The sequence below is a fragment of the Lithobates pipiens genome, unplaced genomic scaffold, assembly GCF_037356315.1.
Source record: "Lithobates pipiens isolate NorthernLeopardFrog02 unplaced genomic scaffold, aLitPip1_a1.2 Scaffold_18, whole genome shotgun sequence".
NCBI classification, from domain to species: domain Eukaryota; kingdom Metazoa; phylum Chordata; class Amphibia; order Anura; family Ranidae; genus Lithobates; species Lithobates pipiens.
The window spans coordinates 254,480,791-254,624,969 of NW_027507758.1; positions in this window are offsets into that span (position 1 = coordinate 254,480,791).

Consider the following 144,179-nt stretch of genomic DNA (forward strand, 5'->3'; position numbering starts at 1 on the left):
AGTAATGGGGCATAAAAGTGTTCATAGAAGACCAAAAAGCCACCTTGCAAATTACTTCAGGAGCTGCATGACACAAAGCTGCCCAAGATGTAGACCCACTCCTGGTAGAGTGAACAGACACTACCGTCAAAGGAGCCAAGCCCTTGGCTCAGTGAGCCTGTTGGAGGACCTAGGCAATCCACGTTTGATGTGATGCAAGTAAAAACAGCACAAGTCATTATTGTACGGAGGCCATGTTCAGCACAAGCCATTACTGTACAGAAGCCTTGTCCCATTAAATAATAACCAGCAGGAACAGGAAACACACCACACAGGAAGTGAGTACAGAGATGCACCATAGATTTGCATTTAAAGAAACACAACAACCCTGACAACCCATGCCACAATCGCTCTAGATGAGGCAGGTTTGTCTGTTTCTGGCAAAAGAATGAACAGGCATTCTAAAGCCTGAAGGAAGCTGTAGCTTGTAGATATAACTTTAAAAGCATAGGTAACAGCACTGCTCGACTGGAAAGAACGCAAGAAAGTTCTCCATGGCCAGTGAACCAATCTCTAATGCCGCGTACACACGATCAGAATTTTGGTTGGAAAAAGCTCTGATGGTTTTCCCAACGGAATTCCAACAGGATTTCACTCAAACTGTCTTGCGTACACATGGTCACACCAAATTCCAACCATCAAGAATGTGGTGACATACAACACGTACGACGGGATTAAAAAAAGGAAGTTCAATAGCCAGTAGTCAATAGCTTCCATCTCATAGTTGAATCTGAGCTTGCGTGCGTTTTTGCACGTCGGAAGTGCATACACACAAACGGATTTTCGTATAGGAACTTTTTCTGACCGAAAAATTTAGAACATGCTCTCAATCTTTTGCTTGCCCGAATTCGGCCAGCAAAAGTCCAATGGAGCATACACATGATCACATTTTTCAACCAAAATCTCTCATTGGTCTTTTGCTGGCCAAATTTCTGATCGTGTGTACGCGGCATAAGGCTTTTTATGCCATCGTGATTACCGGGAAAAGGCAAACTTGATAGGGAGGCCTCTAACGGTGACAGCCCTAGAACACTCCACTCCAATTCCCAAGGGGGAGTTGAGAACAAGAGGGAGACCCCATTGAAAAACCTCTGCTTACTCCAAGGTCTGAGCCTAGCTGCTTCCTTGAAGAATTGTTGGACAGGAAAGAAGCCTAGACCAGAAAACATCTGTGAAGGCCAATAAAGCTGACACTTGAACTCCAAGGGAGCTGACCAATAGAGCCAGAATGAAATCCGACTGGAGGAAGCCTAGAATATCTATCTAAAACTTCTAGATCACCACATGATCTGTCAGCAGCAGACATGTATTGAACAACTTTGACCAGATCAACTTTGTCTGCATTAATTTCTTCTAGTATTCAAGAGAGCAGAGATGACTCTGGAAGAGCAGTCAAGGACCTCCAATCTCGAGAACCAGACCATCAGACGCAACCGTGCTAGACATGGATATAGAATTGTATTCAACGACAGAAGGCCTGGCCTGAGGAGAAGGAAAACTGGGTTCCAGAAGCTGAACTGTGCTAGCAAGGGGAACCATGACCTAATTGGCCAATAAGGCATCACTGCCACTAACACCACAACCTCCATTCAGAGTCTTCGTAGAAAACCTAAAGTTGACCAGGACTGGAAGAAATGCATAGGTCCTACCGCATTTCCAATGATCCATCAGGGCATCTGCACCTAAAAACCTCCACATGTAGAGACCATTTGTTGTGGACTCTGGAAAGAAAATTGGACTCTGGGAACATACGCCGCTGAGTCCAAGACATATAATTGGCTCTACTTCCTGTAATACAGGCTCTGAGTCCTCAGGCTGACTTTTAACGTAGCAGACCGCTGTATTGTTGACTAACCTAAGAGCACTTACGCTCCCTTGTTATATGGTGAAAGACCTGAAATCTGCTGGAGAAAACCCTTCCAGAAAGGCCACCTTTTCCAGCTTCCACTTGGTCTTTTCAGATCCGTAGACACCATAGTGACAATCATTTTACACACCGAAAGGCACACATGTGAGAAAAAGACCGGGCCAGGAGAATTCAGATCCAAACCATCGAAATCCAGAGCCAAGGCAATGATCCAAAATTATATTGAACTGTGCCCCGAGGCCCACAAGAGACTGAGTGGGCTCCAGGGGTGTCCTTGCCAGATTCAGCAGCCAGCTGAATTTGAAGAACATAGAAAATAATATTTTGGTGTATACTGTGCTGTGACAATAAACTTTGATCAAGCCACCAACACAGCTTCTAGACGAAAAAGCATAAACACAAGGAAAGAAAAAAATATATGTGTAGCGTTATGACAAAGGAAAAAATGAAATTATACATGTCACCATATAAATGTCAAATGATGAGAAACAAATTCCCTAGTGGTATGAAAACCACGTTTAAGCAGTTAAGTGAGCATCTAAAAAATAAATATAAGTGAAAAAAATATTAATCCTTTATAAACAGTTCACAAAGAGATGTGCAAACACATCGTCTGCACGAGATATACACTTCCGGTCTACAACTGGAAGTGATGTCAGGCGGAAGTGCTTTTGGCGTTCCAAGTGACTTGGGGGTCACCATTCCTTTATAAGTGGCGCTGGGAGAGGGGGTCCACACCCCAGATGATGACTCCGTAGTCGAAACGCGTTGGGTGGACTCCTCTGCAGACATCACTGACCTTTTGCTCATGTACATGCCGTTTTGATACCTTCAAAATGTGAGTTTCTTTTTATGCCCATTTATTAAAGTATTTTTTGTGACAATATTATGCTATGTTGGGTTTTTGTTTTTATGGTTTTATGCATGAGACCATTACCCCATCTCTCATCGGATATTAATGAATTTTTTGCCTATTTGATGTGGCGGTGCAAGCTGAGTTTGTGGATTACCTATATCTACTGGGTTGAATTCCATATGTAAGCCAACATGACTTGGGGGCATATGCCTAGCTAAGTCCAAGTTTTCCAGTAAGCCTCCCCCATTTTCATGGTGGTGGTGGTGATGCATGTATGAAGAGTACAATTTGAAAGTTTTTTCTCCTGCAAATTCAATATTGGATTTCACAGTTGGGGACTAATTCAGTATTTGCACATCTCTTTGTGAACTGTTTATGGATTAATATTTTTTTCACTTATATTTATTTTTTAGATGCTCACTTAACTGCTTAAACGTGGTTTTCATGTTTTATGTTTATCTATCATAAGGGAATTTGTTTCTCATCATTTGAGATTTATATGGTGACACGTATAATTTCATTTTTTCCTTTGTCATAGCGCTACACATATTTTTTTTTTTCTTTCCAGGAGCATAGAAAAGACCTGGGCTCCAGCAGCTGCCCTCTGTCTTGGCTAACAACCAATTAGACCCTGAAAACACACAGGGGGATGTTGAAAGCCCGAATGGCCTGAGCTGGAGATGATCTTGACCTACAGTGAACCGAAGGAACTTGAAGAAGTCTTCAACAATGGGCAAATGAATGTAAGATCAAGCTCCCTAAAAGGGAATGCTACACTATGCCTATTAGAGGTGGGAACAGCAAGCCCAGGCCCCAGCCATAGCACTAATTTTGCCGTAACTGACGAGAGCATAACCCGTGCCACTATGTGGCTGATGTCATTTGGAGCCTTATCATGGAAACCGACACCAGCTCCAAAACTGAACTATAGAGTTTCTGAAAATGTTCCTATATACTTCATCCACATTTCCATCCTTATTGATATGGCCACAAGAGCCCAGGCCGCCTTTCAGGATATTCACTGCATCTTTCAAGAAAGAGCCACATGCTTGCTTGCCTCATCAAAGCCATTTAGAGAGGCAGCCTTTAGATGCTTCATTCACATCCTTATCTCTGAATGTATAGAGCTTGGCCACCTTACTCAGAAGGGAAGGATGTCTCGTGACCTTGTTCCACTTATCCAAAATGATGTTCCCTAGTTCTGTTAGGAATGAGAATTTAGAACACTCTGCCTAATGGCTATGTCTCCAAGTTGTATGACCCCAATCCGACTTTACATTCTCTGGATCAAAGTTGCATCAAAAGTCACATCAAAGTAGTGCAGGAACCCCTCAAGTCACTGCAACTCTAAGTTGCATAGATTAGGTGCTATTGAACTCAATGGGCTGTGACCCGCCATACGACCCCATGTGTCCAAAGTCGCATGACAAGTCGCACTAGTTAAAATGGAGCCCAGAGGTGCTTGCAGAACTTCCCCTTGCTTTGCAGGATACTCTACCCTGTTTGGGACAGATCCAGTTCTTCCTGGTCATCCTAGTGGGCGAACACACCACAGTGGCTGTTGGACTTCATGTGTGGCTTGTATCCCACTATTTAAGGGATTCTTGCACCACGTGCCTTACTAGGGATTCCATTTGCTGTAAAACACCACTGCCTGGGCTTATCATGGCTCACACAGAGCTTTCCCTCTGGGACCGGAGTCCCGCATCCCCAGCAGGCTCCCTCCTTGGAGCAGCTGACATAGTGGTGGGTGCATACAGGAGGATTCAGAGCTTCTGCTATGAAGGCTGGACCTTAATGATGACCTATGACAAATACATCTGAAGAAAAATGTGACCTAATGACCTAATGATATCTTTATCATTTTGTGCCGTGTATTGTCAACCTGACCTAGAAAGACTCACAAACGCAAAATAGGATAGAAAGGAAATGGTTAAAGAATTCAAAAGAGTACCCAGGTCAGCAAGTAAAGGAAAGGGTTAAACCCACCCTCTCATATCTGCTACACCAGGGCTGGCCACATGGTGGGGGGAACGATACATCCAAAGTATGAAACTGCACAAGTTTCACACAGAGACAGCATACAAGGCTGTTAATGCAGACCATACCCTGTGATGATTCACAGCACTTAGGGAAACTGCTGCAAGCTGCCTAGAGAGAAATCCCTACATCAGCAGTAAGGATGAGCTCTGGCGTGTTTGCACATCCCATGTGCCGAGCCTGCCAGGAAGTCGGCACTGCGCTGCGCTAATCACAGGCAGTGAGACATTGTCCCGATGCAAGGCTGCTGGGATCGGGAAATGTCTCGCTGCCTGTGATCGGCGCAGTGACGACTTCCTGGCGGGCTCTGTGCGTGGCCTGTGCGAACACACCAGAGCTCATCCTTACTCAGCAGTACTGACCGCCGCTTGAATTTCTCCACTGAAATGATGCCACCACTGCTCACGGCACCCATGCGCTGGGCCCCTGGGCAGGAGCAACCCAGGGACACCTGGCCAAAAGAGAAAGCAGCGGCTTGGAACGCAAATGCGTTGCAGCGGCCATAGACTGGAAGACATTAGAGCCAGAGAAGAAACAGACAAACAGAACCACATATGTAATATAAAAGTACACATCATTGCACACAGCAACTTCAATCCTGCTACCACGATCAGACCGAGCCAGTTCGGTTGATCACACCGGGCTTGGGCAGATAGGGCCACCCGCTAACAGCTGGGCTATCTGTCCATTGTGCCGCCTGCTTGCCAATGGCTTTAGCTCTTCCAGCGCCTCCTTCGCTTGCCCACTCCATACCCTGCTACTAGTCAGGGCTCATCGGAGTATCTTCCCTTTAGCTCGCTCCATACCCTGATAATAGTCAGGGCTTATCAGAGTATCGTGACCTCTCTTTTCAGTGCTCGCCACCGGCCGGTGTTAATCGCAGAGAGAAAAAAACTTCAGGTAGACAAATAACCAAACCGGCCCTTAGGAGGAGGACAAAAAATAAACACGGCCGCTGGCCTGGAGAAAAGATTTATGGAGAGGGGTCCTAAAGGGGAGGAGTGGAAACCGGGTTAAAGTGGTTTTAAACCCTTTACAACCACTTTTTACTACAGGCAAGCCTAAAATTAAGCTTAGCTGTAGTTACACTGGATATCTCCTAAACCGTGCAGGTTTAAAAGGGTGCAAACCCTTGTATTTGCATGTGCCGATGTCATTGGCAGTTGCGCACTTAAGCAAACTGAAGCAATGGCACATAGGGAGCATTTTAGGGTTTACAATTACTTTAACCCACACGTATGCTGCCATGGAGTCTATCAGGAAAAATGCATTTTGGCCACTAGATGGAGCTGAAAATAATTGTACTAGAGAAAATACAGAGAAAATTTCTGCAGGCTGGGTGAATTATTTTGACATCCGTCCAACATATGTGTTAAAGCTGGACCCCTAAGGGCCCCCTCACACCTATGTAGGTGTTTTTCAAGCATTATTTGATTTGTAGTGCACTGTGCGTATCCTCAGAAAGGGGCAGGTGCATTTGTTTGCATAGTGTATGTGTACATTCGGGTATGACCATGTTTATGTGCATTATAATGTATGTTAATACTTGCATCAACACGTGCACATATACAGTAGATTAACAAAAGTATTGGGATGCCTGCCTTTACACACACATGAACTTTAATGGCATCCCAGTCTTAGTCCGTAGGGTTCAATGTTGAGTTGTCCCTCCCATAACAGCTTCAACTGTTTTGGGAATGCTGTACACAAGTTTTAGGAGTGTGTCTTATGGGAATGTTTGACCATTTGTCCAGAAACGCATTTGTGAGATCAGGCAGTGTATAGGACTTGCATAAAGCAGTGATGCCTTTGGTAAAAGAGTGCCCCAGGACACTGTGAAACAAATGAGACATCTGGGGCAGCCATATATTCCTTCGCTCAGTTTTGGTATCAGATTCGTAATGATATTATTATGGAAAGCCTGTAGCTCCATCAATTGCTATTGATTATGCATTTTACTAATTAAAATAGGCAGCTACAGTTTAACATAGCTTAGTTACTAAAATAAAAGATGTGATTTAAAGCTATAACTGTCCACATAGTGGGTAAAGCAGGAATGCCAGTATACATTGCTGATTTACTCCATGTATTAGTTAAGGGTTTATTAATAGAAGAAGCGTGCATGTGATTTATGTGAAGGAAACATGGAAAAAGACACCAAGATTAGAATGGCTGCTGAATGGACTTTTTTCTGTATGATATACATTTTCATTGACTATCCCAGTATGTTCATAAACATTCAGTGTTCTGTGTAGAATGGCCTGTTCTGGTGTCCCAGTAATTTACTGCACTTTGCATGAATAATCTTTAACCTTGCACAAGTTCCCGGGTCAGCAGACCAGCAATTAAAAAGGTTACAGTAAGACCCCTTTCACACCAAGGGCGTTTTGCAGGCGCTATAGCATTAGAAATAGCGCCTGCAATCCGCCCTAAAAAAACTGCACCATTGTCTGTAGTGTGAAAGCCCGAGGGCTTTCACACTACAGCGGTGCATTGGCAGGACATCAGGAAAAGTCCTGCCAGCAGCTTCTTTGGAGTGGTGAAGGTGCGGTGTGTTTATCGCTCCTCCACCGCTGCTCCCCATTGAAATCAATGGGGCAGCGCTGTAATACTGCCGGCAAAACGCCACTATTGCGGTGTATTGCCGGTGGTTTTAACTCTTTCTCGGCCGCTAGCGGGGGTAAAAGCGCCCCACTAGTGGCCGAAATGCGCCGCAAATCCGGCGGTAAAACGCCGCTAAAAATAGCGGCGTTTTACCTCCCATGCTATGGGTGGTGTGGTGAAGGGGGTCTTAATCAAAAAGAACTAAAAACACCACTGCAGTACTCCCATATTACAAAGTAGACATGTGCGATTATTTCTGTAAATTTGTACATTCTGGAGGATCCGAAATACGAATTGCTATGCTTCCAAATTTTGTACAAAATATAACATTTCATTTACGAATTTCGGATCCAAATTCCGTTACAACAGAAACGTGACTGGTGTTTTGTTGACCAATCAGAGGTTTTCTTCTGCTGCTGAGTGAGGGTTGGAAAAATGACCTTTTTTAATATTGAAGTGGGAGACTGGTACTGGTAGTCGATGGAAGATTCAGAATCGGACAAAATAAGAATGTACGTTAATTATGATTATTCGTTATGATGAAGTTAAAAACCCAGGAAGTCAGCGCAGGGATGGTGGGAGCCTCTCATAATGAGCACAGCAGGGGTACAGCCCCAGGAGGAAGTCAGCACAACACAGGCATGATGAGAGCCCCTCATAATGATAAATTCATCATAACCAACGTTCGTAATTGTTGAACCGAAAAGTCGTATTTCGTACGAATCCAAATTTAATTTCGGCTAATACGAAACAAAACAAATTTATTGATGGTGCACATGTCTGTTACAAAGGAAGGTCCCCAATTACTTGGAATTTACCCTCAGCCCATAAGTCCCTATACCTCCTGATCGCAATTGAAATCTATGATTTTTTTTTTTTCATATTATCGGAAATGCCATTGTTGAAATATTGCTGTTATAGCAATGGGAGTCAGACACCAATGTAGGAATAAACAGACTTGGTAATTGTAACAGCTAATTTTTACCAAAAGAGTCAAGTAACATATCACATATCAGCTTTCAAATATCTATTGATACCAAATATGTTAAAGCTGGACTCCAGGGAGACATATAAAGTGCATTTAAAAAAAAGGATTTACGTGCCAAAATATTTATAATTTTTCTTAACCCGGTAATCACGACATCCTTCCCAGAAAACAGCCGGGTCCTGTATCTTCCTCTATCATACCCTTCTGTTGGCATGTGTTAAGGTTTTGCTGACAATATAGTGCAAAGCAAAACAGTTTGATTTGTAGAAATTGATTCTTGCATCGATGCCAACATTTCAAAAAAGTTTTTAGGAACACCTGTTTTTCTGTGTGTGCCAGAAAGCCACTGCAGGTGGGGCATTGCTTTAACCACTTCAGCCCTGGAAGGTTTTACCCCCTTCCTGACCAGAGCACTTTTTACAATTTGGCACTGCGCCACTTTAACTGGTAATTGAGTGGTTCACAATTTTAAAAAAAAATCAGTTTAGGCCAATATATATTCTTTGGTAAAAAAAAACGCAATAAGAGCATATTGATTGGTTTGCGCAAAAGTTATAGCATCTACAAACTATGGGAAAGATTTATGGAATTTTTATTATTATTATATTGTTTACTAGTAATGGCAGTGATCTGAGATTTTTAGCAGTATTGTGACATTGCGGCGGACAGATTGGACACGTTTGACACATTTTTGGGACCAGTGACATTTATACAGCGAGCAGTGCTATATAAATGCACTGAGTACCGTGTAAATAACACTGGTAGTGAAGGGGTTAACACTAGGGGCGATCAAGGGGTTAAATGTGAGTTCCATCAGTGTGTTCTAACTGTATGGGGATAGGACTGAGTAGGAGAGGAGACATGTGACATCTGTTGAGTTTTACTCCAGTTCAGCAGGGAATCTGCTTGTGGATCCTCTGCAACCTCGAACAGACAACACCCATGTGAAAGGGCCCCAAATGCCCCGTACACATGTGTGGATATTCTGTCAGAAAAAATTTGGATGGTTTTTCTGATGGAATTCAGCTCAAGTTTGGCTTGCATACACATGACCACACAAGTTCTCTGAACTTTCGCCCTCCAATAACGTGGTGACGAACAACACTATGATGAGCCGAGAAAATTAAGTTCAATGCTTACGAGCATGCATCAAATTGTTTCCGAGCATACGTAGGGATTTTGAGCAACGGAATTTGTACAGACGATCGGAATTTCCGATCAGAACTTTTTCTGACCAAAAAATAGAGAACCTGCTGTCAATCTTTTGCTGGCTGGAATTCTGCCAGCAAAAGTCCGATGGAGCATACACATGTCGAAATTTCTGTCCAAAAGCTCACATCCGACTTTTGCTGGCAGAATTTCTGATTGTGTGTATGGGGCTTTACTCACTAAAAATCCCATAAATAAAAGATAAGCAAACAGTAATTCATTGCAGGTGGACAGAAATCACCTTCTAGCAGCTCAGATCATTTAGGCTGTAATGTCTCACACACATCTGGCTGCTACCAGGATTTTTGATTGTCTTCAGTTGATTCCTATTTATGAAATATACAATGTTATACATTGTTTGTATTATGTTTGCATTGCATATGTAGCATTTGTACTATGTCATGAGCATGGTCCCATTTAACCCACATAAATTCAGCGTATAAGAACTGGAACAGCTTTCCAGAAGTCTGTGATGTGGAAGGAGTGCTGACCTAAAACCACTGGATGCACGCAAGTAGCATTCTTATGACCATGATTAGTACAGAAACCTTTGGAGACATATTGTACTGTACTCTGAGCAGCAATAAAAGTGTAATTTCTTACCAATAAAATGGCCCTAATGTTTTATTTGTATTTTAAAGAAATGTTATACTAGGAAACAATGTGATTATCTTTTGAATGGCTGGCCTACCAGAAGACAAAACACATATAAAATGTCTGACTCTTGTTTTAGAATTTGTATAAAGGTGACTGTAAGATAAGAGTTCCCGCCTACTGGCCTACAGTGCTGCCAACTATTCAATTTTTATGGACTGTTTGTGAAAAAAATTCAGTCGTGCCCACAGTGTCTATTGACAAGAGACAACAGGATGTAAATAGGTGCTTTTGTACCACGCAGTTTCCATAAAGCATCTAGCGTGACATTGCAGCACTGGTATTTATATCATACCAGCTGCACAGGTTCTTCCAAGGGCCTAACCCTGCCAGTCACCCCCCACATGCCTGATGTAGGGTCCCTGCATGGTCCCAAAATGTTGCTTTGTGATCATAAAATAAAAGCACATGAACACAACAAGCTTGTGAGTGTGCTGATGTCAAATGTTATCCATGTTAAACACACTATGATCAGTTTGGACCATGCTCACCATAGGATCGATTCCAGTATGGTTTGCAAGATTAATATACTTAACCCTCCCATTTTTCAAACACACGAGCTACATCACTGCCAGCAGGAAGATCAGAGGCAGTGGAGCAGATAAGCAGCTCTATCTATTAGAACTGAAACTTCAGTGTACAGTGCCCAAGAACCCTAATGATGTATATACAGTAGTGCCAAACAATTCTTGGCTGCTACAGTTTGTGGCAACTTATCCTGATATCTTCCACAGGGCATGTTAAAATGTTTGACTTTGGGCTTATAATAGAATTATATAGCGTCAAGACCTTTGACATATCTGTCAGTGCTATAAAACTACTATAAGCATACAGTTAAACAGATTTTTATCATACATTACTTGACAGAAATACGTAGTAACCATTGGTCCTGATAAAATCTTAGGCCTAAAGATATTTTTGATAAAATGGAGCCTCTTATAAGTAGTTAAAAGTTTAGGGGGTGGGGAGGCAGCTGAGTTTGTATCTCAGAAGAGTTAAGCCTGGCCTGCGAGTGGTCTGTGAGTGCATGTAGGTCTGTGAGTGCACGTAGTTCTGTGAGTGCACGTAGGTCTGCGAGTGCACGTAGTTCTGTGAGTGCACGTAGTTCTGAGAGTGCACGCAGGTTTGCGAGTGGTCTGTGAATACACTTAGTTCTGTGAGTGGTCTGCGAGTGCATGTAGGTCTGTGGGTGCACGCAGGTCTGTGGGTGCACGCAGGTCTGTGGGTGCATGTAGGTCTGTGAATGCACGTAGGACTGCGAGTGCACGTAGGTCTGCAAGTGCATGTAGTTCTGCGAGTGGTCTGCAAGTGCACATGGGTCTGCAAGTGTACGTAGGTCTGTGAGTGCATGTAGGTCTGCGAGTACCTGTGTATTGTCTTGTTGAGTACCTATGTATTGTCTTGTTGAGTATTAGTGTCAGGTAGCTAGATGTTAGGTAATTTGAACAGGGTATAATCCCCAATCCTCATTAAAATTAATAGGTACAATGCCCGGCAGGTGTGGAGAGGCGACTCATTGTACATCTTGCAGCATGTATGTGTTCCTTGATCATCCGATCGAGGATGAATACTGCTGTACAAAATGTAGGTGCGTTGTTTCCCTGGAAGCCCAGGTTCTGAATTTGGGGAAGCAAATGTCAGCACTGAGAAGTCCCTCTACACTAAAGGAGAGCCAGGAACGTACACGGCAGGTTCCAGCTGGGGCCAGCACACAGGCGGGTGGAGACAAAGAGGTGCAGGCATTAGCAAAGAGTAGATGGGTGACAGTCAGGAAGAGTAGATGGGGAAGTGCCAGGGAGGCTGATCCAGGGCTGGAGCATCCCAATAAGTATGCTCCCTTGAGTGACATTGGTGAAACCAGTCAGGGACCAGCACTGCTGGAGCTGAGGGACTTGTCTAAGTTCCCTAAACTACGAGCATTGCTAGAAGGCATAAATTGGGATAAAATCTTAGAAACAAAGAACAAGGAGGAGAGATGGATTTGCTTTAAGAACATATCAAATAAGGGCATTAGCCAATGCATCCCAACGGGTATGTTAAAAGTCAAAAGTTAAAAGAGCAAACAAAAGTCCTTGATGGCTTAACTCCAATGTAAAAATGCATATAAAAGCAAAGGAGAAGGCCTTCAAAAAATACAAGGTTGAGGGATCATCATCAGCATTCAGACTTTATAAAGAATGCAACAAGAAATGTAAGGGTGCAATAAGGACGCCTAAGATAGAACATGAAAGACACATAGCGGAGGAGAGCAAAAAAAAAGAAATTCTTTAAGTATGTAAACAGTAAAAAAAGGAGGACAGACCATATTGGCCCCATAAAGAATGAGGAAGGACATCTGGTTACAAAGGATGGGGAGATGGTGAAGGTATTACATTTATTCTTCTCCTCAGTCTTCACCAGGGAATCAGGGGGCTTCAGTAACCAAAACTGCAGTGTTTATCCTCCATGACACATTACAGGAAGCACCTCCATGGTTAACAGAGGACAGAATTAAAATTAGACTTCTGAAACTAAACATGAATAAATCACCGGGACCAGATGGCTTGCACCCGAGGGTACTTAGGGAACTCAGTCAAGTAATTGCCAGACCATCGTTCCTAATTTTTACTGACAGTCTACTGACTGGAATGGTACCAGCTGATTGGAGAAAAGCCAATGTAGCACCAATATTTAAAAAGAGCCCAAAATACATCCCTGGGAATTACAGACCAGTTAGCCTAACATCAATAGTATGTAAACTCTTGGAGGGGATGATTATTATTATACAGGATTTATATAGCACCGACAGTTTGCTCAGCGCTTTACAACATGATAAGGGACTATATACAAGATTTTAGTAATGAGAACGGTATCATTAGCAGTAATCAGCATGTATTCATGAAGAACCGTTCTTGCCAAACCAATCTATTAACCTTCTATGAGGAGGTGAGTTGCCATCTAGATAAAGGAAGGCCCATGGACGTTGTATTTCTGGATTTTGCAAAAGCATTTGACACAGTTCCCCATAAACGTTTATTGTGCAAAATAAGGTCCGTTGGCATAGACCATATGGTGAGCAGGATGTGGAAACCTTGCAAGTAGATCTGAACAAATTAATGGGGTGCGCAATTACATGGCAAATGAGGTTCAATGTAGAAAAATGTAAAATAATGCATTTGGGTGTCAAATATATGAATGCAATATATACACTAGGGGGAGAACCTCTGGGGAATCTAAGATGGAAAAGGACCTGGGGGTCCTTGGCATGCAGTGCCAAGCTATTGCTAACAAAGCAAACAAAATATTGGTATGTATTAAAAAGGGGACCAACTCCAGAGATAAAACGATAATTCCCCCGCTCTACAAGACTGGTCCGGCCGCACGTAGAGTATGCTGTCCAGTTCTGGGCACCAGGCCTCAGGAAGGATATACTGGAAATGGAGCGAGTGCAAAGAAGGGCAACAAAGCTAATAAAGGGTCTGGAGGATATTTAGTTATGAGGAAAGGTTGCAAGCACTGAATGTATTCTTTCTGGAGAAGAGACGCTTAAGAAGGGATATGATTTCAGTATACAAATACCATACTGGTGACCCCACAATAGGGATAAAACTTTTTCGCAGAAGGGAGTTTAACAAGTGGTCACTCATTGAAATTAGAAGAAAAGAGGTTTAACCTTAAACTACGTAGAGGGTTCTTTACTGTAAGAGCGGCAAAGATGTGTAATTCCCTTCAACAGGCGGTGGTCCCAGCGGGGAGCATCGATAGTTTCAAGAAACTATTAGATAAGCACCTGAATGACCGCAACATACAGGATATACAATGTAATAATGACATATAATCACACACATGGGTTGGACTTGATGGACTTGTGTCTTTTTTTCTCACCAACTATGTAACTATGAGGGCCCCTCCAGTGTTAGGATTCATTAGAACAGTAGGGGAGATTGCCAAACCATCAACACTTGGGTTGGTATGGTGATCTGTCAGTTTTTAAAAACAAACTACCAGTGTGTACCCATCTTTAGCAATCACCAAAGGCTGCAGAAGGTAGAAGAGCTTGTAGGTTGGGTGCAGTTAACCTTCCTGCCTGTAGGTGGCTCTGTACCATTAATAAAGGGGAAGTCTCATATGGGGCCCATGTTACTGTTTGGCTGGCTTGTAAGTGGACTAGATAGTATGGTGGTTTGCACCAAGCTGGTCATTATCCTGGCCTAAAGCCTGCCTTTTACATATTCCTGGCTTGAGGCTTGTTACCGTAATAAAATATATCCGGTCCAAAAGCGTTTTTCACGCTTTACCCCATCAATCCAGGCACATTCATGCTAAAATCGGACCTGAAATGGTTAACCAGCATGCACCAGACCCCTTCTGTGCGACGGATGCGGCTCGTATGTGAACCAAGCCTAACGACATGAGGTGGCAACCCTACATGAGCGGGTGATATGCCTTTGAGAGCCGTGGCTTGAGAGGAAGTGAAGCTAAAGCCTTTCTGATACATCTAGAAACTGAGATGGCTGTCCAGCATGTGCTTCTGTTTTTTTTTACATCTAATTGTCCCGGCCTACACATACATCAATGCAGTAGTTAAGGACAATGTCAGTATAAAGTCTTCTTTAATTCAGCACTACAAAAAGGAGCGCAAATTATAAATACATACTGTACATATGCAAACAATATAAAAATGGAAGGTAATTAAAAAGTTAATACAACTAAAAGGGGTTAACTAAGCTGGGAGGTCTGCAGGATCTGTGTAATTTGCAAGACTAAGCTATGAGTTTAATAGCCCAGTTCTGCATAGTGCAGGAGACAGTCAAGCAAAGCAGAGCCAAGGGAAGCTCCCACTTCAGCTGAGTCCTCCGCAGAACAGTGCCCAAGACAGGTGCCTTTTCTGCCTCAGCCAGGCCCTTGTTAGGGAATGTCTAGAGGAGACATTAGGGACTTTCAGTATTCAAATACACAAAGCAAAGTCCAGATTACTATTATCCACAACTATGCTCACCTTAATTACATGTTTTATACTGTAACTTAGTACAAATGGCAATGATGATATGGAGAGCAATCCATTGCATCCAAAAAGAGTCTATCTTCCACTGATCTGACTCGATAAATGGCATTCTGATTGTTAATTCACTCCACACATCTTAAATGCCCTATCTACTTTGTTATTGAGTAAGCCAAGCGTAAATATGTCCATGTTTCCAATATTGCCTAAATTGTTCTCATTTTCTTCTTCTTTACACAATTGCTAAACCTCTTAAAGCTTGCAAGACAATACTTAGCATCATTTTTTCTTTAAATGTGCAGATTATATTTTTTGGTAAAATGTTACCATGTTTAAGATAGGGTGATTGATGTTCCGTAGATAGACACAAGAGGGCAGTATTACTGTTTCCATTTTTTGAACGGGTTGTTACAGTCTACATTTCCAACATATATTGTATTCCAGTGGTTCTCAACTCCTGTCCTCAGGGCCCACTAACAGGCCAGGTTTGCAAGATAATTGAAATACATCACAGGTGAGATCATTTGCTGCTCAGTGATTGCAGTATTCTAATCTGCAGCTCCCCAAGGTAATACATAAAACCAGGCTTGTTAGTGGGCCCTGAGGACAGGGTTGATGACCACTGTTGTATGCTACTATAATAATGGTAATTTTAAAAGATTTTTTTCTTTCTTGCTTAGTGAAACTAAAGCATTAAAAAATCAATTATTTAAGAGGTTTTTTTTTTCAAACAGATGTCTGTGCAGTTTTCAAATAACTATGCTTGGGATTTATATACGTATAAGCCCTTAGTTTGTTTATCGAGTTTGTACCTTCTATTAGTCTTTGAAATCTCCCCAATAGGACACAGATGGCAAAAAAAAAAAAAAAAATTAACCCTTCTTTACTCTATTCAGAATGAAAAAAAGTTTGCCTTTAGTTCTAAGTACCCTGTTTCTGTTTCAAAATCTGATAAGGACTAAAACAGTTATATGCCAATTGACCTAACTGAAACTTTTTGGATTTATTCAGTCCTGTAAGCCAATGGTGTATGTGCTGTTAATAATATATGCATGAACTCCATGAATTGCAGAGCTAACAGGGTTCTATCCTACCTATCCTACCTACTTAACCCTTTTAAAATGATCACAGGGTCACTTTAATTGATCAGTAAATCCTTGGATTTGTGACAGGGGTGATGTAATATTAATACCACCCATTCTGATTTAAAAAAAAAAAAAATATTATTGATATTGGTATTGAGATCATACGAATACTGTGTTGTTTTGTTTATAAAAATGGCAAGATACGGTTATGAGAAAGTGTTTCTTATGTATAACGGTTGTTGATAACCTATATATTGTTTTGTTCTTGCAAAGAAATAAAGAATTAAAAAAAAAAAAAGACAAAAAAGTATTGATGTTTGTTTTCTGCAGTATGACAAGCTGCCACTAGGTGGCTGTGTACTACTGTGCTTTTGAAACTTAACAGGGAAGACAAATCAGAGAGGTTCTATATTGTTTGAGAACACAGGCCATTAGTTGGTTTGTTACCCCATGTAAACTGTGAATGAATGCTAGACTTCAACTCAAGAAGCCTTTAACATTTTATGTTCCCCACCTTATAATTATTAGATCAAACTATTTCTTTAAGTGGAACTCTAGGTTCACTGCAATTAGAGGCACAGACCTGCAATAGAGCTGGCCAGTGTAAATGTTTTATGAACTGGTGGTATATGAAGGTGGTATAAGTACTGCATAAACCACAACAATCCTTATAGCCACTCAACTACAGGCAGCATGCCACGCAGAGAATGGTGATAATGCTGCACCTACCCTGACTTGGTTTTATCTTGTTTTGTAGGTAAGACATGATGCTGCTGACCATGTAACTGAACGTGGTGCATGGGTAACACCAGAAGTGAAGTTTTGATTGCCACATTTTCTGAGGTTCATCCTCCAGACTGCTTTTTAAAGGGACACTTCTCTAGCCTACCTGTATATCTGTCCCAGTAAGTCATGATTTTATTTTACAACCAGTAAACACTAAAATGTAACACTATATTTTCATGTTGTGACTGGTTAGCAATCACTCCCTATTTTTACTTATAAAATGCACTGACTGCTTGAGCTCCATTTCCAAATATTGATTGAACCTGGGATATATGAAGAGGTACATTCTGTTTGTGTGTTGCTGAGGGGTCTGCCTGGGTAAGGCTATCTTAAGTCACTTATGTCCTTGGATGGCCATACATTTTTGGCAGAGGAGACCCAAAATGACTTTCCTTGGCAATAATCATCTCACAATCTCTGTATAATTTAGACAAACACTACTTTTAAAACTATACTTGCATCTATAAGGTGCCCATAAGCACAACTTGCTTGTTAAAATGTGGCTTCAATTTGCCCAGAAATCAGGGGATGCCCCTCTGCAGTGAGGTACCTTTCAATAGGTTACTTAATGAATGCACCTTTCTGTAAGTTCTTTAAGACCCTATACCAGGGGTAGGCAAACTCTGGCCTCCAGCTGTTGAGGAACCACTGGTCCAGGGATATGCAATTAGCAAACCTCCAGCTGTTACAAAACTACAAGTCCCATACCTCTGCCTCTGGGTGTCATGCCAGTGACTGTCAGAATCTTGCAATGCCTCATGGGACTTAGTTCTGCAACAGGCGGAGGCCCGCTAATTGCATATCCCTGCACTAGTCCCATCATACCTCTTCCTTTGGGAGTCAGGCTTTTGTTTCTCAGAATCTTGCCATGCTCATGAACAGGCATGTACTGGCCATTGAGACTACAGGGAGTTTCCCGGTGGGCCGATGGCTCAGTGGGCCGGTTTCAGTGACAAAGTAATGGCTGCATGGCTTGCCCTCAACTTCACGCAGTGATGTGAGAAAGATGAGAAAAATACAGAGAATAAGTGAAATAATAAAATAAGTTAGTGAGGACTCCTTATGTTATGCTACTTATGTTTTTTTGCAAAATTACGTATAGTTTTATATACTGTTTTTGTGCTTGTTTGCAAAATTAAAGTGGGCCGGTCTGGATGAAGTCCAGGGCCAAATTTTTGTCCCAGTCCAGCCCTGCTCATGAACTTGTAGTTCCACAAAAACTGGAGTGCCAAAGTTTGTCTACCTCTGCCCTACATCATACTGTAAATAGCGGTGAGTACAGTACATGCAATGCACTAACTATCATGCGAGTTGACATTGGTCTGTTGGAGGTGGCCCTGGCTTGCACTGACACTGTAATTCACCTTTAGTAGTGAGAAGCTAGTAATAACTATGTCACAGGGATCAGACTATGATAAAGCTGAAAACGTACAGGTCATCTCAGGAATCAGCCTTTTACATGCACTCTGATTCGATTCTTCACTCAGGGTGACTAGAAAGGGAATGTGTAACCTGCATCCAGAGAGCAGCTTACAGTCTAAGGGCAAAATCTTTCATGTCTGCCCGGCTGTTTCCATTTTTTACCCAGTCTCCCCTTCCAGCAGTTAGGTTAACCCTCTCAGGAATCAGCCCCTTAGTTGATCTTTTTTGACCCTCATCCCTCATCTGGGTGACCAGCTATAAAGTATCTGGTCCTCTGTGGACATCACATAGCCATCAGGCCATGCTTATTTTATTGGCAGCAGGCTAACCTTACCCCCACTCTCCTAGAAAGGTATCCTTAGGCACTCAGTGGCCTCTTCAGAGCCCTGTGTTCTCTTTATAATGGGATGAGGAATGTAGGCCAAGCAACAAGGAGATGCATTATACTCTACTTCACTGGTATATGGGTTTAATGAAAAAGAACTGGCCTGTCTCACACGCAAGCCATGGAGTTAGCTTTCATTCTTCCCGGTCTTGCCAATTTCCATTCAGTCACTTCCCTCGGGGCCAGCCCTCTGATCATGGCCTACTATATAGTTAAAGTCAAGCAGGTCTCACAGTCTACAGCACACTATCCCTGCTTCCTGCTGTCTATTAACTACCAACTTGCCTGTCTTCATTGTTGAATTCAGAAAGCTCCAGTTACTAAAATCACCAAACAGGGGGGGGGGGACCCTGGTGTCTTTTGAAAATATTGAGGTTTCTCTGTATCAGAACACTACACTAACCCATATTTTCCCACAGGACTGGTAAAGACAAGACAGCTATGCAGGTCTGGGGAGACTGGAAAAGCTGAGGTGACTTGCCAAGGGGCCTGAAACGAGTCTTAGTTGCCAAGAAGTTTGTGAGAACCTGAAGTGCTGGAAGAAACCTATCTGAAGGCCAGGAGTGAACCCATATAGTGAGGTGTTGTGACAAAGAGGCTAAGTGAGCCTGAAGAATTCATGATCTGGGAGACCAGTGTTAATAGCAGCACTGCGGCCAGGTGGGCTAGCATTTTCTCATTATGTATGGTTGCTGAACCCCTGTGTGGGAAACCAGTCTGAACTGAACTTTTTTGTTGGACTTTGTGTTTCAATAAAAGTGGCCCACTGAGCCCTTCAATATGGTTCCTATCTTACGTGGACTCACTTAAAAATGTTCACCACATCGGAGTCTAATCACCCCATATCAATATACACTCACTGGCCACTTTATTAGGTACACCTGTTCAATTGCTTGGTAACACAAATTGCTAATCAGCCAATCACATGGTGGCAACTCAATACATTTAGGTATCTAGATGTGATGAAGATAACTTGTTTAAGTTCACATCAAGAAATTTAGAATGGGGAAGAAAGGGGATTTAAGTGACTTTGAACATGGCATGGTTGGTTGGTCTGAGTATTTAAAAAACTGCTGATCTACTAGGATTTTCACACACAGCCATCTCTAGGGTTTACAGAGAATGGCCTGAAAAACAGAAAATATCCCTTGAGCTGCAGTTGTGTTTATGAAAATGCCTTGTTGATGTGGGAGGAGAATGAGCAGACTGGTTTGAGATGATAGGCAACAGTAATTCAAATAACCACTCCTTACAACCAAGGTATGCAGAATACCATCTCTGAATGCACAACACATTGAACCTTGAAGCAGATGGGCTACTGCAGCAGAAAACCACACTGGGTTCTACTCCTGTCAGCTAAGAACAGGAAAGTGAGGCTACAATAACGCACAGGCTCACCAAAATCGGAAAATAGAAGTTTGGAAAAATGTTGCCTGGTCTGATGAGTCTCAATTTCAGCTGTAACATTCAGATGGTAAGGTTGGAATTTGGTGTAAACAACATGAAAGCATGGATCCATCCTACCTTGTATCAATGGTTCAGGCTGGTGGTGGTGTAATGGTGCGGGGGATATTTTCTTGGCACATTTTGGGCCCCTTAGTACCAATTGAGTATCATTCAAACACCACAGTCTGCCTGAGTATTGTAGCTAACCATGTCCATCCCTTTATGACCACAGTGTACCCATCTTCTGATGGCTACTTCCAGGCGAATAACACACCATGTCACAAAGCTCAAATCATCTCAAACTGGTTTCTTGAACATGACAATAGGTTCACTGTACTTCAATGGCCTCTGCAGTTACCAGATCTCAATCTAATAGAGCACCATTAGGATGTGGTGGAATGGGAGATCTGCATCAGGGATGTGCAGCCAACAAATCTACAGCAACTACGTGATGCTATCATGTCAATATAGACCAAAATCTCTGAGGAATGTTTCTAAAACCATGTTGAATCTGGCAGTTCTGAAGGCAAAGGGGGTCCAATACTAGAAAGGTGTACCTTATAAAGTGGCCGGTGTATATATGTATATATATGTGTGTAACAGTTTAAATTTGCTGCTCCCTCAAAATAACTCAACACTAATTATTGTCTAAACCGCTGGCAACAAAAGTGAGTACACCCCTAAGTGAAAATGTCCAAAATGGGCCCAAAGTGTCAATATTTTGTGTGGCCACCATTATTTTCCAGCACTGCTTTAACCCTCTTGGGCATGGAGTTCACCAGAGCTTTACAGGTTGCCACTGGTGGATGTTAGAGATCTTGTGCTCCTCCACCTTCCATTTGAGGATGCCCCACGGGGTTTAGGTCTGGATAAATGCTTGGCCAGTCCATCACCTTTGCTTCTTTAGCAAGGCAGTGGTAGTCTTGGAGGTGTATTTGGGGTCGTTATGATGTTGGAATACTGCCCTGCGGCCCAGTCTTTGAAGGGAGGGGATCGTGTTCTGTTTCAGTATGTCACAGTACATGTTGCCATTATGGTTCCCTCAGTGAACTGTAGCTCTCCAGTGCTAGCAGCACTCATGTAGTCCATGCCCCAGACCATGACACTCCCACCACCATGCTTGACTGTAGGCAAGACACACTTTTAATCCCCCTGGTGTATTGGCCCCATCGGTTAGGGTCTTTAGGGATGTTCTCCTACGTGATTTGGAGTCCATTAAAATTAAAAAAATCAAAATGGAAAAAAACTTAGAAGAGGGTTTAGACTCATTATGCCAGAACAAAAATCTGGTAATACGCCCAGCGGATAAGGGGGGGGGGAATAGTGGTTTTGGACCGCAAAGATTACCTGGCAGAGATGCATAGGATAGTGGATGATAAAGACACCTATATGATCCTCCCGGGTAATCCGGTCATTCAATATAAAAAAATGTTGCAATTATTGGTGGATAAGGGTTCTCGTTTGAGTATATTAAATGAAAAAGAAAAAATCTTTTTGATCCCTAAAGCACCACGAACCCCAGTTTTGTATTATCTTTCCAAGATCCACAAGAGTCTTACTTGCCCCCCGGGCCGTCCGATCGTGAGTGGTATTGACTCCGTCACGGCCCGGGTGGGCAAGTACATAGACTTCTTTCTTCAACCCTTGGTTCAATGTATGCCATCATACATCAAGGACACCAGACATGTAATTAATTTACTGTCAGAATTAAAAGTGGGTGTCTCCACCTTCCTAGTAACAGCAGACGTGTCTTCCTTGTACACTATAATTCCGCATGCCATGGGAATCTCTGCGGTAAAATATTTTTTGGAGGGTTTCTCCACTACATCTAAGGTGCAACGAACATTCATTATGGATCTTTTGGATTACGCGGCCAATCATAATTATTTTTGGTTTGAACAAGAATACTACCGACAAATTCGCGGTGTAGCTATGGGGGCAAAATATGCCCCCAGCCTCGCCAATTTGTTTTTGGCCAAGTGGGAGGAGGACGTCGTCTATAAGGACAAGAGTCCTCATCTGTCCTTTTGGGCTAGATATATAGATGACGTCCTCCTCCTATGGGATGGGACAGTTTTGGAATTGGAAGAATTTTTTATTAACTTAAACAATAATGAGAGAGGTATTAAGTTCACATATGAGGCTAATCAAGAGAGAATTAACTTTTTGGATTTAACTATTTGGAAGAGTGGTGATACACTTAAGACAGTCTCTTTTTTCAAGAAGACTGATAGGAATGCGTTTATACCCAAAGGGAGTTGCCATCATGAGGTATGGTTGGACTCGGTCCCAAAGAGTCAATTTTTGAGAATGAGGCGAAACTGTACTGACCTCGTTGATTATAAGCTGCAGGCAGATATAATTAAAAACAGATTAATAGAGAAGGGCTATGAGGTTGAGTCGTTGAATCAGATAATGCACCAAATAGGAGAGATCGATCGTTCTATCTTGCTAACTGTAGGCCCAAACAACAATAAGAAAAAGAGGGAGAGACCGGTTATACCTTTCATTACCACATTTTCAACTCAACATTACCTCATTAAAAAATTGCTTTGCAAACATTGGCATCTGTTGGGGAATGATAGGAACATTAAAACTTTTTTACCGGCTAAACCTCAGGTGGTGTTTAGGGGAGCACCCTCGCTCCGAGATAGAATTGCTCCGAATGCTGTAGATCCGCCCACTAAAAAGATATCTTTTTTCCAGAACATGTCAGGATATCATCAGTGTCGCAAATGCCAAATTTGCGCACTAAACAAAAATAAACAGAGGAAAACTGAATCTTTCATTTCTACAAGTACATCTAGGGAACACATAATCGAACCGTTCATCACATGTAGTTCCACGGAGGTGGTGTATCTCTTACAATGTCCCTGTGGGTTCCAATATATAGGTAGGACCAAACGCACCATGCAGGTGCGTTTGGGTGAACATCTAACCAATATAAGAAACGGGTTCAGATTTCACTCAGTGTCAAAACATTATGCTATTCATCATAATCGCAACCCAGCTAACACGTTGTTCTTGGGAATAGATAAATACAGTGCTCATTGGAGGGGAAGCTCTCTGGTAAGAGAATTATCCAAGTTAGAAATGACTTGGATACATAGGGTACGTTGTTATACTCCTTATGGCCTTAATGTGGAAGTGGATGTTAACGCTTTTATTGATAATAGTTAGATGGCAGGTGATAAGATAAGCTGTGAACCCACTGTGAGTTTCTCTATGACCAAGTAACATGAATTTTGCTCTCCATTTATTTTTACTATTTTTACTATTTTTTCTAATAAAATGAATTTTCTCTTGAGGTGTCTTTAGAGAGCCCCACTATTATGATGGCAGATTAACGTTTGTTATTATTATTTGTGGGGTGGCAATTTACATAAATAGCCCACCAATAAACAATCTTAAAAGAAAGGTTTCTGACATACCATATATGATCCATTTGAATTAAATGGGGTCCTTATATATTTTCTATATTTTTTATAGGTTCCCCTCAGAAATGTGTAGAATAGTGGCTGGTAATCCTATAGGTAGAAATAATAATGTAAGGGAATTAAACCTTTTTTTCCCTTATTTTATAAAAATTTTTTATATTTTTTAGATATATATTTTTGTCTTTTAAAATAATTTTCATTTTATTTTTTAGATAATTTATATATTGTCTTTTTTGTCTCAAATTAATTAATTATTTTCCCTTGCTCCGATATGCCTATTGATTTGAATGTGCTGGCCGCAAGGTCAATGCATATCCTGGCGTTCGGTTTGATATAAAGTAATTTTTGCCCAGATCTAATATGGTTACTTTTAGATTTAATATGGCCGATGTTGTTTACAATATAGCTGATCACATGTGGCGGAAGTGATCTCATTACAGCTGATCACATGTGGCGGAAGTGATCTCATTACAGCTGATCACATGGGGCGGAAGTGATCTCATTACAGCTGATCACATGGGGCGGAAGTGATCTCATTACAGCTGATCACATGTGGCGGAAGTGATCTCATTTCCGCCCACATTATAGGGAATCTTGCCCTTAACTGACATGGTCAATGGAAGCTCAGAGCGGGGCGGAGTTAATTGTACACAGTGCTATTTAATGCGGTGAGTCAGTATGCCGCCTGTGCCCCTGGAAGACGTTACCTATAACGAAACGGCGTAGGGAGGAGCGACGTACTGACGTCACCGCGATCTACGCTGGACCCGGAAGCGACGGGCAGCGTTACTAAGCCGGCCGGCGAATTTGTTTGTTTTACAAAGCAAAGTTTTTTCTACTTGATGTAAGTGCAATCTTTTTTATTATATTAAATTTCGTGACTATATCACACTATGGCGATTCCTTTCGTTATTATATGTGCTGGGCAATGAGCGGTGTGGCCGTAGGATTTTTCTAACCATTGGAATAAGCGGTGTGGCCATAGGATTCTTCTAACCATTTGAACCAAGCGCTTAAAGAGGATACACCCTCCATGCAGTCCTGACTCAGAGGAAGCGTTTTTGATTTGGCGATATCTGGTCTCTGAGATGGGATCAGTGTAGCTGGTAAGCGGCACTAGTGTTGGTGGTGGAAGTCCTCTTTTTTTTCCTGCAAACTCTGATGACACTTTTCCTATATCGGTGTGGTGTGTTTAAAACACGTTGGAGATTACAAGCAAAACGTTTTTTGTTGATGGGATGATGGACTAATATTTGAACATTAGTATATGCATTTCCCTGTCTGCACTTTGTTAATATTTTTTGATTTCATGCTTTATTTATTCACTCATTTGCTTCACATAGCATTTATCGGATCAGTATAGCGCAGCTTATTTGGGAATAATTATTTGAATTGTGGGTATCTCACGGTTAAAGCTGCTGCTGCGTTTATAATTCACAATTTTTTTTTTTTTTTGTTTCATTACTTCACATTAAGTTTACATAGGAACAGCGCTGTATTTTTTAGGTTTTTACACTTGTCTTTGTACTCCTCACTTGGTTGCTACCACGCACGCTTGACACCATCTGAACCAAATACATTTATCTTGGTTTCATCAGACCACAGGACATGGTTCCAGTAATCCATGTGCTTGGTCTGCTTGTCTTCAGCAAACTGTTTGCAAACTGTTTACGGCTTTCTTGTGCATCATCTTTAGAAGAGGCTTCCTTCTCGGATGACAGCCATGCACACCAATTTGATGCAGTGTATGACCAGAGCACTGACAGGCTGACCCCCACCCCTTCAACCTCTGCAGCAATGCTGGTAGCACTCATACATCTATTTCCCAAAGATAACCTCTGGATAAGACACTGAGCATGTGCACTCAACTTCTTTGGTTGACCATGGAGAGGCCTGTTCTGAGTGGAACCTGTCCTGTTAAGCCACTGAATAGTCCTTGCCACAGTGCTGCAGCTCAGTTTCATGGTCTTCTTATAGCCTAGGCCATCTTTATGTAGAGCAACAATTCTTTTTTTTTTTTTTCAGATCCTCAAAGAGTTCTTTGCCATGAGGTGGCATGTTGAACTTCCAGTGACCAGTATGAAAGAGTGAGAGCGATAACATCAAATTTAACACACCTGCTCCCCATTCACACCTGAGCCCTTCTAATACTAACAAGTCACATGACACCGGGGAGGAAAAATGGCAAATTGGGCCCAATTTGGACATTTTCACTTAGGGGTGTACTCACTTTTGTTGCCAGCAGTTTAGACATTAATGGCTGTATGAGTTATTTTGAGGGGACAGCAAATTGACACTGTTATACAAGCTGTATACTCACTACTTTACATTGTAGCAAAGTGTCATTTCTTCAGTGTTGTCACATGAAAAGATATAATATTTACAAAAATATGAGGGGTGTACTCACTTTTGTGAACTATTGTATGTATCACATTCAAGTGCCTTACAGTAAAAAGGCATTTTTTAAACATGCTTGAATGTTTCATATGGATATGCACTAATCTAAAGGGATACATTTACCGCTTGGTTCCCTTTCACTGAAAAACCTTGAAATCGTAGGTGAAATAAAATATTTCCTATAGGTAGCTAGAATTATATATGATGTATTGCATATGATGTAACTTTACTGGGCCTAGCACTGAGCACTGGAAAGGTGCTCCTGGCTAAGACCTGATTCAGGCACTTTGTATGCTCCAATAAATGTGATCCTACAGAGGCTTGCTGCTATGAAACATTACTAACGTTTGCATTCACATGGACTATAATAGTTTTGAGCAATTTAAAAGCACATCATGCCACATGCAAGAAATACAAAGGCATAGAATCTAAAGTAGAAGGAAGTTTATATTAAAAAGAACCAAATGCAGTATAAAATTGCGTTTGAAGTCTTCATGAGGCTGTAAAGAAAGGTGGAGTATATAATATAATATATAATATATATATTTTATGAGATAGTCAGCATATATATTTTTTTGCAACCTGGAAAAACTCTGTTAAGATGTTTATAAATTAAAAGCGACAGTAACATAAATTATACTATAGCATGTAATTAGCTAATACAGATTAATTATACATTTTAATAAAAAAGGAGATATCTAAGGTGTATATAAAGAAATGGCCCTCTATTTCAAGTATAAAATCAATCTTTAAATTTCATATAAATCTGCAGCTTTCAATAAAATCTGATAAAGGTCCATGTTCAGGCACTTCCTGTTATATAATGACAATGTCTCTCATTTGTGCTTCCCTGTAGTCACCCTATTACAATGGCTTCCTATGGAAATTACATTATAACACAAATGCACGAGTGGTTCTCCGTGGCCCAAATGATGTCATTATAGTAACTTTAGTGACTTCATTTGGGCCATAGAGACTAATCCTGTTTGTGTTGGTTGTAATTTGTACCGTGTGGACCCTCACCCTCCCACAGCTCTGGGGACTGATGCCAATGGATGGTTGTCATTCACAAAGCCTTCTGGTTTTATTTCCCCCTCCCCTTTTCAAATTTGGTTTGTAAGTGTTTTTTGCAAGTGGTTATTAAAATTGATATGCCCATTATATTTGGACTTATATATGTTGTTCTAACTTGTTAATAATTTTTTATAGACACCCTGTCAATCACATCTGCTCCCGACTAAGTGAATTAATATTCATGAAACATGTTGAGATTCATGATCCATCATTCATAAGTTTCATGAAATTCTGCCTTTGGAAATTGTAACTTACACAGCTACTATTTCTTTTTCATACATCACAGGACACAGATCCACAGTATTTGCTGATGGCTTATATAGGCACCACTAGGTGATTGACACTGGCACACCCTTGACAGGAAGTTTAGCCCCCTATATAACCCCTCCTCTTACTGGGAGTACCTCAGTTTAGTATCAAAGCAATATATGTGTATTAGAAGAGGGGAGGGACCTCTGTGTCCCGTAATGTACTCGAAGAAAAGGATTTTACAGGTAAGCTGTTATAAAAACCCTAGTTTCTTTTTTGTACATCACAGGACACAGAGCCACAGTATTTACTGATGGGATGTTCCAGAGCAATGGTATATGAAGAGAGGGAGAAACAACAAAAGTAAGGTGCAATCAGACCTGAGGACCTTGTACCGCTGCCTGCAGCATACTGCGCCCAAAGGCAATGGCCTCATGTCTTCTCACATCCACCTGATAGAATTTTGTGAATGTATGGACTGAAGACCAAGTTGCGGCCTTGCAGATTTGAGCCTTGGAGGCTTGGTGATGCACTGCCCATGAAGCACTAACAGCCCTTGAGCTTTGATTTGAAAAGGTGGAACTTTCCTCTTCAAACCATAAGCTTGAACAATTACCTGTCGAATCCACTTAGCGATGGTAGATTTCAATACTGCCTGTCCTTTTTTATGACCTTCAGGCAATACAAACATCCGTTTTGCGAATCTGAGTTTCCAAATAGGTTTTGACCGCTCTCACTATATCTAGAGAATGTAGTGACTTTTTTTTCCCGTAGAACAGGGATCTGGAAAAAATGAAGGCAGAACAATATCCTGGTGTAGATGAAAACCTGAAACTACCTTCGGAAGAAAGCTAGGATGAGGACACAATACTACTCTATCCTTGTGCATGATTAAATATGGCTCTTTACAATTCTGATACCCTTCTTGCAGAAGACATTGCTACCAGAAAAACTAGCTTCCTTGTCAAAAGGACCAAGGGAATATGTCATATCGGTTAAAAAAGGCTGTTTCTGTAATGCAGACAGAACTAAATTCAGGTCCTAGGGGTTCAAGGGCGCTCTAACCGGTGGATTAAGTGGCGTTACCCCCTGTATAAAGCTTCAGACCAAAGAATGCGAAGCAAGCGGACATTGAAACAATACCGACAAGGCCGAGACCTGGCCCTTGATAGTACTCAAGCCCAGCTTCATCTCTAACCCCATTTGCAGAAAAGCAAGGATTCTTCCTATGACATACTTTCTGGGATGCCAACCCCTGGATTCACACCAGGAGACATATGCCTTCCGGACTCTATAATAAATGATCCTGGAAGCTGGCTTCCTTGCATTAATCAAGGTAGAAATGACTGGGCCTGAAAGCCCACAACTCTTCACAATGTGGGTTTCAATAGCCAAACTGTTAAATTTAGCATTTGTAATGTACTGTAGGATGGAACACTGGTCCCTGCGATAAATGCATAAATCTGTGAGAACTGATGCCACAGAGTCACCAACACATCTGTCCCGCATGCAAGTGGTTACCTTGTTCTTGATACAAAGTTGTCAATCTTGTTTTTGAACCTGGACGCAAACAGATCTACATCCGGGATCCCCCATCTTTGGCCTATGGTTAGGAAGATGTTGAGGTGAAAAGACCATTCCCCTGGGAACAACTGCTGGTGACTTAAGTAGTCCATATGCCAGTTCTCTACCCCTGGAATGAAGGTTGCCGATATGCACGGCACATGCTTATCTGCCCAGATTAGGATCTGGTTTACCTCTCCCTGGGCTGCATGACTCCTGGTGCCCCCATGGTGATTGATATAAGCCACTGCTGTGGCATTGTCAGATTGGATCCTGACAGGACAACCCTGCAACCTGAATGTCCAGGCCTTTAGGGCTAGGTACGCCGCACAAATCTCTATATTGATGGGTAAGGTCCTCTCGGTTTTGGACCATCCTTGGACAGTCGCTTGTCCAGAACTGCTCCCCAACCCAAAAGGCTGGCATCTGTTGTTACCGCCTTCCAGGTAACTGGTAAAAAGGATTTCCCTTTCTGCAGATTCTCGGGTATCAACCACCAATTGAGGCTCCGATGCACTGTTGGTGACAAGCGCATCGGAAAATCTAGAGCCTTTCTTGTTCCAGGCAGACAGGATACTGTTTTGCAGCAGTCTGTTTTGCAGCGGTCTCAAATGAAACTGAGTATAAGAAACCAAAAACCTCAATGACCCTTCTTTGCCCTGACTACCTGAACCAGCTCCTTTTTGGCACAGATTTTTGCCTGGGGTAAAAACACCCTCTTCTGGGTTGTATCTATGACCAGACCCAAGTATTCCAGTCTTCTTACTGGTTTTAAAGAAGACTTCTCTAAGTTGAGGACCCAACCTAGCTATTCCAGATAGTTGACTGTAGTGACCAAGCTTTGGTCTAAGCGGGCTACCGACCGGTCTATTAAGAGCAGGTCGTCTATATACGCTATAACCATTATACCCTTGGCCCTTAATCTGGCCAGAGGAGGAGCCAGGACCTTTGTGAACACCCGAGGTGCAGTAGCTAGACTGAAAGGCAGAGCTACAAACTGAAAATTTCGTTTTTACACTTCGAAACGCAGATATTTCTGATCAGCGGAGAAAATAGATACACACAGGTATGCATCCTTGATGTCTATTGATGCCAAAAGTTCTCCTCCTTGTATGATGGAGACTACTGATCGGATTGATTCCATCCAAAAAGATCAAATTTTTAGGAACCGGTTTAGATCTTTGAGATCTAGAATGGGTCTGACATGTTCATTTGGTTTTGGCACCGTGAAAAGATTTGAATAAAACCCCAATCCCTGCTCTTGCATGGGAACTACCACGATTACTTTTTGCGACAAAAGTCGCTCTAACACTTGAAAGACAGACTTCTTTTTCTCTGGGTCTTTTGGAAAATTTGATCTGAGGAAACGAGGAAATGGGAATTCTGGGAACTCTAGTTTGTAACCTAGATTTATTGTGGAGACCACCCATCGGTTCCTGAAAATCCTCCTGCCAGACCCCTGAAAACTGTAGCAGTCTTCCCCCCACTCGAACGAGGCTTTAGCGTTCTGTCTTGTAGATTTCCTCCCCCAGGACTTCTTTTGTCCCTGGGGTTGACTCTGAGTTTTACCTCTTGAGCCTGATGGTGGAGGCTGTCACGACTGCCTGGAGGCTGATGCCCCTGGCACTGGAGAAAGAGGCAGTTTAAATGAGGGACATTTACTCCTTTTGTTAACTGGCAAAAGAGTATTTTTCCCACTTGAGATCTTTTGGATATAACTGTCCAAATCCTCCCCAAACAGCCTTGCACCATAGAAGGGAAAACCAGCCAGGAGCTTTTAACATGGCATTTTGGCTGACTAATTTTTAAACCATAAGTTTCTACGCATATGCACCAACCCAAGCGTAAGGTGGGAGGTCTGGGGGATAGAATTTCTGATTGCATCAACTGCTAAACATAAAGCCGCTGGTAAGTTGGCTAAATTCCGGGCCTGCTGTTCAGAAAAAAACCTTGAGCACCTATTTAAAGTGGTCTCTCAAGGATTGACATACCCCTATTGCCGTCACTGCAGGTTGAGCTACTGAACCTGCCAAAAACCTGCCTTTTTAACAGGAATTCCAATTTTTTATCGGTTGGATCCCAAAGCATTTGAGCGTTGTCAACAGGACAAGTCAGAATTTTATTCACAGAGTACATAGCGGCGTCAATTGCCGGTATACCCCACATCTTTGTGAATTTTTCCTCCATAGGATAAAGTGTTGAAAACTTTTTAGGAGGGAAAAAATGTTTATCTGGGTGATCCCACTCAGAATAACTAAGCTTTTCAGGCAAGAAATGAACAAGAAAGGCATGTGCAGTTTGAGGAGGCTTCAGTGAACCCAAGCAAGACATGGGGTTTTCAACCAACTAAATGTGGAGCAGATCAGCAAGAGTTTGCACCAGCAATTTCTCATCCTGTGAAGCTAAAGGCCCTTCCCCACTTGATTCCTCAGAAGAGGAGTCATCAGTCTCATCCCGGTCCTCTGAGGGAGATTCGTCTCTCCTTTCCCAGAGTTCCTCTGTTTGAGGGTCCTGGGTGCTAGAAAGAGACCTAATGCATTTTCTTCCACTTTGTGAAGATGCGATTAAGGCCATTAATCTTTCCTCTAATCCACTTATAGTTCAGGAAAAAACTTCCTGAGTAATATATACTAGAACTGAAATGCCAGAAGCAGTTGCAGCCCCTGACCCTGATGGCTCACTCTGACCAGCCTCCCCAGGTCCTTCAGGGGGGAGATGGTGCTGCAGAGGAGGGTCCTCAGCAGAGGTGGCTCTCTAATTAGGCAAATTAGGCAATTGCCTTAGGCCTTGCAACTCATAGGGGCCCCACGATCACCTAATTTGCCTGACCCGTGTGTGTGAGTGGCAGGGAATATCTCCCGGTCAGTGTCCCCAAACTAGCGGGATGAAGGCTCATCGAGCAACTACTGAACACAGCGCTGCTAGTGCTATATGACCAGCGCCGCGCCGAGCTGAAATATCCTCTCTCTGCCTCCCTCTGCACTCTCCAGCGCCCCCTCTCTGTGTCCTCGAGGCTCCAGCGCTGCCTGAGGACAGATTATAGAGGCAGACCTGACGGCCGCTGCTGAACCCAGGAGGGATGGATGAAAGCACGGACATGCAGGAGTTCCATTTGTCAGGTGTGGAGGGAGGTGAGCTGGCAGCTTTATGGGAGCACTTGCGACTTGTTTGCAGGGACTTGAGATGGGCGAGGGAGGGGGCGTTGAGAGCAGTGTCTGCAGCACAGTAGGACGCCAGTCCTGGTGCTGTGCTGCTAACTTCAGTTGCTCTATGCATGCCACTGGAAAGTGGTCTCTGCGGTGCTGGAGCAATAAATTAGGGCTCAGTCACACCATATACCAGTTTTATACCATTTGCACCCCTCCCATGTCATACTACCCCCATAATACCCCCCATACACTCTGCACCCCTCTCATATACATACTACCCCCCATACACTCTGCACCCCTCTCATATACATTCTCCTCCCCCATACACTCTGCACCCCTCTCATATACATACTACCCCCCCATACACTCTGCACCTCTCTCATATACATACTAACCCCCCCATACACTCTGCACCCCTCTCATATACATACCCCCATACATTCTGCACCCCTCTCATATACATTCCCCCCATACACTGTGCACCTCTCTCATATACATACTCCCCCATACACTCTGCACCCCTCTCATATACATACCCCGCATACACTCTGCACCCCTCTCATACATACTACCCCCCCCCATACACTCTGCACCTCTCTCATATAAATACTACCCCCCCCCATACACTTTACACCCCTCTCATATACATTCCCCCCATACACTCTGCACCCCTCTCATATACATACTACCACCCTATACACTCTGCACCCCTCTCATGTACATACTACCCCCCACATACACTCTGCCTTCCTCTCATGTACATACTACCCCCCACATACACTCTACACTCCTCTCATGTACATACTACTAACCCCACATACATTCCACACTCCTCATGTACATACCACCCCCCACATACACTCCGCACTCCTCTCATGTACATACCACCCCCCGCATACACTCCGCACTCCTCTCATGTACATACGACCCTCTTTCATACCCTCCATTTTCCTCTGCTACACATGTTTACCACCATTGTACAGTGCCATCATAATAGCATCATGGACAAAGTAATGCCCTGGCGGCCCTACTAGGAAGATGGTGACCTGTGGCATACACAGCGCACCACAGAAAACAGTGAGTGTGGCTAACTTATACTACATATTGGGCATGGCTTTTTGGTCTGATTAGACATTTTATTTATTTTTCTTACAATTTTTTTAAAAACAAAAATTTTGTTTTTTGGTGAGAGTTTTTTGGTTTCTTTGGTGAGATATCAGGGGTCTAAATAGACACTTGAAGTCTCACTTTTGACACAGAGAAAGAGACAGGACAGATATTCCCCAGTCCTTTTCTCTGTAGCCTCAGCTGCACTGCAATTAACAAACAGGAGACAAAGGCTCCTGTTAATTCATAAACCAAAGCAGAGAAAACACAGTTTACTATGCTTCAGTTATTAATGAACACAGTGAGTGATCAGTACCGATCACTTGCTGTGTTCATTTAGAAAAGTAAGGGGCTGGTAAATACAGATTTACCAGTCCCTTTTCCTGAAGATCCCCCAGTCAGTGGGAGAGAAGAGGAGGGAAGACGGAAGCACTGTGGGGGGTGGGGCACGTGCACACAGTTATTATTTTATCACTTTAATTATTTTTCCCATTATGGGAGTGAGTGGGGCCTCATGTCTAAGTTTTGCCTAAGCCCTCAAAGCCTAGAGCCGCTTCTGGTCCTCAGAGCCTTAGGGAGATCCCTTTGAGTCCCTATTTCTCAGGGTATTTGTACCTCCCCTTCTGCCCATAGTGCCAAACACAAAATGCAGAGTTACTACCAGAAGTGCACCCACTGCTGAGCAATATAGTTCAGCAACTGCCGCTGCTATCAAGGCTCAGTCTGATGCTAAGTAAATGTTGCTTGGGAATGCCTGTGTCACCCACACTCACATGCCCCGTCTGCTCTGTTTCCCTCCTTGAGCTGTGTGCACCTGCAAAAGAGTGCACTTTATAGCTTTGTATAGCCCACGTTGTGGGGGTTAAACCACGCCGATGTTGCACTAAAGCTCTGCCCCCTCCTCTGACCACCCCTTCCCCCCTTGTCTTTTAAAAAAAAAGACTGCTATTCCCGCGTGAGCCGAGGGCTCCAACCCTGATCGGATTGCACATGGAGAGGAGGCTGGGGCGGAGGAGGGAGGAGGGCCAGTGGATGAAGAGCCACCGTAATAGCGGGAGGCGCTGCCCTATGGCTTTTAGCCTGAAGGAAGCTGTGGGGGGACATTCCTGAAAAGAGACAACCCCCCTTCCCACATCCTACCTGGAGCTTGGGCTCGGAGGAAGCGCGCAGCTTATGACACCATGCGACGAGACTGACAAGTATGGAATCAGGTATGTGCTCTTGACTGCCCCCCGGTGGTGACTTTTGGCATGGCATACATTTACATAAAGGCGAAAAACCACAAGAATTAGAAAAATTCCTTAGGTATCTCCCTTACCTTATGCAGCTGCAGGGTTCTATGGTAACAGACCCAATCTTCACCTCTCACAGTGGGCTCCGTTTAGAAAACCTTCAGGGACTGGGGCCCCCTTTTTATTGGGGGATCCGCAGCTCTTGGCCTGCAAAGCACCCCGCCAGGAATATGGCAGAAATAACCAAATACTGGATCCCGGGTTCCAGCTACAGGTAAAACCTTGTTTCTTCAGACACGAGCCCCGGGTACCATTCAATTCGGCCTGGAAAAGACACATTGAATGGATCCGGTTGCATGGCTTGCCCCAGTAAGGAATATTCCAGCAAAGCTCAGCACAGCACATCTTTACACGTGACCAACACCTAATACACTGGCGAAAAAACTGAGGTACTCCCAGTAAGGGGAGGGGTTATATAGGGGGCTAAACTTCCTATCTAGTGTGTGCCAGTGTCCATCACCTAGTGGTGCCTATATAACCCATCAGTAAATACTGTGGATCTGTGTCCCGTGATGTACTCAAAGAAAATTATTTTAAAGGAAAGCGGTTATAAAAATCCTATTTTTTGCTAAATTGTTTGATAGAAGTAAACCAATTTTTTTTTTATCTCTATGTATAATGAGAAATGTTCTTAAACTTGTTGGATATCGAATTAAAAAAAATAAAGTTTTGTCGTTTTGAAGATAAAGACTCATGGATGTCAATTTTCAGGTATAAGGCAAGTATACCTACTGTATAATACTGACTCCTTTAAATATGCAAATTTGGTGTTTAATTTGTCCTTCAATGCAGGGATTGCTAGAGAAAACAAAGTCATCTGTCTGGTTACCCTTTATAAAGGCACATGTCTTGGTAATCGCATGATTAGTTTTCTTAGAATGCTGTTAGTGCTTTTCAGTCATCTCATTTTAACAATGTGTCTGCGAAGGGCTGTTTGTTATGTAATGTTTAACTATTTTCTCTAACTGTAAGTTTTATAGGGTTAGACCATGGCATTTTTTTTTCCATTGTGTCAGGCTAGTTTGAAATAATATTTGTGATAGGAAAGGCCTTGAAAACTATTGCTTTAACAAATTCTGTAATTGAAGGACAGGGAATCTTTTTTTTTTTTGGTCAAATTTACACAAGCACACAGCTACAGAAATTCATTTTTAGTAAAAGTGGGCAAATTGTCTTAAAACACCTTGTGAAATGCGATTCTAATTCACATGCAGTTATAAATTACATGGAAAATGCAGCAGGTAAAAAAATAAAAGATGTAATAAATTACCATAATTTTACAAAATCAGCAGTACGGATGTTAAAGCACTTTTTAAAGCAATTGTAAAGAAAACATTTTTATAAAAAACAAACAAACAAACATGTCATACTTACCTGCTTGGTGCAGTGGTTTTGCACAGAGCAGCCCCGATCCTCTTCTTCTCTGGTCCCCCGCTGGCTCTCTGGGCCCCTCCACCTTGCAGAGTGCCCTCATAGCTAGCTGCTTGCTTTGGGGGCATTCATGCATGCTCGCTCCCGACCTGGCTCTCTGCATCCATAAGACACAGAGAACACGGCTCAACCCCCCCCCCCCCCCCCCGCTCCCACCCCCTGGGTGTGATTGACAGCAGCGGAAGCAAATGGCTCCTGCTGCTACGTCTCAGCCAATTAGGAGGGAGAGACCCCGGGAGAGGCTCGGGTCTCATGCACACTGGATCAGATTGGGCTTAGGCAAGTATTAGGAGGGCCAAGGGGTGAGCTACACACTGAAGGTTTTTTACCTTCATGCAGAGAATGCATGAAGGTAAAAAACCTTCAGCCTTTACAAACACTGTTAGAATTTTGGCTGATTCAGTAGGCTGCTTATTTTATAACTTTAGCTGAAGCTGTGGTTAGCAATAGCAGCTTGGGCTACTGCATTGACATACTTGTAGAAAGGGGTTGACCTATTTTCATAGTTTGGGACCTTCCTACAGGAAGTAACCTATTATCACTTCCTTTTTGGCAGAACCTCATATATCAGGTGGGAAGTAGATGACAATGTTCCTTAGAGAAGGAAGATGTATGAGTGGACTAGTGGAGGAACTGTGGCTGGTTTCACTATGTGGGCTTCCCCTGCTTTGGGTTTAAAGAGACCTGATGCTCATCACTATAAGGAAAGGGATGATCGGAACTCAGGATGACATCCCAAAAATCTTATTCCTTTATTGAAAAGACATGTACAAGGCTGTAAAAACAGCCTATGCAATTTACACACCTGTTTTCCCTTGATGCTTATTACTGACCAAGGGCAAAAGGATGTGAAATAATACCAGAAGATTTGGCTTTCATGGATTTAGACCAGAAGTGTCTTTATTACTTTGTCTGTTTTTGGAAGTTGCACTATATATTTCTGAGGAAAGCAAGAAATCGGTTTCTGGCTGGAGGTATTTTGTTTCAAGACGATGCCTGAATACCTGAGTTGAAGGGTAGTAAGTGGGCCTGTACATAGATAGGACACAGTTGGCTGGAAGGGTGCAACCTATAATATGCTTCATGGTTGCCAGTGGTCATTATCCTGTGTAAAGAGTACCTGTTTGGGTTGAGAATTGATGGTGGCTAGTGTAAAGAGGTCTACCTGTCAGGGACATGCTGGCCATAGCACAGCTGAAGCTCCAAGGCAAAGGCTAATGCACATGCGCAGGCACGGTCCTGCAGGTGTCCGTCTTGCCTGGCACAGGTGCAGAAATGTATGCGCACAAATATTTGCCCGCAGATGCGAACCCCTATGTGCATGCGCGCAAGTATTAGTCATTAACACTGGCACCAAATGGCCTTTATAAGTGCAGCAGCTGCACTAGTACGTTGCTGTCTGATCTGCAGCTTTACCTGTGTTCCTGTTCCTGTGATCTGTGCTTGATTCCTGTGTTTGACCTGGATTATCCTGACCGCGCTTGCAATCCACCTGTCCTGATCTCGGCTTGCCTTAGACTTCGTTTATCTCTGCTCATCTGCCTGATGTCCTGTTGCCAACCTCTGCCTCCATCTTGACCATTCTCTGCCTGCCTTTTATGCTTATACCTGATCGTCCGTTGCTGACCTGGCATGTCTGACCCTCCATCCAATCATCCATCTGTACTACTCTGCATTGTGCCTAGTGACACTGGTCCTCCATCTAGTGTGCTGCCAGCCTTCCTGCATCTGCCACCAGCTGCTACCTACCCAGCCTAGGGTCTTCTGTTATTGTTGTCATATGCTGCTTCAGCTATTAAGCCCAATACTGGTTACGCACTTGCCACGCACCTCTGCAACCAACGGAAGATCTTATAGGCACTCTTATCTCACCTGATGTTGCAACAGTGGCCGCGAGAGCCAAAAAGCATTGAGTGGCTTTAAGACCAGAGGGCTGGGGCCACTCGGAGATGGCCCGAAGTTTGGCTGGGTCCATAAGGAGGCCTTGTGAAGAGATTATATAGCCCAGAAATGGAACTTGTGTTTGTTCAAATAGACATTTCTCCAGTTTTGCATATAGACAATTGTCCCGTAGGCGCTGTAGCACAGTTTTTACATGAAGACGATGGGTAGGTAAGTCTGGTGAGAAAATAAGAATATCATCTAGATATACAATAACACAGACATAGAAGGTCACGAAAGATCTCGTTAACAAAATTTTGGAAGACCGCTGGGGCATTGCATAAGCCAAAGGGCATACAAGATACTCATAATGTCCATCCCTGGTGTTAAAGGCAGTAATCCATTCGTCTCCTTCCCAGATTCTTATTAAATTGTAGGCCCCTCTAAGATCCAATTTAGTAAAAACATGAGAACCTCGCAGTCTGTCAAAGAGTTCTGAAATTAAAGGAAGAGGGTATCGGTTCTTTGCGGTGATGGCGTTAAGACCCCTATAGTCGATGCATGGACGGAATGAACCATCTTTTTTTACTACAAAGAAGAACCCGGCTCCAGCAGGTGAGTTAGATTTCCTGATGAAACCCTTTTGCAGGTTTTACCGAATGTATTCAGACATGGCTTGTATCTCTGGGATAGATAGAGGGTAGACTCGGCCTCGGGGAGGAGAGGTCCCAGGTAAAAGCTCAATGGAGCAGTCAAAGTCTCTGTGAGGAAGGCGATCAGCGGACTTTTTGCAGAAAACATCTTGGAAGGACTGATATTGGGCAGGCAACATGGGAGTTGTGGAGGTCTCAGCAAGAGGAATGGAAGGAGGAGATAGCACCTTGGAAATACATTGTTGCTGGCATGGGGGACCCCAAGCCAATACTTGTCCAGAATTCCAGTCAAGATTCGTTGAGTGTTTCTGCAACCGTGGAAGGCCCAGGATGATGGGACTGGAGGATTTAGGCAAAATTAGGAAAGAGATCTTCTCACTATGCAAAACCCCAATGCGTAACTCTATAGGAGGGGTTTTAAACCGGATAGGACTCATAGGCAAGAAGACGCTGTCTACTGCGGTCACGGAGAGGGGCAAAGCCAAGGCAACAAAGGCGATGCGATGCCCAACTCGGAAGCTAAAGATTGTTCAATGAAATTCCCAGCAGCACCAGAGTCCACGTATGCAGAGAGTTGATAGGCATTCTGAGCCCAGTGAATAACCACGGGAAGGGTGAAACGAGGGAAGCGAGGAAAATTAACGGATCGGTCTAGATCACCTCCCTCCGAGTGACCTAGACCCTGGAGTTTCCTGGACAGACTGGACAGGAGTTCAAAAGATGTCCTTTATCGCCACAGTAAAGGCACAAGCCCAATCCCATGCATCGGGCACGTTCCTCGGGAGTGTGGCGGGTTCGCCCAAGCTGCATAGGTTCTTCCAACACATGAGTGATTGAAGACGGAGAGGATTGCACCGGTCTTTGGACTACCTGTACTGGACGACCATTAGGGGAAAGACTGGATCTGGATTTTTCCAGAGCCCGCTCATGGAAGCGAATGTCAATTTGAATGCTCGATGCGATTAAGTAATCCAATGTGGTAGGAATGGTGTGTTCAGCGAGTTCATCCTTGACACGGTCAGATAGGCCTTGCCAGAAGGTAGCAGTAAGGGCCTCACTATTCCATTTAAATTCAGCGGCCAGCGTATGGAATTGAACTGCGTATTGGCCGACTGTCATTTCTTGCTGACGAAGACAAAGGAGGGCTCCAGCAGCCGAAGACACTCTGCCGGGCTCATCAAATGTTTTCCGAAATGCATCCAAAAAGAGCTGGAGGTCAGAGGTGATAGGAATGTGTGATTGCCAGAGTGGAGAAGCCCAGGCTAGAGCATCAGCGGAGAGGAGAGAGATGATGTATGCGACTTTGGTGCGATCAGTTGGAAAATGGTGGCTGAAAAGTTCGAAGTGGATGGAACACTGATTAATGAAGCCCCGACAAGCCTTAGCATCACCGGAAAAACGAGGTGGCGATGGCAGATGCAGGCAGGGATTGCCAGGTACAGCAGCTAAGACAGGAGCAACTGAAGCAGGAGCCGGAACGGGAGGAGCTGCGAGTTGCAGACGATCCAGACGAGAGGCCAGATCTTGGAGAACCAGCATTATTTGCTCTTGATTAGCTTGCTGGGAGTCAAGTCTCTGAACTAGATGTTGCATTTGGTCCTCGGTCAGTGGCCGATTCTCAGAGATGCTCATGGCTTGAACAAACTGTCACGGTACTACTTACAGTGAGCCCACAGGCGAGCAGGTGACACAGGATCCCCCAGGGCGTGGAATCAAAGAGCCAGCCGGTGTTCCGCCAGGGACCCTCTCACGAAGGTTTGGACTTAGCTGCGTGCTGGCCCCAAGTCACGACCCCCGGGTTCACCCTGCTCGCTAGAGTACCAGAAGACACTGTTAGACAAGGATGGATGGATGAAGCGAAGGAAAGCCGGATAGAGAGCCAAGGTCAGGGTGGGCTGCACACAACGTAATCAGAACAAGCCGGGTCGGTACACAAGGGATCAGTTCACGAGGGGTCAGGTAAAACAGGTTATACAGGGGAGCTCAGAAACAAAATGTTGTTCAAGCAATAGTAGCTGGTTAGAAAGGGATTTAAATAGAGAAGCACAAGAGGGGCTCGACAGGAAGTAGCAGGAAGGAAACATATATTAGGCAACAGGTGATGGGCGGAGACACCCATAGCTGCAGAGTGCACAGAGCTGAACACCAGCTAGTGGAACAACAGATGCCAGCCGACCTACTGCCGTAAAGGTGAGACACAGATCAGCTCCGCAGCTGATCTGTGACAGAGGAGTATAGCTACATATGCAATGCACCGCACAAACTCGTGGGTGATGTCAGGCTCCAGAATGGCGACTCATACAGGGTGCAAGGTATGCATAATGCACACAGTACTGGGCTCAGGAGTGCAAATCATGCAGGGCCCAAGGCCCAGAAGTGCGTATAGCATAGGACTCAGGAGTGCATATCACACAGGTTGCAGCAGGAGTGAGGAGCATATTTAGCACAAGGTGCAGGACTCAGCAATGGGTAACACAGGGCAGTATATCTTTCCCTATCCGTCCCACTAGAGAGAACTCCCCACCCCCAGTATAGGGCTCCAGCTCAATGCAGAGCTTCCCCTCCCCCAGTACAGAGCTTTCCCCCACCCCAGTACAGAGCTCCACCTCACAGTAGAGAGCTTTCTCCAACCTCTCCCCCCACTGCCCATCTCCCCCAGTACAGAACCTCTCCTCCCACTCTCCAAGTATGGAGCCCCCCGCCAAACATCTGTATTTACCAGTGCCAGTGACAAGTAAGTGAGGACAGGGCAGTGCCAGAGGTGATTGTACAGAGTACTGCCACGTTTTGGCTGAAAAAAGCCATGCATCCTGTATCCATCTATCTAGCTAGCTATCTCTAATAAATAGCCTAATGTTGTCTCTCCCCCTCCAAAAATATTTTTTCTGCTTAACTGTCCACAGAACCTTTGTAAAAGTGTTCTTCAGGAACTATATCCAGAAATATAAACCGCTTCTTAAAATTGTCATATTACTAAGATGCTTTTGTTAGCCAATAAGTCTGAAATATCTGAAAAAAGAGCATGTGAAGAAATTGCAGGAGCAGATAAAGTCACAGTTTTTAAACAGCTAAGGAGCCCAACACTATGCCCCTTGGTATTTTTTTACAGTTTTAAAAGGAAAAGGGATTTGGTAAGGTGTGACGTAGAATTTGAAGAATTCCCTTAGTTCAGAAAATTTGGAAGTTTAGTAGTATGAATATATCAGTTAAGCTACTCCCCATTCAGGGTTTTTCTCTACCCATCTCAATTTTTGAACCAAGACTTGGGTATCTATTGATTCTAAGAAGGTGAGAAAGCAGAGTGGTTACATTCAGTTTGGTTGCATATGTAGTGCTTACCTACACAGGAGCCGCTGGTGTATCCTCTGTTCTGTTATGACTCTTAAAAGTGCTCGGTCCCCACTGACAAATCCAGTTAAAAGTAGAGAACCACTCACATCTGGATTAATAAATGAATAAGTCACAAATGTATAATAATGCACAGAAATTAGGCCAAAGACTACTAGATGATAAATCAAGTAAGTGTATTATATCAAAGCAGTTAAACAGTACCAAACATAGCATCAAACAATAGAACACTTTAATGGTGTAGAACTATGCAAAGTGAACTCTTGCCTATAACAGGAGAAATACTTAAGCTGCGTCAATGTTAGTTCAAACTTTAACTGAGATAACAATCAATAAGTGAAATCAGACCCAAATTAACACAAAGGTAATGTTGAGTGCGCTCTAAACTGATGCCCCAGATGCGGATATCTGTAAATGTTCCTAAGTGGGGTACCACCTTAATGGTGCAGTCTCAAGTACCTGATGCCTCAACATTAGCATTGGAAAGCTTGTGGTGGGGCCCTTCTGTGGATGGTGCGGACAGATCTGTATCTTTAAAAGTGTGTGGAGAATAGTCACAGGGCTGTAGAGTAATGAGCAGTTTATGTGAATTGGGTGCAGTAAGGGGTTAAGTGTTGTATCTCCTCTCACCAATCCCAGCAGATTACACGTGTGACTCCACACGCATGGTGGTTAACAGTTCCAGTCGTTAGATCTCGCCAGAGGTTCAACTTTGGCCCACGCACATGGCTTCCAGTGGGGAAAAGTGACCTGGTGGGGGGTGGTGTCTGCAAACACACACAGATGTGTACAGCTCCTAGCAGTGGGGGTGGAGGGGGGTTGACAGATCGGTGGCACTCGGCTACACATACCGTATATAGAAGCCATAGCAATGACACATGCATTAATTATTGGATCTTGTGGTGCACTCAAATACTGTACAAATATTATTTTGGCTTGGGTGGTACCAAATTGTCCTGCTTGATGTTTGTCCTTCAAATAGTCAAAAACAAAACAGTGTGTGTGTTTGTTAACAGTGTTTTTAGTGGGCATATGTTAATGGAGATTTAAAGCCAATATAATATACTGTAGCAAATGGTTACCACACTTGTAAAAAGAACCATGGCACATTTCATCCCTAAGTAAAGAACTGTATATCATTTACTTTTATGTTGTCTGAATGAAAACTAGTCTATAGTTAAATACTGCTGTCATCCACTCACCGTACAATTCCTTCACATTTCTGTTTTGTTATTAATCTGTCAAACTAGTACAAACTGAACACTTGCCTAAAAATCTACTTAGACTAAGCAAACATTTTCTGGGCAAATGTTTTTCCAGCTCACCACATTCCGGCTGTCTGAATGTTTCCCAAAATACATGTCTTTTAACCTTTTGGGTTTCTTTTAATATTATTTTTCCTCCTGCAAAACTCAATTCAGAATAACATTCAGATATTTTCACCACTGGTCTGCTGATTTACAAAGCTACCATTCCATAGTGCAGTGTACACAAATCCCGATTCAGCGGAGCAAAACTAATTTATGCTATTGAAGTGCAATGAGATGTGTTGCTTTGCAGTAATAACACTAAGGAAGCCAACTATCTTGGAATAAAAAGTAGAATAAAGCTAGCCAGAAAGATCTGGAAATAACTGGTTCCGTTATCTGTGATTCCACTGTTTAATTGTCCATCATTTGACTGGTCATGTTCTCACATGAAGTACAGTAGGGTATCTGGTCCACTGTTGTCAGCCTCGGTCCTTGGTAGTAGCCAGCATAACTTATTTTCCACCTCTCTTTCAAAGTTTTGTTTAAATGAAAAATAATTAGTGTGACTTATTTCATTATTTACAACTTTAAAAATTGTACATCTGCCTAGAGGCCTGGAAAACATGAACTATTAGTGATGACCGAAGACCAAAGAAAGCAAACATTAGTATCCATGAAATTCTGCTGATATTGCGACAAATGAATATCTGCATTGTGTTTTTTCACCCTCAAGAAAGAGTAAATTAACAGATATGCTATTATCATTATATAATTTGGATTCCTGTATTCGAAGTCTGAGTGGGTAAATCAGCAATATATAGTGTTGTGGCAGCAGCATAGTATGGCAGTAACATGATGCAGACTAAAACAACATTTTGGGTAGAGCTTATATTGGTAATATACAAATATTATATACACAGTATCTCACAAGAGTGAGTACACCCCTCACCCAACACACAGCCATTAATGTCTAAACCACTGGCAACAAAAGTGGGTACGCCCCTAAGTGAAAATGTCCAAATTGGACCCATTTTCCCTCCCCGGTGTCATTTGACTCGTTAGTGTTACAAGGTCTCAGGTGCGAATGGGGAGCAGTTGTGCTAAATTTGGTTTTACCACTCTCACTCTCTCATACTGGTAACTAGAAGTTCAACATGGCACCTCATGGCAAAGAACTCTCTGAGGATCTGAAAAAAAAAGAATTGTTGCTTTACATAAAGATGACCTAGGCTATAAGAAGATTGCCAAGACCCTGAAAGTAAGCTGCAGCATGGTGGCCAAGACCATACAGTGGTTTAACAGGACAGGTTCCACTCAGAACAGACCTCGCCATGGTCGACCATAGGAGTTGAGTGCACATGCTCAGCGTCATATCCAGAGGTTGTCTTTGGGAAATAGATGTATGAGATAGATGTATGAGTGCTGTCAGCATTGCTGCAGAGGTTGAAGGGGTGTGTGTGTGTGTGTGTGTGTGTGTGTGTGTGTGGGGGGGGGGGGTTAGCCTGTCAGAGTTAAGACCATACGCCACACAATGCATCAAATTGGTCTACATCCCAGAAGGAAGCCTTCTCTAAAGATGATGCACAAGAAAGCCCATACACAGTTTACTGAAGACAAGCATACCAACGACATGGATTTCTGGAACCATGTCCTGTGGTCTGACAAGACCAAGATAAACGTATTTGGTTCAAATCGTGTCAAGCGTGTGTGGCGGCAACCAGGTGAGGAGTACAAAGACCAGTGTGTCTTGCCTACAGTCAAGCATGCTGGTGGGAGTGTCATGGTCTGGAGCTGCATGAGTGCTGCCGTCACTGGGGAGCTACAGTTCATTGAAGGAACCATTAATGTCAACATGTACTGTGACACACTGAAGCAGAGCATGATCCCCTACCTTCGGAGACTGGGCCGCAGGTCAGTATGCCAACATGTTAACTCCAAACACCTCCAAGATGACCACTGCCTTGCTAAAGAAGTTGAGGGTAAAGGTGATGGACTGGCCAAGCATGTCTCCAGACCTAAACCCTATTTAGCATCTGTGGGGCATCCTCAAACGGAAGGTGGAGGAGCATGAGGTCTCTAGCATTCACCAGCTCCGTGATGTCATCATGGAGGAGTGGAAAAGGTCTCCAGTGGCAACCTGTGAAGCTCTGGTGAACACCATGCCCAAGAGGGTTAAGGCAGTGCTGGAAAATAATGGGGCCACACAAAATATAGACATTTTGGGCCCAATTTGGACATTTTCACTTATGGGGTGTACTTACATTTATTGCTAGCGGTTTAGACATTAATGGCTGTGTGTTGAGTTATTTTGAGGAGACAGCAAATTTACACTGTTACTCTGTACACCCACTACTTTACATTGTAGCAAAGTGTCATTTCTTCCGTGTTGTCACATGAAAAGATATAATAACATATATAAAACAGAAAGCCAACACTTTAGATGCTCTGCCTCAAAAAATCAGGTAGAGGGCAAAGGTGTTGTCTTCGATCTCCTTGGGTCTGATCTTTTCCCATGTTGCCATGCCTTGTTCTTGCTATCACTAAATCTTGCTCCAAATCTGGTAAACCTACCCTGTTTCCCCCAAAAATAAGACCTAGCGTGATTGTCGGTGATGGCTGCAATTTAAGCCCTACCCCCCCAAATAAGCCCTACCCTGTTTCCCCAAAAATAAGCCCTACCCTGAAAATAAGACCTACAAGTACTTTAACTAGGGCTTATTTGGGGGGTAGGGCTTATATTGCAGCTATCACCGACAACCACGCTAGGTCTTATTTTCTGGGGAAACAGGGTAGCAGTTAGAGGCACAATTTCTGAGATTCACACTACAGTTAAAAAGCAATGAGGCTGTAGACACAGAAGTGCTTGGCACCCTCACATAGAAACATTTCTATTTTTCAGGAGGAATACAGCACAAAAGGTAGATTTTTCAGGGTACTGCTTGGGCATAATTAAAGTTTCTTTTTGTCCCCAAATAACAGCAAATCTTCATTTTTAAGTTTAAGTCTACTTTAAAAAGAGTCACCCCAAATACAAAAGCATGTGGAAAAATACAATAACCATCAATTTAAACATGACATGCAATGTACAATATATGTATCCCTGTAATATATTGCCCGTTTTAGCACGCATATTTTAAAGATTGTTTAATTGTTGCCCATGTCAGGATTGATATTTTTGTCTTGTCTATGCTAGAGCTGTTTGTTTGGATGACCATAGTCCTATCATTGAACACCCTGCAGGCCTGTCACTATCAAAACCCAATATTATCTGAATATTTGTCCTCTGTGCACTTGGTGATGTGACTTTAACTTGGAATCAGCCTCTACTACTTACCTGTACTAATGCTCATGTATACAGGTGGAGGGGGGTCCAAACTAGAGCCAATCAAGTGTGCTGCAGTGCTCAGAAGGAACCTACTGACAGGCAGAGTGGGATGACCTCATCGCTCTTCTTCTTCTTCATTGGCCACTTAGCAGGTAGAGAAGCAACTAGGCATTATTGCTTATCTGCAATAGAGAAAAGGCCATTCACAAATCTGGCTCTTCTGTCTGGTAGGGTTGTGTACACCTTAAGCAAAAAGATGGCAACCACCCTAATTTATAACTAGACTATGCAGTAAGGTGCACATGGAAAAGACAACGCACATCACAAGTATACAAGTTTCCCAGCACACTTACCAGCTAGCCTGCAAAAAACAACCCCCCCAACAAAAAAAATAAATTTGACCCTGTCTAACAATAAAAATATTTTTTTATTTATATTTTACATTTTTGAGCATCTTCAAGTTGGAGTATATACAGCAGTGACTAAATTAAGGGCAGCTAAACCCTCTGTTGTTAACGTGAATTTTTAAGCAGGGTAATTTTGTTGTTTTGCAGGCTAGGCGGTAAGTGTGCTGGGAAACTTCTGTCTGTGATGTGTGTTGCCCGTCCATGTGCACCTTACTGCAAAGGTTAGTTTTAAATTGGGGTGGTTGTCATCTTTTTTTTATAGCTTGGTTACTGGATTTAGCATGGGGAGACATTGGATTCCCTCAGCTGCCATTGTGCCCTCACTGGGCATCCAATATATCCCTGGGCTCCCTCCAGGCAAACCTACCCTTAATTTATCCACTGCTATTTACGGTATGCTCCAACTTAGAGACTCTCAAAAATAAAATGTTAGGATTGCATTATACAGAGGAGCCTTGACAAAGGCACTGCGGCTTCCACAAATATTTGCAATTGTGTGCAATTAAAACCTCTGTATTTATCATAAATTGTTAGACGGTCAATTTGTATTTTTTTTTTTTTTGCAGGTTAGCTGGTAAGTGTGCTGTAAGTGGAACTTTGCATTTAGCTGTTTGTCTAGAGTTCAGCTTTAAGCTTTCTGGAACAGTTCTGACTGTTGTAGGAGTGAGTTAGGAATTCCTCTCACTACCATTACCAGAGTAATAGCATAATAGCTACATGTTTGCAGAAAATTCTCCATAATTGTGTATGCATGCCTTAAGCAAAGCTAGAAACGTTTCTTCCCTATAACAGCACCACTGAGACAAATTGTCACAATAGATCACATTATTTTACCTTTCAGATGCATTATTTAGATGTTGGCTTTCCTGTTCACTGCAAATTCATCTGATATACATTATTATGGATAACAATGATAATATGCCAGTCAGAAACGATGCAAGTAAACAGATGATTGTATTTTTGAAAGAGCACATATTTTTTTCTGCTTTGTTCTTTGTCACTTTGTCTGTTAATGGTAAAAAATGTTTTTTTTTTTTTTTCCAAAAGTACATTTTCATGTGCTACTTTATCTTGGCATTTTATACAAAGGCAAAAGTGAATTACATTCCAAAAAGAATATTCCTACCAATAATTGCCAAGGTAATATATAATTATATAATGCATCAGTCTATCTAAAACTGACATTTAAGTGAGGGATGAGCACTGTGGTTTGATCTACTGCAGCAATTCCACACAATAGCACTTTCTTATGTCTGAAGTCTCCAGCTCTGCCCCTTCTGACAAGCAGTCTCGCAGCCACTATGTCCATCAAATTCAGCCACTGCGCCCATCAAATGCAGTCACTGTGCCATTAAATGCAGCCACTGTGCCATCAAATGCAGCCACTGTGCCATCAAATGCAGCCACTGTGCCCATCAAACGTAGCCACTGTGCCCATCAAACGTAGCCACTGTGCCCATCAAACGTAGCCACTGTGCCCATCAAACGTAGCCACTGTGCCCATCAAACGTAGCCACTGTGCCCATCAAACGTAGCCACTGTGCCCATCAAACGTAGCCACTGTGCCCATCAAACGTAGCCACTGTGCCCATCAAACGTAGCCACTGTGCCCATCAAACGTAGCCACTGTGCCCATCAAACAAAGCCACTGTCCCCCATCAAACGCCACTGTGTCCCATCAAATGCTGCCACTGTGTCCCATCAAATGCTGCCACTGTGTCCCATCAAATGCTGCCACTGTGCCCATCAAATGCCGCCTCTGTGCCCATCAAACGCAGCCACTGTGCCATTAAATGCAGCCACTGTGCCATTAAATGCAGCCACTGTGCCCATCAAATGTAGCCACTGTGCCCATCAAACGTAGCCTCTGTGCCCATCAAACACTGCCACTGTGTCCCTTCAAACGCTGCCACTGTGCCCATCAAATGCTGCCACTGTGCTCCATCAAATGCTGCCACTGTGCCCCATCAAATGCGCCACTGTGACCCCCCCCCTCGCCCGCTCACCATCTGCCCAGCACTTACCCTATCTCGGTGGCGGGTCAGGCAGCGCATGACGGTGGCGAGCTGTGGGACTTTGCAGCGGGTCAGACAGAGGCTCATGTGTCCTCCATGCGTCTCCTCCCCTCCTCCTGATAAGTGTCCAATTAAGGCGCCTGTCCTTTTTGCCAATCAGGTGACAAGTATCAGACCTGCGCTACCTGATTGGTGGATAGGCAATTCAGTGTTAGAAAAGCAAATATTCATTTGCTTTTCTAACAGACCTGGGTTTACTCCAAGTGCAATGCTTTGCGCTCTGAGTTCACTTTGTTTGAAGCCTATTGGAGCTTATAGCTCTAATCAGATACTTCAATAAAACACCCCCACCACTGTAATTCAGGTGCCAGGCATCCGAAAAGGGGACGGATGCCTGAATAGGGGGTGGCGGCGGCTATGCACGAATCTATCCATTAGTCACAGAGAGGAGTGGCTGGAGAGAGGGGGCAGCACCTATCCGTCCTTAATGGACACACTGCCACTGATTTAGACCTTTTTACACAATACAGTACAGCACAGTAGTTAAGAATGCTTAAAATATTGATTACTTGTGGCTACTCCTTTAACGACCAATTTGTTTAACGACCTGGTCATTGGAACGGAACCTGGTCATTAAGTGAGGAGAGCATGTATACTATTTTTTTTTAAATAAAATATATTTTGATCCCCAGAGGCTTCCTGCTATGCTAATACCATCCTGTATGAAACATTAGTACACTGAAAAGGTGCAAGGCAAGCTCCTCCACGCCACTGATGCACTGATGATGAGGTGAGGAGCCTAGGCACAGGCCGTTCCTACCTACCAATATACCCCCCACCTACCCACCTCCATCTACCCCTCCAACCTACCTACCTACACCACCTACCTCCCTCTAGCTCTCCAGCCTTCCTACCTACTTCTACCCCCACCTACATCTCCCTACCCCTACTCCCGACAGCCACCCATGACCAGGCAGTGCAGGCACATAAGAAGGCAGGGAAGGAAGTGACCCTGGAACGTAAGCAATCTAGGCAGTGATTCCCTCCCCCAAAACATGACCCTAGTGGAAGGAACTCATGGAGTGCTAAAAGTCCACAGGTTAAGCCTAATGCAAGCTATTTGTTTTCTTTTTGTTCAACCCAGTGGGCTGAATGAAAAAAAACTGAATAGCTCAGGAAGAGCCGCTGTACTAATCAATGTTAGTACAGCGATCTCCCCTACTGAACTATTGTGTTCTGACAGGAAAGAGGAAGGGGTGGAGTTTTGCAGATGAAGGAGTGGGTCTTAGACAGGAAGGGGTGGGGCAAATTTTGATGGGGGAATGCTGGATTTTAGTTTTGCCTAGGGCAGCAAAAAAACAAAATACACCACTGGAGACAAACTGATTGTGAAATAGCTGTGGCTGCATATCTTGATCACACAATTCAAGAGGGGGTGGTGGGAACCCCAGCCTGAGGGTGGAAGGGCTGTGCAATGTCTTCAGACTGAGGGTGGAAGGAAATCCTGACCTGAGGGCAGAAGACATGTGAGGAGGAGGCAGTATTGGAGAAGGAGAACTACACCACATCTTTTTATAGTTGTGACATGAGATAATAGTTTGGGAGTGAAGGAGGCTCTGGATGTTTGGGGTCATAGAGATCTGAGTTCTCTGGTGTGGAGGATCACGTAGATCACAGCAGGGTGTTCAGCATGAAAGTTAACAGTAGCCACTGTTGAATGAAATGTGAGATTAACTGAATAGTGTCTCGGAAGAAACACAGCTATGAGCACTTTGTTTTATGGAGCGTTGGACACTATTTGAAAATAAGCACGGACACTTTAATGCATATCATTTTGAAATATGTTTTGACCAAGAATTTTTAGAGTGTGTTATATGTATTGTTTTAAACACCAGAGCAGGGGTCAGCAACCTGTAGATTGCTAACTACCAGTAGATTGCGGACAGGTGACTGGTAGATTGTGATCTGGGCTTGCTGACTCACCATTCCAGAGCATCAGAGTGCAATGCAGAGGTACTACTTGTAAAGTTGGAGCTGTAGTAGAGAGCAAGAGCTCCACAAGCTGATCCCTCCTCTGGCTCCTGTCATGTGGACTTCAGAGTGGTGCCAGCAGCACAAAAGAAGACATCTTCAGGCCAATGTGAAGCAATACACTGAGCATAATAGTATAAGGCTGCTTTCACACTGATGTGCTGCAGTTTACCCACACTGAGGGTGCAGTGAAGTGTACCTTCAGCTTTCCTGCATATTTGCTGTGCTTAGCCATAGGCTTCTATTTTATTTTGCAGATTTGGTGCACTTTCTGAAAAGGCACCAAAACCACAACTCAACTGTGGGGTTTTACCACCCCCCCAACATTACCTGTGGGGGGTGGGGTGCTACTGCCGAATGCAACTAAGGGCTCTTTCAGAAGTGAAGCAGGCCCTCCTGCTCCTCTGGAAAGTGATCCGAGTGCAATTGACAGGTGGCGAGGAGGCGATATGTTGCCTCCTCACCACCCAATTTAAACCAATGATTGCCATGCAATGCACGCATTTGCGACAGAGGTTAAAATCAGGTGTGAGGAGGAGATACTGGTCGACACTGTGCCCGGTAATCTTGAACTTCTCCCAACGTCTGTTCTCTTGGGAGTAAAAAACGCTCATATAGAGCATTTTTTTTTACAAAGTCTAGACCAGTTTAGGAGAGTTTTACGGTTTTTCTGCCAATGAGCTCCAATCAGAAACGTGAATTAGAAGGTTTTTTTTTTCTGCTTCTAAACGTTGAGCACAAAATATGTTTCTAATTGTTCTAATGTGCACGGACACATAGGATAACATTGATCTGCTTCTACAGGCAGAACACAAAACTCCTGTAGAAGCAAAGTTTTTTACGACAGTGTGCATGGAGCCTTAGGTTGTCTACCCCTGCACTAGAGGAAACTTTACAGAGTGCTGTATGTGTACCTCTTCAAATGAAACAGACTACATAGTTCAACCTTTGCTCCTCAAATGAATCAATGATCCTTGGCTGCCCATGACCCTGCCACTGGTTTGCTGGTTTTCTTTCCTTGGGCCACTTTTAGTAGGTCTTGACCACTGCAGACTGGGATCATCTCACCAGAGCTGCAGTTTTGTTGTTGTTCTGGCCTAGTTGCCTACCCATTACAATTTGGCTTCAAAGTTGAGCAAATTATTACACTTGTGCATTTTTTTTTCTGCTTTTAACACATCAACTTCAGAACCAACATGTTCACATGCTTCCTAATACATTACATCCACTTTCAGATGCCACTGTAACAAGACACTTAATGTTATTCACTTTACCTGTCAGTGGTCATAATGCTATGACTGATCGTTTTATTTTCCACACTTTTCCTAGGTGGTCCATTGTGCAAAGATTCTCATTATTACTTGTGTATAGAAAAAGCATACAGGTCATTCTGTAAGATTGCTCTATGCTGTAACACAATGCATAAAAATAGAACATTTAGAACAGTGTAGTAATAGCTTGATCCAAAGATTTCTTGAGGTAGCCTAATAAAGACCTTGACCTTTGTTTCTGTAATCTCATTAAACTGGATATATTATGTAACTATTCTATTTAATGATAAAGCACAGGGAATTATAGAGTTCAAAGTGTGGGAGTCGTTTCATTTTTTATTTTTTTTGCTATCTAAGGCCCTTTCACACTTAAACTGGACATCTTTGCCCATTATTCAGGCATTTTATTTTTAGCTTTTGTACAGGTGTTTTAAGTCTTTTAGAATAAAAATTGTTAACATTTTAGTCAGCACTTTGGCATCTATACCTTGGGTGCTAGAAGACATTGTATTAGCCTGGCACTTGTACCAAAAGTCTTAATCCAAGATATAACTGCCCTAATACCAAAAGTCTCCATCCCATATATAGCAGCACTGGTACTAAAAGTCTCCCTCCTATGTATATCGTCCATGCAATTTCATTGTCACCAGCTGCTTTACATCTATTGCCAACAGTCTTATGATGTTACCTTAATTAACAAAAAAAATACCTCCCGGAGGCCTTGTGAAAATTTTTTATTTTGTTACTAAGGACTTTACTCCACTGTTTCCCATTCAGAAAAGGTATTGGCACAGGCAGTGTTTAGAATAAATCATGGTTTGATGGTGGAGAGGGTGGAGAGACAACACCAGCGTGATGTCTAATGGGGCTGTATCACTGATGTTCACAGTAAGCCAGAAGTACCTTTCAAAATATTAGAAAGAAGCCACGTGTATATTACAAAGTTTTGATTTATTATGTGTCAAGACTTTTTAAATTGTTCCATTATGAATTTAAAGCGGAGGTCCACCCTAAAATGGACCTCCGCTTATCGGAATGCCCCCCCCCCCTCCGGCGCCACAATTGGCACCTTTCAGGGGGGAGGGGGGTGCAGTTACCTGGATAATCCAGGTAACTGCACCCACTTCCGGGATAGCTGTCTGCGGAAAGGGGCGTAGATTATGCCCCTTTCCGCAACTGCCCGCCCCTTTGCGCAAGTGCCCCGCTGCCTGCTGGGAAACACAGTTCCCAGAGGCAGCGGGGACCGTCCGGATTGCGCCGCGCGGCTCGCGCATGCGCAGTAGGGAACCGGGAAATGAAGCCGAAAGGCTCCATTTCCTGATTCCCATACCCAAGATGGCGGCGGCAGGACCCGACAGACGACCTAGCGATCGGCTTCGGGTGCCGACATCGCGGGCGCGCTGGACAGGTAAGTGTCACTATTTTAAAAGTCAGCAGCTGCAGTATTTGTAGCTGCTGGCTTTTAAAAAAAAAAAAACGCAGAGTCCCGGTGGACTCCCGCTTTAACTTAGCAGACACTGGAAACTCTTAAAGCAATCCTGTTGCAAATCTGGGCAATTCATACTGGCTAAATGTTGCCAAATTCCTAACTAGATGTTACCTTTAGTGATAAATGTGTGTCAAAATAAATAGCAAGTGTAGTTCTCTCTGAGTAGCTGAATGTAAAATGAAATTATGTAATGCCCTATTCCCCTTTTGATAAGCCTCTTTACTGGCCTTTAAATGTGATTGGAGATTTCATAGAACACAAGAAGGCGTTGACTTTTGCATATAATTCAGCTGGCTTCATCTCTGGATTTAGAAATCATAATTTTAATGTAGTTTGCACTGAAACTAATATACATTTATGATTACCGCATACATTTATGATTACCGCATCCTCAGTTTGACTTACCCAGGTTTGTAAAGGGTCTACTCTAAGCCTGCTGCGAGCATATCCAATGTATATGCGTCATCATTGCCAAAGTGGTTGACCTTCGTCCAAATAGGAAAGTGCAGCTCATCCTTTTCTTACCAGTCTCTATCAGATTACAGGTACCTGTTCCTCCTTTCTCAATGCTCAGCTACGTAAGAATGGCATGTGCTTGCCCCCCCCCATCGTTGCCTGTAGTCTCCTGGGACATGTCACACATCCCAGTTATATTGCCCTGCCGTGTCTTGCTCATGCATTGTTGGGAGCTGGCTGTGAGACATCAGCAAATCACAGCCAGTAACCAAATCAAAGATGGTAGCACAAGAGAGTCGAAGCTGAGCAATGAATCGGCTGCATGAAAGACAGAGCTGGACTAGCTAGGTATCTGTTTCTTAGAAGCCAGCAGCTACAGATACTTTTTAATTTGAATTATTTAATTACATAATTTAAATACTTTAAATTTTAAAACCCAAATGAAGTTCCTCTTTAATATATCATACACCAGGGGTCTTCAAACTATGGCCCTCCAGTTGTTCCAGAACTACAATTCCCATCATGCTTAGTCATGTCTGTGAATGTCAGAGTTTTACAATGCCTCATGGGATGTGTAGTTCCGCAACAGCTGGAGGGCCGTAGTTTGAGGATCCCTGTCATACACATATCAGTTCTGAGGTTTTGCTGAAGTTTGATAATTTTGTCAAAACGAATAATCAATGAATGCTCATACTGCATGCTTTATATAACATGGTCAAAGAGCCTTGACTTCTGACTCTGTTATGTGATCTTAACAACAGATGGTGTAAGTCACCATGGTCTAGGACAGGCATCCTGGATAGACTCCGATAATGTTATTAGGCTGGTTAACATCTGTTAGGATTAGTTGATGCAATTAGGTCTATTTCTAGAACTAGAAATGCATGTTAGTTTATCGGAGGAAATGTTGTGTGAACTAAAAATTACATGGAAAATTGAGGCTAAAGATCTATTTTAATTGCAACCTCCTTAGCTGTAGGCCATATCCCTGGAGGTCATGTATTGTTACATAACATGCACCTTAAATATATATGCACAGCTATGGGAATCTATATACTATCTGATTTAGAACGTCATTCTATACTTTGTTACTATTGTGTCTTAGTAAACATGTCCTATCCACAGACAAAATCAACCAGCTGTTTTCACCTCCATTTATTATTATTATTATTGTTATTACTATTATGCATGACTTGTATAGCAGCTACAGTCTGTGCAGCATGGGCAAGCTGTCAGTGTCTCTTTATTTTTGTTAATTTCTTTATATTTAAAGGCAAATTCTAGTCTAATTTTTTTCCCATGCAGTGGTCTGTGCCCTCACTAGAGATAGGAAGGCCGGGAAAAAAAAAACGGAAAAATTGGGAAAAAAATGTTTTTCACCCCAAGTCATTTTTTTTCTAAAGAATATGAAGAAATAAAAAGGAGTGTGGAGTATATTCTTTTACAGTGATAATCATATCTATGATGTGGTATTTAAACTTTTTAACATGAAGACCTTAATGAAATATCTGAGAAATTTTAAGTAAAGTTCTCTCATGCTCAGCTGAAGACAAGCAAATCCTGCAATACAATTGAAGTAACACTATTTCTCAATGTAGTTTTCAAACAAAAGAAATATGCATTTTTGCCACTAGGGGGCACTGCAGGGGAATGCTCCAGTTTAGTTTGCTTGTGGGCTCCATCGTTTCCCCCCCCACAGCTGGGTGATTGTTGAGATAAAATAGATGATAGATTCTGTCCTCACAGGCCTTGACAGGTAAGAGGGTCTGACAGATGAGTGTATCTTTTTTTTTAATCTTTAAATAATTCCTATTCATTTTCTCCACCCCTTAAAGCATTGTTTACCTACAGTCTGGTCAGTAAATTGATTTTTCATTTCCTCCATCCTATTTCTAGAGTTTGAAAACATTGTCACAGTGCAATTTCTGTTGAGAGCAAAGCTGCAATTTGCAAATATTGTGAGAAGAAATATTCATTTCCAAATGCTACCAGGATGACAAAACACATCCTAGCATGCCAGAGGTGCCCTAAATACCAACCGTATAGGAATAAAAATTGCCTGGAGTTCAGCTTTAATGTACTGTATCTGAGATCTGCAAAATGAATTTCTTTGGTAAATACTACCGAAACAGTAATAAAGTCAGCAAAACCATTTTTATGACATTATCCAACAACAGTCACATATGTGACAGTTTGATGAGCATCTGCCTTTTACTATCCTATGACTGCTATTTGTATACCGTATATACCAGGAGAACCTGGGTTTAAAGTAGATGTAAATCCTAACTAATAATATGAAGATGCTCTGTGTCCTGGGAAAAAAGAAAGATTTTGGGTTTACATGTAAAGCCCCATTTCTTTCATTTGTTGCTGAGTGTTTCTGGTCCCTGGGTTATTTTCATCTCCTTCTTGATATTTATTGTGATCTGCAGTGCTTTCTGCTCTCCAGTGATGGATGAAATTGTGTGTTTTTTGGTGGCATCCACAGTAACATCATAATGGAAGAAGAAGAGAGAAAAAGAGAAGGTCACGAAGATATTGGGTCCATCTTGTCATTGCTGATCGAGAACAGAGGGACCCAGTTCTGGGTCATGTACCTCACCATCCAGATAAAGATCTTGGGGTCGAAAAGATATACTATCTCTTCCATTTTGCTTGGTATTGCTGACCAAATGGATTTTTGGTGACCTCATGTCAATATTTGATCATTTCCTCATAGGGGGGTAACTATACATATAAGCATAAAAACACTACCAAGCATGCATAAATGCCCAATATGCGCATTTCAATGTATTTTTAAAAATGCATTAAAAGGACATCAATGTTCTTGAATTGAGCTACAAAAGGAGCTCCAAAACTTTTTTGTGCTTCAGCGATTTGGCATCAAGTGTTTTAGAGTGGAGTTGTGAACCATCACCATAGAGATGCATTGATTTTTTTGTTCGCACTACAAAACTCTCAGGGTGAAAGGGGCTTTAGAGTCCCTACATCTCGCTCTCCTTTATTTTTTCACTATTCTTATTCAACAAATATAATAATAAGTTCTCAGGGGTAAAAAAACAAACAAAAAAAACTATGTAACCTTTATTATATCACAGTTCAACAGTAATAGCTGCATGGTTCAGCTGCAGGCCTTTGTGGGAACCCTGCCCTCTCTTCTTAACCTGCTGCAATCCAGGTGATAGTTACCCTCCAGCTCCTACAGGTATCTCCCCTATGCAAGAATCTCTTGAAGCTCTAAGCAGTGTTGAGGATTCTTGAACCTGTGCCAGATGCCGTTTGATTTGCTCTCTCATAATTTCCCTTCTAACTATTTGAAAGTGACTTTCATTTTGTCTTCGCTGGTTGTCAAGTCTCTGGCTGGGGCCTTGCAATTATATGAAATAAAAGCATCCTGCAAGGCTACACTTGACTTCTCACAAACTCTTGCAGTGTTTAATTTTCCTGGTTGTATGACTTCTGCTGCAATGCAGATTATCCAATTTCAGCAGGCCCAGGGTTCTTTCTTGGTCCCTAGGTATGCAATTTTTTGTCTCTCTGTACAATTCGAAAGGGACACAAAAGCAGTTTGAAGCAGCTTAATGCAGCTTTGAAGGAGGTCAAATTGCAAGTGAGAAAAGATCAAATGCAGGTCAAATGCACCTTTGAAGGAACTTGAAATACAAAACCATCTGAAACCTGAAAAATAGAGGCAGCGGTGCTGAGCATGGAGGTAATGAGGGTTACATAGTTAGTAAGGTTGAATAAAGACACCAGTCAACCCCGAATGAGTGTCTACAACTGTCCCTATCCCTGTACATCGCACATTCACATCAGTCCCTACCCTCAGGGAGCCCACAATCCAAAGTCCCTATTCATATACTAGGACCAATTCTGGACAGAAGCCAATTAATCTAGCTGCATGTCTTTGGCATGTGAAACCAGAGTACCCGGAGGAAACCCACGCAGGCACAGGGAGAACATGCAAACTCCAGGCAGGTAGTGTCGTGGTTGGGATTCAAACCTGTGACCCTTTTTACTGCTAGGTGAGTGCTAACCACTACACCACTGTGCCACCTAGGGTGATCAACTACATTACATTTTTGACAAAGTGGGTAAGACCACCTGTGACAAAGGCAGGAGGACATCTATGTTTCCTTGGACAGAGTGGCAGAACAGTATAGCCACAGTACAAAGAGGAAGTAATTAAAGTGTTTGTTACCCAAACATTTCAAATTCCTGATATGTGCCCGCTGTACTTTACTTTATAAAAAGTATCCCGTTAACTTTATATTGGTTCCTTTGTGTAAAATACCTGGTGTTCCTAGGGTTGCTACCTCATTCCTTTAAAACTGAACACATTAATTACACAGGTTCTGTGGTTGATTTAGGTGGTAATTAAACTAACTTTGTGAATTATCTGCATTAAATTAACCCCCGGAACCTGTGTATCTAATATGTGTTCAGATTTAAAGGGATAAGGTGGCAACCCTAGGTGTTCCTGCCAGTCCTTCTGCTCTCCTATTAAAAACTGGCCACATTAAGCAGGAGAATAGTGATGGACGAACTTCCGACGGGACGTTTCGCGAACGCGAAACGCGAACGGACACAAACGTTCGCGAAAACGACCGTTCGCCGCGGGCTCCATTGACTTCAATGGGAGGCGAATTTCGCAAACCTTTAGGTCGAATTTGCGGCCACGGGGTAATTATTAGGGGGTAGCACGTAGTCCCACCACCTGGACAATAGCATAATACATGTATGAGGTGAATTTGGGATCGATAACTACAAGCATTTTTTTTTTATTTGGGAAATTGTTCTGACAATTCAGGACTATGGAGCTAATGAAGGCAATGGAGGAGAGGGAAGGTCAGGGACCAGGGTAGGCAAACAAGAGGGTGCAGGAGATACAGAGCACTGACAGCAGCACCGTAATACAGAGCACTGACATCAGCACCGTGACATACAGCGCTGACAGCAGCTCCGTGACATACAGCGCTGACAGCAGCTCCGTGACATACAGCGCTGACAGCAGCTCCGTGACATACAGCGCTGACAGCAGCTCCGTGACATACAGCGCTGACAGCAGCTCCGTGACATACAGCGCTGACAGCAGCACCGTGACATACAGCGCTGACAGCAGCTCCGTGACATACAGCGCTGACAGCAGCTCCGTGACATACAGCGCTGACAGCAGCTCCGTGACATACAGCACTGACAGCAGCTCCGTGACATACAGCGCTGACAGCAGCTCCGTGACATACAGCGCTGACAGCAGCACCGTGACATACAGCGCTGACAGCAGCTCCGTGACATACAGCGCTGACAGCAGCTCCGTGACATACAGCGCTGACAGCAGCTCCGTGACATACAGCGCTGACAGCAGCTCCGTGACATACAGCGCTGACAGCAGCTCCGTGACATACAGCGCTGACAGCAGCTCCGTGACATACAGCGCTGACAGCAGCTCCGTGACATACAGCGCTGACAGCAGCTCCGTGACATACAGCGCTGACAGCAGCTCCGTGACATACAGCGCTGACAGCAGCTCCGTGACATACAGCGCTGACAGCAGCACCGTAAGCAGCCCCAGGAGGAAGTCAGCACAGCACAGGGATGGTGTGATCCCCTCATAATAAGAACCCCCAGGAGGAAGTCAGCACAGCACAGGGATGGTGGGAGCCCCTCATAATAAGAACACCCAGGAGGAAGTCAGCACAGCACAGGGATGGTGGGAACCCCTCATAATAAGCAGCCCCAGTAGAAATATGACACCGCTCAACCTCTTCAAAGAGGAGGGTAGGGGCATATAGTACGGTGTGCTTTTTTGGGTCAGGGAAGTGAGCCAAATGAATTAAGAAGGTCTGTGTGCTTGATTCCAAAAATTGTTTATAGACATATACATGGTCTACTGATCACATGTGTTGAATTCCTCCGAGATCCATGCCTCATTCATTTTTAGAAATGTGAGGTAGTTAACACTGTGGTGAGCTAGGCGAGTACGCTTATCGGTCACAATCCCCCCTGCTGCGCTGAACGTCCTTTCGGACAGGACACTGGATGAGGGGCAAGCCAACAGTTCGATTGCAAATTGGGCAAGCTCTGGCCAGAGGTCAAGCCTGCCCACCCAGTAGTCTAGGGGTTCATCACTCCTCAGAGCGTCCACATCGGCCGTTAACCCAATGTAGTCGGACACCTGACGGTCTAGGCGTTCCCTGATGCTGGATCCGGATGACACCTGTCGATGGGTCGGCTGAAAGAATGACCTCATATCCGAAGTCACCAACACATCTTCAAACCGGCCTCTTCTTGCAGGCGCTGTTGGATTGGTACCCGCAAATCCTTCTCTGGGAGTGGGAATTGCTCCTCTGCCAGCGCACGCAAAAGCAGAATGCAGCATTTCTCGAAGCAAGGCCTGGAAGTGCTGCATTCTGACAGCCCTCTGCGACGGCGGTAACATTTCCGCCATTTTGTGTTTGTACCGGGGGTCTAAGTACGTTGCCACCCAGTACTGGTCCTTGACCCTCATGCTTTTTATACGGGGGTCCCTATTAAAACACTGGAGCATGAAGGCCCCCATTTGCACTAAAGTGGAAGCGGTGTGGTGGCCTGGCTCCTGCTCATCATCCAGGATAATGTCGTCCTCTTCATTCTCCTCTCCCCATCCTCGCACAACAGGGATCCCAGAAAGGTTTAAAGCATGCTCTTCTTGCTCCTGCTCATCCGCCCCGGCACCATCCTCCTCTGACTCCTCATCAGACTCCTGTTGTTGACTTGTCTCAGATAGAGTAGCCCCCCCTGGGAATTCATCCAGCATTGCGACTTCCTCATCTTCCCGCTCCTGCTCCTCCACAGCCTGATCAATGACACGACGCAATGCACGCTCCAGAAAGAAGGCATAAGGTACCATGTCACTGATGGCGCCATGGCTGCGACTGACCAGTTTGGTGATCTCCTCAAATGGCCGCAGAAGTCTGCATGTGTCGCGCATGAGCAGCCACTGGCGCGGTGAAAAAAAACCCAGCTCCCCAGAACCGTTTCTTTCGCAGAGTTCATACAGGTAGACGTTAACTGCACGTTTCTGCTGGAGCAGCCTATCAAGCATATAGAAGGTTGAGTTCCATCGCGTCGGGCAATCGCAAATAAGACGTCTGACCGGCAGATGGTGTCGCCGCTGAATGTCAGCAAGGCGAGCCATGGCCGTGTAAGATCTTCTGAAATGGGCCGAGATTTTCCTTGCCTGCCGCAAGATGTCCTGGACCCCAGGGTATTTGACAAGGAATCGCTGCACGACCAAGTTTAAGACGTGTGCCATGCACGGCACGTGCGTGATTTTGCCCTGTTTCAATGCGCTAAGCAGATTGGCACCGTTGTCACACACCACTTTACCAACTGTCAAATTGAGCGGTGTTAGCCACTCATCTGCCTGTGAACGCAAAGCTGAAAGGAGTGCCGGGCCAGTGTGGCTCTTTGCTTCCAGGCACAACAGACGCAGCACGGCATGGCAACGTCTCACCTGGCATGTGGAATAGGTTCTGGGGAGCTTGGGCGGTGCAGTGGAAGAGACGCTAGCAGCGGAAAAGGAGGAGGCAGCTGAGGAGGAGAGGGAGGAGGATGGAGTAGGAGGAGGAGAAGAAGAGTCAGGCCTGCATGCAATCCGTGGCGGTAAAACCAAATCTACACGGGTGCCACGGGTTACATGCTTGACGGCCGTCAGAAGGTTCACCCAGTGGGCAGTAAAACTGATATACCTTCCCTGCCCGTGTTTGCTAGACCACGTGTCTGTGGTCAGATGTATCTTGGCACCGACACTGTGTGCCAGAGATACATTCACTTGCCGCTGAACATGGCCATATAGCTCTGGGATGCCCTTCTCTGAGAAATACTTCCTTCCTGGGACCTTCCATTGTGGTGTTCCAATGGCCACAAATTTGCGAAAGGCCTCCGAGTCCACCAGTTTATATGGCAGTAGTTGGCGGGCTATGAGTTCTGACAAGCCAGCCGCCAACCGTTGGGCAAGAGGGTTATCCGGCGTCATCATTTTTTTACGCTCAAACATTAGGCCCACGGAAGCCTGCCTTTTTGCAGAAAAATGTGAGCTTGGCGTGATGGAAGGTGGAGTGGAGGACAATTGTGAGGAGAGAGGAGAAGGAGAAGTAGAAGACGAGGCTGGACGGTGAGAGCCTGCAGTGTGGCTTTGTGTGTTCCGTTGCTCCCACTGGGCTCGGTGATGGCTGCTCATGTGCCTTCTTAAGGCGGTCGTCCCTAGGTGAGTATTGGGCTTACCGCGACTAACGCGTTGACTGCAAAGATTGCAGATGGCAACGCTATTGTCAGCAGCGGACACGTTAAAAAAAGCCCACACTGCGGAGCCATGTGCCGGTGTCCTGGGAGCGCCAGATGTGACCGTACATGGTCGATGACTCGCTCCTGATACATTTGCAGTCTGCTTTGTCCCTGCTGTGCAATGTAAGTCATTGCTGCTTCTCCTCCCTATCTGCTGGTCCATATCTCCCTCTGAACTCCCCTCCTCTTCCTCTCTTGTGGGCACCCACGTGACATCACTAGACACGTCATCATCAACGTCACCTTCCCCACCGCTATAAGTAGAGTAGGCAGCAACACCGGGGACCAACCTCCTCCTTGGGCTGATCTGGGTACTGGCGTCAGACTGCTGAGTAGCGCTTGTTGCTACCTCCTCTTCCTGATCCAATACCAAGAGTGGCTGCGCATCAGAAATGTCCTCTTGATATGGATCGGAAAATAATTCCAGTGACTCAAGCGGAAGGTATGTGGTGGTGGTGGTGGTGGTCGTGTTGTTGGTGGTAGTGTCTTTGGGGGTGCACATAGCAGAGAGTGAAGAAGAGGGTGCAGATCGAGAGGATGAGGAGGGTGCAGAAGAGTAAGGCTGAGCGAGCCACTCAACCAAGTCTGGTGCATCCTTTAAAGTAATTGAACGCACCTTCTGCAACTTCCCACTTTGGCTCAAGCCTGTTGCTCCTGCCCTACCCCTACCACCCCTGCGGAAGGGCCTGCCTCTTCCTCTGCATGTCATTTTTTAAATGACCCTGTGACAAAACTCTTAGTCCCTATACCGCTGAAGGACTGCTGCAGTATAGGGCAGCGGTCAGCAGTAGTGCACGGCAACCCTATGTATTGTGGACCGATAGCGGTCCTTACAGAACAGCAGACTGTACTGCACTCAGGCCTATGTACCGTAGCACCCTATACCAAGTTACCAGTCCTTATAAGAACTTTTGTGGACCAAGCAGGTTGTGTATTAGTGTTTAGCAGACTGTACGTCAGTCCCTATACCGCTGAAGGACTGCTGCAGTATAGGGCAGCGGTCAGCAGTGGTGCACGTCAACCCTATCTATTGTGGACCGATAGCGGTCCTTACAGAACAGCAGACTGTACCGCACTCAAGCCTATGTACCGTAGCACCCTATACCAAGTTACCAGTCCTTATAAGAACTTTTGTGGAACAAGCAGGTTGTGTGTTAGTGATTAGCAGACTGTACGTCAGTCCCTATACCAATGAAGGACTGCTGCAGTATAGGGCAGCGGTCAGCAGTAGTGCACGGCAACCCTATGTATTGTGGACCGATAGCGGTCCTTACAGAACAGCAGACTGTAACGCACTCAGGCCTATGTACCGTAGCACCCTATACCAAGTTACCAGTCCTTATAAGAACTTTTGTGGACCAAGCAGGTTGTGTGTTAGTGATTAGCAGACTGTACGTCAGTCCCTATACCAATGAAGGACTGCTGCAGTATAGGGCAGCGGTCAGCAGTAGTGCACGGCAACCCTATGTATTGTGGACCGATAGCGGTCCTTACAGAACAGCAGACTGTAACGCACTCAGGCCTATGTACCGTAGCACCCTATACCAAGTTACCAGTCCTTATAAGAACTTTTGTGGACCAAGCAGGTTGTGTGTTAGTGATTAGCAGACTGTACGTCAGTCCCTATACCAATGAAGGACTGCTGCAGTATAGGGCAGCGGTCAGCAGTAGTGCACGGCAACCCTATGTATTGTGGACCGATAGCGGTCCTTACAGAACAGCAGACTGTACTGCACTCAGGCCTATGTACCGTAGCACCCTATACCAAGTTACCAGTCCTTATAAAAACTTTTGTGGACCAAGCAGGTTGTGTGTTAGTGTTTAGCAGACTGTGCGTCAGTCCCTATACCGCTGAAGGACTGCTGCAGTATAGGGCAGCGGTCAGCAGTAGTGCACGGCAACCCTATGTATTGTGGACCGATAGCGGTCCTTACAGAACAGCAGACTGTAACGCACTCAGGCCTATGTACCGTAGCACCCTATACCAAGTTACCAGTCCTTATAAGAACTTTTGTGGACCAAGCAGGTTGTGTGTTAGTGATTAGCAGACTGTACGTCAGTCCCTATACCAATGAAGGACTGCTGCAGTATAGGGCAGCGGTCAGCAGTAGTGCACGGCAACCCTATGTATTGTGGACCGATAGCGGTCCTTACAGAACAGCAGACTGTAACGCACTCAGGCCTATGTACCGTAGCACCCTATACCAAGTTACCAGTCCTTATAAAAACTTTTGTGGACCAAGCAGGTTGTGTGTTAGTGTTTAGCAGACTGTGCGTCAGTCCCTATACCGCTGAAGGACTGCTGCAGTATAGGGCAGCGGTCAGCAGTAGTGCACGGCAACCCTATGTATTGTGGACCGATAGCGGTCCTTACAGAACAGCAGACTGTAACGCACTCAGGCCTATGTACCGTAGCACCCTATACCAAGTTACCAGTCCTTATAAGAACTTTTGTGGACCAAGCAGGTTGTGTGTTAGTGATTAGCAGACTGTACGTCAGTCCCTATACCAATGAAGGACTGCTGCAGTATAGGGCAGCGGTCAGCAGTAGTGCACGGCAACCCTATGTATTGTGGACCGATAGCGGTCCTTACAGAACAGCAGACTGTAACGCACTCAGGCCTATGTACCGTAGCACCCTATACCAAGTTACCAGTCCTTATAAGAACTTTTGTGGACCAAGCAGGTTGTGTGTTAGTGATTAGCAGACTGTACGTCAGTCCCTATACCAATGAAGGACTGCTGCAGTATAGGGCAGCGGTCAGCAGTAGTGCACGGCAACCCTATGTATTGTGGACCGATAGCGGTCCTTACAGAACAGCAGACTGTAACGCACTCAGGCCTATGTACCGTAGCACCCTATACCAAGTTACCAGTCCTTATAAGAACTTTTGTGGACCAAGCAGGTTGTGTGTTAGTGATTAGCAGACTGTACGTCAGTCCCTATACCAATGAAGGACTGCTGCAGTATAGGGCAGCGGTCAGCAGTAGTGCACGGCAACCCTATGTATTGTGGACCGATAGCGGTCCTTACAGAACAGCAGACTGTACTGCACTCAGGCCTATGTACCGTAGCACCCTATACCAAGTTACCAGTCCTTATAAAAACTTTTGTGGACCAAGCAGGTTGTGTGTTAGTGTTTAGCAGACTGTGCGTCAGTCCCTATACCGCTGAAGGACTGCTGCAGTATAGGGCAGCGGTCAGCAGTAGTGCACGGCAACCCTATGTATTGTGGACCGATAGCGGTCCTTACAGAACAGCAGACTGTAACGCACTCAGGCCTATGTACCGTAGCACCCTATACCAAGTTACCAGTCCTTATAAGAACTTTTGTGGACCAAGCAGGTTGTGTGTTAGTGATTAGCAGACTGTACGTCAGTCCCTATACCAATGAAGGACTGCTGCAGTATAGGGCAGCGGTCAGCAGTAGTGCACGGCAACCCTATGTATTGTGGACCGATAGCGGTCCTTACAGAACAGCAGACTGTACTGCACTCAGGCCTATGTACCGTAGCACCCTATACCAAGTTACCAGTCCTTATAAGAACTTTTGTGGACCAAGCAGGTTGTGTGTTAGTGATTAGCAGACTGTACGTCAGTCCCTATACCAATGAAGGACTGCTGCAGTATAGGGCAGCGGTCAGCAGTAGTGCACGGCAACCCTATGTATTGTGGACCGATAGCGGTCCTTACAGAACAGCAGACTGTACTGCACTCAGGCCTATGTACCGTAGCACCCTATACCAAGTTACCAGTCCTTATAAGAACTTTTGTGGACCAAGCAGGTTGTGTATTAGTGTTTAGCAGACTGTGCGTCAGTCCCTATACCGCTGAAGGACTGCTGCAGTATAGGGCAGCGGTCAGCAGTAGTGCACGGCAACCCTATGTATTGTGGACCGATAGCGGTCCTTACAGAACAGCAGACTGTACCGCACCCAAGCCTATGTACCGTAGCACCCTAGACAGACCAAGTTACCAGTCCTGATAAAGAGCTTTGTGGAACAAGTGAGTTGTGAATGATTAGCAGACTGCAGCAGAAGGGCAGCAGTCAAGTATAATATTCTTTCTATATTTGGAAGAAAGAATATTATACGTGTACAAGCCTATTACCGTACCACTGATACCAGTCCTGAAAAGAACCTTTGTGGAACTAATAGTAACAGCAAGTCTTTAAAATTATCCTCACTGCCTGACACACTGCTTCCTGCCTGTCCCTATACAAATTGGCAAAAAAGAGTAGGCTGGAACGATTAGCTGGAACAGCTCTTTTGTGGACCTGATAGTAACAGCTAATGATGATGATGATGATGATGATGAAGAAAGACTAATCTGGCTGAGCTGTCCCTAAAATAGCAGCATACAGCGCTCTGTCCCTTTATCTAAACTGACAAAAGAAACTCAGGCTGCTGACCTAACACCTATACCAGTCCTGAAAAGAACTTTTGTGTACCAAATAGCTAGCGTTTTCTCTGTCCCTACTCCACACAGGATCCTTTCCCTACAGTGACAGAAGAAAGAATGTAAAATGGCCACCGGATCGGGTGTATTTATAGGTTAGGGGGAATGTCCAAGTGTCCATGAGCTGTCATGTCTCAATTGGTTGTCCTGTAACACATGATAAACGTGTCACGAAAGGTTAAAGTTCTTGTATACATTAAACACGTAAGTCCGCCGGGGCGAACGACGGAAAAAGGCGTTCGAACCCGCGGACGGCGAAAGTCGGAAATTCGCCGCGAAACGACCGCCGGGCGAACCGTTCGGCCATCACTACAGGAGAAGAACACACTGTGAACTCGGTGTGCTCTCCTCCAATGATCAGACTTGTCCTGACTAGGGATGAGCTTCGAGTTTGAGTCAAACTCATGTTCGACTCAAACATTGTTTGGCGAATAGTGAACAATTTGGGGTGTTTGCGACAAATTCGAAAAAGCAACGAAATACCCTGTACAAGTCTATGGGAGAAATCTAAAGTGCTAATTTTAACCACTTCAGCCCCGGACCAATAAACACCTTAAGGACCAGAGGTCTTTTTCCAATTTCGCACTGCGCTGCTTTAACTGGTAATTGCGCGGTCATGCAATATTGCACCCAAACGAAATTTGCGTCCTTTTCTTCCCACAAATAGAGCTTTCTTTTGATGGTATTTGATTGCCTCTGCGATTTTTTTTTTTTGCGATATAAATGGAAAAAGAGCGAACATTTTGAAAAAAAAAGATATTTTCTTCTTTTTGTTATAAGAAAAATCGAATAAACTAAATTTTAGTCATACATTGAGGGCAAAATGTATTCAGCCACATGTCTTTAGTAAAAAAAATGTCAATAAGCGTATATTTTTTGGTTTGCGCAAAAGTTATAGCGTCTACAAACTAGAGTACATTTTCTGGAATTTACACAGCTTTTAATTTATGACTGCCGATCTCATTTCTTGAGGTGCTAAAATGGCAGGGCAGTACAAATCCCCCCCAAATGACCCCATTTTGGAAAGTAGACACCCCAAGGAAATTGCTGATGGGTATGTTGAGCCCATTGAATATTTATTTTTTTTGTCCTAAGGGATTGAATAATGACAAAAAAAAAATAAAAAATTTTTTTTACAAAAAGTTGTCACTAAATGATATATTGCTCACACATGCCATAGTTATATGTGGAATTGCACCCCGAAATATATTCCGCTACTTCTCCCGAGTATGGGGATACCACATGTGTGGGACTTTTTGGGAGTCTAGTCGCGCACGGCACCCCGAAAACCAATCACCACCTTCAGGATTTCTAAGGGTGCAAATTTTTGATTTAACTCCTCACTACCTATCACAGTTTCGAAGGCCATAAAATGCCAAAATAGCACAAAACCCCCCCAAATGACCCCATTTTGGAAAGTAGACACCCCAAGCTATTTACTGAGAGGCATGTTGAGTCCATGGAATATTTTATATTTTGCCAAAAGTTGCGGGAAGATTACAAACTTTTTTTCTTTTTGCACAAATTTGTCACTAAATGATATATTGCTCACACATGCTATGGGCAGAAGTCAAATTACACCCCAAAATAAATTCTGCTGCTTCTCCCGAGTACGGGGATACCACATGTGGGGGACTTTTTGGGAGCCTAGCCACGTACGGGACCCCGAAAACCAAGCACTGCCTTCCGGATTTAAATATAAAATGCTACCAAAAAAACCTGTTAGCGATGGCAGGGATCAGGCCTGACTCTGCGATCGCTGCAGTTATGTGTTTAGTGTTTTGTAAGTGACAGTGATCGATCGATACTGCACTTGGGTGGGCTGGGCAGAGGGGCAAAACGCAGGTGCTAGCAGGTATCTGGGCTGATCCCGCTAACAATGCGTTTTTTTGGAACCCTAAACTGCTGGGGACGCTAGTATAGATCTGATCAGATCAGATATTGATCTGTTCAGATTCTATAGCACTACGGGAGGTGTATGCTTTGCGTGTGGGTGTTAGCGGTACTGGCACTAACCTAGCGCTGCCTGGGGCGACGCAGACCCTGACCCTAAAACCTAATTGATATCACCCGCCGGGTGATCAGGGGGTTAAACCTTTATTGGGTAATAAATGGTGGGTGCCCTGATGCTATAAAAAACAAACTAACCAGAGTCACCCGTAACACTTATACGGTGATCAGTGGTGAAAGGGTTAACTAGGGGCAATCAGGGGGTTCAAATTTTTATTAGGTAGTATATGGGGGTCCCTGGCGCTATATAAAAACCTGACGGGGAACCTAAATAACTAACTGGCTAACCAGCGTCACCAGTGACACTTATACTGTGATCGCTGGTGAAAGGGGGTGAAAGGGTTAACTAGCAGCAATCAGGGGGTTAAAACCATTATTGGGTAGTATATCGGGGTACCTAGCGCTATAAAAACCTGGCGGTGAACCTAAAAAAATAACTAGCTACCTAGCGACACTAGCGACACTGATGCAGCGATCAGAAAAATGATCGCTTAGTGACACTGGCAAAAGGGGGTGAAAGGGTTAACTAGCGGCAATCAGGGGGTTAAAACCATTATTGGGTAGTATATCGGGGTACCTAGCGCTATAAAAACCTGGCGGTGAACCTAAAAAAATAACTAGCTACCTAGCGACACATGCAGCGATCAGAAAAAAGATCGCTTAGTGACACTGGCAAAAGGGGGTGAAAGGGTTAACTAGCGGCAATCAGGGGGTTAAAAACATTATTGGGTAGTATATCGGGGTACCTAGCGATATAAAAACCTGGCGGTGAACCTAAAAAAATAACTAGCTACCTAGCGACACATGCAGCGATCAGAAAAATGATCGCTTAGTGACACTGGCAAAAGGGGGTGAAAGAGTTAACTCTAGGGGCAATCAGGGGGTTAAATCTTTATTGGGGGGTGATAGGGGGCTACCCTGGACCTAACACTAACTGTCCTGACAGTTTTTACTGTCACAACTGACACTGAATGCATTGATCAGTAAAGAAATGATCAATGCAATCAGTGACACTGTGACTGGGGGGGGGGAGGGGGGGCGGGGGGATCGGGGGGCGATCGGGGGGGGGATCGGGGGGGGGTTTGTGTGCCTGTGTGTACCTACATGTCAGTGTAGTGTTGGTGCACACTTACTATTAGTCTTCTCCTCGTAGTCCGGTCAAAAAGACCGCCCCGAGGAGAATGACATCACTTCCTCCTTCCTGTGTAAACAATACACAGTGGGAGGAAGCTTCTCATTGGCCAGGAGCGATCCAGAGGGGGTGGCCAAAAACGAACGGCCATCCCCTCATCACGGAGCGCTCCTGGAGGGAACCGGACCGTCGTATCCAACGGGAGGGGGTCCGATCGGACCCCCCACCCGCTGGAAGGCAATCACGTACATCTACGTGATTGTGCCTGCCTGTGCCATTGTGACGTACATTGGCAATACGGCGGTCCTGAAGTGGTTAAAGGCTAATATGAAAGTTACTGTCCTAAAAAGTGTTTGGGGACCTGTGTCCTGCCCCAGGGGACATGTATTAATGCAAAAAAAAGTTTTAAAAATGGCAGTTTTTTCGGGAGCAGTGATTTTAATAATGCTTAAAGTGAAACAATAAAAGTGGAATATTGCTTTAAATTTTGTACCTGGGGCGTGTCTATAGTATGCCTGTAAAGGGGCACATGTTTCCTATGCTTAGAACTGTCCCTGCACAAAGTGTAATTTCTGCAGGAAAAAAAGTCATTTAAAACCACTTGCGGCTATAATGAATGGTCTGCTCCCCATAATACAGAGAACAGTCAATGAAAGTCATTGATAATAAAAAAAAAAAAAAAATTACGTGGGGTTTCCCCTAAATATCCATACAATTTTAAGGGGAACTCCACCCCAAATTAAAAATAAAATGGCGTGGTGTTCCCCCTAAAAATCCATACCAGACCCTTTATCCGAGCACGCAACCTGGCAGGCCGCAGGAAAACAGGGGGGGGGGGGGCGAGAGAGCACCCCCCTGAACCGTACCAGGCCACCTGCCCTCAACATTGGGAGGATGCTTTGGGGGTCACAGACCCCTCAAAGCACCTTGTCCCCATGTTGATGAGGACAAGGGCCTCATCCCCGCAACCCTGGCCGGTGGTTTTGGGGGTGTGCGGGCGGGAGGCTTATCAGAATCTGGAAGCCCCCTTTAACAAGGGGACCCCCAGATCCCGCCCCCCTGTTTGAAATGGTAAGGGGGTACAAAAGTACCCCTACCATTTCACAAAGAAAGTGTAAAAGAATGTTACAAAAGACAAAAACACTTTTGAAAAAGTCCTTTATTAAAATTAAAAAATAAAAAAAAAAGATTCCAGCGGTGGTAATCCACTCTTGCTATACAGCAACGGATAATCATCTCTCCGGGGTCCAGCCATGGCTGATCTGATCGAACGATGGGTGATCTCTCCGTCCAGCGCAGCGCAGTCCATCCGTCCTCTGTCTCCACTGGTGGAGACACTGCGGGGATCCCGGCAGCCTGACATTTCTTATATGAGGAGGGCGGGGCCACCTGTCACATGGCCCCGCCCCCCTCTGACGCAAGTGGGGAAGCCTGGCTTCCCAATGATGTGTGGGTGACCCCGTACCCCTCCTGATGTAACGGAAACCTGAACTCCACGCCATTTTTAAAAAAAAATTTGGTGTGGAGTTCCCCTTAAAATCCATACCAGACCTGAAGGGTCTGGTATGGATATTTAGGGGAACCCTGCATCTTTTTTTTTTTTTTTTTGACGTGGGGTTCCCCTTAATATCCATACCAGACCTGAAGGGCCTGGTAATTGAATTTGGGGGAACCTAACGCTTTTTTTTATTTGATTTTTTATCAATGACTTCTCTGTATTATGGGGAGCTGACAATTCATTATAGCCGCAAGTGATTTTAAATGACTTTTTTTCCTGTAGAAATTACACTTTGTGCAGGGACAGTTCTAAGCACAGGAAACATTCGCCCCTTCACAGGCATACTATAGACACCCCCCAGGTACGAAATTTAAAGGAATATTATACTTTTATTCATTCACTTTAAGCATTATTAAAATCACTGCTCCCGAAAAAACTGCAGTTTTTAAAACTTTTTTTTGCATTGATACATGTCCCCTGGGGCAGGACCCAGGTCACTTTTTAGGACAATAACTTGCATATTAGCCTTTAAAATCACTTTAGATTTTGAACGTTCGAGTCCCATAGACTTTAATAGGGTTCTAAAGTTCACACGAAGTTTAGGTCTGTTCACAGGTTCTGGTGCGAACCGAACCAGGGGGGTGTTCGGCTCATCCTTAGTCCTGACACACTCCCCTACACAGCCTTTCACTGGGAAGACCACTGTGCTGTTGCTTCTCCTCCCACGGCTCTTATACAGCTTAGAACAGAGGGAACAGAAGGAATGTGATCACTTATAAAAAAAGGGGAAAAAAAGTATTTACAGTATATATATATATATATATATATATATATATATATATATATATATATATATATATATAATTTATCTAGCCACTTTCAGACCGGACCATTTTGCTGGTCAAAGACCAGACCACTTTTTGCGATTCGGCACTGCGTCGCTTTAACTGACAATTGCGCGGTCGTGCGACGTGGTTCCCAAACAAAATTGACGTCCTTTTTTTCCCACAAATAGAGCTTTCTTTTGGTGGTATTTGATCACCCCTGCGGTTTTTATTTTTTGCGCTATAAACAAAAATAGAGCGACAATTTTGAAAAAAATGCATTATTTTTTACTTTTTGTTATAATAAATATCCCCCAAAAATATATAAAAAAAATTTTTTTCCCTCAGTTTAGTCCGGTACGTATTCTTCTACATATTTTTGGTAAAAAAATCGCAATAAGCGATTATTAATTGGTTTGTGCAAAAGTTATAGCGTTTACAAAATAGGGATAGTTTTATAGCATTTTTATTAATAATTTTTTATTATTTTTTTTTACTAGTAATGGCGGCGATCAGCGATTTTTATTGTGACTGCGACATTGTGGGGGACCCATCGGACATTTTTGACACATTTTTGGGACCATTGTCATTTATACAGTAATCACTGCTATATAAATGCAGTGATTCCTGTGTAAATGACACTGGCAGTGAAAGGGTTAACCAGTGGGTGGCAGTGTAGGGGTTAAGTGTTCCTAGGGGTGTGTTACTAACTGTGGGGGGGTTGGGCTTTCATTTAGTGAACACTGATCTCTGCTCCAATCACATGAAGCAGAGATCAGCGTCATTAGTTGCTAGGCAGAATGGAGAAATGCTGTTTACACTGCATTTCCTCCATTCAGCCATCCCGTGAGACGATCGCGGGTATGCCCGCGGCGATCGAGTCCGCGGGTCCCGCGACCGGACTCACGGGGGTACCGACCAGTGCGGGAGCGCGCCGCCGGCGGCGTGCTCCCAATGGCTGGGCGGCATTGAAGATTGGACATGTACACCAATATGCCTGCCCGTGCCATTCTGTCGACGTACATCGTCGTGAGCTGGTCGGGAAGTGGCTAGAGTGCATCTGGAAAATATTAACAGTTTTCCACATTTTGTTATGGTTACAGCCTTATTCCAAAACTGATTACATTCATTATTTTCATCAAAATTCTGCAAGCAATGCCCCATAATGACAACGTGAAAGAAGTTTGAAATCTTTTTCAAATGTATTAAAAATAAAAAAGGACCTCTCAAGCTCCATCCAGTTGAATGGGGAGCATCGGTGCACTGACATTTTTTAGATCTCTCCAGAGATGTTCAATCGGGTTCAAGTCTAGACCACTTAAGGACATTCACACAGTTGTCCCATAGCCACTCCTTTGTTATATTGGCTGTGTGCTTAGGGTCATTGGAAGATGAACCTTCGCCCAGGTCCAGAGCACTCTTGAGCAGGTTTTCACCAAGGATGTCACTGTATATTGCTGCATTCATCTTTCCCTCAATCCTTACTAGTCTCCCAGTTCCTACCACTGAAATACATCCCCACAGCATGATGCCGCCACCGCCATGCTTCACTGTAGGGATGGTATTGGCCAGGTGATGAGCAGTGCCTGGTTTCCTCCAGCCATGATGCTTGCCATTCAGGCAAAAGAGTTCGATCTTTGTTTCATAAGACCCTAGAATTTTGTTTCTCATGGTCTGAGAGTCTTTCAGGTGCCTTTTGGCAAACTCCAGGCAGACTGTCATGTGCCTTTTTACTGAGGATTGGCTTCCGTCAGACCATTCTACTCTGGCCACTCTACCATACAGGCCTGATTGGTGGAGGGCTGCAGAGATGGTTGTTCTTCTGGAATGTTGTCCTCAGAGAAACAATGGAGCTCTGTCAGAGTGACCATTGGGTTCTTGGTCACCTCTCTGACTAAGGCCCTTCTCCCTCGATCGCTCAGTTTGTCCAGGCAAACTGTAGGAAGAGTCCCACTGTGTTCATTGGGACCTTCAATGCTGCAGACATTTCTGTACCTTTCCCAGATCTGTGCCTCAAAACAATCCTGTCTTGGCAGTCTGCAGACAATTCCTTGGACTCCATGGCTTAGTTTGTGCTCTGACATGCACTGTTAACTGCAGGACCTTATATAGACAGGTGTGTGCCTTTCCAAATCATGTCCAATCAACTGAATTTACCACAGGTGGACTCCCATCAAGTTGCATAAACATCTCAAGGATGATCAGCAGAAACAGGCTACACCTGAACTCAATTTTGAGTGTCATGTCAAAGGCTGTGGATACTTATGTACGTGGGATTTTTTTCATTTTTAATAAATTTGCAAAGATTTCAAACAAACTTTTTTCATGTTGTGGTTATGGGGTATTGTGTGTAGAAAGGAAAGAATACATTTAAACCATTTTGGAATAAGGCTGTGACGTAACAAAATGTAGAAAAAGTGAAGTGCTGTGAATACTTTCCGGATGCACTGTACTGTATATACAAATGTTTTGGCTTTCATTTTTATTGTAAACCGAATGGGTTGTTTTACAAGGTGATCATTTAAATCACTTTAATTCATGAAGCTTTCATCATCTTCCTCTTCTTGGGCACAGAACAGTGATTTGGCCAGTATTGCTGGTGCTCCCTCTTACTTTTCCTCTGCTAATCCCCCCATAATAACCATACACACTGGTCATGAGGAATTGGTGGAATTTTTTAAATATTCTATTAATAAACATAACTGGGGGAGAGAGGATTAGGGCCAGGGTCGGATTAAGACAAAAAGGGCCTGGTACTGAGGATTTTGGTGGGGCTTTTTATGAAAAAATTAAAAATAAATAAAAATGCAAATTTTTTTTGTTATAACACATATAATTAAATAGACAGGGAGGATGAGAGAGAGAGAAAGAGAATGAAAGAGGGGTGAGGGGTAAGGAAGCGAGGATGAGAGAGAGAGAGAGAGAGAAAGGGGATGAGAGAGGGGTGAGGGGTAAGGGGGGGGGGGGGGGGTGGGAGAGAGAATGAGCATGCATGGGAGTGACATCAACGTAGCCCGGCCAAGGCAAGTGACCGAAGGTACAGAACCCGGAAGGAAGACCGGGTGAAGATGGAAGCGCAGCGCTGGAGGGCTCAGACTGACAGGTAAGTGTATCCTAATGTGCTAATATGTTATGCATACTTGTAGATTATGGCATAACCTACCTCAGGGCCTCTTAAAAGTAGTAATGGTAGCAAAGTTTACCACCGCTTTAATATCACAGGATCCCAGTAGCCTCTTATGGGGCCCCCTACTGACCTTGGGCAGTGCCCAAGTGCATAGTTGCCAACATTTCAAAAATATTTTCAGGGGCACTTTTTTACCAGTGGTATATTTAGAGTAGCTGACATGTTCCTCTATACATCACAATAGTAATCACAAAATTAAATGAGTACTAATAATGGGCAGAACAAATATGAGGACTGAGAATATTTGCTTTAGTTGAACTAACAAAAGTGTGTGCATTCTAGAGCTTATAACATTGAGAATACTCAATATAATTTGAAAGAACTGTTTTTGTGGGTAAGAGGCATAGGGGAGGAGCATGGATGGTATAAAAGTGGGAAGTATGTGCAGGTGAGGGTGAGAAATGTGGAGGGTATAACAGTGGGCACTATGTATAAGAGAAGAGTGTGGAGGATATTGCAGTGGACACTATGTTCAGGAGATGAGTGTGCAGGGTATGACAGTGGGCAGAATGCACAGCAGAGGAGTGTGGAGAGTTTACAGTGGGCATTATGTACAGAAGAAGAGTATGGAGGGTATGCCAGTGGGCAGTATGTACAGGAGAGAAGTGTGGAGGGTATGCCAGTGGGCAGTCTATAAAGGAGAGTAGTGTGGATGGTATGATGGGGGCAGTATGTACAGGAGAGGCGTGAGGAGGGTATGACAGTGGGCAGTCTATAAAGAAGAGTAGTGTGGATGGTATGATGGGGGTAGTATGTACAGGAGAGGCGTGAGGAGGGTATGACAGTGGGCAGTATGTACATGAGAGGAGTGAGGAGAGTGTGACAGTGAGCGGTATGTACAAGAGAGGAGTGTGGTGGGTATGACAGTGGGCAGTATGCACAGGAGAGGAGTGTGGAGGGTATGACAGCTGGCACATTTTTTCGGCGTAGGGGTTCCCCTTTAAATCCATACCAGGTGACGGGGCTCGCGAGGTGTAAATTTCACCGATGGAAGCGGTGACATTGACTTCCTGCGCTAGTCCCATCTACCTGGAGCCACGTTCAAAATGAATGGACTTTACTCCGTGTGGGGGCAAGTCCATTTTTATTTCAAAAGTCTGGTGGACTAGCACACAGACGGGCCAGTCCGGCAGACAATTTTGAGTCAAGACTTCTTTCTAAGTCCGCCGGACTTTTGGGAACAAAAAATTCACCAGAGCCCACACACGGGCGGATTGGACAGACCACATCAGTTCCCTGCCCTCAAGGAGCGTACAATCTAAGGTCCCTAACTCACATTCATACATACACATGCTAGGGCCAATTTAGACAGGATCCAAGTAACCTAAGGGGAAACTCTGATGTAAGGGGGGGCTCTGCGCTTCCATTTACATCAGAGTTCCCACTTACATCAGGGTCTGCACTTTGCAGCATTGTCCTTTACATCAGGGTCCGCAGAGTTCTCCCTTGCACTATAAGAGGAAATCCTACAGACTCTGATGTAAAGGAGAACATTGGGAACTCTGAGAGGGGGGGACTCTGGTGACCAGAGCTTACCTTCCGCAGAGTGAATACACTAAGGTAAGGGGGGGGGTTACTGATATAAGGGTTAACCTTTATTTCAGTGCCCCCTTACATTATTGTGTTCACTCCCCCCCCTTACATCAGTGCCCCCCCCTCAGACTGACCTCCTCTCAGGTGCACCGTGCAGGGCTCAGTCAGGCAACTCCAGCTTGGCGGCTCTGGTTTTTATCCTATAGTCTCCGCTACACAGTCCACAAACACCTGATTTCTCTCGTGATGCCCAATCTGGCAGCGCTCCTACTCTTGACTCCTCTCCAGGCTCCCCCTCAGAGACTAAAAGATGAGATGGTCAGAGATTGCAGACATGGTACAGGAAATGGTCAGAGACTGCAGACATGGTACAGGAGATGTTCAGAGACTGCAGACATGATACAGGAGATGGTCAGAGACTTCAGGCATGGTACGGGTGATGGTCAGAGACTGGGGACATGGTACAGGAGATGGTAAGAGACTGCAGGCATGGTACAGGAGATGGTCAGACTGCAGGCATGGTACAGGAGATGGTCAGAGACTGCAGACATGGTACAGGAGATGGTCAGAGACTGCAGACATGGTACAGGAGATGGTCAGAGACTGGGGACATGGTACAGGAGATGGTCAGAGACTGCAGACATGGTACAGGAGATGGTCAGAGACTGCAGACATGGTACAGGAGACGGTCAGAGACTGCAGGCATGGTACGGGTGATGGTCAGAGACTGGGGACATGGTACAGGAGATGGTAAGAGACTGCAGGCATGGTACAGGAGATGGTCAGACTGCAGGCATGGTACAGGAGATGGTCAGAGACTGCAGACATGGTACAGGAGATGGTCAGAGACTGCAGACAGGGCACAGGTGGTCAGAGCATATGGACAAGGCACAGGTGGTCAGAGCATATGGACAGGGCACAGGTGGGCAGAGCATATGAACAGGGCACAGATGGTCAGAGCATATGGACAGGGCACAGGTGGTCAGAGCATATGAACAGGGCACAGGTGGTCAGAGCATATGGACAGGGCACAGGTGGTCAGAGCATATGGACAGGGCACAGGTGGTCAAGGGCATATGAACAGGGCACAGGTGGTCAGAGCACATTGACAAAATATAGGAGGTGGTTAGAGGCTACGGACAGTTCAAAACAAGTTGGCTACTAACTATGTATGCAATGCATCATGCACAGCTACACGTTACTCACTAACCAGGGGGCTGCAGCCAGGGCAGGGTGTGGCACTCAGTGCTGGTCAGTGGCACTGGTCAGAGGTACTTGTGTGTCCATCCAGGGGGTCAGCCGGGTCTGCAGTGCCCTGCGCTGTCCATCTCTCACCGTCTCGCTGTGCTGCTGGTGCCTCAGCCTTAATTGCATGCCCGTGTCCAGTCCACTCGGATTTCCCGCTCGGCTGCGCGAGTGCGCGGCTTGCGGTATAACATCACCAGCGGGCACGGGGGCGAGCCAGGTGGCGTGGGGCAGGCTCATGATCGGACAATCTCTGGGATTTCTGGACACCAGTCCGGAGTTGGCGCTGCGCATGTGCAGTTCTCATCTGAGCCTGTCACAGCCATTTTTACTGGCACCGTTCGGCTCCCACGGACATTTACGGGTGCCGGAAAAGTGCCCTGTTTTTACGGGCTGCCCATAAATCTACGGGCGGTTGGCAACACTGTGCTTCTCCACCCAAAGACTGGAAGTGTGTTATTGGAAGGATCATCAGTTAAAAACAAAAATAAAAAACTAAAGAAAAAAAGTAGCCACCGCATCAAAGGTTCGGTCAAATGCAATATATTACTTTTTTTTTTTAGTTTAGATATTATCTAAGAACTGTTTTATAAGTTAGGGTGGCCCCAAAGGTGAAGATGCCTTCCTGAGAACAAGCAAGGTGTTTCAGGACCAAGACTTGCATTGAAACTTACTGATGAGTGACAACAATACGCACACAGTACAAATTACGATGTGGCTCATGCAAGGGCAGAATAATAACAGGTTAGAAAATCTCCTGTCTACAACTCATTGGCCCAGTAATGACAGCTCAATTCTGGGTTTGGTCCAAACCTGGTTCAAACTGAATCCAAGATTATACTCAGGCCTGATTATAGAAGGAAATGCACTGCATATAATATTGAGTCATAGTCAGTCAAACCGTTCACTACATTGGCAGGGGATTGTGTATTAATGATTCCATATACTTTATAAACTGATTGTAGCACTTCTTTATTGTCATCTTATTTATTACAGATACTTATATAGCACAAGCCATTTACACATCACTTTCCATATACAGTATATTGTATATTCACATCAGTCCCTGCCCCCAAGGAGCTTACAGTTTAAGGTGCCTAAATCACATTCTTACATGTACTAGGGTCAATGCAGTCAGGAGCCAATCAGCAAACACACATGTCTTTGGTGCAAACTCCAGGCAGGTATTGCTGGGGTAGGATTCAAACTTACAACCTAGTGCTGCTAGGTGGAAGTGCTAACTACTTAGCTACCATACTGCCCTTGAAATCAATTTTCAAACATGTATCAGACAAAATTATATGTATCCCACACAGGTGTAACCAATATATTTGGTTTAAATAGATGATTCATGAAATAATCACCTGCGATTTGCATTGTCATTAAAGTTTTCTTAGTGTAAATAATCACCTGTGATTTGCATTGTTATTAAAGCTGTTTTAGTGGAGCAATGTTTACTTAGCACTTCCTCAATTAACTACTGTCAAGTAAGTTCTGTTTGCAAATCTAGGATAGTGAGATGTTGTTCAAACCAAATATATGCAAATTTTCAGGCAATTATTTCTTATAAACTAATGTGGCCAAACACTCCATATCAAAATAAGTCAGTATTTGGTTTAGGGTGGGCATTAGGGAAGGGCTACACCTAAACAACATGCTACCCTAGGCAACAGCTGAATGGCAATTCTCCAATCCTTGTGCCATTCTTTTAGTAAATATGTGTCATTGGAAGCTGCTTAGGGTCTGCTTTATATGAAAGATTTGTTTATCCTCATGACACATCACAGGAAGCACCTCCATGGTTAACAGAGGACAGAATTAAAATTAGACTTGAGAAACTTAACATTAATAAATCGCTGGGACCAGATGGCTGGCACCTGAGGGTAGTTAGGGAACTCAGTCAAATAATTGCCAGACCATTGTTCCTAATTTTTACTGACAGTCTACTAACTGAAATGTTACTAGCTGATTGGAGAAAAGCCAATGTAGCACCAATATTTAAAAAGGGCCCAAAATACATCCCTGTGAATTACAGACCAGTTAGCCTAACATCAATAGTATGCAAGCTCTTGGAGGGGATGATAAGAGACTATATACAAGATTGGGAAACTGTATCATTAGCAGTAATCAGCATGGATTCATGAAGAATCGTTCTTGCCAAATCAATCTATTTACTTTCTATGAGGAGGTGAGTTGCCATCTAGATAAAGGAAGGCCAGTAGACGTGGTGTATCTGGATTTTGCAAAAGCATTATACACAGTTCCCCATAAGAGTATATTATACAAACATGAGTACATGTATTGAAAACAGGCTACAAGGGCGAGTTCAGAGGGTGGTGATAAATGGGGAATACTCTGAATGGTCAGGGGTAGGTAGTGGGGTCCCCCAGGGTTCTGTGCTGGATCCAAGCCTATTTAATTTTTTTATAAACAACTGGCAGATGGGGTAAACAATTCAATCTCTGTATTTGCGGATGATGTTAAGCTAAGCAGGGCGATAACTTCTACACAGGATGTGGAAACCTGGCAAAAAGATCTGAACAAAATGACGGGATGGGCAACTACATGGCAAATGAGATTCAATGTAGAAAAATGTAAAATAATGCATTTGGGTGGCAAAAATATGAATGCAATCTAAACACTAGGGGGAGAACCTCTGGGGGAATCTAGGATGGAAAAGAACCCGCAGGTCCTAGTAGATGATAGGCTTAGCAATGGCATGCAATGCCAAGCTGCTGCTGCTAACAAAGCAAACAGAATATTGGCATGCATCTAAAAAGGGATCAACTTCACAGATAAAACTATATAATTCTCCCGCTACAAGGCTCTGGTCCTGCTGCACCTGGAGTATGCTGTCCAGTTCTGGGCACCAATCCTCAGGAAGGATGTACTGAAACGGGAGTGAGTACAAAGAAGGGCAACAAAGCTAATAAAGGGTCTGGAGGATATTAGTTATGAGGAAAGGTTGCAAGCACTGAACTTATTCTCTCTGGAGAAAAGACACTTGAGAGGGGATATGATTTCAAATTACAAATACCATACTGGTAACCCCACAAAGGGATAAAACTTTTTCGCGGAAGGGAGTTTAACAAAATACCTTGCCACTCATTAAAATTAGAAGAAGAGGTTTAACCTTATACTACGTAGATTGTTCTTTACTGCAATAGCGGCAAGGATGTGGAACTCTCTTCCACAGGCAGTGGTATCAGCAGGGAGCATCGATAGTTTCAAAAAAATATTAGATAAGCACCTGAACGACCGCAACATACAGGATATACAATGTAATACTAACATATAATCACACACATAGGTTGGACTTCATGGACTTGTGTCCTTTTTCAACCTCACCTACTATGTAACTATGTAACTATATGTAACAGACCACAACACAAGCGAAAGGAGAACTGCTTTTATGTTTTCTGAAATAAAATTAGCTTTCTGACTCCTTTCAAGAATCCCCTTTTCTTTTTAAATCTGTGGTTCTCTTGGGCTCCATTTACAGTATTGCATTACGGTAACACATGGCAACGTACATTACATGTCATGATGTGTAGGGACTTTGCGCTAAGCTGGAATGTTCCTAGTTCAAATTTATTGGGAAGCTTGGCTAAAGGCAGCATGTGCTCTAGTTATTCCTGTCTCTGTGTTTGTGTGGTTTCTACATAGACCCCATTAACATCTGAGCATTTTGTAGCTTGAAGAAATCAGGTTCCTGTTGCTACTGTAGATTCCTGTTGCTTGAAAAAGTACAAGCATTTTTTGGGCTGTCCTGGATGTTTTTGGCTCTGCAGACTTCAATAGAAGCACATGAGAAAACACGTGTTACATCAGGTACTCCCATGCTATAAGTCTTTGGGACAAAAAATGTGATCCTGCCCCAAAAAAGCTAATTTAACATCAAATTGCTACTAAAGCTTACAAAAAAAGTGCAAAAAAAAGTAACAAAAGGCACCTTTCAGTCACTTGAAATACTCTATGCTTAAGCATGAATTTGGCTAAGTTCAGACTATTGTTTATTCTGCCTTTTGTTAGACAGCGTACCTAGCCGATAAAGCAAGGAAAAAACAATATCACAGAGTTACATAGTTAGTAAGGTTGAATAAAGACACCAGTCCATCCAGTTCAACCTGAGTGAGGTGTCTACAATTGTCCCTATCCCTGTACATTGCACATTCACATTGGTCCCTACCCACAAGGAGCCCACAATGCAAGGTCCCCATTCATATACTAGGGCCAATATTGTACAGAAGCCAATTAACCTACCTGGATGTCTTTGGAGTGTGGGAGGAAACTGGAGCTCCCGGAGGAAACCCACACAGGCACAGGGAGAACATGCAAACTCCAGGCAGGTAGGGTCATGGTTGGTATTTGAACCAGCGACCCTTCTTACTGCTAGGTGAGAGTGCTAACCACTACACAACTGTGCTGCCCTAGTTATGAATACATATTCCCTTCTGGCAAAACACTAGGGGGAATATGGCCAGTGATGCATGATGGGGAGGCACAAATCCTTCCCAGGCCAGTAGCCTGGGGAGAATTTGTGCTGAAAGAAGAGACTAAGGAACTTCTGCTGCCTTGCTGAAGGGTACACACAGAAAGAGGGGAGTAGGAAGATAATTGTGGAGTATCTTGAGAAAAGGCTGCGCTGCTCAATAGTGTCCTGGAGAGCTCAGAATAAGATTGTAAGTTGGCCCCCTAACCCCTGGGTTGCTAAGCCAGCTGTCAGACAGGGGCCCTTGATTCACTTTTTAGGCTGGGTTCACACTGGCGCGGCTAGGAGAACCAGATGTGTTTCGCACCGCACTGCAGTGCAAATCACATCCAATCTCTGTGCGATGCGAGTTCAGCCATACAGATAGTATGGCTGAATTCGCATCGCACCCGCCCAAACTCGCACAGGACCCTTTTTTTGGTCCGCAGCAGAATCGGATCGCATGGGTGTTCACACCATGCGATCCGATTCCTGTCCGAGTTTGCAGATCGCACTGCGATATGCAAACTGATCTGGGGGTGTCATTAAGGTTTCACTGACACTCTCAGCAGTCCGCATAGGGCAGTGTGAACTGCCGGCGGGAGGCATGCGATGCGGGAATCCGCCGCGGATTCGCGGCGTTCCCGAATCGCTTCAGTGTGAACCCAGCCTTAAGGTTGGCAAGCCAAGGCTTCAACTCCACACACCAGCTCCATACACACTCTGGTTCCATGTTGCATTGGCACTTGGCCTGGTAAAAAGTCATAACTTACACTTCGCTCATGAGGCCTTGATTTATCAGTGGCATCAGGTTTAGTACTAGGGGGCCCCATCTGAAGCCCATTGGAATGGGATCCCTGATGGCGTGCTTGTGCATCCAGGGAAATCCCCCTGGCCATCACCACTGATGGACCCTTCACCACTAAACCACCGCTCACTCCAGACCTAAACCGGCTGTAAAATGTCACTCTCCCCAGATATGGGCTGTTCTTGCTGTCTTAAAAAAAAAATATACTACCAGTTTAGCATATTTAACAGCTGCATAATGTACCAGACCTGGTTGCTTAAAGATTGTTACCCAGCTAAGCTTCACTTCTTATGCTGATTGTCATTAGCGAACAGTTTAACAGTAACTTAGGCTTTACAAATCCCCCTACACATGATGGGACCCCACGGGACCTCCCCCTGGCTCTGAATGGCGCCCATGCTCAATGGCCAACCCCCTGTATTCACAATGCATCAGATTGGTCACTCAGCGTGGGATCCAAAGGCTAGTGAATGATCTCTGAAGTAGCAGTCTACTTCAGTGATTTCCAGCTTCCAGGGGCATTGTCAGGTATGGTGTGTTTATAGTTACAATGGTCCAAGTTGGGCAAATGTAACTATACAATATTCATGTTTAAATTTTTTAGATTGTTCATCACTTATTGACAGCTATCAGGACAAATAAAGAGGGTGACCCTTCTCCTTTTTGCCAGACAGCAATAAAAAAAGCTGACTGGTGTTCTAATCCCTCTCCTTATCAACAAAAAAAAAGTTTTGGCTGCAGTTCCACTTTCAGGACTTCATCTAACTGACCTGAATGATGAAATATAGGTCAAAGCACACCAAATGAATTATGCAAAACTTTTTTCGCAATATTTGGCAAGACAATACATAAGCATGATTCTATGCTATTGAGAACAGTGTGTTTCCTCTTGTTCTTGTCTTTTGCATTTGAAAATGTTTAGTCATGTATAGGCCCTTTGGGAGTAGATCTACTGAAACTGGAGTACTCAGAATCTAGTACAGTTGTGCATGGTACTGTAGCTAATCAGCTTGTTAAAATAAACTTTGACAATAAAACCTGTAAGCTGATTGGACACTATGCACAACAGCACCAGATTTTGCACTCCGTTTTAGTAAATCTTTCCCTTTTGTGTTTAAAGCTGAACTCTGGGAAAACTAAAAGTCCTCCCCTGCAATGGGGCTGTGTCCAAATTGCACTGCTTAGCTGCACATTAATGTCCAGGGAGATAAGGTCTAGCGGTTTTTCTTACCTGATCCTCTACCCCATCAGGCTTCTCCAGGCTGCTAAATCAGTCACTGCAGCCTCTTCTCCCCCTACAATCTTGCGGTCTAAGGTCTTTAGCTCAGTGGATTGCCATGTGCTGGAGGAGCAGAGGATCAGTATATTAAAAGTACTTTTCCTGTTCCCTAGACTTTTCCAGGGTTGGGCTTTAATCATTTAAGAGACCCAATTGGCAGACTACTCAGTTCAACAAAAACCTTCCCGTAAGATACTGATAAGATAAGATGTGTAATTAATGTATTGTATGCATGTTATTTACCTACAAAAACCTATAAAACCTTTAGTAGACATCTAATAGCCCTGGGACTACCGTTGGGTGCCACCATCTTAGATGTGATGTCAGCAGCCCCAGTAGAGTTGGCACACGAGTGACATGTTAAAGTATTGCTCTTCACTTCTCCCCAGCAGCTACATAGAAGATCATGTAGGGATGTGAAGGGAGGGTTTAGAAGCTGGGACTGTATAGCGAGCATTTAGACATCCCAGTATAGTAGATTGCTATGGCAAGAAAGAGGGTAGGGGCTGTGCTAGAGAATTTTCTTTTCCTGAAGTAGTTACATTTTCTACAAATTCAAAGGTACATTGCAAGTAAAAAAATAAATACATAATGGAAAGGAAAAATACAGCAGGTAAGCTTTTAAATATCCTGTTTTTCTGTGGTTTTAAAGTTGCTGACTGGGTCTCTTTAACATTCGTTGACTCTTTTTTTTAGAAAGTGTTAGGTAAAATCCAACTTCCGTTTCTGGAATGTAACAGGATAATATGTTTAGATGCCCTTAGTAAAACACTCTTCATCTAAATCAGCGGTTCTCAGCCTGGGGGTCGATTGTCTATTTGCCAGGGGGTCGCGAATGCTGGCCAAGACGGACCCGAAGTTACTGTGTTATTCTGGAGTCTGTCCGTCTCGGCCAGCGAGATGTCACTTCCGAGAGAGGAGAGACAGCACGGAAGTGTCGTTCCGTCTACGGCTACGCCATCTTGGTACTCTCGCCCTCAGGCTACACTTAGAAGTCAACAGGCGGACATCTTTTTAACCCACCTAAGTCCACTTGTTGAGGAAGAGTCTACCAAGATGGCGTTGATGAATCATCACTTCCGGTTAACACAGATGGGTTGCTGATTCTGACGGAACACCAGTGACTTTGGTAAATCAGAGATACTAATTAATAAAAGCATTTTTGTACATCAATTGCCGCCACTGTGCCATCAAATGCAGCCACTGTGCCATCAAACACCACCACTGTGCCATCAAACGCCCCCACTGTGCCCATCAATTTCCGCCACTGTGCTATCAAACGCAGCCACTGTGTCCATCAATTGCCGCCACTGTGCTATCAAATGCAGCCAGTGTGCCATCAAGTGCAGCCACTGTGCCATCAAATGCAGCCACTGTGCCATCAAATGCTGCCACTGTGCCATCAAACACAGCCACTGTGTCCATAAATTGCCGCCACTGGGCCATCAAACACAGACAGTATGCCATATCAAATGCTCCCACTGTGCCCATAAAATGCTCCCACTGTACCATCAAATACTACCCCTGTGCCAAAACCAAATGCTCCCACTGTGCCTCCCCGCCCGCTTACCGTCTGCCCTGGGCTTACCCTGTCTCTCGGTGGGGCATTTTATTCATTTGTAACTTATATGTGAATTTAAATAAATATTTTGCTCTGTATATTACAGATTGTTTTTGTGATTAATCACTATGCTTTAAGATGTTAAATTTGTAAGAATGAAAATACATCCTGCATATCAGAAATTTATATTTTGATTCATAACAGTTGCAAAATTACAGCAATGAAATGACCAACGGAAATAATTTTACTATTAGGGGTCCCCACAACTTGGGAAATTTTATCAAGGGGTCATGGCACTAGAAAGGTTGAGAACCACTGATCAAAATCATTTATTTTTTGGATATACTGTGCCTTGAAAAAGCATTCATACTCCTTGAAATTTTCCACATTTTGTCATGTTACAACCAAAAAAGTAAATGTATTTTATTGGGATTTTATGTGATAGACCAACACAAATTGGCACATACCGTAATTGTGAAATGGAAGAAAGGTGATAAATGGTTTTAAAATTTTTGTACAAATATATATGTAAAAAGTGTGTTGTGCATTTGTATTCAGCCCCCCTGAGTCAATACTTTGTAGAACCACCTTTCGCTGCAAATACAGCTGCAAGTCTTTTTGGGTATGTCTCTACAAGCTTTGCACATCTAGAGAGTGACATTTTTGCCCATTCTTCTTTGCAAAATAGCTCAATCTGTCAGATTGGATGGAGAGCATCTGTGAACAGCAATTTTCAAGTCTTGCCACAGATGCTCAATTGGATTTAGGTCTGGACTTTGACTGGGCCATTCTAACACATATATATGATTTGATCTAAACCATTCCATTGTATCTCTGGCTGTATGTTTTGGGTTGTTGTCCTGCTGGAAGGTGAACCTCAGCCCCAGTCTCAAGTCTTTTGCAGACTCTAACAGGTTTTCTTTTAAGATTTCCCTGTATTTGGCTCCATTCCATCTTCCCATCAACTCTGAAAAGCTTCCCTGTCGCTACCGAAGAAAAGCATCCCCACAACATGATGCTGCCACCACCATGTTTTACAGTGGGTGTTCAGGGTGATGTGCAGTGTTCATTTTTGGCCATACTTTGCTTTTAAGCCAAAAAAGTTAAATTTTGGTCTCATCTGATGAGAGCACCTTCTTCCTTGTTTGCTGTGTTCCCCACATGGCTTCTTGCACACTGCAAATGGGACTTTGCATGGCTTTCTTTCAACAATGGCTTTCTTTTTGCCACTCTTCCATAAAGGCCAGATTTGTGGAGTGCACAATGAATAGTTGTTCCTGTGGACAGATTCTCCCACCTGAGCTGTGGATCTCTCCAGCTCCTCCAGAGTTATCATGGGCCTCTTGGCTGCTTCTCTGATTAATACTCTTCTTGCCCAGTCTGTCAGTTTAGGTGGAAGGCCATGTCTTGGTAGGTTTGCAGTTGTGCCATACTCTTTCCATTTTTGGTTGGTTGATTGAACAGTGCTCTGTGAGATGTTCAAAGCTTGGGATATTTTTATATAACCTAACCCTGCTTTAAACTTTTCTACAACTTTATCCCTGACCTGTTTGGCATGTTCCTTGGCCTAAGGTTCTCAAACAAACCTCTGAGGGCTTCACAGAACAGCTGTATTTATACTGAGATTAAGTTACACACAGGTGGACTCTATTTACTAATTAGGTGACTTCTGAAGACAATTGGCTCCCCTAGATTTTAGTTAGGGCTATCAGAGTAAAGGGGGCTGAATACAAATACACGCCACACTTTTCAGATATTTATTTGTAAAAATTATTTATAATTTTTCTTCTACTTCACAATTATGTGCAACTTTGTGTTGCTCTATTACATAAAATCCCAATAAAATACATTTATGTTTTTGCCTCTACGTGACAAAATGTAAAAAAATTAAAGGGGTGTGAATACTTTTTTCAAAGCTCTGTATGTACACGTCAAAAAGGTGGAATATATTTAGGAACCTAGCAGGGATATACAATATATATTTTTCCCCCAAAAAATAAACTGTTAAAGCTCATAGTTGGAAATAGCACACCTCCCATTAGCCTAGAAATCTTTTCATAGGCTAGCAGGGTAAGAACCAATCAGATTTAAAGACATTCACTTATTTTGTTTTAAAGATAATCGTTCATCTTTATACATGTATATGCTTCAGCAATATGTCTACCTCTACTGCTCTTTCTTGCAATATTAACAAACAGAAATGTGTTGTCGCCACAGACAGAGGAAGCTTATTGGAAATTCCAAACTTTTAGTCATCATAATAATACTTCCTCCAATGTATTACTCAATATCCACATACCTGTAAATCCTTTTAAAGAACATGCAAAATCATTGATTTAGAAGATGATAAAGCCTTATAATTTCATAGTACAATGTTCTGGGTATAAGTTGTATCATGCAATGCAAATAGAAAATGAGTGATACTAAGCATATTTAGTGTCTGTCCATCATTTTAGACTAGTGCATAGGTATGTCATGTTTTTGGAAAATCATATCTGGCAATAAGCATTAGAATATTAGAAACTACATAAGTTTCTTTTTTTAAATTGGGGAAGATATATATTTATATTATGGATGGATTTAAACTGATCACTACCAACATAGTGTGGTTCTTATTTTTTATATGTAGATTTGATTCAAAAATGTTCTTTATTATTAGTAACACATAGGGGGTTATTTACTGAAGGAAAATCCACTTTGCACTGCAAGTGCACTTGGAAGTAAAGTCGTTGTAGATCCGAGGGGGACATGCAAGGCAAATAAAATACAACATTTAAACTTGTACATGATTGGATGGTAAAATCAGCAGAGCTTCCCCTCATTTCAGATTTACCCCTTAGATTTACAGCGACTGCACTTGCAAGTGCACTTGCAGTGCAAAGTAGATATGCCTTTTGTAAATAACCCCCTCAGCGTATGGCTAAGTAAAATAATGTGCAAGTATTTTATGTCCTCTGAATATCCAAAATTTAGTGTCACCTTTTTTTGTGTCTTTCAAAAGTTGGATGTAAACCACTATTAAAAAACCCAGATTTGTACTTTTCAACATCAATCTATTATGCATGAAATGTTGGTGCAAGTGTACAGAACAGAAGCCGTGAGCAGAAAATGTGTTTACGCTCAAACTCTTTTCCAACCGGAAGGGAATTGCTAAGGATGAGCCATGTTCGGGTCGGCCATCGACCAGCGGAACCCCAGACATGATCGAGCGAGTATGAAAAATGCTGGCATGAGATTGGTGACTGACTACGATTGAAGGCGGAAGAATTGGGCATTAGCAAGGACACAGTGTGCATCATCGGCCGCGAAGATTTGGATAAGCGGAAGATCTGTTTCCGGTTTGTGCCACACAGGCTGACAGACCAACAGAAAGAAAAATGGATGGAAACCTCTGGAGATTTCATTACCATGTGTAACCAGGATTCATTCTCTTTGCGAACCATCGTCAGAGAGGGTGAGACCTGGCACTGCCAGTTTGACTCGGAATCCCAGCGGCAATCGATCAAATGATGTTCACCATCTTGCCCACGACCCAAAAAGAGTCAGCTGCAAAAGTCTAAGGTCAAGACAATGTTGATCCTACATGGAGCGTCTTGAAAGACGCACGTTTTGTGGATGTGGCGGCAATCCAAGAATGTGTGACAGCAGTTTTGTGATCAATTCCTAAAGAGGCCTTTGCTGGCAGTTTTCAGAAGCTTTATGATCGTTGCCAAAAACGTGTGTTGTGAACGATGGTGATTATTTTGAAGGCCAATAAAGGCAATTTGTTTGTTTTCACCAAAATTTTTAGACACACCTCGTATATATAAAGCACTGTGTAAATTGGTGGCTCTATATAAGTGTAATAAATTAAAAAAAAGTATTTATTAGTCTACCCTAAGAAATGGGCAACAGATTTCAGGGGTCAGATAAAAAACTCCCCATCATCAGGGCTTCAGTTAAAATAAGAACATTGAAGCTAATTGCTGGATCAGGAGAATTACTAGTCAGCAGTATCTGCATGAGCAATCAAGATTTTGATTGCTCACACAGATACTGCTGGCCAGTAACTCTTCTGATCCAGCAGTTAGGTTCCTGCACGGATTCACACAGGAAAGTTCTATTTTGAGGCCATTCAAGGTTCTTATCTTATCTGAAGCCCTGACAAAGGAGAGTTTTTTCTGACCCCTGAAATGGCTGTTTTTTAGTCTAGACTAATAAATACATTTGGATTCTTTGTAGAGTGTTAATTCCCTAGTAAGTTCAGAGGGGCATTGCAAATGAATAAAAACATTGTTTATGGAATGGAAAAATGTGCCAAAGAAACATTTAAGATACTTAATTTTTCTGTGCAATTTTTTAAATTGATGACAGGGTATATTTAACCACTTGACCACTGGGCACTTAAACACCCTTAAAGTGGTTGTATACTCTTTTTTTTAACTTTTACCTACAGGAAAGCCTATAATAAGGCTTACCTGTAGGTAAAAAAAATATCTCCTAAACCTTTACGGTTTAGGAGATATTCCCCTCGGTATGCGCCGCTGACTGCAGCGGCGCATGCGCACGAGGGGATTCTCGGCCTGAAAATCCGGCAGTGGCCGGCGGCCGGAAAGAAATCTCCCGCGCGCATGCGCGGGAGTGACGATATCGCGGCTCCGGCCACTCACAGCGTCGGAGCCGCGATACCCGGAAGAAACGCAGAGGGAGCATGTCAGCTCCCTCGGCGTGGATCGTGCCAGATGTCGGGGCCTCGTTCTAAGGTAAGTATTTCATAATGAGCTAGTATGCGGTGCATACTAGCTCATTATGCCTTTTGCTTTGCAGGTGTTAAAAAAAAAAAAAAATAGCGGGTTTACTACCGCTTTAATAACCAGACCAATTTTCAGCTTTTGGTGCTCTCACATTTTGAATGACAATTACTCAGTCATGCAACACTGGACCTATATGAAATTTTTGTCCTTTTTTTCACACAAATACAGCTTTCTTTTGGTGGTATTTAATCACCTCTCAGTTTTTTATTTTTTGTGCTATAAAAGAAAAAATACCGAAAATTCTGCGAAAAAATTATTTTTTCTTCGTTTCTGTTATAAAATTTAGCAGATTAGTAATTTTTTCTTCATAAATTTTGGCCAAAATTTATACTACTACATATCTTTGGTAAAAATAAGTACAAATTGGTGGATATTATTTGGTCTTTGTGAAAGTTATAGAGTCCACAAGCTATGGTGCCAATATCTGAAAATTGATCACACCTGAAGGACTGACGGCCTATTTCAATTCTTGAGACCCTAACATGCCAGAAAAGTACAAATACCCCCCAAATGACCCCTTTTTGGAAAGAAGACATTCCAATGTATTTAGTAAGAGGCATGATGAGTTTTTTGAAGTTGTCATTTTTTCCCACAATTCTTTGCAAAATCAAGATTTGTTTTACTTTTTTTTTTTCCACAAAATTGTCATATTATCAGGTTATTTCTCACACACAGCATATGCATACCACAAATTACACCCCAAAACACATTCTGCTATTACTCCCGAGTACGGCGATACCACATGTGTGAGACTTTTACACAGTGTGGCCACATACAGAGGCCTAACATGCAGGGAGCGCCATCAGGCGTTCTGGAGCACCCAGGACAATTCTGACATTTCTCTCCTACATGTAAAAATCATAATTTATTTGCTAGAAAATTACAGAGAACCCCAAAACATTATATATTTTTTTTTAGCAAAGACCCTGGAGAATACAATGGTGGTCGTTGCAAATTTTTATCTCACACGGTATTTGCGCAGCAATTTTTCGAACGCTTTTTTTGGGGGAAAAAACTGTTTTGTGCTTAAAAAAAACAAAAAAAAAAAAACAGTAAAGTTAGCCCAATTTTTGCATAAAGTGAAAGATGAAGTTATGCTGAGTAAATAGATATCAAACATGTCACTGTTCAAAATTGCACATGCCCGTGGAATGGCGCCAAACGTCGCTACTTAAAAAATCCCCATAGGCGACGCTTTAAATTTTTTTTACTGGTTACATGTTTTGAGTTGCAGAGGAGGTCTAGGGCTAGAATTATTGCTCTCGCTCTAACGTTCGCGGCGATACCTCACATGTGTGGTTTGAACACCGTTTTCCTATGTGGGCGGGGCTTACGTATGTGTTCGCTTCTGCATGCGAGCACATGGGGACAGGGGCGCTTTACATTTTTTTTTATTGTTCATTTTACTTTATTTATTTTAGTTTGACATTTTTTTCCCCAAAAATAAATTTTTTATCACTTTTATTCCTATTACAAGGAATGTAAACATCCCTTGTAATAGGAATATGGGGTGACAGGTCCTCTTTACAGTGAAATCTGGGGGTCAATATGACCCCACATCTCACCTCTAGGATGGGAAGCCTGAAATAAAAAAATAAAAAAAGATTCTGGCTTTGATCGTACTGGCGAGTTGGTAGAAGCACCGGAGGGCGGTGAGGGGTGGGGGGGCGTCTATGGCTGGGTATTGCAGGGTATCACCGAGTATGGCTGGGTATCTCCGAGTATGGCTGGGTATGGCAATTTATGGCAGGGTATTGCAGAGTATTGGCGGGGTATTGGGGGGTATTGCAGAGTATTGGGGGGTATTGCAGAGTATTGGGGGGTATTGCAGAGTATTGGGGGTACTGAAGAGTAATGACAGGGTACTGCAGAGTATTGGGGGGTACTGCAGAGTAATGGCAGGGTACTGCAGAGTATTGGAGGGTACTGCAGAGTAATGGCAGGGTACTGCAGAGTATTGGGGGGTACTGCAGAGTAATGGCAGGGTACTGCAGAGTAATGGGGGGGTACTGCAGTGTAATGGCGGGGTACTGCAGAGTAATGGGGGGGTACTGAAGAGTAATGGCGGGTACTGCAGAGTAATGGCGGGTACTGCAGAGTATTGGGGGGTACTGCAGAGTATTGTTGGGTACTGCAGAGTAATGGCAGGGTACTGCAGAGTAATGGGGGGTACTGCAGAGTAATGGCAGGGTACTGCAGAGTAATGGGGGGTACTGCAGAGTAATGGCAGGGTACTGCAGAGTATTGCAGGGTATTGCAGAGTATTGGCAGGGAATTGAGGGGTTAAATTCGGTGAGCAGCGATGTGGGCACTGCAGATGCAGCCCCTATCGCTGCTGACACCGATCTCTTTCCCCTCCGCTGTACCGATCGGTACAGAGAGGGGGAGGGAGGAACCGGCGTCATAACATGACGCCGATTTGTTTACAAGTGATCCGCGACGAGCGGCCGTTTACCATGATCCGTGATGCGCCGGGTCCACTGGACCCGGCGGTCACGGATGATCTCGTGTGCGCACCCCAGGGGGTGCGCGAGAGCAGAATTCTGGGAGGCCGTTAATTAACGGCCTCTCAGAGTTAAACAAGCGCCCTGAAGCCGTTAATCAGCAAATGGTGGTTGTTAAGTGGTTAATGCTGCTAACAGGCACAATACACAACAGTTCTCCAATAGTAGATCTCTCTTCACTGCTTAACCACTTGCCACCCGCCCTATAGGCAAATGACGGCTGCAAAGTGGTTTCAAAATCCTGACTGGACGTCATAGGAAGTCCTCAGGATTTTGAGCCGCTGCGTGCCCCTGGGGGCACGCATCGCGGCGATCGTTGTTGCGGGGTGTCAATCTGACACCCCGCAACTACGATCTCGGTAAAGAGTCTCCGATGGAGACTCTTTACCATGTGATCAGCCGTGTCCAATCACGGCTGATCACAGTGTAAATAGGAAGAGCCTGTGATAGGCTTTTCCTCACTCGCGTCTGTCAGACGTGAGTAGAGGAGAGCTGATCGGCTGCTCCTCTGACGGGGAGGTCTGTGCTGATCGATTATAAGCACAGCCCCTCCAAGGGTGCCCACACTGGACCACCAGGGATGCCACCAGACCACCAGGGATGCCCAGCACCAGGTATGCCATCCTAGACTATCAGGGATGCCAGTCAGTGCCCACAATGGCTGCCAATCAGTGCCCACAATGGCTGTCAATCAGTGCCCACAATAGGCATCACTGATTGGCATGCATTATTGTTTGGCACTGATTGGCATCCATCAGTACAAAAAAATGCAATACAATGTTGCTTATCAGTACCCATCCGTGCCACCCATCAGTGCCCATCCATGCCAACTATCAGTGCCCATCCATGCCATCTGTGCCGCCTATCCATGCCCATTCATGCCACCTATCCATGCCAATCCATTCCAGCTATCAGTGCCAATTTGTGCCACCTATCAGTGTCCATCCGTGTCTCCCATCAGTGCCACCTATCAGTGCCGCTTATCAGTGCCACATATCAGTGCCCATCAATGCCACCTCATCAGTGCCACTTCATTGGTGCCAGCTGATCAGTGCCCATCGGTGCCGCCTTATCAGTGCCCGTCAGTGCAGCTCATCAGTGCCCATCAGTGAAGGAGAAAACATATTTTTTTTCAAAATTTTCGGTCTTTTTTTATTTGTTTAGCAAAAAATAAAAACCGCAGAGGTGATCAAATACCACCAAAAGAAAGCTCTATTTGTGGGGAAAAAAATATAAAAATTTAATTTGGGTACAGTGTAGCATGACCGCGCAATTGTCATTCAAAATGCGACAGAAAAAAAAGCCTTTGAAAATTTGTTTGCAATAACTCCATCAGTATCACCAATAAAGCAGCTTCATTATTATCCCAATAAAGAAGAAGAGAATGTGCGCAGCATTTCGAGATTTCATAATTTACCACATTACAAAAGTTAATTCTCCATTATGAACGCTAGTTTACAAGACCGACCGCTGCCGGCTCGTCCTTGCTTCCGAGCATGCGTATTTGTACTTTGGACTTTTGTCTGATGGACTTGTGTACACATGCTCGGAAAATCACACATTTGTCTGTGGAAAATGTAAAAACATTTGTCCGCAGAAAGTCTGACAACAATTGTCCGGTGGAGCGTACACGCGGTCAGATTTACCGCCAACAGCCTGTCATCGAACCTTCCTCGCAAAGTCTGATCGTGTGTACGAGGCTTTAGGATTCATGTTGATAGGTGTTGTTTTCCTGTCTTAGGCGTGCATTTGGAAAGTCCCATTGACTGTGATTGAGTGGTACACATGGCAGTGCAGGGTTTGATGTGCGTTGTGTTGCTCTGTTTCTTTGGATGCAACATGTCATATTGAGGTGTCTTTAAACTCCAGACAAAGCAGGTAAACCGTAGCTTTTTCTTGTCACATATAATACATAATGAACTTTCACCTGCTGAGCTGAAAATATATAGTATTGGCCTGAATGGGAATTGCATTACTTCTAGCACTTTATTATAGGAAAATTACCTTTCAAAACACTGCTTTTCATTTTTAAAGGTCATTACTCTCATGTTTATAGACCAGAGAATAGTGATACATATTCTGAACTGTGTTGGCATAGATAGACAGTGAAGCAAACTGTATTTAATATCAAATTGCTATTTGTTAAAGTAAATGTGTCATAACAATAATGCTGTCTATGCTGATCTCTACCTCTGTAAATGCCATTTTCTTTGCTGCCAAGCTGACCGTTTGTCTTAGATACTTTGAGTCACTGACTGATGATATTTCTGACTTTCTTGATGTACGTGTTTGTTCTAGGTTAGTGACCCTGGTTTTTTCAAAGTCAAATTTTTAGCATCACAGTCAGGTGACTGACATTTTTAGATGAAGGTCAGCAATGGCAGCCCCTTAATTCTATCATGACAGCTTTATATTAAATCCATCTGAATAGATTGAAACACTTTGCCAACTGCTGGTATGCAGGTGTAGTGTGGGCCTCTTCACTGTACTGCTCAGCAGCAAAACTGCAGTAGCTTAAATGGTATGTATGGCCAGAATGTTTTCTTTATTTATGTTTCTGGTTTTGGAAAACCCCTATTGGATTTTTTCCCGCTGAAGAGATTTCCCTTCATTTACCATCTTAAAACAAACAGGGCGTGAGAGGAAATCTTCCCAAAGTGAAGGGAGTTCCCAGTTGTCACCAGAACATTTGTTTTCATTGGAAGATTACCCCTTACATCTTGTTCTAGTGACAATTTTTTATTTAGAATTTTTACTTACTTTCCATCTTGGTGACAGTGGTCACCAGGACAAACAGAGTAAGGACACAGACAACAATAAAACTGGCAGAGGGTCAAACCCTTCCCCACTCTATCTAAGACTAAAAAATGTATTTAGTTTACATACAATATAAACTGTCGATTAGTGCTTAGTGAACATACAGTTACTCCTCACAAGAACTGTGTGTGTTAAAGTACAATTGAAGGCATTTAAAAGGACTAAGGCCTTGTTATAACCCATCTAATTTTATTTTTCTGCCATCTGTGTTCCCTTGAGGAGAATCCATTCACCCCCTACCCCATAGCCAAAACAAGAAGTGCGAGAAATCCCTCCAAAGTGTGGGAATCCCATGTTGTCACCAGGGTCACCAGAACTGGTGTCCCCGTTTGAAGATTTCCCTGATAATTTCGAACGACTGACAGGGTTTCTAATCTCTCTCCAGTTTATCTAAAACAAAAACAAGTTTTACCTTTTCGGTATTCCTTAAGGCAGATTTATTACTGAATCTCATTACTCATAAATCAGAGTCCTCTATTTTAAGTTTGCTAACATTCACCAAATTCCCTTGCACGACACAATCATCCCTACCACTGCCGATTTAAGAACTTGAATACATTGGTGGCATAATGAGTGCTCCTCGGCTGTGTTCTGAGTGTGGATTTGGCTTGTAACTAATCATTTGAATATAATCTATACTTTGATTTGGATTTTGGCCCTTCCTATCTATAAGCTGAGCCTCTGAATAATGGTCACCTTGCTGAGATGAAATCTCACATCCTGGGATGTTCTGCTATGCTGAAAGCAACAACCACCACCTTTGGTTGCTGGCTCTGATCTGCCACCTCCTGGCTCTCATACCTTTCTACTGGTTAGTGAGGCCACCCATGTGATGATCTAGTAGTACTAGGAAGGAGACAAGAGGGAGTAGTCCAGAGTCAGTGACCAACGAACTCTGGTCACATGTAGGGCAGCTCAGTTTTGGGGGACCTAGGTTCCTCTACAGATGATCCTAGAAGGGATTTTGAAAGAACAGAGATGATGAACATAGTATGTCATTTCTATTGGCACATCACAGTTCCCTGCGCTTCAAGGGGTCCTGGGATGCTCTATACATAATTAGACAACCTAGTGTAAATTGTAGCTCACTGTGTTTTTAAAGCCATCGGGTATAATGTATGGCAACGTTTGTAAATGAAAACACCATTAACAAACAATTTTCTGTACATTGATTCAGTGATGTATTGACTCCAGACTACTACCATGGCATGATTTATACTTTAAGTCCCCTACTGTTTTCTGCAATGCCCGTCTTTCACCAGTGGAGAGATTACCTTAGTATTACACTAACAAAAGCCACTAAAGCCACAAAAGGCACAACAAGGCTGGAATGTGAAAAAACAGTTTTCCTACTTTGTGTTAGAACATCTAGAACAAAAAGGTGTACAGGAATAGAGAGGGTGAACTGTTAGTAAGCAGTTCACAGCCCCACAAACAAAAGTGCACAGGCTGTGCAGGGGCAGCCCCAATGAGGTCAGGGTGGCATCCTGATCCTATTATTAGACAGAACAATGTGTTAATGGCAGTCAGTAACATGACCTGTGGGTGGCTGTGTTCCATACCTGGCAGCTCTGCTGCCCTAGGCCATGGCCTTTGTTGGCTATGCAGATATCCAGTGGTAACTACTACTGAGGGCAAAAATGAAAAGACTACAGCTTATGACAGTTTTAGTTAGACAAATTCTTTTATTTACTGTATTTGTTATATATAGCTGTAAATATGGAATTTGGCGGTCTACATTGTTTCTGCTAGGTTTCTAAAATGTGTCTGCTATGCTGTTGGAAATAAACTCATCCATCAAAAGTGTCTTTAGTAACCTTCTGAGAAGGAGGTGGCCAGTAAAAGCTGTTCTTCAACCTATTGCTCCATTTTCGCATCATGCTGACTAGTTTTAGCTTGCTTTGGTTGGATTTGTACTGTTTGAATTCCTCCTACTCATTTCAGACTGGTTTAGGCTGCATATATACATTTGTTTCTTCGAACACTACTCATGGGAAATAGATTGTGTCCTTGAACATGTATAATCAGATTTGTAAATGTACTCCTTGGCCGAGGAAACATTCTTGTAATGATCCCAAGACATTCAAAAATAATTTTAGTTAACCCATGGCAAAATATACGTACTGCAAGGTCATGGATTTAAGTAACAGTGGATCATAAGTTTAAATTGCCAGATGTAATTGGTTGGCATTCAGGTTAAGAGAAATCTAAATGTGTATGGCCAGCCTTCCAATGGTTTTCTGAGAATAAAGGTGTACTGTATTAAAAAGGTCAAGCATCTCTGAGTGGTCAAATGTAGGCACTATGCTATGTTAATATATTCACCTGCAATGGTTTAACAGGGGAGTTGGCATTCAGAATATTCTAAAAATCAGGGCATCAGATGGGCAACCACATTTATATTCTGGTGCTTTGCTTATGTATTTTGTATCCTTTTTTGGAAACTTTGATCTCTATAAACCATCTTTGTGCCTCTTTCTGATTCCTTCTCAAGAGTACCCACAGCACTGCCATCCAGATTTCTCTCTTTTTGATCCTATTTATTACCTAGGAGCAGACTGAATGGAGTTGGTGCAAGCACTTTTCCATTTTGCTCATATTTGGTGGTTATTTTCTCAGCAATATTTTTCCCCGCTTTAACCCGGGCCTGTTAGAATGAACACATATAAAGATTTTACACACAGTTGTAACAGACTTTATTATGACTGGTTGAGTTATAAAGAGTATAAATATTACTACATTGTAAAATGTATATACAATAGATGAGCGGTGAAAGTGAAAAAAGTGGCAAAAAAAGTTCTGTAAGTAGTCAGACAACAAAGTAAAAAGCACAGTGTACAGATCTAAATATAGTTAGGAACATTTTTATACACATTCCATAGGTAACTGAAGGATTAGTAAAACAGTTACTGATATGCTGTGCTAGCTGATCTTATCATATTTATTGCATGAACATTCTTTATAAAAAAAAGTTACAGAAACCATTTTGTCTTGCATTGTATCTTAACTGTACGGTCTCCCTTTATTTTGTAAAGCACTGTGCAAACTGTTGGTCATATATTAATCTGGTATAATCCTGTATAATAAAAAAAAATAACAATAGAACATTTTTCTTGCAGATTTTAGCATACCACTTCATTTTAGAGATGATGAATAGTCCAATAATGAAACAAGTTGATGCACATGCTACAAAGATGAAATACCTGGCTAATTTACAGGAGACAAAGAAAGAAAGATACCCTGTGATGTATATAGCCTGGACTGTAGCTGATAGCTGCTGCGGAACTTCTTCCTTTGTTGCTGTTTTATAATCCTTCTGCAGTGTGGACAGGGTTAAACTGATTATTCATCAATGCAGAAGTGCAGCAGCCATCTTTTGGGAGATCACTTTGCAATCTTATCTATAGAGTGTCTCCAGTGCAGGTGGCTGCCATCTTGGCTCGGTGTGATTGGCTCATGCAACAAAGAAAGGAAAAGTGTGTCTGAGAGGAAAGGAAGAGACAGTCCAAATTGCTAGCTTGGATCTTGGAAAAAGACTGAGCTGCTGACTGAATGGAGGTCTGGAGAGGAAAGGGAGAGACAGCCAAAATTGCTAGCTGGGATGTTGGAAAAAGACTGAGCTGCTGACTGAATGGAGGCCTGCCATAGCTGATCACAATTGGGAGAGACCTCAGCGAAGACTCAGGATCTTGCCTAAGAGACCATAAACCTTCTACCTGGGAGGTTTTGTGATCAGACTGCCACTGCTTGGGAGGAAGGAAAAGAGGAACTGTCTCAGCAGGATTGAAAGAGGAAAATTACATCAACTTCTGGCCTGTCTGAGGCCTTGAACTGAACCAGAGCAAACATCTAGGAATATTCCAGTCTTGTAAGAGACTAATATTGTACAAGTTAATCTGTTGTCTGCTTGAAAATGCTGTGCTTTCTTTAACCACTTGACATCCACGCTATAGCCAAATGATGGCCACAGCGCAGACCTGAATTCCCAGGAGGCCGTCATATGACGGCCTCCCCTGTGCTAGACATGGACGCGTCAATAAATTTGTTTCGTTCTGTTTCGTTTCGATTCGTATTAAAATTAATTCGTACTTCGTATTTCGTGTCCAAAATTCCGTTTAGTTTTGTATGAAATACGAATTGTCGTTAGGTTCGTTAACGTGTACGAACGTTCTTTACGATGAATTTAAAGGCAAAAATATACCTCAATATGACAGTCGATGCTGATGGAAGTTTGGTTTTTATCCGAAATCCGAAATTTCGTTGAAGAATTTCCTATCTGAAATACGAAGTTTCATTAGATGAGAAAGAGAGAAGCGGATTGTCTGCCATACACCGCTGGTCCAGTTTGCGCCTGCTCCTCCTGGGGCTGCTTATTATGAGGGGCTCCCACCATCCCTGTGCTGTGCTGACTTCCTCCTGGGGCTGTACCTCTGCTGTGCACATTATGAGGGGCTCCCACCATCCCTGTGCTGTGCTGACTTCCTCCTGGGGCTGCTTATTATGAGGGGCTCCCACCATCCCTGTGCTGTGCTGACTTCCTCCTGGGGCTGTACCTCTGCTGTGCATATTATGAGGGGCTCCCACCATCCCTGTGCTGTGCTGACTTCCTCCTGGGGCTGCTTATTATGAGGGGCTCCACAGGGATGGTGGGAGCCCCTCATAATAAGCAGCCCCAGGAGGAAGTCAGTATAGCACAGGGATGGTGGGAGCCCCTCATAATAAGCAGCCCCAGGAGGAAGTCAGCATAGCACAGGGATGGTGGGAGCCCCTCATAATAAGCAGCCCCAGGAGGAAGTCAGCATAGCACAGGGATGGTGGGAGCCCCTCATAATAAGCAGCCCCAGGAGGAAGTCAGCACAGCACAGAGATGGTGGGAGCCCCTCATAATATGCACAGCAGAGGTACAGCACCCGGAAGAAATCAGCATAGCACAGGGATGGTGGGAGCCCCTCATTATAAGCAGCCCCAGGAGGAAGTCAGCATAGCACAGGGATGGTGGGAGCCCCTCATAATAAGCAGCCCCAGGAGGAAGTCAGCACAGCACAGCACAGGGATGGTGGGAGCCCCTCATAATATGCACAGCAGAGGTACAGCCCCAGGAGGAAGTCAGCACAGCACAGGGATGGTGGGAGCCCCTCATAATAAGCATAATGAGTTCGTATTTCGTACAGAATTCCGACGCACGGCAATTCGTATTTCGGATCCTCCCGAACGTACGAATTTTTAGAAATTCGTACGAATTTGAGATTCGTATGAAACGAATCGCACATGTCTACCAGGGAGTGGACATCCATCTAACTGTTGCCCCTGCCCCAGCCCCAAAACAGGGATTATCTCTCCATCAATGTTTGGGCTCCCTTCCTGCTAGACACCCGGGGGACCTTGGATTGTGATTTTTCCTAGATTTTAACTAGTTTATTTTCTATTACTGTATGTTTATTAATGTTGTTGCAGAATGTGTGTTTTTTTTTTAATACTCCTACTTTGGACTCAATCCTCTATCCCTGAACCCCTTCATTCCTTCCTCTTCTACCTCCCCTTCCCTTCCCCCCCTCCTTCCTACAAGTGTTAGCTACTGTGCCAGCAGTCTCCTGGTTTCCTCTCTCCCAGCTGCCCTGGAAGCTTCTGTTGAATTTTACTATAGTAACTATGTGTCCGGTGGTAGTGTGTTTCACTGATGGTGCCTTCTTATTTGTTCTTGACTCTTATTTCTTTCTCTTCTCTTTCTTCATCTTTCCCCTCTTCTCCTTCCACCTCCCTGTTTCCCCGGCATCTCGGGACTCCTTGGGTCATCCGCCAATTGGCGTCCAACAGTTTGGCTGACACACGCTACGGCTGCAGAGCTTCTCCATCTCTCTCCACCATGACCACTGCCCCCTTGAAGATCTAGTTTCACAACATTCATGGCTTTAACTCACCTGTCAAGTGGTCTAATGTTTTCCATCACCTTAAATCTCAACAAAATGATGTGGTTTGTCTTCAGGAGACCAGGTTCACCCTATTATCCACACCAAGATACCTATCGCCACACTACCCTACATTTACACATTATTGGATGCTGAGAAGCATAGGAGTGTCCTGATCGCCTTTAGGCATAACCTCCCCTTCACTTATACCTTAGAAATCGCTGACCCCACTGGCCGATACCTGTTTCTGCAGGCAGGGCTGGTGCAAGGATTTTTGACACCCTAGGCGAAACCTCATTTTGTCGCCCCCACTTTGGCTCTACCCCTGACTCCACCCCCTTTGCCCCTGTAACACATGTGACTTGACACATATACTGACCTACCTGACACATACACTTGCCTACCTGACCAGGGCCAGTGCTAGCCTATTTTGTGCCCTAGGCAAGACCAGCTAATTGGGGGGAGGGGAGAGGGGGGCTAAGAGAGAGGGGGACTGAGAGGGGGCTGAAAGAGAGGGGGTAGGAGGCAGGGCTAAGAGAGAGGGAGGGCTGGCTAAGAATGGAGGGAGGGCTAAGAGAGGGGGGCTGAGAGTGATGGGTGGGCTGAGAGTGACGGGTGGGCTGAGAGAGAGAGAGAGGTAGAAGGGAGGACTGAGAGAGGGGGGTTAAGAGAGTGGGGGCTGAGAGGGGGGCTGATAGAGACAGGTGGGTTGAGATAATAGGGAGGGCTGAGAGAGAAGAGAGGGGGCTGAGAGAATAGGGTGGACCGAGAGAGGGGGGCTGATAGAAAAGGAAGGGCTAGGAGAGAAGGGAGGGGGCTTAGAGAGAGGGGGGATGAGAGAATAGGGAGGGCTGAGAGAGGGAGGATGGCTGAGAGAGAGACTGGTGGGTGAGAAAAGAGGGGGGCTTAGAGAGAGGGGGTGGCTGAGAGAGAGAGGGGGGCTGAGAGTATAGTGATGGCTAAGAGAGGGGGGATGAGTGAGAGAGATGGGAGGGGGGCTGATCGAGGGTGGAGGGCTGAGAGGAGGGGAGGACTGAGAGGGCAGAGGCTGAGAGAGAAGGGAGGGGGCTTAGAGAGAGGGGTGCTGAGAAAGAAGGGAAGGGGCTTAGAGAGAGGGGGAGGGCTGAGAGAGAGGGGGAGGGCTGAGAGAGGGGTGCTGAGAGAGAGAGAGGTAGGAGGGAGGGCTGAGGGAGAGGGGGGTTAAGAGAGGGGGGGCTGAGAGGGGGGCTGATAGAGACAGGTGGGCTGAAAGAATAGGGAGGGGTGAGAGAGAAGAGAGGGGGCTGAGAGAATAGGGTATGCCGAGAGAGGGGGGCTGAGAGAAAAGGGAGGGCTAGGAGAGAAGGGAGGGGGCTTAGAGAGATGGGGCTGAGAGAATAGGGAGGGCTGAGAGAGGGAGGATGGCTGAGACAGACTGGTGGGTGAGAAAAGAGGGGAGCTTAGAGAGAGGGGGGCTGAGAGTATAGGGATGGCTAGGAGAGGGGGGGTGATCGAAGGGGGAGGGCTGAGAGGAGGGGAGGACTGAGAGGGGAGAGGGGAAGGGGCTTAGAGAGAGGGGTGCTGAGAAGGGAGGGGGGCTTAGAGAGAGGGGGGCTGAGAGAGAAGGGAGGGGGGCTGATCGAGAGGGGGCTGAGAAAGAAGGGAGGGGGCTTAGAGAGAGGGGAGGGCTGAGAGAGAACGGAGGGAGGACTGAGAGAGAAGGGAGGGGGCTGAGGGAGAGGGGGAGGAGGAGTTGAGGGGAGATGAGAGACCCCTAGCCCTGCTCCTGTAGTCCCACCTCTGTCCCAGTCTCTGTCTGCAGGTGTGTGTGACACACAGTACCTTCTACTGTATACCATGATGCCAGTCTCCTGCTTCGATCCGTCCAATTCTAGCGGCTCCCGCTGCAGCCTGCGCCTCCTGCCCGTCCTCTGTGACAGCTCTGTGCCCCCAGTGAGCGGCGAGCCTGTCATCCAGCTTCAGAGAGGAAGTTGGAGCAGTCCGCGCTCTGGAAACATGGGGTACGCTGCGTGCGCTTGCCTCCTGGGGGAGGCGGGGTCGGGGGGCGATGTCACGGAGGAGGCGGGGCCACGGTGGAGCTCTTCTCCCGAGTCCCCGGCTCTCCGGCTTATCTGCTCTCTGCCAGGCCCTCGCTGTTTATGGCCATGTAGCGATGGATGCCCGGCCGCCCACACCTCCCCAACTTCACGCATTAGAGAGCGCCCTGGGGTTTCTGGACCTGTGACACTCAATGGCTGATAGAAAAGCAGAGAGGGGGGATTGCTCGACTGGAAACACATAAGAGCGGAGAGCCAGGGCAGGGGTGCTGCGTGACATGGCTCTGTGGAGGACAGTGTAAAATAGCCAGCAGCCGGGCACCCTAGGCGGCAGTGCGCCCTAGGCGGTTGCCTAATCTGCCTAGTGGTAGCACCGGCCCTGTCTGCAGGACACCATTTGGGATCACAAAGTCATCCTTGTCACTTATTATGCTCCCAATAGGTTTCAACACAGATTATTTTCTCACTTATGTAAGGTGATCTCACATCATTAAAAAGGCCTTCTTCTTTAGGACTTTACCTTTTACTCTTACCCTCATGACATATTCATGTATCTTCACCATCTTCCCTTGGTAAAGAAGATATGTATCCCCACATCTCCTTGGTTCGATCATGACCCCTTGGTCCTCCTGAGGCCTAGTTTGCCGACCTCCCCACTGGCACATTAATTAAGACCTTGTTGACTAACCAGGCTACATGCCAATGCATTCAGTCCTCAATCGCACTTATTATGCTGACAATGTCGGCTCGGTCTCATCTACAGTGTCCTTGTGGGAGGCCCATAAAGCCACTGTACGTGGCTAGATTATCGAGCTGGCCTCTTTGCGGAAGCGAGAGTGGGAACATTGCTTGTCAGAACTCCATTCCCTTTTAGCTATTGCTAAGGCACGCTGGAAGGCACAACCTATCTCAGCCCACAGAAAGGCCTGTGGTGCCCTGTTCACAGAACCGGACTTAATTTCCACCTCGGAGGCCGAAAAGACCCTGCGCTGGACCAAGCACAAATATTATACCAGGGCAGACAAACTGGGCCCGATGTTGGAAACTGAACTCGGTGGGGAAGCCAAATAGGCCAGCCTGGTTACAACTGTCTGCAGGAGGTTATACCTCCAACCCCCAACAGATCACGTTGACATTTGCAGACTTTCTGTCAAAATTTATGCTAAGACTAATCCATTCCCATTAGACCAAGCAGAAGTCTTTTTTTTTGTGGCTTGGATCTCCTTGCGCTTTGACTCTCAATGCTATCATAACGGAGGTTGAAGTCCTTTAGGCTATCGGGTCTTTGAGGCCTTCCTTGGCTCCTGGCCCGGATGGCTTCTTTGGCCTTTATTACAAGAAATTTGCTGGTCCTCTAGCGACTCATCTAGCCAATTACTTCAATGTCTTGAAACAGGGGTCCCTGCCTTCTTTAGACACACTCAGGGCACACATTACTATGCTCCCTATAACATCAGAGGACACCCCAGAACCAAAAGCCTTCCATTCTATCTCTCTCCTAAATGAGGATATGAAGATTTTGGGAAAGATTTTCAACAAATATCTTTGCCACCTGGTCAATAGAGACCAGGTGGTCTTTGTCTCAGGTTGACAGGCAGGTGACAATGTCCGCAAATGGTACACTTCATACACCTCCTTGATCAGTGGAAAATTCCTGGATTCCTACTCTCTTAGGACCTCTACAATGCCTTTGACTCTCTGTCATGGGAATATTTGTGCTTCTTACTGTCTCGCTGGGGGTTTGGAGAGGCCATCTTAGCCTGGATCCATGCCCTATACTCTACTCCTTCTGCTTCTGTGAAATATACAGAGTTCTTCTCATCCCCCTTTTCCATTTTCAGGGGCACGAGGCAGGGATGCCCCCTGTCTCCAGCTCTCTTCATCCTGGCACTGGAACCTCTGGTGATGGCCCGCTTAACCTCTTTGCAGATGACACCCTATTGACCTTAACCAATCCTCTCATCACACTCCCAAATCTGCAGCAGGTCCTTTCCTGATCAATCTTGGGCTTATGTATCATTTTCAAACAAAATGGTTGCCCTTAAGGTGACCTTCGCCCCTGACCTGGTCACTTGGCTACAGTCCCACTTTCCTTTCCAATGGATGTCCTGCCACATTGACTACCTCAGGATTCAGCTGACCCCCTCATACTCCTTATTCACCTCTAATTATTACCCATTGCTATGCTCTATATCTTCCCTTATGCAGTCTTGGCAATTCCTGCACTTATCGTGGATAGGTCGTATTAATTTCATGAAAATGACTATCTTGCCCAAACATTTATATAACTTTTGCACTCTACTGCCCTGTACACATGATAGGATTTTCCGACAACAAAATCCATGGGATTTTTTCTGACGAATGTTGGCTCAAACTTGTCTTGCATATACACGGTCACACAAAGTTGGTTGGAAAGTCCAAATGTCAAGAATGCGGTGACTTAAAACACGTATGACGAGCCGAAAAAAATGAAGTTCAATAGCCAGTGCTGCTTTTCTGATTGATTCCGAGCATGTGTGGGTTACTAAAAGGAAAATCCACTTTGCACTGCAGGTGCAGTCGCTGTAAATCAGGATATGCAAGGAAAATAAAAAACAGCATTTTAGCTTGCACATGATTGGATGATAAAACTCATTTCAGATCCACCCCTTAGATTTAGAGCAACTGCACTTCCAAGTGCACTTTCAGTGGAAAGTGAATTTGCCTTTTGTAAATAACCTCCTTTGCGTACACACAATCGGAATTTCCGATTAAGAATTTTGTTATCGGAAAATTTGAGAACCAGATCTCAAATTTTGTGTGAATTCCTATGGAAAATGTGTGATGGAGCCTACACAGGGTCGTAATTTCTGACAACAAGGTCCTATCACACATTTTCCATTGGAAAATCCTATCGTGTGTACAGGGCATTCCAGTGCAAGTTCTGGCGCATTTTCTCCAGTTGGAGAGAGGAGCGGAGCCTCGAGCATGCCATAAGGCTACACTGCCGGGTTCCCTTACTCGCAATGGAGGTGGTAGCACCTGACAGCTGATGCAAACATACACTGCGGTGCCAACATCGCTGGACTCCAGAAGAGGTAAGTGTCCGATTATTAAAAGCCAGCAGCTGCAGTATGTGTAGCTGTTGGCTTTTAATTTTAAATTTTTGCAGCGGTGGGCAGACCTCTGTTTTAAATGGACTGTAGTGTGTTTCTGCAAAACTGAAAACGCACAAAAAAATGCATAGGTGCGAATCAGGCCTTATATAGCGCCAACAGTTTTCACAGTCCTTTACAACATGAGGGCAAAGAGTACAGTTACAATATGTGTTACAAAAAGCTTTAATAGACTGCTTGCATGTACTAAAGACTGTTACAGACTGTTTATACATAACAAAAGATTGTTAAAATGAAACAATTTTATTAACCACTTGCCGTCCGCCCCAAAGGCAGATACACGGCGGCAAAGTGGTTTCAAAATCCTGACCGGACGTCATATGACGTGATCAGGATTTTGAGCTGCTGTGGGCCCCCGGGGGCGCGCATTGCGGCGATCGTTGTTGCGGGGTATCAGTCTGACACCCTGCAACTACGATCTCGGTAAAGAGTCTCCGACGGAGACTCTTTACCACGTGATCAGCCGTGTCCAATCATGGCTGATCACAGTGTAAATAGGAAAAGCCGGTGATCGGACGCGAGTAGAGGAGAGCCGATCGGCTGCTCCTCTGACAGGGGGGGTCTGTGCTGATCGATTATCAGCACAGCCCCCCCGAGGATGCCCACACTGGACCACCAGGGACGCCACCAGACCACCAGGGATGCCCAGCACAAGGTAATCCTCCCTAGACCACCAGGGATGCCAGTCAGTGCCCACAATGGATGCCAATCAGTGCCCATAATGGATGCCAATCAGTGCCCACAATGGGCATCACTGATTGGCATGCATTATTGTTTGGCACTGATTGGCATCCATTAGTACAGTATAATGTAATACAATGCCGCCTATCAGTGCCCACCTCTGCCGCCTATCAGTGCCCACCTGTTCCGCCTATCAGTGCCCATCCGTGCTGCCTATCAGTGCCCATCCGTGCCACCTATCAATGCCCATCCGTGCCACCTATCAGTGCCCATCTGTGCCGCCTATCCATGCCCATCTGTGCCGCCTATCCATGCCCATCTGTACCGCCTATCCATGCCGCCCATCCATGCCAATCCGTGCCAGCTATCAGTGCCAATTTGTGCCACCTATCAGTGCCCATCAGTGCCACCCATCAGTGCCACCCATCAGTGCCGCCTATCAGTGCCCATCAGTGCCCATCAGTGCCACATATCAGTGCCACTTCATTGGTGCCCATCAGTGCCGCCTTATCAGTGCCCATCAGTGTAGCCCCATCAGTGCCCATCAGTGAAGGAGAAAACTTACTTATTTACAAAGTTTTGAAACTGAAACAAAAAAAACATATTTTTTTTCAACATTTTCGGTATTTTTTTATTTGTTTAGCAAAAAATAAAAACCGCAGAGGTGATCAAATACCACCAAAAGAAAGCTCTATTTGTGGGGGAAAAATGATATCATTTGGATACAGTGTAGCATTACCGCGCAATTGTCATTCAAAGTGCGACAGCGCTGAAAGCTCAAAATTGGTCTGGGCAGGAAGGTGTTTAAATGCCCTGTATTGAAGTGGTTAAATATAATTTTCTGTGCACTGAATATAGATAAAGGGCTAACACTATTTCCAAGCCTACCTTTAGCAAAAACTTTGTTAACTGTCTGGGAATACTTAGCAGCCAGCAAACACTCTGGTCAGAACTATTAAAATACAATATAGTGTAAAGAGTTCAGAACTTCAGTATGTAACTATGTCACTTACACTGCTGGTCAGTAAATGCAATGGTTCTCTCAATGGTGTCAGTGGTGTTAAAATAAACCCCATTATTATTAGGTTAAAAAAAACATAGTTACCAACATTTGAAATTGATTAGGAGGTATATCTTCAAGGGTTCAGGAAGACAACGCTCATGCGTTAAATGAGTATAACTTAAAGTGCAGCACCTATGCCCCATTACTTTGCTATACTTTAGAGGAAATAAGGCCTGCCAGTACACAAGAGAAATTGGGAGTAAATTAAGGCTAGGTTCACACTATTGCGATGCGGGAACGCCGCGAATCCGTGGCGTTTTCCCGCATCGCTCACCTCCCGCCGGCAGTTCACACTGCCCTATGCGGACGGCTGGGGGTGTCAATGTTATGTTAATGACACCCCCAGATCCGTCGGCATATCGCAGTGCGATCTGCCGACTCGCACAGGAATCGGATCGCATGGTGTGAACCCCCCATGCGATCCGATTCCGTTGCGGACCCAAAAAAGGGTCCTGTGCGAGTTTGCTGCGGGACAGCTGCGAGTTCAGCCATACTATCTGTATGGCTGAACTCGCAGTGCTACGGAGATCGGATGTGATTTGCTGTGCGAATCACATCCGGATCTCCCCCCGCAGCAGTGTGAACCCAGCCTAAGCCCCATCATTGTCGGTGGATGCAATAATAACCCCATAACTTTGGTGTCAGTGGATGCAATATTACCTTTTTTTGCATAATCATACTCGGTGAAGGCAGCATCAGGCCAATGCTACAGCTGTCCCCCGCTGTCTCTGCACTGAGAACCGAGCCACCAAACACTGCCGATTACTTAGTTCTCACTCCTCCTGAGCAGAGAGATGCTGACTGTCAGACTGTCAGCATCGCTCCTGCTCTGATCCTCCACGCTCATTGTAGAGCTAAGCTGTGGAGGGGCAAGCAGCGACCATCTCAGCGGCTCGCTGAGACCATCATCAATCAAGGCAGCATCGGCCGTTCGTCCGTTCGCCGAAAACAGAACTTTGTGGACCGTTCGCATCAAATTCATGTGATACGAATGGCCCACAATGCACTGCGCCAGTCGCAGTGCATTGCTGGCTGATGATTGGGCAAGCATGCATTGTGACCCCACATGCTTGGCCAATCACAGCGCCGGCAGCGAGGAGAGCCATAATTGGCCACAGGTTGGATGCCTGTGGCCAATTATAGCTCAGGGGGTTTAGTACACGCCCCCACACTATATAAGGCCGCCAGCGAGGCGGCCTTGTGTAGTGTGTTGCGGCATTCATAGAGAGAAGGATAGGCAGGGACAGTGTCAGCTGTGCTTTACTTCTTTAGATAGCACTGTTACAGTGAGTGTAGTGTTCAGGGAGAGAGCAGGATAGGCAGGGACAGTGTCAGCTTTGCTTTGCTTCCTAACCTAGCGCTGTTACAGTGGGTGTAGTGTGCCCCCTGCACAGCATACACCTGAATCTACCCCCTCGTTGCTGGTGTTGTGTAGTTCATTTGTGCAACACAGGCATCTGCCTAACATTAACATAACATATTTTGAGTGAGGGGTTCCCCTTAATATCCATACAATACCGAAAGGGGCTGGTAATGGGCTTGGGTAGGGGGGTGATGGGGTAGCCATGCCCTTTTTTTTTTAAAGATTTTCCTCCATATTGCCAGGACAAGACATTACTTAATAATTACTTAATTAATGCTTTAATAGCCGCAAGCAGTTTTAAATGGCTTTTTTTCCTTTACAAATGTCATTTTGTGGTGGGACTGTTCTAAACATGGGAAACACGTGCCACTTCACAGGCATACTTTAGACACCCCCCAGGTATGATATTTAAAGTAATATTTCACTTTTTTTTCACTTTATGCATCATTAAAATGACTGCTCCAGAAAAAACATCAGTTTTTAAAACTTCTTTTTGCATTGATACATGTCCCCTGGAGCAGGTCCCGGGTCCCCAAACCCTTTTTAGGACAATAACATGCATATTGGCCGTTATAATTAGCACTTTAGATTTCGAACGTTCGCGTCCATTGTAATTAATAGAGTTCTAACGTTCGTGCGAACTTTCGGTCCGTTCGCAGGTTCTGGTGCGAACCGAACCGGGGGGTGTTCGGCTCATCCCTAGTCACAGGAGTGCAAAACGAATTGCACTCCTGTGACCTATGGGAGAAGCCCTGCCTAAAAAGCTCAGGCTGGTCTTCACCTTTAATGATATCCTGAATTATTTGCATTCTCTAAATTTCCCACTCCAGTGCGCTATGCTGACATGAAGGACCAACGACCACACCTCTCACCACGAGCCTTCCCACACTTGTAATTCTGGGTTAGAGAAAGGGCGATCCTGGCCAAGTCAGTGAGATTACAGATTCCACTGGGGTGTGTGGGCAAACTCTGGTGCCAATTGGACAGTACAGTTATTTCTATACATCTCGCACAACTGCTATTACAGGAAAGCAGATGATAATGTTTATCTGACTGCGCGATTATTTCTGTGACTTTAGTTGGGCTTTATTAAAGTGTTACTGTTATTAAAGTGGTACTAAACCCAGGACCCTGCATTCATTATACCTGGTCTCCCACAGTACACAGAACATGGAAACACGATTATTTTAGTGTAGCACGACCCCCTAAGGGACTGCTTGGAATTACCTGCTCATCTACACTGCCATGACCTGGTGAACATTTTAACCCACCTGACACTTTGGGTTCCGGCATCCTTGTACCACTGTAAAGTAATAAATCAGACAACTCTGTGTATTTATGTTCTGATAATATTTACTTGAACCAATTAAAGGGATGTTGTCACAAAGAGGAGGTAATAGATCTGCTGAGTTTTAGGCACCAACTCAGCAAAGGAATTCCTCCAAATGACACAAGATAAGATATTAACAAATAAACCATATGTTGTATACACTTCCTCAAATAAATAATGCTAGCCCCTGAAAGGATAAATACAGCTAACAGATTATACTGACACACTGCAGAAGATGGAACCTGGCCGGCCTATAATTGTTACTCTAATGAGAAATCAGGCTTAAAAGTAATAGTATAATGGCCCCTGTATCAGTAATAGTAGTAATATCCCCATTGCAGATCTGATGGTCTTCACTAGTGCGTAGGTGGTCATTCACTGTAATCCGATAAGGTGTAGTGAGAATAGGTTAAAGATGTCTAAGCACAGTGTTCAAAATAGGTTCAGTAAAGTATTCTTAAGGTAAAGATGTCTGTGCGAAGTGTCCCAGTAAAACCGTGACAAAGGATGGGTACATTTTGAACGATTGCCATCTCACCAACAACCAGGACAAAATAATGTAGTCCGGACAATATCTCTTGTAGTGACACTCGTGTAGCGGATCCCCCGTCTCGATCTCCTGATGTGAAGCTTGGTACACTAACTGGCAGGCGACTGGAGTGGTGCTGGATGGACATCGGATGACAAGCAGAAGAGCTAGGCCCTTATGTATGGGTTGAAGTGTGTTATAACACGTGGTAGGCCACGACTCCTCTCTCCATGCACGGAGAAGTATATCTCACGTCAGGCCCAGGAGAAAGAAAGCTCCGTGCAAGCTTTTGCTTCTTTTATAGCTACTCTCAGCAATCTTCCTTATGGTAGCAAAGATCCCTGGGATATGTAGTCTATTTCAAGCAATTATCAGTCTGAGGAACTACTCATCCCACAGACCCTTTTGTTTGGCTTACTAATATGATGTCACCTGATAACACTAATCATTAGAGGGACATGCAATGCATGGAAATACCAGAGGATCACTCTACGGTTGTAGTTCATATTGCTACATCAGTAAATATAAACTGTTAAATACCTTTTCTCAGCAGCATATAGTAGTCATGTGACCTCTATCAGTGCACTACAAGCTGGTTAAAGCGGAGGGCCGTTTAAAAAAAAAAAAAAAAGTCAGCAGCTGCAAACACTGCAGCTGCTGACTTAATCAGCCCACTTACCTGTCCAGGGCGCCCACGATGTCGGCCGCCCGAGGCCGACCCGTCCCTCGGCTCTCGGGTCCCGGCGCTGCCATTCCTTGTAAGGGAAACAGGCAGTGGAGCCTTACGGCTTCACTGCCCGTTTCTCACTGCGCATGCGCGAGTCACACAGTGCTTTGTGAATGGGACGCGCTGTGTTCTGGAACACACAGTTCCCAGAACACAGCGCGACCCATTACCCAGAAGACGCCGTACGGAGGAGAGAAGAAAGAAGATCTCCGCGGAGGAAGAGGAAGATTAGGATTATGTGCCTAGCAACAGGCACTTCTGGTAAGTAAAAAAAAATATTTTTTTTCATTTTTTTTTTTTTTCGATTTTTTTTCATTTTTAATATTTTTTTTTTTTCTGGGTGGCCCTCCACTTTAAAGCTTGTAGGAGGAATTTCCATTCTCCTATGACTGTCCTATGAGGCTGGCTGCATGACCTCTGACCCTGTGTCTGAAGAGTGCTGATTGACTGTGCCAATCACATGCATCTAGAGTTGTCACATCATCCCTTTAAAACCAAACACATATTAATTACACAGGGTCTGTGGCTAACTTAATGCAGATAAGGCACAGAGTGAGCTTCATCACCACTTTAATCAGCCACAGAAACTGTATGTGTTTGTTTTTACGGGATGAGGTGGCAACCCTACATGCACCCCCCCCCCCCAAAACAAAAAAACTCTCTAGCAATACACCTCAAAATGAGCATATGCAGAGTGCACCCAATACTCTGTACTATCAGCAGATGGATTGGGGACTGTGGGAGAAGGGGAGGATCAGAGAAGACAGGGTCAAACAGCCTTTTTACACAATGCAGAGGGTTAAACCCTTAGGTTCCAGAGTGAGTTTAACAAACATACTTTACTGCATATATAGACTGATTTTACTGTTGTGGGTTTAGTAACACTTTAAAGACTACCAAATAGAAAATTACCCTAAAAAGTAAATTTAGCCCAGGTTCACACTGCTGCGTGATTGAAATTGATTTCATTCCCGCATGTTAGTCTGATGATTTCAGACGTCGGTGTGGTTTCCTGCACCAATGTCTATTGAAATCGCACCTGAAATCGCCAAAAGTAGCACAGAACCTACTTTTGGGAATTGGTGCGGTGCTGCAAAGTTGACGTCGCACAGAATCGGACGTTACCATTGTGGTACCATTGTGGGCAATAGCCGCCGATTTGGCATGCGATTTTACAAGAATAAAGATAAATCCATCCCCTTGTGTTTTAGTATAAACCTGGTTATATTGTACCAACTAGACTAATATATTCTTTGGCACCAGCTCACTTGCTGTGCTGCCAAAATGTATATTAAATGTGCATATGCACCCTGGAGCTAATATTTATATGTTGTGCTTCCAGTAGCCAAGCATAATGTGTTATTTTTTTGAAGTGAACGTATTGAAGTGGCAAAATGAACTTGTTAGTTAGATCACAAAACATTAGCTGTTATCATTTATCTTGTGATCCAACCAGATCTGACAAATAGTGTGACTAATTTTGATTATAATGAATACAATTTGGTATCTGCCACAATAAAAACTAGTTGGGGCAGCTGAAGTGATAAAATTGGAAGAGGGGCGCTTAAAAAAGAAGCTGAACACCTATGCGTATTTTGAGGAACAGTTATAAAACATGAACAGACAGAATTGTAGTGTGTCTATAGCCGCGTACACACGTAGACGTCTGTCCGACGTACTTAGTCTGGCGGACTTCCCGCCAGACTGTCCGTCGGACTTTGCGAACGGGCTACTTGCCCACACACGGCACTTTTTGACTAAGTCCGCCGTACTATCCGCCCTACTTTTGAAATGAATGGACTCGCCCACACACGCGGAGGAAAGTCCGCTCATTTCGAGCGCGTCTCCAGGTAGGCGGGGCCCGCGAAGGAGACGTCGCTGACCCCGCCGCCTGGTATGGACTTAAAGGGGAACCCCAACGCCGAAAAAAAAATCGTCGTGGGGGTCCCCCCCAAGTCCACAACAGACCCTTGTCCGAGCACGCTACCCGGCCGGCCAGGAAAGGAGGGGCGAGCGAGCGCCCCCCCCCCCCGTCCTGGGCCGTACCAGGCCGCGTGCCCTCAACATGGGGGTTGCTTTGGGGAAAGGGGGGCCGCGCGGCCCCCCCACCCCAAAGCACCTTGTCCCCATGTTGATGAGGACAAGGGCCTCTTCCCGACAACCCTGGCCATTGGTTGTCGGGGTCTGCAGGCGGGGGGCTTATCGGAATCAGGGAGCCCCCTTTAATAAGGGGGCCCCGGGATACCAGCCCTCCACCCTATGTGAATGAGTATGGGGTACAATGTTCCCCTACCCATTCACCGGGGAAAAAAATGTAAATAAAACACAACACACAAGGGTTAAAAATAATTTATTGCACAGCTTCGGGGGTCTTTTTCCGTCTTGGGGGGGTCTTCTCGCTGGACTCCTCCGCTATCTTCTGCTAGCTCTTTTACTAGTGGAGGAGCCCGGCTTTCTTCTTCGATGCCGCCCAGGGGGGTCTTCTTCCGACTTCGGGGGTCTTGTCCCCCTCTTCGTTCTTCTTGCCGGGCCTCCACTTTCTTCCTTTAGCTCTTTTACTAGCGGTGGCCTGGTCTTCTGTCGCCGCCTCTTCTTCTGACTTCGGGGGTCTTGTCCCCTCTTCAGTTCTTCTTGCCTCCACTCCTTCTTCCAGCTCTTTTACTGGCGGTGGCCCGGTCTTCTGTTGCCGCTGTCTTCGTTGCTATCTTCACCGCCTTCTGTTCTTCTCTTCTTCTTCCTAGAGATGTTGACTCGTCGCTGTCTCTGGCCGTAATGACAGGGATGTCTTGCGCAGCGACTTATATAGGGACAATGGGCGGGGTCACCGGGTGATGTCCCCACCCATTATGATGTCACAGTCCCAGACGTACATTGTACCCTATACTCATTCACATAGGGTGGGGGGGCCGGTATCCGGGGCCCCCTTATTAAAGGGGGCTCCCGGATTCCGATAAGCCCCTCGCCCGCAGACCCCGACAACCAATGGCCAGGGGCCCCCTTTCCCCAAAGCACCCCCCATGTTGAGGGCATGCAGCCTGGTACTGCTCAGGAGGGGGGGGGCGCTCGCTCGTCCCTACCCCCTTTCCTGACCGGCCGGGCTGTGTGCTTGGATAAGGGTCTTATATGGACCTTGGCGCGACCCCCACGCTGTTTTTTTGGCGTAGTGCTTCCCCTTTAAGTCCATACCAGGTGACGGGGCCAGCGATGTGTCAATCTTGCCGCCAAAGGCGGCGACATTGACCTCCTTCGCTAGTCCCAACTACCTGGAGCTGCGTTCAAAATGAATGGACTTTCCTCCGTGTGTGGGCAAGTCCATTCATTTCAAAAGTACGGCGGACTCCCGTCATAGTCTGGTAGGTCCGCTCGTTCGGAAAGCCCGGCGGACTATCGGGCGGTTTGTCCACCAGACTAAGTCCGCCGGATAGTCTGATCGTGTGTACGCGGCATTAGTGTCTCTCATTTCAGAAAAAATATATGTTTTTTGGGTTCTCTGTAATTTTTGAGGCAGAAAATGTGCATTTTAGCATGTGGGCAGAAAAACAAACAAAAGTGCCCTTGCAGTGAAGGGGTTTACTATTAGGCACTTAAATGAATAAGTGAATGAATAAATAAGACCCATGCTATAAGAGGTTAAATTCTCACCTTTCTGTCAGCTTATTATTTGAAATATCGCCACTGACACATGTGAGTGAAGACCTTCTCCTTCCATTGCACACTGTACTACCTATCACCACCTCATACTTCACCACAAAATGCCTGGGTGTGTAGAATACCTGCAGTGGCCAAGGAGCAGCACAGCTGCGTTGTTTCAACATACTGGTCTCCAGAAAGTTGAGTATATAGCCTCTATTACAGGCTGGGCTTATTTTACAACTGGCCATGTGGTTATAGAGTCGCTCTAACATTAGGTTGTTAGGGCTTATTATGTCTGAATATCCCAAGAACGTGATCAAACCTGCATTTCCCAGTAGTTAGCCTTGTATGCATGAAAATTATGGGATGCAAGGATTGACCCACATCATAAAAAGCTGCATATCTCTACAGCCTTGCAACCTTTACTCCCTAGCTGCAACTGAATACATGCCCTTGATAGTAAAGCCTTGCACACATGGTATGATTGTTGGCCAACCGAACGTCTGATTTTTGTCAAAAGGGCGCGTGCCTGGATCTTGTCTTGTATTCTAATGTTACGCAGTTGTCGTGCCAGAAACATGAACGTAGTGATGTACTACAAGGAATTTCAGCTCTTGAGTGCCACCCTTTGGGCCCCTTCTGCTAATTTCGTGTTTGGTGAGCATTGATTCCGAGCATGCGTGTTTGTACTTTCGACTTTTGCGTGACGGATTTGTGTACTGACCATACGAAAATCAGACGTCAAGCCATTGTCCGCCGAAAATTTACTAGCCTGTCATCCAACATGTGTTGGCCGAAAATTGGACAACAATTGTCAAAAGGAGCATACTAACGATAAGATTTTAGGACAACAGTCTGTCAACAGACAATCCCCTGCCAACAATCGTACTGTGTGCACAAGGCTTTAGAATGTGTTTTCACTTTGTATATCTGCAAAAATTCCTGTTCACCTCAGAAAACTTAAACAACCTTTACCCAGAGAAATCTGGTAAAAGGCTGATGATATGCCTTTAGGATAGAGATTCTACTGTGCTGTCAATCTTTTGTTGGCTAAATGTTTACAAACTCTAACTTTTCTAGTTTTAGAGACTCTCACACACCTTTATGCACCAGGAAATGTTCACTAACTTTTCTAGCTTTACACACCTTTATGCACCTTGAATGGCAATGAATCAGCAATTACTTGCTACTATCATACCAGCTTGGTTTACCCAAATGCACAGTTGTGGTCATAAGTGGGGAGTTGCCATAAAAAAACCTAGGCAATGGCAGAGTTCGGTAGCCGCTGCTGGGTCAATATCAGAATGGCTGATTTATGCATGCAGAGATGTAAATGGTGCTATGTGGCAGCTATGCCTTGCAGAGAGAGGAGGAGGAATAGAGGGGGAGGGGCCAGAAACCATTTTGTTAGGAGGCCGACTGTTGGTGGGTGGGTAGTTACTGTAAGCAGGGCCAGTGCTAAACTATTTTGTGAATTAGGCAAGACCAGCTACTTGCACCCCTCCCAAAGAAAAAAAAAAACATTTTTAAAACAGTAGAAAATTTTGTAGCTCGGTGACATGGTCCCACTTTATATCACCGGATATCCGTGATGTTTCTCTGTACATGGGACTTTATGTCATGCCTGGAAGGGCTCTGGCAATGTGCCCTGCTGGGACCACAGAAACCTTGGCCTCTGTATGCCCTGAGTGTGGAGTCCTGACATTGGCTTTAACATCCGGGTCTGTTGTTGGGAGTGCCAGGCCTTCCTCTTTGAGGTGCTCCCAGTCGGGGAGGCTCTGTGTGACTACTTGGTACCCTGCCAAGACACAATGCACTATGGACCATTGCTACTAAGGTCACCACTGAGGCCATGTCATCTGCAGAGCAACACCCAGGCTCTCCAGACCTGGTGGAGGAGGAGGAGGATAGCACCCACCAGGGCTCCCCCATGGCCCACAGGGTTGAGCGCTCCCCCAGTGCCAGCAGGGTCGAGCTCTGTTGAGAGCCTGCATCAGAGGTACCATCCATGGAGGTGATTGAGGCACTGCCACCTACAGCAGCACACACAGCAGAGGGAAGTGGTTCTCTAAGACCATCGGAGGCACTGCAGGTCGTCTGCTCTACCCGTCGAGGAACCACCACAGTCGGTGGTGGTGTGTGGGCTTTCAGCTCCTTGTGAGGAGCTTGAGGAGTGGCCTGGGGCTTTGTGGGACAACCCTAAAGGTACTGCTACAGCATAGGAGCTGGTCCTGACCTCAAAGCCACATGAAAAGACCTGCCCCCCCGCTGTACTTGTTTTTTAACTTGTGCATTAATACATGTCCCCCATAGCAGTGACCAGCTGCCTTGTCACGGTAGTTAGCCTAAAAATATGGCAAAATTCACCCCACTAGACTTCATTGTGATTCACCACTAAGTTCAAGTTCACTGACCCCTTTGTGAATTGAACCCAGGCAAATTTGTTTGAGCCTACAGCCATGTACTGGTATACAGTTCTGTGGCTAACCTGCACAGATATTGTATATGCTCTGGGATTTCTGGGCTGCATATGTAAAATGGTATGTTATATGATGGTACCATAGGAAAATGCTCCTCTCTGATATAATTGTAATATTCTTGGAAGTGGCTTACTTCTCTGTTATGTGACAGGTAAGGAGTAATCCTTTTTAAAGCCTATGCTCAATTAAGGCAGCTTAGTAGGAAGAGACAGGCTGCTTTGTAACACGTGCTGAAACTAATTATCTTATCTTATTTAGGAGATTGGAGGGGAAAACATGCAAAAGCTCCTGGCAACACTGCTTAGGTTTACTTATCAACCCCAACATCAGTTAGTTTAGGCAATAGGCAGCATTATTGCATAAGTGTTTTCCTATAAACATTAGTCAGGTGAAAGTTTAAAAGAAAAAAAAAATGTACAGTGTGCATAAAGAAAACAATATAAGCATGTTAGAGGTACACATATAGCCATACATAGATATTTTGCATCAAGACAGCACATTATACCTACCGAATGTTCTAACTGTCCTACTGCTATCCAATTATTTACTGAATTGTCCAGAATATGAAGCTGTTAAAATCCATGATTGTATGCTGCATACATACATGCTTTATTTTTGAAGCACCATTCTCTTTCTTAGGCCATTGTAGCTTTTTATTTGCTCATTAAGGAATACGTTGAAGGTCAAAAAGTACAGAATCATGTATCTAGAGGCTGTAATCCCTTAAAACGTAACTCCACTTTTGTTGAGAAAAAAACATTCCACTCTGGGTGATCTATGTACATTGCAAGGATTATAACAAATTTTGTTGCAGATTCCTACCTTTTGTTATTCTGAAGAAATCCCTGTATGCTCCTCTGTGATGAGTGGGTCTAATGGGAGTGGTTTCATAATTATCTCTCAGCTGTGCACCTGCAGAGCACTAATGAGGAATGTGTTCCTACAGGGAGTATCTCACCAAAAATTACATTTTTGTTGCAGGGGATGCCCTGCGACTTGTATTTTAGGCAGACTTATGGGAAAATTGACAAGCAGGAAATTAGGTTTCCGGGGAGTGGTCAGTACACACTCTGTGTACAGAACAACTCCAGGTAGCCATATTGCACTGCATTGACAGAAAATTACAGCGGCTGCAGTTTGAAAAGGAAATGTAATTTTTATTAACATTCAATTACAATAAGACTTGTGTCGCAATTGTATATGTTATATTATTATTTTTTTTTGCCTTTTTTTCTCCCCAAGAAAGTGGAGTTACCCTTTAAAACCTTGTACACATGGGCCAAATGTCGGGAGACATCAGTTGGTTCAATAAAAAATGGCCGACATTTGGCCCATGTGTACAGGGCTTAAGGCAGCCTTCTCTTAGGTTTGAGAGAAGCTCTCCTAGGCTCCTTCTCAGCAATGGTGGGTCGTGTAACAAAGCCTGAGGAAAAGCCTAGAAGGATTTTCTTCCCTTTATGTAGGCGGCCCTCTTTCCATCGGAGGTCTGGAGGTGAGAAGGAGATTGGAGGAGGTATGATTGCTACTGGTGGGGATGTTATTGGTGGTGGAGTGTGATATTGCTGGAGGTAGAATATTGATGGGGTGGATGTTTTTTTGTGAGGAGTGGAGATGTTTATTTTGAGGGGAATTGGGAGGAGGTTGCTTGGAGAAGGGATTTTTACTTCTGGGAGAGTTTCTTGAAAGATAATATTTACTTGGGGAGGGGGGGGGGTGTTTGCTTGGACGGAGATCCAGGATGTCTTTGCTTTGTGAATTTTTTTGCTTGGAAATATGGCACTTTCATTTGGAAACATATTGCTTTGGAATGATTTTTTGCTTGTGGGGTTACTGAAACATGCACTCCGTTATACATTGCATACACCTAAAGACTGCACCTAAAGACTGCAATCTGTACTGTGTGTATTCCTGACCTCTGCACCATGTATGCTGGTGGTACAGAGACTAGGAGCATGCACCATGCAGAGTACAGCAATCAGGCATGTGTATTTTATATGTTGCATACTTCTGAACAACATACTTTGTATGTTTTTCTGTATAATACATACCACTAAATTATTATGTAGGTTAAATACCTATGCCCGCTGCACTGCGTAGGTTGGGCAGTATGTTCTATACTCCTGACTCCTTCGCTTAGTACACTAACCTGTACAATACAGACTCCTGGCTCCTGCACTGTGTACATTACATTATTCTGGGCCATGTACTTTTTAACATACATACTTCTGACCCCTGCACTTAGTACTCTAAGCTGTACATTACAGACTCCTGTGCCCTACACTCTGTATATTACATTCTGCAGGCCCTGGCACTCTTTACATTACATACTCTCAGCACCTGCATTCCGTATGTTACATATTTGTGAAAGGCTCTGTACATTACTGTTGGGAATTGGAAAACCTGCTGGTGGCACTCTAGTTCCCAGACCTGAATGGTGCAGTTCCAGTGTCCACCAGCTGGTATCTCCCAGCTATCATCAGATCCCAGAAATTTGTTTCTACCTGATACTGGCTGCTGTGAGGTTATTTAGCACCACCTTAGGAATCTCATAGGGCCTCAGCATTTTGTCTGTATATCTGGTATACTCTGATCCATGCAGCTTGAACTTGCTTCTCCTAAAACTGTTACCTGTACCTGTTGCCCATGAACCTGCTACCCCAGGAACTCTGTTTCTGACCTGTCTTGATCTCTGATCCTTGTACCCATCACTTGAGCCTGCTTACCTGACCCCCCCCCCCCCCTTCTTCTCTGTACATAGTTATCCTTTTAATTTCCACTTGTCATGTATATTTACAGTGTGTTGTATAGGCTGCTGTATTTATGTTTATGTTCTTAACTAATCATATTTACTCACTTTGGGTTTGAGTCTGGTTTCCTTTGTGTAGGTCCATATATCTAGTCATGCTATAACTGCAGGTTACCAGCACATGGTATCCTGATAATTATACACTGGGATGTATATACATCAGCCCCCTACATGCTGGACATAGTTATATACTCCTGAGTCTTGCACTCTGTGCTTTAAATACTCATTATCCCTGCACTATATTGTACATTACATACTCCTGACCAAATGTTAATGATCTTAACAGTTACTGGTGGATCAGTAGTCCCAGACTATATTATGACCCATATACAAAAACTTAGAGCACCACTTAAAGCATTGCAAAACTTCCCACCGCAGTCCAAAGCACAGATCTGGTGCCACATTTAAACAAGGTCATTTAGGCTTTATATAAAGAGGCAAAAATACGGCTTCAGCCTGAACTTCTCCTGGCTATGCTCTTCTGACATGTTTCGCCCCACCTACAATGCTTTAATCATAAAGATGAGAACGCTATGCTTAAGAGATAGAGATCTCTATGGTTAAGCACTGTAGGCAGGGCGAAGCATGTCAGAGGAGCAGACCTAGGAGAAGTTCAGGCTGAAGCCATATATTTGCCTCTGTATATAGTGGCTGGGTTTAGCGTTTCCACCTTATGTTTTCCGATCTGTCCTAGACTATATTAGAGAAGTTCTTTCTAGGGAGGCTTTAAAAATGTGTTAAAGGAACAGTTATAGGAAAAAAAAAAAAAAAAAAAAAAAAAATATATATATATATATATATATATATATATATATATATATATTGTGCTGAGGTTCATTTGTGTCTGTGAGACATGTGACAAAAAGCATATTTTGGGGTTATACGGACTGTGGCATGTGTGTCATGTATACAGCTGGTATGCCCACTAAGTAATATAACATTATTTTTATAATAAGTCATATACCGGTAAATATAGTTCTGCAAAAAAAACAAATCATGCCACTGCATATTGCACACTGTATCTTACTTTGAGGTCACTTTGGCCTGATCTCTGTGTTGTAAGAGAGAGGTTGCTTGATTATACTAAGCGGACTTGCTCAATAAAACATGTCATCATGCATTGCTGTATCAACATTTTATAAATCTTTTGCCAATGAAGGCTTGTTCTGTCTGGCTAATTCTGATTGGGTGAGCTGTGTATCCACTCCAACACACCTTAATAAATAGCTTGTAGTTAGATGGAATACAGTGAGACATTATTGACGCTGCAAGTGATAGGACAATTTGGCCCATTGTCTCATATGCCTCGGGACAAAAACAGCTGCAGACATATCCAGATTTTTGCAAGAGTGTTTGTTAACAAAGAACATTAGGAACATTTTCTTAGAAACAAGCAACAAAAAACAAAATGAATAAAAAAAAAAAAAGATATACTCATCAATCATTTTGCAATGACCCCATAAAGAATCCATATGTATCGCAAATCATATTTTTGTATTAAAAGTTAGGAGTGATAACATGATTAAACTTTACGTACATAATGTATACATTTTTGTCATATTACATTTTTAATTATTCCAAGGCCTATACATTGAACAAGGCAATAGTAATTGGGTAGGATAGAAAGGCATTTTAACCATCAGTATACTTTAGGAAAGGGTTATAAGCTGTCAAACAGACTACCACAGATGATAGTAATGGCGATATCGATAACAGAATAAAAAAAAAAAAAGGTTTTAAATTATTTTCCTAAAGTTATCATCATCCAAAACTACAATGGCTAAGGATAGCAATTTTTTATCAAGGAAACCAATTTGACTGCCTTGTAGGATTAGAAAGGAATATTTTTTTTCCCTGAGAGACAAAAAGATGTGGGCTTGTATCAATACAAGACTCAGGTAGGTATTTGGGGGGGAATGGAAGGGCGCCCTGTGTGGTGCAGATTCCTCCTGTTTAAACTACTGATATTTCCCAAAAGCGGCCTAAAGGGGCTCCTAAAAAAATAGTAAAATAATAATAATAATAAAATAAAATAAAAATTGCAAAAGAAAAGAAAAAGAAAAGCTACTGACACCATCCACTGCCCTACTGACACCATCCACTGCCCTACTGACACCGTAAGTATATATACAGATGAGCACACACACGCATATGCAATAGGCTGTGCATACTTATGGTTCAACCACTGTCATGGGTTGATAGTTGCAGGGCTGCGAGCTGAGAGCTGAGAGCATCTCTCTCATGCAGCCTAGAGCCTGCACTGACAGTTCCCTCTCCCTTCTCCCTCTTACGGATGGGAGAAGAGAGAGCCAATCTGCTCCCTCTCTTCCCGCCCCTCTCCTGTGTGCACCGTGGGAAGTGTGAAACTAAGCAAGTCTGTTTACATGTGATCAGCTGATCACATAGTAAAGGGCCGCTGTAATTGGCCCTTTACCGCAAACTGTGTTCAGCTGTGAGCAATCACAGAGCATGCTGGATGTGCAAGGCAGAGCTCTGGGAGGATGTCCATGGATGCCCTCCCAAAACTGGAAGCCCGGGGGCGGACGGAAAGGGGGGGGAGTCAGGTGGGATTTCTTGCAACGGGGCCCTAAAGGTTCTAGTTAAGCCTCTACTTGTCAGGTTTTTTTTTCCATCTCTGTCCCATTTGGGAGCTTTCCTGTCACTTCCTATCCCATAGTCAAAACAGGAAGTGACTGGAAATCCCTCCGAAGTGAAGAAATCCCTGTCATCAAGGTCACCACAACTTTGTCCCCATTGGAAGTTTTCCCTACAATACTGTCCTGGGGGTGTGATGAAACATATGCTGCTCTCCACCTTTAGCTGACACTTTAACAGCTAACTTAAGGCCCGTACACACAATCAGAAAATCGTATGAGAAATACCGCTTTCAAAGCAATTGTACGATAATCTGATCCTTAGTACACAGCTTTCGACACCTGATCACAACAGTTCATCTGATATTATCCAAAGGGATAAACACAAAAAATGTTCTTGCATGATTTTCATTTAATCAGCACGGTTTTCTGAAAATACAGTACAATGCAATACATTACATCACTTCTGAATTTTTATTCTGTCATATGAGAATTTTCGTAACTTTAGTAACCCCTTTCATTTTCGATATGAGATTAGCATGCAAAAAAACTATAATCTCATCATGTGTATCAGGCACTAGACTTGCAGACTTTGACACTGATCGCTTCTAGGACAAATAAGAAGCAAGAGGAATTCTCCATGATGCCCACATTTGTTTTCTCTTTGAAACATCTAAGTAGTGTTGGGAAAATTTCAGTCCATTGAAAAGGACTATAGGACTATCCATCTATTCTGAATAAGATTTTATTTTTGGGCAGAGGTTAAATAGGGGGCTCAAAAAGTGCACTGGGGCTTTTTGGTGGCTATGGGGGTTATTTACTAAAGGCAAATCCACTTTGCACTGGGAGTGCACTGCAAGTGCACTTGGAAGTGCAGTCACTGTAGATCTGAGGGGACATGAAAAGAAAAGAAAAAACAGCATTTTTGCTTGTACATGATTGGATGATAAAATCAGCAGAGCTTCCCCTCATGTCAGATCTTCACCTTGGATCTAAAGTGACTGCACTTCCAAGTGCACTTGCAGTGCACTTGTAGTGCAAATTGGAGTTGCCTTTAGTAAATCAACCCCAAGTCCACTACTAGTGTACCCTATTGGGCTGAAATAAATGCGGGTTGCAGCATATGTTGTGGTGAAAATGCAGCCCATATTCCCCCTAATAGCTATTCGAATTGGCAGAATATCAAAGCCTGGGTAAAGAAGGTAAATATTAAATAGGGTGTCAGATGATCTGTAACAAGTAGGTCTATCGCTGTGTATTTGAAATATTACAGTGGGACTTTTAGCTCATCGCTTGGAGCAGGGTCGGACTGAGCATTTAGCCACTTGGGCACTGCCCGAGGGCCCCCGGGCCACTAGGGGGCCCCATCAGGGTTGCCAGCCTCAGTAAAACCAGGGACAGTATGTAAAAATCTGTGTTTTTTTTTACATCTGCCTCTGAAATGTCCCTTACCGACATGCTTTTGGTCTAAAAATCCAGAGATTATAGCTGCCCCACCTCTCCAGTACCTTCTCAGCCAATAGAAACATATCTGTGTATACTGTGTGTACATGTAACCTGCGTGATTGTATACAGTGTGTGTGTTTGTGTATACTGTGTGGCCCCATAATCTCTGATTGGCTGGGCGGCCCATAATCTCCTATTGCCCGGGGACACCATGAGTTGTCCGTCCACCCCTGGCTTGGAGTACTAGCATAATATTACATATTATTACTGATATTTCTTTTCATGCACTGCAGTTGGTTCCTAAAATTTTCCATCCAAAGGTTTGTTATTACTGATGACATAGCATGTACAGCCAACATTAGGCAAATATAATTACTAGAAATAAATGAAAAGAGTTGAAAAGTCACACATTGAAAATACTGACGCAGCCACTCTGTTGTTTAATAAATACATGGATTCAGAAACTGTGTCATAACCTTGCCCAAAGTCATGTTCCACAACTGCAGATATTATTAATTCACAGGCAGCTAGACAAGGAAGTCTGTCGTCTTGTATCTGCCAAGGAACTGGGTTCCCAAGGTGCCCTATTCTGAAAAGGAAATTTTACTTTATTTTAAGACCTTTGCAGCACAAAATACATACTTTACATGTATCATAATAGGAAATTTCTCTTGAACTGTTCTGTTGTTTTAAACACATGTTCAAAAATATTAGGGTTAAGTCATGTGAACCCAAAACTTTGTTTTACATAGACATCAGCATACTTCCCCACAATTTCCCAGGAATTCCAGAATGAATTAGCAGGGTTTTTGCCCTTTTGAAGGTACTGCAGACATTACAGTTGCTTCTATCACTTTCTGTTTTTCTGAAGAGTAGCAGTGGGATTTGTTTTTTTGCCGCGTGGCAGCCAAGAACCACAGATCAATGTAGTGTGGACATATGCAATTGACCGTTGTCTGTTAAATGTGCTGTCTACTGACATGGTGCTGAGAATAAAATGTTGTCTTCAACAACACGGTGGTGGGCAGAGATTTTGATGGAAATCAGTCAACTGCACTTATCCAAGCTGGCATTAGCTGGCAACTCTCTATGGGTTAGCAAATCAGTGTGCTTCTTGAAGTGCATGCACAGTGCTTAGACAATCACTGCCAGAGCTTGTAGTCATGTAAGTAACTACCTAGCCCAATGATCCCAGCTTGCTGCCATTGACCACTAATAGAAGGCAATACTTTGGGAGATAAATAGTTTGTTGTTTTTTTTTCCCATGATCTGATTTATCCATGCTCTATTTACAGACCAACTTTTTAAATACGTTAATACTTCTTTAATTGTTATTTTCTAGCATCATTGAAAAAAAATTATTTTGACAAAATATGTGGCTTTCTTAGGTAACCAAACTAGACACGATTGTTATTTAAAAAGCCGGTTTATTAACACCATATAAAGTCATATTAAATGTACTTATAGCACATAGGTTTTAATTCATAAATTTGCATGGGATTCCAGTTCATCAGAAGCATAATCGAGGTTGTTCTATAGTATAAATATAACAGAATTATATAGAAAAGTTTTGGTGTTAACATCCAAACTCCCAAAGGTAGTTCATTCAACTACATAGCCTAAATTATCATCTAAAAAAGGAAAACTGCGCTATTAGCTAAAAAATTCCAAGCTGCAACTCTAAAATGTTATACCACACTATACACAAAATAAAAATCAAGGAGAGCTGCGCTAGACTGATTGACTTGTGAGGCAATAATCAAAATTCTCACAATGAAAAAAATCAGTGTACCACAGCCATAAAAAAAAAATAATAATAATAAAAATAAAAAAACGACTCCACCCATTATAAATGCACTTAATAATACATTTAGAAAATATTAATGGGTGACCTGATACTAAAGTCACTAATTGAATAAATACAAACCATAAAGAATGTCAAAAAGGAACCAAAGACTACATACTCTAAATGCAGATATAAACATATAATAATAGGTGACTAAATTGAATATTAGTAATGTTGACCCAAATCAGGGTAATAGACAAATGTTTAAAAAATAATAAAGTGACAAAGTCTATAAGTTGATGATAAGTTGAAGTTTCTTCAAAGGTGATGAAGATGAAAACACCCCAAGGAAATGTGAGCAAAGTAGAAGTGCCTCCGGAACGGGTAGTCAGCCAAGCCAGAAAGTCAGAGATCAGTGTAGTGGAGCAGCAAGCATGATTTGCAGCCAAAAGGGATGTCAGCCAAGCAAGTCTTTAACAGGAACACAGGAGATGTGTCTCTGTTAGGGATGAGCTTCGTGTTCGAGTCGAACATACGTTCCACTCGAACATTGGCTGTTCGTCCGTTCGGCGAAGTCCGAACATTTTGGTCCGTTCGCGCCAAATTCGCGTGGCGCTCACGGCCCACAATGCACTGCGATGGCGCAGTGCATTGCTGGCTCATGATTGGCCAAGCATGCACTGTGACCCCGCATGCTTGGCCAATCGCAGCGCCAGCAGCGAGGAGAGCCATGATTGGCCACAGGCAGGATGCCTGTGGCCAATCATAGCTCAGGCTGTGTAGTGCACGCCCCACACTATATAAGGCCGCCAGTGCGGCTACCTTGTGTAGTGTGTTGGCGTCTGAAGCAGTGGGTGTTCTGTGTACCTTCAACACAGTACACACCGATCGTTTTCGGCCGATTTTCGATCTTGCTGTTGTGTAGTGGTTATTGTCTGCGTGCCCTGACCGGAGTATACACCGCTATATTCACCTCACCTATATAGCTAGTGATCTATCTTTTATAATAGAGCTTGCAGTCAGTAGTGTTAGGAGATAGTGCGTGCTGTCTGCGTGCTCTGTACCCAGTACATACCGCTATATCCACCTACATAGCTCTTCTCTATTTGAGCCCACTTGCCATCTGCAGGAGTTATTGGAAGTTGTGTGTGCCTCCAGCACAGCACAGTATACATCTGTATATACCCCTTTATCTCTGGTGTTCTATAATAAAGGCATCTGCAGGAGTTAGTGGGTGTTCTGTGTACCTTCAACACAGTACACACCGATCGTTTTCGGACGATTTTCGATCTTGCTGTTGTGTAGTGGTTGTTGTCTGCGTGCCCTGACCGCAGTATACACCGCTATATTCACCTCACCTATATAGCTAGTGATCTATCTTTTATAATAGAGCTTGCAGTCAGTAGTGTTAGGAGATAGTGCGTGCTGTCTGCGTGCTCTGTACTCAGTACATACCGCTATATCCACCTACATAGCTGTTCTCTATTTGAGCCCACTTGCCATCTGCAGGAGTTATTGGAAGTTGTGTGTGCCTCCAGCACAGCACAGTATACATCTGAATATACCCCTTTATCTCTGATGTTCTATAATAAAGGCATCTGCAGGAGTTAGTGGGTGTTGTGTGCCTCTAGCACAATATACACTACCCAACTGCTTTTTTACCCAACTCCCTTCAGGCCATTACCATGTCTGGAAGGCCAGCAAGGAGAGGCAGACAGGCGCGAGCCGATAAAAGAGGGCAAGCAGGCTCTGTGTCTAGAGACAACAGTGCTGGTCGTGGACGCGGTGCATTGTCATCAGCACGTGGCCATGGGACACGCTTGTCCTTCTTTTCGGCAGCTGGACATGTTGAACCGCAACATGCCAACGACTTGGTAGAGTGGATGACCAAGCCCTCTTCATCCTCCTCATCCTCTCTCACCCAGTCTCAGGGTACTAGCAAAGCAGCTACCAACGCATCGTCTTCCCTCCTCTCAATGTCATCATCAGTGACTCCTTCCCTAGACCCACCACGTCCTCCTGAGGAGTCTCCTGAACTCTTTGAGCACAGTGTTGGGTACATGCTCCAGGAGGATGCCCAGTGTTTTGTGAGCTCTGATGATGACACTCAGCTAGAGGAAGGCAGTAGCGTGAGCGCAGAGAGAGGGGATGCTCAAGAAGGACAGCAATCTGGCAGTCATGTTCCACAAGCTGCAGCATACTGCCAGGTTTGCTACAGCGATGAAGAGTGAGGGGATGATGAGGGCACTGACTCCACGTGGGTGCCTAGAAGGAGAGAGGAGGAGGAGGAGGAGGAGGAGGAGGAGGCACATGTCCAACGAGGCAGGATGCCCTCCGGGGGCCAGCTTAGGGGCAGCACACCGACTGAATCACACCGCAGAGCTCCGCCTGTGCAGAGCGCTGCCTCTGCGCGTTATTCTAAAAGTTCTTTGGTGTGGGCCTTTTCTGAGACGAGTGCATCAGATCGCACCGCTGCTATTTGCAACATATGTCTCAAGCGTATCTCACGTGGCCAAAACATCAGCCGCTTGGGCACCACATGCTTGACCAGACATATGTTGACCTGCCATGCAGCTCGTTGGCAAGCGTACCTCAAAGACATACACCAAAGAACAAAGCGGCCCCTCTCCTTGCTCCTCATCAGCTGGCATCTCCAACCCCACTAGACCTTCAGTCCTCTCTGAAACCTGCTCTGAGAGGAATGAAGGTGTAGAATTAGGTGTGTCACAGCCAAGTGCTTCCGGGAACTCTGCTAACGGTACACCCATGTCCGATTATAGCAGGCAAATGTCCCTGCCCCAGCTGCTGGACCGGTGAAAGAAGTTCACTCCCAGCCATCCACATGCCCAGCGGTTGAATGCTAGCTTGCCTAAATTGCTAGCACTTCAACTGCTGCCTTTTCAGTTGGTAGACTCGGCCCCCTTCCGTGAGTTTGTACAATGTGCGGTTCCTCAGTGGCAGGTCCCCAAACACCACTTTTTCTCACGGAATCCGGCTCTCTACCGGCATGTGGAAGGCAATGTCCTTGCCTCGCTGGACAGGGCGGTCAGCGGTAAGGTGCATATTGCCACTGACTCATGGTCCAGCAGGCATGGACAGGGACGATACCTGTCTTTCACAGCCCATTGGGTCACTCTTCTGGCAGCTGGGAAGGATGCAGGACAAGGTGCAGTATTGTTGGAGGTTGTTCCGCCACCACGCCTCCAAAATGCTACTATTGGTTGTGACACACCTCTCTCCTCCACCCCCTCCTCTTCTTCTTCCTCCATGGCCTCTTCCAGTGCTCTGTCCTCAGAACCAGCGGTGCTTCATAGGCGTTCCAGGGGCTACGCAAGTACGCAGGCAAAACAATGCCATGCCGTGCTTGCGCTGGTTTGTTTTGGGGGACAGGAGCCACCCTGGGGCGGATGTTTTGTCAGCTCTGCAGGGGCAGGCCGAGAGGTGGTTGACGCCACGCCAGCTCAAGCCAGGAATGGTGGTTTGTGACAATGGCACCAACCTCCTCTCCGCCCTCCGACAGGGACAACTGACCCATGTGCCCTGTGTAGCTCACGTCCTTAAACTGGTGGTGCAGCGGTTCTTGGGCAGGTACCCCGGCTTACAGGATGTCCTGAAGCAGGCCAGGAAAGTCTGTGTGCATTTCCGCCGATCATTTAATGCCTGTGCTCGGCTGGCTGAGCTCCAAAAGGAGTTGAACCTGCCCAAGAACCGCCTTATATGTGACATGCCCACCAGATGGAACTCAACATTGGCCATGCTGCAGCGGCTGCACACGCAGCAGAGGGCCATCAATGAGTACCTGTGCGACTACGGCACCAGGACAGGGTCAGGGGAGCTTGGTTTTTTCTCACCACGCCAGTGGGGCATGATCAGGGATGCATGCACTGTCCTGTCACCGTTTGAGGAGGCCACAAGGATGGTGAGCAGTGATAGTGCATGCATCAGTGACACTGTACCTCTTGTCCACCTCTTGGAGCATACACTGCGTGGAATAATGGACAGGGCACTTGAGGCAGAACAGAGGCAGGAAGAGGAGGACTTCCTTGCCTCTCAAGGCCCCCTTTATCCAGACAGTGTTCCTGCTGTGCCACCCATCACACAGGAAGAGGATGAGGAGGAGGAAGAGGAGGAGGAGGATGATTGTGTCAGCATGGAGGTGGAGGCTGGCACTCAGCATCAGCATCAGCAGCAGCAGCAGCAGCAGCAGTCTTGTAGGGATGATTTACAGTCCCAAGAAACACGTGGACTTGTACGTGGCTGGGAGGAGGTAGCTGCGGATCATGTTGTCCTTAGTGACCCAGAGGACTCCGGACCGAATGCCTCAGCTAACCTACGCTGCATGGCCTCCCTGATCCTGCAAAGCCTGCGGAAGGATCCTCGTATTCTTCGGATCAAGGAGAGGGACCATTACTGGCTGGCCCCTCTCCTTGATCCACGGTACAAGGGTAAGGTTGCCGACCTTATCTTGCCATCGCAGAGGGAGCAGAGGATGAGACATCTCCGGGAGGCCTTGCAGAAAGGTCTGTGCAACGCGTTCCCAGAGACTGGGAGGTTACAAACTCCTGGTCCTGGACAACGTGTTGCTGAGGCATCAGTCAGAAGGAGCGGTAGAGAAGGTGGCCGTCTGACTGATGCTTTCAGACAATTTTTTAGTCCGCAGCCCCAAGGTATGATCGGTTCCAGCACCCATCGCCAGCGTCTGATTTACATGGTGCAGGAATACCTAGGCGCGAGGTCAGACTTGGACACCTTTCCCACCGAAAATCCTCTGGCTTACTGGGTCTTGAGGATGGATCACTGGCCAGAGCTTGCACAGTATGCAATTGAGCTACTGGCCTGTCCTGCATCCAGCATTCTTTAGGAACGCACCTTCAGTGCTGCTGGTGGCTTTGTTACCGATCACAGGGTGCGCCTGTCCACCGAATCAGTTGATCGACTGACCTTCATCAAGATGAATCAGTCTTGGATCACCCACAGCTACCAAGCACCTGAAGCTGATGTAACAGAATATTTTTTTTTGAAATATCACATACCTTCAAGACTGCCTATGCTGATGCTGAGTGACTGTCCTGTTATGTTGATTATCTATCCTCTTCCTCCTCCGCTGATATGTTGGAAGAACATTTCTGGTTATGGTTGATGCCATCAGCCCAATTTTTCTGCCCCTGTTTAACAGGGGCGTTTAAGTAAAATTTTTGATGCAATGCTTTGCAGCAGGGCTAATTCCTGCAATAAAACTAGAGTATATGGCAGAGGTTGCAGTGTGGTGGCACCAGCACCAGTGCCTAAGGCCCATTTTTTCTGCCCCTGTTTTACAGGGGCATTTAATTACAATTTTTGATTCAATGTTCTGATGCAGGGCTAATTCCTGCAATAAAACTAGAGTATATGGCAGAGGTTGCAGTGTGGTGGCACCAGCACCAGTGCCTAAGGCCCAATTTTTCTGCCCCTGTTTAACAGGGGCGTTTAATTACAATTTTTGATGCAATGCTTTGCAGCAGGGCTAATTCCTGCAATAAAACTAGAGTATATGGCAGAGGTTGCAGTGTGGTGGCACCAGCACCAGTGCCTAAGGCCCAATTTTTCTGCCCCTGTTTAACGGGGGCGTTTAACTACAATTTTTGATGCAATGCTTTGCAGCAGGGCTAATTCCTGCAATAAAACTAGAGTATATGGCAGAGGTTGCAGTGTGGTGGCACCAGCACCAGTGCCTAAGGCCCAATTTTTCTGCCCCTGTTTAACAGGGGCGTTTAAGTACAATTGTTGATGCAATGCTTTGCAGCAGGGCTAATTCCTGCAATAAAACTAGAGTATATGGGAGAGGTTGCAGTGTGGTGGCACCAGCAGCAGTGCCTAAGGCCAAATTTTTCTGCCCCTGTTTAACAGGGACATGTAATTACAATTCTTGATATAATATTTCACAGGAGGGCCCCTTTCTGTGCCCACCCAGAGTAACGGTGAGGACTTATAGTGTTGTGGCACCAGCACCACAACCACCAAAGGTCAATTTTTCTACCACTGTTCAACAATGGCATGTAATTACAATTCTTGATATAATCGTTCACAGCAGGGCGCTCCAGCGCCCACCAAGAGTCACTTTGAGGGCTTACAATGTTGTGGCAAAACCAACACCTTGTTCCGCCATTTCTGCAGAGCATATAGGGCAGGCCCCTACTTTCAAACATCCAATTTACAAACATCTCCTACTTGCAAACGGAAGGAGACAACAGCAAGTGAGATGAAAAAAGATGGACGACAAAACAAATTATACAGGGGTGATAACCCTTCCCTATGTTTTCCAAAAAGCTTAAAAATAGTTTTTTTGACTGGAGCTACACTTTAAAAATGTACCAGTTGAAAATTACAAACAGATTCAACTTAACACAACAAACCTACACAGTCCCTGTCTTGTTTGCACCGCCTGTATACTGCTGTTCTGAGTATATAGGGCCTGGGGCCCACACGCATTTCCTTTTTTTAATATGGGTACGGGGTTCCCCTTAATATGCGTACAAGACCTAAAGGGGCTGGTAATGGGCAGGGAGGGCTACCCATGCCATTTTTCTCAATGATTTTCAACCATATTGCAGGAACCAGATATAACATTAAAACTGCAAGCAGTTTTAAATGGTGTTATTTCCGTTTAATGTCATTTTTTGCAGGGACTGTTCTAAACACGGGAAACACGTGGCACTTCACAGGCATACTACAGACACCCCCCAGGCACCATATTTAAAGGAATATTTCACTTTTTTTTTCACTTTAATCGTCATTAAAATCAGTGCTCCCGCTAAAACGGCCATTTTTAAAAACATTTTAGGCATTGACCCATGTCCCCTGGGGCAGGAGCCAGGTCCCCAAACCCTTTTTAGGACAGTATCTTGCATATTAGCCGTTAAAATTAGCACTTTTCATTTCGAACGTTCGAGTCCCATAGACTTCAATGGGGTTCTAAAGTTCGTTCGAATTTGGGGTCCGTTCGAAAGTTCTGGTGCGAACCGAACCGGGGGGTGTTCGGCTCATCCCTAGTCTCTGTGATGTAGACCAAGGCGGAGGCAGAGATCCTCTTGGCTGGACAGCTTAAGTGGGCAGAACTGATCAGCAGGATATCATCAACAGGTGCGTAACTGAGGAGAGATAGGAGCTGGCAATTAGCCAACAACTGAGCGGCCAGCTCAGAGAAGGAAGGGCTGAGCCCATCCCTGACACTTGGTTTCAATCAGCCAGTGCATAGATGGTAGTATCTCAGCCGGTCCCTGCTAAACCAGCCGAGATAGAAAGCATCTTTGACAGGATTTAGTCCCCAAAACGCAGGACATCTGCTGACTTTTACATTTCCTTTTCTTATTGCCACTAGATACATGACTGCTGGTTATTGCAGAGAACTCCAATTTCCTGTAGCACCTGTAGCAGCCAGTTTAACTTCTAGACAGAAGTACAGAGGATTCTGTACACAAAGTAAAAATCATTGCATAATATCCTTAATCTCCCTGGCTGTGTAGCATTCCCGAGTGTGGCTTGGGGTGAATTTTCAGTACCAAAAGCGGTAACCCCGAGCCACACTTGGGATGGCATTGCAGGATCCAGATACAGTTACTTAACTTATCCTGTGATGTCTCCCTGCTGTGTGTGCGAGCTTTCCTTTGCTGTATTCATCACAGCACCGAGCTCCGTTCCCTGCGAGCGTTGCAACGCACAGGGACAGAGCACGTCCCCAAATTCAAAAAGTGAAACACACACTATATCTACAGTACACTGTAATGTTACAGATTACATTACTGTATGAAATCATTTCACATCCCTTTTGTCCCTAGTGGTTTGCCCAGTGTCCTGCATGCTGTTTTATATTATAAATACTGTTCTTTCTGCCTGGAAACTGGAGATTGTCCATAGCAGCCAAAACCGTCCCTTTACATCAAAAGCGGTTTTAGACCAGCTAGAAAACAGTGATAATAAATTAGAATCACTTGCAGAATTGAGCGATAGCAATTTGTGGGGAAATTCATCAAAATGATTTTTGTTATTATTATATTATTATTTATTATAATTATTTATAGTTATTTATTATATTATAATTTATGATTTTGTGTTTCAAACTTTATCATACCCGGGATGTCTACTAGACTTTTGTTTGGACAGATTTAAGTGTGTTAACTCCTAAGAATTACAGGCTAACAATATAAAATGCCAAATTTCCATGCAAAACATTCTACCGCTTTGAGCATCAAAAATCTGAAATAATCATACTGCCAGGGAGGTTAAGAGATGAAGAACATTTATGATACATATAAAGTGTATTTACAGCCAAACTTTTTTGTTATCAGAGCCTGTGTCAATTTTTCGCTGTCCTTGTACCTTTCGAGATTTCACTTCACTTGCTGATCTGGAGACACAATGGCAAAGGGTGGAAATCCTTCTAAAGATAGTAAAAATCCTCTCTTTCACAGTTCCTACCAATACAGGTGTCACTAGTAAATGATTTCCCCTCATGTCTTGTTTCAGTGATGACCATAAAGTTTTGAATTTCATATTACAATCTTGCTAGTGACAATAGTCCTGATCACAACAGTTCATCTGATATTACCCGGGTTGATAAACACAAAAAATTTTCTTGCACGATTTTCATTTGATCAGCACAGTTGTCTGAAAATACAGTACAAATACAATACAATACAACACTTCTGAATTTTTATTCTGTCGTATGAGAATTTATGTAACATTGGAAACCTCTTTCATTTTCAATATGAGATTACCATGCAAAAAAACGATAATTTCATCGTGTGTACCAGGCATTGGACTTGTAGACTATGGGCTATCTATCTTCTGCCCTATGAAATTGTCTATCTCTCAGATATGCGATATGGGTACACGCATCCACGTGGACACAAATAACCACTAATGGACAAGCCTCAAATGTCACCATATCACCATATTCACAAATATATCCACGTATCGCATATCTGAGAGACAATTTCATAGAGAAGAAGATAACTAACTCATATCTTCAGTAATACAGTGGGGCTGATTTGCAAACGGTTTGCTCCATGAGTTGCGGCACTTGCCGATGCGCAACGGCCGTTTTCGTATTCACAAAGCATTTTCGTCTGTAATACAGCGCAATTCCCCATTTACTATTATCATGCCAGCGCACGGGAGGCGGCAATAGGTGTGTCGCTATAGACATGGCGCATGCATTATTGAACTCAGAATTAAAAGAAGGTGGAAGTGCCAATATTATGGGGGTGATGTGGGTGATGTAGAGAAGTATAGATATAACTGACCAAGTAACAAATATGCCCAAAATAGAATGGAAAAGTAACTTTCTCTGAGCGAGCAAGGTCAATTTATGCACTGCGAATGCGCAAGCGGCATTTGCGCACGTTCAAGTGCTTTGGTTCACTGCGCCGCCAAAATCTTAGTAAATGTCAAGCCACATAGATGCATTTGCATAAGTTGAACAGGCGTACCTCTCAACTTGACTTTTTTTTTTTTTACGCTGGTTCACTTCTATGTTTTTTTTTTTTTAAGGCTATTTGCACACAGGTCATGTTAGCATTAAGAAAAAAAAAATTAAGAAAAAAAAATGCGTGGGGGTCCCCCTCAAAATCCATACCAGACCCTTATCCGAGTACGCAACCTGGCAGGCCACAGGAAAAGAGGGGGGATGAGAGAGCACCCCCCCTCCTGAACTGTACCAGGCCACATGCCCTTAACATTGGGAGGGTGCTTTGGGGTACCCCCCAAAGCACCTTGTCCCCATTTTGATGAGGACAAGGGCCTGATCCCCACAACCCCAGCCGGTGGTTGTGGGGGTCTGCGGGCGGGGGGCTTATCGGAATCTGGAAGCCCCCTTTAACAAGGGGACCGCCAGATCCTAGCCTCCCCCTGTGTGAAATGGTAAGGGGGTACAAAAGTACCCCTACCATTTCACCCAAAAAGTGACAAAAGTGTTAAAAATTACAAGAGACAGTTTTTGGCAATTCCTTTATTAAAGTCTTCTTTCCATCTTCTTCGGGTCTTCTTCCTTCTTCCTTTCTTCATCCTTCCATTTCTTCCTCTATCTTCTTCTTTCTTCGATCCTCTGCTTCTTGCTCCTGTGTTCTCGTCAAGCATCTTCATCCACGGCACCCTCCCAATGTTGAGGGCATGTGGCCTGGTACGGTTCAGGAGGGGGGGAAATCTCTTGCCCCCCCTCTTTTCCTGCGGCTGCCAGGTTGCATGCTTGGATAAGGGTCTGGTATGGATTTTGAGGGGGACCCCACCCCATTTTTTTTCCATGGGGTTCCCCTTAAAATCCTCTGGTATGTATTTTGAGGGGGACCCCCACGCCATTTTTTTTTTGGTGCAGGGTTCCCCTTAAAATCCATACCAGACCTAAAGGGCCTGGTATGCTGGAATACTTACCTGTTTTGTGAAAGTTTGACAGATGGAGACACCCCTATAGTATCCACGTGTGTGGGACACCCTAATAAAAAGAGTGTTCTGGTGTCCCACACTAGTGCTCCTGAGTCAAGATGTGTAAACAGCTGCTGAGTGTCCTCTCCTTTACACTGAATCAAGTTTCCATTTCATTCTATTACAAAGCCCTCTAGACAACAAACTTCCTTTGACTAGAAATAGATAGGCCTGAACAAATGTAGTTAAGTGCAACTTGCCAAAACATCGTCTTTGGAGTGGGCGAACGAACAATGTTTATTATGAACGATTGAACCCATGAACATGAAAGTGGCCATTTTAAACTGTACAACATTAAATCAAAGCACATAGAGCAGTATGCAAGCAATAATAATAATATGAGCAATTGACAAATACTTACTTTTTTAAAGAACTTGCTTGATCCTTCTGTACTGATCGTGCTCCCTCAGTTTCAGGTCTGACCAGCGTTTTCTTAGTTGATCTTTGGATCGTCGTACCCCAAAATTCTTCTGAAGACTCTTCATAACTTTACACATGATCTTGGCCTTTCTGACATTTGGGTTTGGGTAAGGTCCATACTTCCGATCATAGTTGTTCCTCTTCAATATGTCCACCATCTCCAACAGTTAGTAATTAGTAAGTTCTGATTTAACAAAGTGGTTTACATATCAATAGACAGTAGTGACCAAAAATGATTGGGACAAGAATGAAAAATTCTGGGCTCAGAATGATCGTCTGTTCTATTTATTAAAATTCAATTTACAACAGTCGTGAGCTGAAAATTGTGTGATTGATGACCAAAAAACTAAAACTATGTCCCATTTTCATGCACAGGACGACCTCAGCTGGGAGGGGGCTGTGGCAAGTGGCAGCTGGGAGGGGGCTGTGGCAAGTGGCAGCCCGGAGTTTGACCATCGCCTTCCTCCTCCTCCACCTCCTGCCACAACTACAACAGCAGAGCCACAGCCTGGAAGGAAACTTGGTGGGAAGTGCCTAAGAAAGACCAGAGGGTGATGGCCTGGGTTCAGTCTGATCTGACAGAAGATGCAGGCTATTTTATGACCACAGCCTGGGGACATAGCTGTCATCTGCTCTTCCTGATCTCTTGGACTTCTGGACCAGACTGTTCTCCCTTAGATATGGACTCCTCAGGCAACCAATTTTGCATTTAAATAATTGATGTCTCCCCTGGGGGACAAAGGCTTTGCCAAATTGACCAGTTTCTCCAGCGTTGCCTTCCTGTTTATTTGATTACTTCAAAAAGGACAGTTTATTTGTGAGTAGGCAGGTACATTTCAAAAATACAAAGTCAAATTAACAAGGGGCACCAACACAAAACAACCTCCTAGAGATTAAAAAATAAAACAATAAAATAAAAAGATAATAATAGTGCTGTGGTAAGTTGTCACACAAAACACACCAAAAAAATTACGAAGATGAGCAAAATGTCAAAAAAAGGAGATCTTGATTAAAAAAACCAACCACACAATTTAATAAAAAAATAAAAAATTATTCGGGAGATCTGATGAATATTCTATTCATGAAATCAGGAAAAAGAATAAAGAAATACGTTTTGGAGAAGTCTGTGTGAATATGAGCAGCAAAGCAACTTCATTCTTCTAGCATTATTAATAAAAAGAGAATGCTCTGCATTAATCAATTTTTAACATTGCAGGGTGACGAATGTGCTATATCGATTACAAACATTCGTTTTACTTGACCGAGCACTTCCTTCTCAGAATTTTTTCTGAGCATGCGTGGCACCTTGTCCGTCGGACTATGCAACACACGAACGGAATTGACTCGATTGGATCATGTTTTCAGAAAATTAGAGATCCAGCTCTCAAACTTTGTTGGTCGGAAATTCAGACGGAAAAAGTCAGATGGAGCCCACACACGGTCGGATTTTCCAACAACATGGTCCGATCGGACATTTTCCGTCGGAATATCCGACCACGTGTACAAGGCATAAGAGATTTTTAAACATTCCCACTTCAATCCACAACTCCAATAAAAATAGCTTTGACCTTAGATATATTTAAAGCTAGATTATTAGACTTAAATTTTTCTCTAAAATTAAACACTGTGGCTACTACCTTGAATTATCTGTCTTTGTTTAGGATTTCATTTAAATAGAAGACTAAAATGTTATAGGACACATTATTAATAGGGGTCAGCCTGTTCGCATCACAATGTGCTTCCAAGTGCAGTTCTCCCATAGTGAAAGGTTCTTCCTAGGTGGTAGGCAACCAGTTTTGTAAACTTACATGTGGTTTCCGTCTACTGCTATGGGCTGCATATTTAATTCTTTTTTAGTTTTACAGATCACAATTTACCAGTTCCTTGTATTTGTCAGTGTTGCAGATACCCGTGGCTTTTGATTACTGTTCTATGTACAAAGTGATCAAATGAAACCAGGTCAAGTACAGTACCGTACAGTACAGTACGATCAGTCTGGGGGAGATATTCACATGAAATGATGTAATGTCTTTCAAGGTAAAGGTACAGGAACATATGGGGAAGGGACATTTATTTTGTGGTATGAATACATAATCTAAATATTACATTATTAACCTCTGTAAAAAAAAAAAGTAAACATTTTCATGTTTGTCAAATGGAAGGAATAGTCAGATCGGAAAGGGGGTTTTCACAGCCTGGGAACATTTAAGCACACATAAACCTTTTCTGGGTAGATGGTAATTACAGGGGATTTCATGCACTGTGCTGTACAAAGTTACATTTACACACACTGCTTTTAGCTGTACTGCTTGCATTCACTAACACACTTTAATATCACAGCCATAAATAACATATAATTTAAGGTTACACTGTAGAATTTAGGTATTTTAGTTAGATAATTGTAGAGAGACATAAAGATCAAATTAAATTATTGTTTATATATGTTTATATTTTTGCAGCTATTCATTTGCTATAAGAGAGCATTTCCTTAGCTGAACGGCCCTGCGTAAAATAAACATACTGTAACTATTATTTAATATACATTAGCGTCAGAATTTACAAGGGTGGCCTTACATGGACTGACTGGAGCTAGCGTTGTGACAGCTTCTAGCAGGGCTTGTTACAGTTAGGTAGTTTGATGGTGGGAAATGAGTGCTTTGAAGCAACAAAACAGGTTAGAAATTCTCTGCAGTTCCTTTTTCTGAACAGAAACTCCTTTGTTAAAACCGTCAGTTGACCCCTCTCCTGTCATTCTTGGTAAGAGATCTGCCCAACTACGGTTGCCCTAAAAATCCCATAACTGCAAACATAAATAAGATAACACAAAGGAAGTTGAAAAGCTGAATATGTACCTGGTGGCATACCTAGCATATTTGACACCTGTGCTTGATTTTATTTTTAAGACCTACTCCTGTAAGCATAAACCGTTTCTTCAGTATTGGTCAGGAATATAAAGGATTATCAATATTCATAATAAAAAACACTGTTGCAGTGAAGATATTCTTCATCTAATTGTTGTATATACAGTACAATCATGCCAGTTTTATGTGGCAAATCATGGAGATAATAGTAGGCCTGTATAAGAAAAATGCATAGGTTTATGATTTTCTAGGCATGGGTTGACAATATGTAGTATTCCTGACAATACATGGGTTAAAGATGGTTAGTCATTGACAATACCCAGCCAACAAATACATGGGTAATGACAATAACAGTGACAATAGTTTGAGCTCAATTAGTGGGAGCAGAGCCATATGGACAGAGGGATTAATGTTACTTACATTGGGGGTCAGGGGAGAAAATGTCTTTTACATTGGTGGCCAACAGGAAAATAATCACCTTCATATTCTCTCCACCAACCGCCAATGTAAAAGGCACTGCTGGTGGCATTGCCTGGCTATGCCTCACTTGCATAGCACTTCCAAACTGGCTGTACCCAGAGTAGAAACCTTTGGGCATCTACTGCGAGTAAAGATGCCCCTTCCTATGGATGTATGGATAGGTACGGCTGTGTGAATGAGGTCTAATGCCCCGTACACACGACTGGATTTTCCGACAACAAATGTTGGATGTCAGCTTGTTGGCTGAAAGTCCGACAGTGTATATGCTCCATCGAACATTTTTTGTCGGACTTTCCGCTAACAAATGTTGGCTAGCAGGTTCTCAAATTTTCTTCCAACAAAACTCTGTTGTCTGACTTTCCGATCGTGTGTACACAAGTCCGTTGCACACAAAAGTTCTTGCATGCTCAGAATCTTGTACGTCTTGTACGTCATTACGTTCGTAATTGTTGGCCAACATTTGTGTGACTGTGTGTATGCAAGACAAGTTTAAGCCAACTTCGAACAAAAATCCACGGTTTTGTTGTCGAAAAGTCCGATCATGTGTACGGGGCATAAGAATGAATATCCCAGTAAAACTCAGGAACAAAGCAATAAAAAGTCAACAAGGGTACTTACCATTTCCAAGTAAAAGGTTTGGGCTGAAATTTTCCTTTAGGAATATTGTCACTAGAGCCAAGTGAAAACGAATCCACTTTCTAAAGGCCCATACGCACGATCTGACTTTTTGACAACAAACATGCAAATTAGCTGTTTTAAGGTAACATCCGACAGTGTGTACGCTCCATCTGACAAAATTTTTCGGTTTGCATCAGACTTTTGTTGGCTGTGCAAACGGACAAACTTTCCAGCAAAAAAAGTCAGATGGAGCAAAGTCCGATCGTGTGTACAGAAAACCATAAGACCCCTTTCACACTGGGGCATTTTTGAGGCGTTTTTCAGGCGCTTTAGCGTTAAAAAAAGCGCCTGTAAAATGCTTGAAAGAAGCTGCAACTGCAATTCCAATGTAAAAGCCCAAGTGCTTTCACACTGAGATCCCTTTCACACTGGAGCATTTTTCAAGCGCTTTAGCTTTAAAAAAAAGCGCCTGTAAAGAGCCTGAAAGAAGCCACAAGTGCAGTCCCAATGTAAAAGCCTGAGTGCTTTCACACCGAGGCTCTGCGCTGGCAGGGCGTCAAAAAAAGTCCTGCAAGCAGCTTCTTTGCAGGGCCTTTGGAGCGGTGAATACAACGCTCCTAAAGAGCCCCTTTCCATTGAAATCAATGGGAAGCGCCTGTAAAACGCCTAAAAAGCTCCTGAAAAGCGCCTGAAAAGTGCTATTGGCAGCAGCATTTTATGGGCGCTTTTAACCCTTTATTTGGCCACTAGCAGGGGTTAAAGGCGACCCAAACGCTCGAAAAACGCTGGTAAAGCGCTGCTAGTTTAAGCAGCGCTTTACGAGCGTTTTTCAGGCACTGACATTGTGAAAGGGCTCTTAACCACTTGACCACTGGGCACTTATGCCGCGTACACACGACCAGACTTAGGTCCGACAGACTTTCGACGGAGTTCTGACGGAGTTCTGACAGAGTTCTGATGGACTTTCCGAATGAACGGACTTGGCCACACACAATCACACCAAAGTCTGATGGATTCGAATGTGATGACGTACGACCAGACTAGAATAAGGAAGTTCATAGCCAGTAGCCAATAGCTGCCCTCGCATCGGTTTTTGTCCGTCGGACTAGCACACACACGAGCGGATTTCTCGATAGGAACTGGGTCCGGCGGAGTTCTGGCGGAAAAATTTGAAACA